Source organism: Sinohyriopsis cumingii, chromosome 10 (assembly GCF_028554795.1).
Source record: "Sinohyriopsis cumingii isolate HCF-2022 chromosome 10, ASM2855479v2, whole genome shotgun sequence".
Classification (NCBI taxonomy): Eukaryota; Metazoa; Mollusca; class Bivalvia; order Unionida; family Unionidae; genus Sinohyriopsis; species Sinohyriopsis cumingii.
This window is the reverse complement of record NC_142970.1, coordinates 107,491,343-107,635,521: the sequence shown is the minus strand read 5'-3', so window position 1 is coordinate 107,635,521 and position 144,179 is coordinate 107,491,343. Positions and strand designations below refer to the sequence as shown.

The 144,179-nt window shown below is 38.0% G+C and overlaps 2 protein-coding genes across 2 annotated transcripts; both read left to right on the top strand.

The window, feature by feature from the left end:
- Window positions 1-23,625: 23,625 nt before the first annotated feature.
- On the top strand, window positions 23,626-48,624 carry LOC149790795 (uncharacterized; the record flags this gene model as incomplete). Its single annotated transcript, XM_089973265.1, has 8 exons — window positions 23,626-23,755; window positions 28,062-28,186; window positions 30,749-30,871; window positions 33,616-33,712; window positions 34,636-34,794; window positions 36,532-36,669; window positions 38,257-38,393; window positions 40,511-48,624. Coding segments are annotated over 8 exons (1,191 nt in total), but the record flags the coding sequence as incomplete, so codon positions are not given.
- A 3,687-nt stretch (window positions 48,625-52,311) lies between these two features.
- On the top strand, window positions 52,312-92,256 carry LOC149790794 (mannan endo-1,4-beta-mannosidase-like). The gene is made up of 7 exons (XM_089971447.1): window positions 52,312-52,426; window positions 73,101-73,124; window positions 80,538-80,738; window positions 84,243-84,690; window positions 86,393-86,531; window positions 87,959-88,030; window positions 91,991-92,256. The coding sequence occupies exons 1-7, from the start codon at window positions 52,399-52,401 to the stop codon at window positions 92,237-92,239; spliced, it is 1,161 nt and encodes a 386-aa protein (XP_089827573.1). The 5' UTR covers window positions 52,312-52,398; the 3' UTR covers window positions 92,240-92,256.
- Window positions 92,257-144,179: the final 51,923 nt, after the last annotated feature.

Below are 144,179 nucleotides of genomic sequence, written 5' to 3'. Positions count from 1 at the left end.
ATTAAATTCACGTCGAAATGAAACGATATTGCCTTAAGAGTGACAAAAAACACTAATTATTAGCGATCTAGCGTAAAATATACTTAGCTTAAAATGTCAAGGGAGATAAAGAAATTATACTTCAAAAAGATGTTATTTTTGTAACAACATATACAATTAACGAAACTGAAACATTTACAACAAGAACTACATTCCAGCTAGATCTAAAAGCAGTCCCTTAAGATATTAAACTATTATATGTCTTGGTTAGAAAGAAAACGGTACACAGCAAATGTGAATCACACGTTGAAACGGTATGATATTGTTCCAACGGAAGAGTGTGGACTATACGAGTTAATATTTATGCAACATATTTGACCATACAATCAAATAATAGTACATGTGCTATATGTTCTACCTTTATCTTTTTAATAGCTTTCACGGAATTTTAACAGCTTTATACTTTATAGCTTTATGTACTTCAGTTCTGCATTACTTGGGAAGGGGCTTATCTTCCCAACTTTTTGAGCATTCTTGTTGCTATGTGTGTCCGTTTGTCGGAATAATGTTGACTGCACTTCCTGAAGAAACTGTATGATGATGTACCAGCCCAGAAAATGAATTTATGAATGCTGTTTATGAAACATTTTACCAATAACTTTCAAGTATATTATGAATGTTACCTTTATCTCTATTTTTTATATATAGATTTACATAATTTTAACATCTTTACGTTTAATGTTTTATCTCTGTATTTTGTATTTGCATTAATTTCAAGGAGTCATCTCCGTAATTGTTTTGCACTGCATTTTTATAATTGTTGCTACCATACTGACAATATTGTGCTGAAGTGCAATACATAGCTACTACATGCATACATATATGAACATGTTAATTTGTTTATCTGAATAGTATAATTGTTTCCTATCGATTCTTAATAATTAAACCCGTCATTTGCTTTGAAAATAAAAACAATATTAAATAAGATACAAAAGACCAAACCTGAACTGAGGAAAAAATGTCCATAACATAAAACTTAGAACAAGAACAAAAAGACAATTCTATAGTAACCTGAATGAAAAATCACAATCGTCCAGATGAAATAGTGATACTATTTAAACTTGTACACAATACATAAACATTATTCCAACTAAGTGCCAGATGTACAATCACCACGAAGAGAGATGCTCCAGAAGCCCTGCGTGTGGCCGATACGGTGAAACCAGTCATCGAGAAGTAGATTGCGGCGCGAACCCTCGTAGCGCAAATTGTGGCAAAGGTCACCATGCCAATTCTAAAGACTGCGAGACCTGGAAACTAGAGAAGGACATCCAGAGGGTAAAATATACTTCTAACATCTCCTTCCCAGAGGCCAGATAGATGGTCGAATATTAGACCCATCTATATGGCCCAACCTTCTCAACTGTTGTAAAAACCAGTCCAAAGACAACCAATGATTGACAAACTCAAACTGATCTACCCGATATAACATCAACTACTTTCATTCCAGACTACCAGGCACAAAGAAACACGCATACATCGTTCAAAAATCCCCCATTACGTAAATGTCCAAAAAAGAAAAATAAGCGGTCAGCAAACTGAACCTTATGACCCAATTAAGCTACACAATAGGTTTGGCGATTTTGAGGACATGGATGCAGAAGAAACGCCTCCGTGTTCTCGGAGTAGCTCAAAACCTGCAAACAAAACATTTAACCCGATACTTTCTCAAGAAAATTAACAACATGGAGTGCCCCCGATAAAGGTCCAACCTAGCTACATAATCTCTACTACAAACGTATTATTAAGAACAAGATCATACAATGGAACTGTCGAGGATTTAAAACAAATTACAATGATATTCTTCTGCTCCTAAATGAACATGATCCTGCGGTACTATGCCTGCAGGATACATTCTTGAAAGATACGGCCATCACACTTACAAATTACTCCCTCTTTAACGCCTACTCTAAAAATGGTGACAGGCCCTAAGAAGGAGAATCTGTTGTGAACAATAGATTCCCTCACAGCGTCATCCCTTTAAACACAAATTTGCAAGCCATTGCTGTAAGCGTCACTCAACATCGAGTGATTACCTTTTGTTATATTTACTTACCACCATACACCAATCTAGTAACAAACGAATTAGACACTCTTGCTCAACAACATCCCGCATCACACAAGTGACAGAGGCCACAAAGTAAAAGACTTCATTTCTAGATACGATATGTGTCTATGTCTATATAACATCAAATCACCGACATATTTACAACCTAGAACGGGTACATACACGTGTATCGATTTGACACTTTGTTCTCCATTGCTGCTTTTGGGTTATGAATGGAAGGTCGCTGATGACCTTCACAGCAGTGGTTACTTTCCGATCTCTCTTAAGAACACCAACGCTACAATTGATGAAGCAATTCCACAATGGAATTTCAAGAAGACCGACTGGGCCAAATTTGAAACACTTTTCACAACTTGGTTTAAACAGGGATACTGTTGTAAACGACAATAGCCCTTTTCAAAATTAAAGAAAGTAAAAGAGCATCATGGAAAATTATGTTTCAGCTTTAAATTCTCGTTCCTCTATAAAGAAAGTTTGGGACACGATCCGCAAAATAAATTGATAGGGAAAACAAAATTCCTTCCGACATCTCAAACTAAACAAGAATTTCAATTCCAAACTTCACATAGTTAATATACCTGCTGCTAATTTCTCTAAACATTCTTTATCGTCTAATTCTTCAGAAGATTAAAAACTCAAAAAGAAAAGACACGGTTGAAATTCACATCGAATAACTCAGAAAGTTATAATCAAACGTTTTCACTGTTTGAGCTGATGGAATTTCTGAATACGGCCCACAAGACACATCCGCCTGATGAAATACATGACCAGGTTATGAAACACCTTCCAGAACCATCATTAACAGTTCTTCTGGAAATCTTCAATGATTTATGGATTACTGTTAATGTACCAAAAGTTTGGAAAGAAGCAACCGTAAGACCAGTTCCCAGAAAGGTAAAAATATCGCAGATCCTAGTAGCTATCGTCCCATTGCTCTGACGAGCTACGTGTGTGCAAAACAATGTATCGAATGATCAATTCTCGGCTTGTATGGTACTTGGAAACTAACAATTTCATATCTCCTTTCCAAATTGGCTTTCCTTATTGCCGTAGCACCAATGATCATCTGGTTAGACTGGAAACATTTATTCGCGACGCATTTATCAAGACAGAACATTTAGTAGCGGTTTTCTTTGATTTAGAAAATGCCTATGACACGACTTAGAAGTACAGGATACTACGTGACCTGCACGATCTGGGTCTAAAAGACCGTCTGCTCTTTTTAATAACCATCTTTCTCTCAGACGGAGAATTCAAGGTACGAGTGGGCTCTACCCTCCCAGATTTTCACGAGCAAGAAGTGGGTGTGCCCCAGGCAGTATTTTATCTGTGACGCTTTTCAACATCGAAATCAATAGCGTCACCAAGTGTTTGGCTCCTGGTGTGGATTGCTAGTTATACGAAAATGATTTACTAATAAGTTATCGATCAAAGCACAAGCATACAACTGTAAGACAACTATAGCAAAATATAATGATTCGAAATGTGGCTAGTACTAACGGTTTCGAATTCTCGAAATATAAAACGGTATGTATGCATTTCTGTCAGTTACGAAATCATTATGATGAATCTAAACTCACGCTGGAAGGAACACATATTCCAGTTGTTGAGGTATTATCTTCGACAGAAAAGCGACTTTTATTCCACACCTAAAGAACTTAAAAGCCAAATGCTTAAAATCTCTAGATCCACTTAAAGTAGTAGCGCACACTGGCTGGGGTGCTGGTATAAAGGTAATCCTCAATTTGTATAGAATGTTTATTCGCTCCAAACTAGAATATGTTTGCGTTGTTTATGGTTCAGCCAGAGAGTCATATTTGAAAATGCTTGATCCAATTCATCATCAATGAATACGACTCTCTCTGGCAACATTTAAGACATTCCCGTGTGAAAGCCTCCTCGCTGAAGCGAACGAACCACCTTTATCACATCGTCGAGAAGTGCTTTACGCACAGTATGCTCTCAAATTAAGATCTAACCCTCTTAACCCTGCTTTTTTGGCAGTTTTTCAACATAAATACAAAACTTTATGCGAAAATAAACCAAACGCCATACATTCCTTTGGCATTAGAATATCATCCAGCCTTGACAGTACAAAACTTGATCTTTCTAATATTCAGAAAACGCCCATCTCCGAAACACCTCACTGGCTAGTTAACAAAAAGTACTTTTTATGCTACACAATGGAAACAAATCCGAGACAAACCCTTCCATCTATCACAACTCTTATAAATTCCTCACCGAATTTAAAAACTACACAAGAATTTATACTGACGGATCAAAGGATGAGGAAACGGTTGCTGCAGCCTTCGTTGGTGGAAAACGCACAAGTTCGCTTACCAAATAGCACATCAATATTTTCTTCCGAAATCAGAGCAATAGACCTTGCTCTGCTATATATAAAAAACAAATGTATTTTAAACAGCATCATCTTATCCTACTCCCTATCAGTACTTCCGTCACGACACAATAGAAAACTGCAGAACCCAATTGTTGACAAATGTTCTCGTCAAAAATACTAAACTGAGTACCTCCCACAATATCGTATACTGTTGGCTACATATCCATGTTGGTATTAAAGGTAATGAAAAAGCAGATCGCGCTACTAAAATGACCCTAACTCAAGAACCATCTGATTTTAAAATACCGTATACGGATTTTAAACCTAGTATCAGAGACTTTACGTCAGAAGTGGCAGGCATCATAGAACGATGCAGTGAATAATAAACTTCACGCCATCAAGCCAACGTTAGGAAAATGGACTTCTTCCTATAGAAACATACGTAGGGTGGACGTAGTCACTGCAAGAATTCGAACTGGTCATGCGCATATAACCCACTCCCACATACTAAAAGGCGAAGACCCACCAGAGTGCGTTTCTTACAATGAATCTTTCAGTGTTAAGCACTTTATGATAGTGTTTCGACCTGCAACCTATCCGCGATCAGTATGACAATGTGCATGACATGAAGGAATTTTCTGATAAAATAAACATGCCTTGTATTATAAAATTGCTGAAAACAGTGAACGTTTACTCTAAGCTCTAACTTTTATGCCATCACCTTGAGCAATATTATGTAATGACTTTACCGTCCATAATTGTCAATTTATCACGTCTTTATTAACATACACCATTGACATTCCCCGTTGATATATACAGCATACAAATCATAGGGCGAATAACAGTCCTTTCCTTTCAAGTGCTGGACCCAGCAAGGGATCACGTGTGACAGGGGTTGATTAACATAAATGAAAGAAACTGAGAACGAACTAGTATCTAGCCTAAGCGCTTTCGACTCTATGCGTCATTTTCAAAGGCAAATACAAAACATAGACAAGACAAACAAATAAAACAGAAAAACCGTTGTGTTTGCAAAACTTTACATGACTATTTCTAAAAGATGAAACCTTTACGTTTACTATGTTTCAATGTGTTTGTCTCAACTTGTTGCGGATGACGGAAATTATTTTATATTAACTTGTTGCGAATACTGGAAAATATTCTACATTCAACTAAAATTCAATCAGCCATAACGACATCTGTTATCTTACGTAAATTTATGTCACCACAAATTATATCCCGGATATTTCATTGTTAAAGTAGTAGTTATGGGCGATTGGGTGACTAATAAACAAATTTAGATAACTATTTAAAAGCAAATGTGTCGGCTGCAAAAAAGTAATTTTATTTGTGCATGTCTGTCTTTTTCAAGTATTTGGGGTTTAAACCGATCTCTCTCTCTCTCTCTCTCTCTCATATATATTCTCTTTTGTGCTAAAGTGTCACAACTTATTGCACAGAAAAGCATCTCAAATTAGAATCTAACAAATTCACTAGCCCCAAAATGCTTCCAGTTGTTGATGCCGCAAAAGTGCTTAAGATTCCATATAACAAGTTACCAGGTTCTTAATCCATTCATTATCAGCTGCAAGCAAAACAGGAGCATGCCACTTTCTTATACTTTATTACATTTTTCCTTGCCGACTAGTAGATGTAACATGACCATGATTGAAATCCACTCACCCACCTATATATATATGTATAGCGCAGGAATATGATTACATCGGATCGTTACTGAGGTTCAAGCCCGGAAGCTCGCTTGGTTCTTGACAAGGTAGTACCGCAGTTTAATCCCTTAAAGCCTTTCGATTGACCGATAGTATACCATTCATTTGGCCTTGGCGACGCTGTGTTCTCTCCAGGGTACAATATTCAAGGAATAGTTCTAGTCTTGAAGAGCCAAATAAGCAATGCTGGAACTGAATTCTCGCTGATTTATCGTCAGAACAATTGTTTAGCATCTTTGTACCTGAGTATTTTGAGACTGCAATAAGCTGCCTCGGCCTGATGGATTTGTGCTAAGCATGAGAGGCCAGTGTCCACAAACGCGAGTTATTTTGATGGATGCAGTTGACTTAGAGTAACTTCTTTATGGGCACGCATTCTCTGCGATATTACTGGGGGCAGATTTACAACAGTGGGAGCTATCTCGCGAGGGAGCGAGGAATAGCTCTTTGTGCACAAATGGTCTGTATTTCGCTGCATTGATTACTACAAAGATATTCGGAATGTCATTCAACACACCACAGCCTGCGAGCTAAAAGCAGTCTGAACGAATGAAGATAGAAATTAATCAAACAATGACCCAAAACCTGGTTGAGCAGTTGGTGCTAGCCGAAGACTGATGATTTATGACCTGAGAGACACATCAGCTGATTCAGGTCTGTCGACGCTACCTGAATAACGCTGCCTCCAAAGAGATGAACTGCCATGGCTTTAGGGGAAGTGTTCGGTAGAACACCAGGGATAATCAGCATGCATGCGTGGTCATGGAGGAACATGGAATTCTCCCAGAGAATACAATGTGACTGAATTAATGGGCTTCGACAATGTCGTTTGCTAGCCGGGGAATTTCCTGGGTATAGGCGAGTACGCCCCTTCTTCGTGCGATTTGGCTACCTATTGCTCGTATCCATTAATGGCTGGTTGACGCAAGATGTCGCCTACTTTGTACAGCTTTACTCGTGGAATTTTCCAAAAGATCTCACCCAATAACTCCTACTTGGTTTGATCGTAACTTTAGCGAGCTAGGCTAAGATGAGCCAATGCAAACACAAGTGCGGTTCGGGCACATATAGCGCTCTTTAAGTTCGCCAATGACATTATATCAAATAAAAAGCAGACAGTGTGTGTCTTCCCGAAATAGGCAAATGGTACGCATCATATTTACAACTGTATATGCAGGAAAATGTGTATGCCTAAGTGAAGCCAATGTCCAGATACTGGGATTATGTGGTTTTCATATGCACTGAGCATTGTACCTTGGAAGATGTGGAGAACAAAAGATACAACGCTTCTGGCTTCCGTCCCTAGCCAGGCATGTATGCCACATACCAGCAAGCGACCACTGGAAATGAACAAGCTTTCGTGTCTAAATGACGGTTCCAGAAAGAAGAAACAAAACCTGCTTAGTATGCGTCTTCACTGGCAGAAAACCATCAGTACTGACGCATATCCACCCAAAGAAATCAGAAGGTGGCATGATGGGGCGGTCCCAACACAGACATACCGCAGCTTCTTACACTAGAACGGCAATGTCACGTGGACGCCAGACAGGACAGGCCAGAAATACATTCTGCAAGTGATAACCTGGGATGAGATCTGCACAGTCCCCACGACGTACATGAGAGATTTATCTCCTGATTGCTGAATGACAGAGTTCACCTCATATTTTCATCAATCGCCGGGTAGCTAATGCACGAGTGGATGCAACTACGAGCTGACTGCAGTGAAGAGATCCTTGATGACTACATGACAAGGATGAAGTGCTGAAAAACCTGAAAAGAAGATGCGACAACAAGCGACCAAATCCAATGCTGGGAGATGCAAAAGACCATTCCAGTATTCCGTTTCTAGAGCTCCTTCGAGGAACAGTTGCATCCTACGGACATGCATGTGGTATCCCGAATAACGGTCAGAGAAAGGCCCCAGAACATCTGTTCGAGAAGCATAATAAGCACTTTCCTTACACACCACTCCCACTGTTTTGCTAACCTCGTGACAACATTATGGTAATGGTCCCTTATTTACCAGTGCAAGCACAGTAGTGGGAACTTATGCTCAACGCTGTAGTTCAGGGGCCAATCACTGTTTTCGAGCGAACAACCAAAACCAAGTGGAGAGACTGGCAGTTCAGACATGCAGTGGCAGAGATCGTGGCCGCGTCATCAATATCCTGCCGCAGTTTTGAGTTGGCCGCCTGCACAAAATCAAAGGACACTCGAAAGGCAGTGTTAGGTTCACCTGTTGGGAGTGCAACCGTAAAAGAAAGACAAGCAATATAGGGAATAGGGAGTTCTACCTGAGCAATTTGTATGATAACTGATGACTTGGTCAGTGGTAGTGGTGTTGAAGGAGCACGACTTGCAGATTTTCACGCACAAACGCACGCAAAGGCCCTGTAATCTCGACGGTAAGAAGACATTATAGTGCTGGTGAGAATCAGAGTAACTACACGCCTGAAGATATTATGGACAACAACAGGATCGTTGCTCAGCATTGCCCAACTTCCAGGTTTCCCCAAAATAAAAATAAATATAACATTTTGGAATGTAAATAGAACACAGTCATATTCCAACAAAATATTATATATATATATATATATATATATATATATATATATATATATATATATATATATATATATATATATATATATATATATATAGATAGATAGATAGATAGATAGATAGATAGCTGAACATCTGAGCAAACGCCGCCTTTGATGGCTGAGACATGTCCGACGTATGGAGGATGGAAGGCTGACAAAGGACATCCTATATGGACAACTGGCCACTGGCATGAGAAGAGTCGGCCGCCCCTAACTCCGTTTCAAGGATGTATGCAAGAGGGACATGAAGGCATGCAACATTACACCCGATGGCTGGGAAGAGCTGGCCGTGGACCGAGGCACCTGGAGACTAACGGTAAACTATGGCATATCAGTCGCTGATGCGAGGAGAGGCCAGTTGGCGGCGGAGAAACGTAAGAGAAAGAACGCGGCAGCAACCACAGTAACGCAGACTTCCCAGTATGTCTGCACCAACTGCAATAAGGACTGTCACTCACGTATAGGCCTGCACAGCCACAGCAGACGATGCCAGTAGAGACAGACAACACCCCAAGGGCGCTATTCGCATGGTCGTCCGAGACTGAGTCGCCAATGATGATGATGATGATGATGATATACAGCTGTACATCTCTTATAAATTATCTTATTATTATTAACTCTTATTTCTTTATTCATCTATGTATCAGCAAATAGCATTATCTTCTTCCTCATTTGATGCACTTTTGTTTAGTAAATATTTACGTGTTTTCATTGTTTCCACCCCAAAAACATTTTTTGCCATTATCAAATTGTCAATATATTCATTACCAAACTCTACTAATTAATTTTGCTCCCATATGATTTTGCAAGAAATCCAGATAAATTTGCATTTCTCTGAAAGAGATCATGAATCCTTGTAATCTTCAAGACACTGGTCAACTTACAAATGGCAATCGTTTTTAGTCAACTCAAAATTAAAGTCATCTACTTCGGCTTCCTTTTTAATTGGATCCCTCATTCAGTTCCAAATGAATTCCAACAATACGTGATTGAATTTTGTATCATCGGACACGGTGAATTAGGTAGGAACATAAATAAACTATTTAAAACTTATTCTTGTTAAACTTCCTTTAGGCCAGTGGTTACTGCCCACAGGTCGCGACCCAAATCAGGGTCAGAAGGATATTCTAGAGGTTCGCCAGAATTCCTTTTGAGGGTGGCAAAACTCGTCAAACTATAGAAAGAGGATCATGAGGCCGATAAAGAAAAATATTGTTTAGGGTTGCTGCCAAAAAAGGTTGGGAACCTGTTTCAGGGCACATATTTAACAGGTTTTTTACTTTCTGCCATTTGTTCCTATAATTTATTTTTATCATATCTTCTCAGTTAAATTATATTGAAATCTGAATCGATGATTTAAATGTTTCACAAAACGTTATTTTTAGTGTCTATAAATAAGTTCTTTAAGTATTGTATCATATACAATCACCACGGTTCTATTCAAGAAAAACAACGATTATAACTGAAGGGAGAAAATTGTTTTTCTTTGATATACATTGCCAATGAGGTGTTGTACATGTACTATCTAAATAGTATGTCTTACTATTCGTAAAAAGTACACCTAATGTTACTTGATGGTATCTAGATTCTAAAGTAGTCCTATTCTTAGATATCATGTTATTGCTTGCGGATACAATTTGGTCAGTAAAAGTACTTGAATCTCTCTGAATATTTTTAATACTCTAATTAGACAATAAGATGTAATTCGTACATCAATCAAGAATTATTACCATCAAAGTCATAATTCGTAACTAAAACTAACCTTATATTGTATATGTATTAGGACATAAATATATAGTAAAGGTAATAAGATTGAAATTTTCTCAGAATTGTGTTAAAAGTAACTTTTCATTAAATTACATTGAAAGAAATTTTCTACCAAAATATAATGAGATTAATTTCATTGTTTCTGTAGTACAACTATTTACTACTTTGATTGCGCACTTATGCGAACAAAGGCAAAACTGTCTTGCTCTATACATTTATCTTGTATCATAAAGTCAGCAAACACTATACTCGGTAAGATGTGTAGGTCGCTGAACTAACGAATTCCAAAACTTCCCTCTGAGTGGGTAAATAAGCTGACGTGGCAAAATTGTCTGTCTAATGACGTACATAGACCCAGACGGTAGTCTGTAAGAAACGATGAAGCCTCACTTTTTGATTCTGGAGCAACTCAATAACTAGACATATGACCATATCTGGCTGCGTCCCAAGAGACTGTGTATAAAAAGCGAGGAGATTTGGTTGGCGAATTTGTCCGTTCTCAAAGAGGTTTGTATCATTACAAGTAAGATACCGTAGTAAAAGACGACGTTCGTTACCAACATCATATTCAGTAATAGTTAATTTAGAAATAAAATACTCTTAAATAATAGAGTTTAATATGTTTGCATTTTAGATTAAATTCAGTAAAATATAGTTCTACTAAATGATTGTGGTGTTAGTCTGAAATATTGAATTTTAGATTCTTTAGCTCTCGTGAATTTATTCGATATTTAATTATCTGTATTATGTTCTAAAAGGAAGAAATTATACAAATGTATGATGTTGGTAAGTGAAGGAATATCGTAGTTTTACATGCATTTCAATTATCCGTAATTTAACTTTATGTATATTGATATTGGAATGTAATTTTATATGTTGAGTATTTCAATAAAATTAGCCCGTTCGTCGGAATCTCAAAGAGGCTTGTATCATTACAGGATTCCCGTACCTCCCCTTGCCATATTCGCCAAGATGTAGCCATATCTACACCGTCATAAGTGACACCTCTTTTAAGAGAACCTAAACTTCTTCTCTCTCTCTCTCTCTCTCTCTCTCTCTCCATCTGGTCATGGAAAACAGCATTCCTAAGAGTTTATGAGGAAACTATTCTCATAAAAGATGCTTAAGACCTGAGTAGGTATTTCTAGTGTACCATACTCATACAGGCTCCACACTAAGACCTGAGTAATATGTAGGTATTTCCAGTGTACCATACTTATACAGGCTCTAGGTATTTCTAGTGTACCATACTCATACAGGCTCTAGGTATTTCTAGTGTACCATACTCATACAGGCTCTACACCAAGACCTGAGTAACAAGTAGGTATTCTAGTGAACCATACTTATACAGGCTCTACACCAAGATCTGAGTATCAAGTAGGTATTTCTAGTGTACCATACTCATACAGGCTCAAGGTATTTCTAGTGTACCATACTCATACAGGCTCTACACCAAGACCTGAGTAACAAGTAGGTATTCTAGTGTACCATACTTATACAGGCTCTACACCAAGATCTGAGCAACAAGTAGGTATTTCTAGTGTACCATACTCATACAGGCTCTAGGTATTTCTAGTGTACCATACTCATACAGGCTCTACACTAAGACCTGAGTAACAAGTAGGTATTCTAGTGGACCATACTCATACAGGCTCCAGGTATTTCTAGTGTACCATACTCATACAGGCTCTACACCAAGACCTGAGTAACAAGAAGGTATTCTAGTGTACCATACTCATACATGCTCTAGGTATTCTAGTGTACCATACTCATACATGCTCTAGGTATTTCTAGTGTACCATACTCATACAGGCTCTACACCAAGACCTGAGTAACAAGTAGGTATTTCTAGTGTACCATACTCATACATTCTCTAGGTATTTCTAGTGTACCATACTCATACATTCTCTAGGTATTTCTAGTGTACCATACTCATACATTCTCTAGGTATTTCTAGTGTACCATACTCATACAGGCTCTACACTAAGACATGAGTAATAAGTAGGTATTTATAGTCTACCATACTTATATAGGCTCTAGGTATTTCTAGTGTACCATACTCATACAGGCTCTACACTAAGACCTGAGTAACAAGTAGGTATTCTAGTGGACCATACTCATACAGGCTCTAGGGATTTCTAGTGTACCATACTCATACAGGCTCTACACCAAGACCTGAGTAACAAGAAGGTATTCTAGTGTACCATACTCATACATGCTCTTGGTATTTCTAGTGTACCATACTCATACAGGCTGTAGGTATTTCCTGTGTACCATACTCATACAGGCTCTACACCAAGACCTGAGTAACAAGTAGGTATTCCAGTGTACCATACTCATACAGGCTCTAGGTATTTCTAGTGTACCATATTCATACAGGCTCTACACTAAGACCTGAGTAGCAAGTAGGTATTCTAGTGTACCATATTCATACAGGCTCTAGGTATTTCTAGTGTACCATACTCATACAGGCTCTACACTAAGACCTGAGTAACAAGTAGGTATTCTAGTGGACCATACTCATACAGGCTCCAGGTATTTCTAGTGTACCATACTCATACAGGCTCTACACCAAGACCTGAGTAACAAGAAGGTATTCTAGTGTACCATACTCATACATGCTCTAGGTATTCTAGTGTACCATACTCATACATGCTCTAGGTATTTCTAGTGTACCATACTCATACAGGCTCTACACCAAGATCTGAGTAACAAGTAGGTATTTCTAGTGTACCATACTCATACATTCTCTAGGCATTTCTAGTGTACCATACTCATACAGGCTCTACACTAAGACCTGAGTAATAAGTAGGTATTTCTAGTCTACCATACCTATATAGGCTCTAGGTATTTCTAGTGTACCATACTCATACAGGCTCTACACTAAGACCTGAGTAACAAGTAGGTATTCTAGTGGACCATACTCATACAGGCTCTAGGTATTTCTAGTGTACCATACTCATACAGGCTCTACACCAAGACCTGAGTAACAAGAAGGTATTCTAGTGTACCATACTCATACATGCTCTTGGTATTTCTAGTGTACCATACTCATACAGGCTCTAGGTATTTCTTGTGTACCATACTCATACAGGCTCTACACCAAGACCTGAGTAACAAGTAGGTATTCTAGTGTACCATACTCATACAGGCTCTAGGTATTTCTAGTGTACCATACTCATACAGGCTCTACACCAAGACCTGAGTAACAAGTAGGTATTTCTAGTGTACCATACTCTTACAGGCTTTACACTAAGACCTGAGGAACAAGTAAGTATTTCTAGTGTACCATACTCATACAGGTTCTACACTAAGACCTGAGTAACAAGTAGGTATTCTAGTGTACCATACTCATACAGGCTCTACACTAAGACCTAAGTAACGAGTAGGTATTCTAGTGTGCCATACTCAGACAGGCTCTAGGTATTTCCAGTGTACCATACTCATACAGGCTCTACACCAAGACCTGAGTAACAAGTAGGTATTCTAGTGTACCATACTCATACAGGCTCTACACTAAGACCTGAGCAACAAGTAGGTATTCTAGTGTACCATACTCATACAGGCTCTAGGTATTTCTAGTGTACCATACTCATACAGGCTCTATGTATTTCTAGTGTACCATACTCATACAGGCTCCACACTAAGACCTGAGTAACAAGTAGGTATTCTAGTGTACCATACTCATACAGGCTCTACACCAAGATCTGAGTAACAAGTAGGTATTCTAGTGTTACATGCTCTAGGTATTTCTAGTGTACCATACTCATACAGGCTCTATGTATTTCTAGTGTACCATACTCATACAGGCTCTACACTAAGACCTGAGTAACAAGTATGTATTCTAGTGTATCATACTCATACAGGCTCTAGGTATTTCTAGTGTACCATACTCATACAGGCTCTACACCAAGACCTGAGTAACAAGTAAGTATTTCTAGTGAACCATACTCATACAGGTTATACACTAAGACCTGAGTAACAAGTAGGTATTCTAGTGTACCATACTCATACAGGCTCTAGGTATTTCTAGCGTACCATACTCATACAGGCTCTACACTAAGACCTGAGTAACAAGTAGGTATTTCTAGTGTACCATACTCATGCAGGCTCTACCATAAGACCTGAGTAACAAGTAAGTATTTCTAGTGTACCATACTCATACAGGCTCTACACTAACACCTGAGTAACAAGTAGGTATTTCTAGTGTACCATGCTCATACAGGCTCTAGGTATTTATAGTGTACCATACTCATACAGGCTCTACACCAAGACCCGAGTAACAAGTAGCTATTTCTAGTGTACCATACTCATACAGATTCTAGGTATTTCTAGTGTACCATACTCACACAGGCTCTAGGTATTTCTAGTGTACCATACTCACACAGGCTCTACATTTATAGCGAAGCAGCACGGTTTGCATAATTACATGAACAGTTGGCCAAGTACAATTAGGGTTACAAGAATAAGGCATCACAATAGTTATGAAGAAAACCATATTGGGACATTACCATTTTGTTAATATTATAGGTGAAGTAAACATTTTTAACTACAAGTGATAATGGGAACCTTGCAAGTTTTTGTCCAGATGAAAATACTTTTTAAAAAGAAAGAAGAAAAAAATGAACATTCTTTAATATAGATATTTACAAGATCATTTGTTTACACCAAAATCTTTCCAAAAGTGCTGGTCTCATTGTGGACGTTTGGAACACATTTCATTCTGTTCAGAAACTCGAGAGAATATAAGGCCTACAGTATACTATAAGAGAAACAAGTATCAACGATGGTTACGTTTAGAGTCCAAAATATTTATGTTTCTTTATATATATGTTCCTGACTATTGCAAACTACTGCATTCATAGTCAGGTCTCCCAACCCACAAGAATGGGAGACATTCATCAGTCTGGCTGGCACACTACGCCTGGTAAACTTCATCCTTTTCAACATGCAACTAACTTTCGAAAAAAGCTAACAACTATAAGTACTTGAGGATGATAAATGAAATTTAATATACATACTTGTAATTTACAGATCGCTTGATTTCAAGCTATTTTAGCAATTTTATTTCAAGTTTAAACGGTATTTCTTTTAACTTGGCAAACTCCTTGCTATGTGTATAGCATAAGCAATGTATTTTTAAATCTGTGGTGACTCTGATCTTTCATTTTTTTTATATACGGCTTAATTTTTTGACACTTCCACTTTTGCAAAGGAAAAATAAACACTATCAGCATGATTACTCAAGAATAAATGTCTACACTATCTTGTAAGAAGAGTCCAACCGCAAACTGCACTCACATCTGCCGTCCAATAATACGCTGGCAGATCTGGTTCTGTGCAGTTTGTTAGGAATAATCAGAAGAACAAACAAAAACGACCCTGATCGGTTGGCGCAATATGCTATGGCAGATCAGGATCTTTGTTGATTACAGCTTGATTCGACTTATAAGCCAGAATATACTGAATAAAAGACGAATGAAAGAACATATTTTGTTGGTAGTGGTGGTGGTGGTTTTAACGCCATTTTTCAGCACAAGATATGCTATACATGGCGGCCAGTATAAATGGTGGAGGAAGAACCCAGGAAAACCCAGGAAAGAACCACCGATTCACGAGAAGATACTGGCAAGCTTTCTCACATACCCACATTGGACAGAACATATTTAAAATACTATTTAGAAAGCTTTTTCGGGCGATCACATCAATTTTTCAGCTTTTACACACTCATATAAACTCTGTGTGTGTGTGTGTGTGTGGTGTGTGTGTGCAAAAGAGCTGTTCCCAAACTTGAGGAAAAACCAATACTCTTTTAATAGTTTGATTCACTCTTGTCAGAATGGGTTATGTGATTAATCTGAGATAATTTTGTCACTTGGTGTGATTTTTTTCCCTGATCTAGTTATTGCTTCTTTTTTTCTTCTTCTTCTTCTTTCAACATTAAGCTTGCGTTAAGCACTTGTGCGTAAAGAAAAGGATCGGCACTAGTTGGCAAGGATAGGCAATCAAGGTATACATGGACAAGTACCTGTAGTCGGTATGAATATTCATGAGTTTGGGCTGTGCGATCTTGACGGGTACACATTCTAGTTATTTATAAAGCAGAATGCTATGTATAGAATTTGGTTGTTCAGAGACGCTGATTTGAAATTCGTTCTTGCTTATGCGTTTCAGTGATCGTGTGCAGTTTACAGGTGCAAGCACGTTTCGCTTCTAGGAATGTCGTTACTTTCAATATCCACTTATGAAATGTTGTCAAATATATTGCTGTAAAATTCATGCTCTATATGCAGCACTACTTTCCTGGAAACTTGCTGTGAATTTTTAGACGAATCAGCGGACGCTAATGATAGGCGTAATGTTACCAATACTACATGCACATGTTGAAAATTGTCCGGTGATCCCGCATTACCAGGCGACGTTAGGATCAAGGTAACTTTTTCAGAGCATTGTTAATTATCATATGTGATTGCGGTTGGCGGTTGAACCTATATTAGTATGCTGTCAGAATTGTAAGATATACTCTGCCGTGGTCATTTACCCTATTATCCTGAACTTCCCATGCTCCGTGACATAACGTGAATTTTTTCGCCCCCTTTTGTTGATCCCATTATAATATTTTAATAATAATAATAATAATAATGAGGACTTTGTATAGCGCCTAATCTTTAGAAGCTCTAAGCGCTTTACAACATTAGACAACACCTATAAGATATAAAAAAATAAGCTAGGAAAAAGTGCACATACATATTTGCTTAATTTGTTATTTACTTAAATCTACATCGTTTGGGAGCTGACCTTTTTCCGAGGGCGTTAAAGTTTGCCTATTTCCAGACGTTTGCCCATGGTTAGCGCCCCTGAGTCTAGTCCGTGTTTCCTCTGACCCTTGCCACCCCATATTTGGACATTTATGTTTGGGGTGTAAGGTCAGAGTCCATTCCCTATCGAAAAGTTGGAATTCGCCGACACCATTTGGTGTTTGGTGTCGGCATGGGGTAACCGCTTACTAGCAGGCCCAGAAAACTTGAAATTTGCGATCATAGCATTCGTTGTCTTTAATCGGCGGACAGACGAGACGAAAGTACATTGCTGCTGAAATTTGACCTATATGCAGTGTATCTGACCATTTGCATTCCTAGTCACGTGTCTCCACAACTCTAGCAACTTACATGTCAGTGACATCAGGGGTCATACAGTCACGTGTGCTCAGTACTTCTTGAAAATGGTTTTCTCCTCCCTGCTGCCATACCAACAAGTTTCTGGTCGTTGTTCTCAGAATAAATATGTTGAGAATTAAGTGTGGATTATATTTATTTACAAACATTAAGTGACTTCTATATAATGTCCAAATTCAATGTACAACAACTTTGGAAATTTGTTTGTCGATATCACATGACTATAAGACCTCTGATATCACTGACAAGTTGGTTGCGAGATTTGTCTAGTCATGTGACTCGGGATGCAAATGGCCAGATACAGGTCAAATTTCATCAACAACATACTTTTGCCTTTAGTAGGCATTGCAATATATGGGTCTATCTAATGCTGTTAACAGGCATTGTCATCTATGGTGCTATATAATGCCGTTAACAGGCATTGCCATCTTTGGGGCTATCTAATGCCATTAATAGGCATTGCAATATATGGTCTATCTAATGCTGTTAACAAGCATTGTCATCTATGGGGCTATCTAATGCCATTAATAGGCATTGACATCTATGGAGCTATCTAATGCCATTAGTAGGCATTGACATCTATGGGGCTATCTAATGCCATTAGTAGGCATTGACATCTATGGGGCTATCTAATGCCATTAATAGGCATTGACATCTATGGGGCTATCTAATGCCATTAGTAGGCATTGACATCTATGGTGCTATCTAATGCCATTAATAGGCATTGACATCTATGGGGCTATCTAATGCCATTAGTAGGCATTGCAATATATGGTCTATCTAATGCTGTTAACAAGCATTGCCATCTATGGGGCTATCTAATGCCATTAATAGGCATTGACATCTGTGGAGCTATCTAATGCCATTAGTAGGCATTGCAATATATGGTCTATCTAATGCCGTTAACAAGCATAGCCATCTATGGGGCTATCTAATGCCATTAATAGGCATTGCAATATATCGTCTATCTAATGCCATTAAGAGGCATTGCCATCAATGGGGCTATCTAATGCCATTAGTAGGCATTGCAATCTATGGGGCTATCTATAATAACTGGTGAGTGCCCCCATAGCTATTCCCTCCCCCCCAGTTGATAATAAGAGTAGGCGACCATTGTTGGGGACCATCAGGTCTTGATGTATTTCATAAGGCAGCAGTATCCTTGATTTAACCAGTCACATAATCTTAGAATGGACAATGCATACAATATTATTTTGTGATGCTAGTAAACAACATACTAAATGATTTAGCTTCAAGATTTTATCTACATAAGTACCAAAACTTTGTTTTTATTCAGTGATTGATAAGTTTGAGTGTTTGGTTAGTGATATCTCTACTTTTATTATCCTCTACCTTTTTTTTCATCATGAATGTCATGTATTTATATTCCAGATAAATATTTTGTCAGGAAACAGCCTGCCATGGAGAAAGTCTCTTGTGTTATCTTCCTCCTACTCAGTGCAAGTGATGGACATGCCATACTGAATAAAGTTTCAGTAATACCAGAGTCATCTCTGATGGAAAATGTTGACAGGCTTGAGTTCTTTCCCTTGCCTGAATGGCCAGATTCCACATTTTATGAGGAGGATGGGCCAGATATTATCCTCAGATGCTCATTGTCACCAAAAACAAAGAAATTCCAAATGAAATGGTACAGGAATAACATGGAACTCTACTCTGGTCAAAAGTATCCTTTTTGTTCCCCTGCAAACCACAAGCGAGACTTGCATATCACTTTTCTGATGGTGTTATTTGTTCTTGTCGCAGACATCAACATGAATTTGTTATGCTACACTGACACAATATCTGTAAAATCTTAAAACTTAATGGATGTATTGTTCTTGGAGAGTAATAGTCAGCATGGGTGAAAGTTGGTCATGGTGACCTCTACTATTCACTTCCCAGCAGGTGTAAAAGTTTATTATGATGACCTACTTTTAAGTCTCCATTAAATTTTGGGTCATTTACTCTGACACCATTATATGTTCAATTATGCAATTTGATGAGTTCATTGATGGGTGCTAGTCACCATAGGCAAATGTCAATCATTGTGACTCCTTTTTAAAACTGTAGCAATTACAATCAGATCTTGTGTTTAGGTTAGCTTCTCTTTTTATTTGTACAGTCATTAAATTTGATGGGTGTATTTTTAGCACTAGTGTTCAGAGACCAGAAGAGATAATAATAATAATAATAATAATGAGGTCTTTGTATAGCACCTAACCTTTAGAAGCTCTAAGCGCTTTACAACATTAGACAACATCTAAAACATAAAATAAAAATATATATACTGATATAATTACAAAAAACAAACACCATGAAATTAAAAAACATAAGAAAACCATGATGAAAAAATGTTTAAGGTAGGGAACATTATTAGGTCTTTGTTTGTTCTTGCAGTCGAAATAGGCGAGTTTTAAGAGCACTCTTGAAAAGGGTTGCTGTGTCTTTGTGTCTATGTTTGGTAGTTCATTGCACATTGCTGAGCCCTGGTATGCAAAAGAACGTTGTCCATATGACTTTAGTTATCATAGTGGGAATAACGAGTATACGATTGTCAGAAGAGGAGCGTAAATATCTTGCTGGTGTGTACACATGGGTGAGGTCGGATAGGTAGGTTGGACTGGAGTCCATCAGTGAAACGTAACACACAGAACAAATTTTGTGTTTGATTCTGGATTGAATGGATAGCCAGTGTAGGGTACAGAGCAGGGGGAGGTGTGCTCTGATCATGGTACTCTAAGGATGATCCGAGCAGCTGTGTTTTGAAGTTTCTGGAATAGATAACGAGATGAACCAGACAGAATTGAGTTACAATAGTCCAGTCTTGAAAGTACTAATGAACACACAAGTGTTTTGGTGGCATCAACTGAAAGATATTTGCGAATTGAGCTGATGCATCTCAGCTCAAGATATGCAGCCTTGCATATGTTCATTACATCTTGGTGCAATATGAGATTACTGTCCAGAGTAACACCTAGGTTTCTTACTGACTGTGTTAATTTAATGTTGGCGTTGCTGATATTTATTGTTTGAGGTAAAGGATGTGAATGAGAAAGTCTTTGTGTTGCGATCTGAATGGCCTCAGTTTTATCATCATTCATCTGCAGCTTGTTACATGTCATCCATGATTTCACATCAGAAATGCAACACTTTACACCTTGAATGTTGGGTGGCTAGATTTGTATACTTGGGTGTCATCAGCGTACAATTGGTGAGACACTGGATGATGACCTATGACACTTGAGAGTGTCTGAATATACAGAATGAAGAGAATAGGTCCAAGAATAGACGCCTATGTCAGATCATAGGATAGCCTGCTGTCCATCATCAGTCTTTAAGCACATGTTTATTATTACTTCTACAAAAGGGGCCCTGAGTGGTCTAAAGCGCTCTCCATTACAGATCACTGCCATCTCACCTCTGTCCGCGTGGGTTTGAGTCTAGGATTCAGCCAATGTGGGTATGCAAGAAAGCTTGCCAGTAGCTTCTCGTGGGTTGGTGGTTCTTCCCGGGGTTTTCCCGGGTTCTTCCTCCACCATTGATACTGGCCGCCATGTATAGCCTATCATGTGCTGAAAAATGGCGTTAAACCATACAACAACAACAACAAATTCTACAAAACATTTGAGTATTGACCATAACCTTGACACACACACATCCATCACATGGTCTCTAATGGCACTGCTCTTACAGCCATTATGGCCACCACATCTTTTCAATACTTTAAATATCAACATGGAACCTGAAGTAAACACTTTTATGATATCTAGTTGGCCCTGAATGAAAATTGGGTTAATTTGATAATTTTAAGATCTCATTATTCCTAGAACTTCAGAACTGCATGTTATACTGACATAGTTTTTTTTCAGAATTTTCATGTGGTGTTTCTTTGGTTCTAAATGCAAATTGTGTCAAGCTGATCTCCAATATGGCCACTCTGACAGTCATCTTGAAAATCTTGTTATAAAAACTCTTTTTTGAGGAATGGTTTTATTTATGAAAATGATATTTACATGGTATTGTTGGTCCTACATAGAAACTGGTGCCAACCTGAATTCTGTTATGGCTACCACAACAACCATCTTCACAATATTGTTATCTCTATTCCCCTTGAATAAGTGGTCATATCTGCACTGAGTTTTCCCAAAAAAGACCATTTCTAATGTCTGTTTGGTCCTAAATGACAGTTGGTGCAAGTATAACCAATATGGCCACCATAGTGTCCATATTGAAAAACTTGTTATTGCTACTCATCTTGAATGCAGTGTCATGTCAACCTGGGTTTTGCCAAAAGACTTCATGTGATGTCTAGTTGGTCCTAACTGAAAACGACCTTGTTATATCTAGTTGATTCTAATTGAAAACAGGACCATGTTATATTTAGTTGATTCTAATTGAAAACAGGACCATGTTATTTCTAGTTGGTCCTAATTGAAAACAGGACTATGTGTGACTTAATGTGATGTCTATTTGGTCCTAAATTGAAGAAAGGACCGTGTGTGACTTAATGTAATGTCTAGTTGGTCCTAATTGAAAACAGGAGCTTCAAGAATGTTGGCTCCAACTGACTGTTACATGATACCATGACTTGTTCTACATACAGCTCTCCCTTATAATAGCAGGAACCATGAGGCATATGGCTATATAATGAGATCACCATAATGAAATAAATTATATAGTTCATGTAATGGGATCCATAACCATACCTGCCTTACTTCAGGAAATGTGTTATAATGACAGCAGATGTGTTGTAATGACAGCAAAATGTGTTATAATGACAACAAATGTGTTACCAAGACAGTGAATGTGTTACAATGACACTAAATGTGTTATAATGACAGCAAATATGTTGTAATGACAGCAAATGTGTTATAAAGACAGCAAATGTGTTACAAAGACACTAAATGTGTTATAATGACAGCAAATGTGTTGTAATGACAGCAAAATGTGTTTTAATGATAACAAATGTGTTACAAAGACAGTAAATGTGTTATAATAACTGCAAATGTGTTTAATCACAGAAATTGTATTATAATTACATGAAATGTGTTGTAATGATAGGAAAGGTTTTAATGACAGCAAATGTGTTATAATTGAAGAAAATGTGTTATAATTAAGGGTGCTGTAGTTATGGAGTGTTGTATTTTCAAAATATGGCTGTACAAGTATTTTCAGGAGAGTAATTATTAGCATCTCATAAAAAGTACAAATGAAAGTCTTTGAACAGTTTAAATTAAAATATCATCTGTTGTCTACTAAATTGTAAAATATCATCTGTTGTAGCTTGGCTACTAGGATTTCTGGCAATTCAGATGTTATCTATATGGCTACTGAATTGAAATGGGGTGGCCAAGATGTCTGGCAGTGCCATCTGTTAGGTACTATATTGAAATGGGGTTTCCAGGATGTCTAGCAATTTAAGTGTCATCTATTGGCTACAAATCTGAAGTAGAGCTTTAAGTCTGTCTAGCAGTTCAGGTGTCATATATTGGCTACTAAACTGAAGCAGAGCTACCAGGCTTTCAATTAAAATGCAGTCTGTTGGCTACTACATTGAAGAGGGGATACCAGATTGTCTAGCTTTCATGCAGATAGCCTGAAGAGATACTAGCTTGTTTTAAAATTTGTCAGATCCTGAATAATATGAGATGACAATTACTAGGCTGGCAATATGATGCTGAGAAGATGATCATATTTTCTTCATTTGTATATGTAAAGCTTGGGCTACTTACATGAAATTGCCCAAAAATGATTTTCAGTTGCCTAGGCTAGTTGGGAAGTTTAGTCTCTTGATATGATTTTTTGATAAGACTAATATCAATATGATTTATATGTTTAATAACCTTGACATTATTTATAAATAACCTGACATTATCTATAAATAACCTTGACACAATTCATATATCTGATTGAGAACAATAACCAGACGTTGACAATTATTGATCCAAAAGTGACAGATGGTGGAAATTACACCTGTAGTGCCTACCATGCATCAGAATCTGTCAGTTACACACGGAATATTTTTATCATTCGTAAGTTATTGTTTAAATAATGGCTAAGTTTGACCAGATGATGGCTACAGTTGAAACCTTTATTTTTTGTTGAACATAAGTTCTTAGGATTTATGTTTCCATACATCACGACCTGACTTATTTAACGGAGCATTACCTTACATTGTTTTGCATCCTGACCTTTACCTTTATGTGTTTACTTATACACATTAAACACCCATGCTTACTTAAACACATTAAACACCCATGCTTACTTAAACACATTAAACACCCATGTTTACTTAAATACATTAAATACCCATGCATACTTAAACACATATAAACACCCATGTTTACTAAAACACGTTGAACATCCATGCTAACTTTAACACATTAAACACCCATGCTTACTTAAACACATTTAACACCTATGCTAACTTTAACACATTAAATACACATACAAACTTTAACACATTAAACACACACACTAACTTTAACACATTATACACACTAACTTTAATACATTAAATACACATGCTAACTTTAACACATTAAACACACACACTAACTTTAGCACATTATACACACTAACTTTAACACATTAAACACACATACTAACTCTAACACATTAAACACACTAACTTTAACACATTAAACACACACTAACTTTGACACATTAAACACACTAACTTTAACACATTGAACACACATACTAACTTTAACACATTAAACGTGCATACTAACTTTAACACATTAAACACACATACTAACTTTAACACATTAAACACACATACTAACTTTAACACATTAACCACACATAATAACTTTAACACATTAAACACGCATACTAACTTGAACACATTAAACACGCATACTAACTTTAACACATTAAACACACATACTAACTTTAACACATTAAACACACATTCTAACTTAACACATTAAATACACATACAAACTTTAACACATTAAACACACATGCTAACTTTAACACATTAAACACACAAACTTTAACATTAAACATGCATACTAACTTTAACACATTAAACACACATACTAACTTTAACACATTAAACACACATAATAACTTTAACACATTAAACACGCATACTAACTTGAACACATTAAACATGCATACTAACTTTAACACATTAAACATGCATACTAACTTTAACACATTAAACACACATTCTAACTTAACACATTAAATACACATACAGACTTTAACATTAAACACACATACTAACTTTAACACATTAAACACACATACTAACTTTAACACATTAAACACACACACTAACTTTAACACATTAAACACACATACTAACTTTAACACATTAAGCACACATGCTAACTTTAACACATTAAACACACATACTAACTTTAACACATTAAACACACATACTAACTTTGACACATTAAACACACATACTAACTTTAACACATTAAAGACACACTAACTTTTACACATGAAACACACTAACTTTAACACATTAAACACACATACTAACTTTAACACATTAAACACACATACTAACTTTAACACATTAAGCACACATGCTAACTTTAACATTAAACACACATACTAACTTTAACACATTAAACACACTAACTTTAACACATTAAACACACTAACTTTAACACATTAAACACGCATACTAACTTTAACACATTAAACACACATACTAACTTTAACACATTAAACACACATACTAACTTTAACACATTAAACACGCATACTAACTTTAACACCTTAAACACACCTACTGACTTTAACACATTAATCACATACTAACTTTAACACAATAAACACACACACTAACTTTAACACATTAAACACACTAACTTTAACACATTAAGCACACATAATAACTTTAACACATTAAACACGCATACTAACTTTAACACATTAGACATGCCTTTAACACATTAAACACACATACTAACTTTAACACATTAAACACACATTCTAACTGAACACATTAAATACACATGCAAACTTTAACACATTAAACACACATACTAACTTTGACACATTAAACACACACACTAACTTTAACATTAAACATGCATACTAACTTTAACACGTTAAACACACATGCTAACTTTAACACATTAAGCACACATGCTAACTTTAACACATTAAACACACATACTAACTTTAACATTAAACATGCATACTAACTTTAACACGTTAAACACACATACTAACTTTAACACATTAAGCACACATGCTAACTTCAACACATTAAACACACATACTAGCTTAACACATTAAATACACATACAAACTTTAACACATTAAAGACACATACTAACTTTAACACATTAAAGACACATACTAACTTTAACACATTAAATACACATACTAACTTTAGCACATTAAACACACACACTAACTTTAACACATTAAACACACTAACTTTAACACATTAAACACACATACTAACTTTAACACGTTAAGCACACATCTTAACTTTAACACATTAAACACACATACTAACTTTAACACATTAAACACACATATTAACTTTAAAACATTAAACACACATGCTAGCTTTAAAACATTAAACACCCATGCTTACTTAAACACATTAAATACCCATGCTTACTTTATCATGTTAAACACCCATGCTTACTTTAACACATTAAACCGGGCCCCTAGTGACAGTGGTCTAAAGCACTCTCCGTTACAGATCTCTGCCATCTCACCTCTGTGTGGGTATGTGAGAAAGCTTGCCAGTAGCTTCTCGTGGGTCGGTGGTTATTCCCGGGGTTTTCATGGGTTCTTCCTCCACCATTAATACTGGCCGCCATGTATAGCCTATCATGTGTAAACAAATGGCGTTAAACCCCCACAACAACAACAACACATTAAACACCCTTGCTTACTTAAACACATTAAACATCCATGCTTACTTAACTCATTCGGCCCCAGCACTGTTATCAGTATCTCTGCTGCTATGCCCTAGAAGCACTATGCTGTTATCTAGCTGGTTGTGCCCTAGAGTTTTTACCTGTTTGAAAATGTTTTAAAACATCGTGCACATGCATTCACTCTTACGTTAATTTCTCTTTTTATATGCAATTAAAATCCACAAAATCTTCACCAGTTATTCCAGATGAATTTGTCTACAGTGATGTATTTTCTTTTCCTATTTGTCCAAGTCTTTCGCAGCTTATTTATACACTATTTACGAAATTATGTACAATGTTTATCAGCAAGAACTCTATTATGATCGCTGTCAGCATCCTTATCTTCTGATGATTCAATCTCAGAAACATCTATGTCCAAATCTAAATCTCACAAAATACGCAGCTGTCAAACATATCTTTCCTCAGCTTGCTCAATATTTTCGAGATCAAACCTGAGAAACTCCTCATTTTTACTCTCATCAAAATTCACTCTTACGTCCGCCATCATTTACGATTTTTCATGAACAGAACACGTGTAGTGAAACTGCTCTCAAACAGTAAACCTTGGCTTCTGAACAATTCAGATTTCTACAAATGAAAGTAAAATCATTTCTGATTGGTTTAATAGTTGTTTAGTTCTTGGGGGGAAAAAAAACATTTGTAACCAATCAGAAATGTTGTATCTAACACACATTTATCACGACTGGAGGCGGGATCGGCCACTGAATGCAGTAAACAAACCACAACTACAGGCGGGATTGGCCAGTGAATACAGAAACTGGATCACGCCTACAGCCCTACCTTCCAGTACTTGAAGTGACTAAATCTGTTTTCAAAAGCTGAAGACTTGCAATCCATGACCTTATAGTTGGCAAGTACTAAGCTGTAAGCCAGATGCATGTGCCTTACAAAAATACCTTCTACTGTCCTTTTACCTTTAGTGCCTAAAGTGACAAAATCTTCTCCATAACTGAAGAGTAACTATTCAGAATCTCTCTCTTGGTGAATGCTAAACTACATTAATTTATGCCGAATATGACTTCTACTGTCCTTCCTTCCTGTACTTGGGTGACTAAAACTATTTTTCAAATTTGAAGAGTTACTGTCCATATAAGAACATTCAGTTGTAATTTTGGTGAGCAACTTCTGTATGGTAATGCTTTTGTTATAGTTCCACAAATCAGAAGGAAACAACTTTAGTATCATTTTTTATTATTTAGCCTTAAAAAATTAAAAGAAATGCTATCAGTGATAACAGATTTCCTTTTCAAAGAACCTAATGTTGGATAATATTCCTTAATTTCAGTATGGCTTTCTAATGATTAGTAGTTTTTGAGAAAAATTATAATTTTAAAAGTCCAGTAAATGTCTGTTAAACATTTAATGTACTGTATATTTGATAATAACATTTTAAAATGTTTGTGTCTTTTAGCACGATCAACTGTCACCTCTCCAAGAATAGTGCTGGTCAACCCAGAGGATGGAATCATACATGCCGAACTCGGCAGTACTTTGAATATTAGTTGCACCATTGATCCTGGAGGCGTTTCCATCAGCGTAAGTAAGAATTTGGGAAAAGGATACGTTAGATTTTGTAAAGATCCTTTTGTATCTTGCTGGACAGAAATACATTGTACTCCAGAATTTACTCTAAATGTAATTTCTTCACGGTCTGTTCAACCTATGACAGATACTTGAACTTGACAGGAGGTCATGGGGTCGATCCCCGGCCGAGTCATACCAAAGACTTACAAAAATGGTACTAAAAGCTATCTCACTTGGCGCTCAGCATTAAAAGGTTAGTGTTAGGACTGGTTGACCTGGTGTCAGGATAATGTGACTGTGGGGGACATCATGCTACCTATCTGTGGCATGATGTCCCAGTGCTAGACATCACTATAAACTGTCACATTACAGACATGATAGCAATATGACTGAAAAATTGTTAAAGCTACATTAAAAATCCAAAACACACACACGCACAAACACTAAACACAACAATAAGAACCAATCTGCCTCAGATATTAATGCAAGAATGAGTAATTTTTTCAAGTCAGCAAGATTATAAATAAAGCTAAGACACACAAAAAAGCCAGAATATAGGTCACTCTCCTATCCAAAATAATCAAAGTTGTCAACAAGTTTTGGAATTTTCAAGTTGAAATCTGATGTCATAGACCCAGACCCAGATAAACATCTTTTCCTTTAGTGATTATGATCTGAATATTTAATCAAAACTCATCGAGAAAATATTCGCTATGTACCTGGTTGTTTACAAAATAAATGTCATTGGTAAGGTACACAGTGAACTTGATTTTGGACAAGCTCAGGTACAAACTACAAATGTCTATAACATATGATCATTAACCCTTTACCTCATGCAAGCGTCTTTGGACACCTCTACTCCATTTGCATGGAAGCGCCTTTTGACGCCTCTACTCCATTCGCATGGAAGTGCTTTTTGATGCCTGCTGTAAACATCAGCCATTTTGAGTTGGTTTTCATAGCGCCACCTTCGGGGGAAAACCCCCCCATTAGATACTACATTCATTTCTGTGAATGACAATTATGTCAGATCATGTGGTCGCTATTTATGCACTGGTTGATATCAGCTATTTAAAGTAACTGGGTCATAATCTCCACTCTCTAAAATGGCGGTCGCAGATTTCATTCAGTACTTACTAAGTTTTCACAATTAGAATCACAACTATGCAAGATTCAATAACTTAGGTAAAGGCTCTGATATTGATGTAGGCAGCAATTAGTTTTCATAAATTATCAAATTCAGATGACTTAGTGATGTAGATGCAGACTAAAAACGTGTAAATTTCGAGTATGGGAAATGGCAGCGACGGTTGGTCATGCAGCTTCACTGACATGACAGTGAATGAGTTCTCTCAAGATTTTAAAGCACATAAAAAATTCTTCCATGAAAAATAATTATACAGCTATAACAATCGGACTTTACTCTTAAATTTTTCCACATATAATAGATGTGTACCAAAAATGTAAAATGGTTAAAATTGCTGTTAAACGTAACATACACTACACTGCTTAACAGTTCACAGGCAGGCCTATGCATATGCTGTCGACTAGGTAACAGGTGTTCTATTTATAGCACACTGCACTTTGTCACTATGCTCTATTAAGAAAAGCAAACAGATAATACAAATTAAATAACAGTGTGTTTATGACTGAGTTTAAATATGTTTGTGAGTTAGAATAGTTTACAATTTTCCATTGCTTTTTCAGGCCCTGGAAATTTGAACAGTTTTAGAAATCTTGATTTTGTTATTTATCCAGAAATTTATGTTAAAATTTACATTTTAATAACCTCTTCCAACAGTATTGTTGATTGTATTGTCTTCAACCTTAGAGATCCTATACCAGCTTCCACTTTGAAAAATATTGCACTATTTAAAAGATTGTGATTTACGTTTGGTTGTTTTTTTGGGTTTTTTTAAATTGTGATCTAAAATTTTAAGGATGTTGCTTTAAAGCTTTTATTTTAAGTACCTTTTAAGACTTTTTACTTCATTGTTACTATACATGATTTCTTTTATTGCAAATATCAGCTTTCATTCCAAAGGGTTGTATGTTGCTAAAGATGTTTTACTTCATTGTTACTATACATCATTACTTTTATTGCAAATATCAGCTTTCATTCCAAAGGGTTGTATGTTGCTAAAGACTTTTTACTTCATTGTTATTATACATCATTTCTTTTATTGCAAATATCAACTTTCATTCCAAAGGGTTGTATGTTGCTAAAGACTTTTTACTTCATTGTTACTATACATCATTTCTTTTATTGCAAATATCAACTTTCATTCCAAAGGGTTGTATGTTGCTAAAGACTTTTTACTTCATTGTTACTATACATCATTACTTTTATTGCAAATATCAGCTTTCATTCCAAAGGGTTGTATGTTGCTAAAGATTTTTTACTTCATTGTTACTATACATCATTTCTTTTATTGCAAATATGAACTTTCATTCCAAAGGGTTGTATGTTGCTAAAGACTTTTTGCTTCATTGTTACTTTGCACTATGTGGCAGCATGTGTCACTAGATCCTGTATATACATATATACTGTGTAAAGTCCATATTTTATTTCAGGTGGTTAAGAACTGGCAGAGAGATGGAGGTTTGATCAATGATTCAGAACACACCACATGGGGGATCCTGTTGTCTGACTCTATTCAAGAGCAGCTATTCTACCTCACTATCCACAGTCTAAATGTAAGAAATGTGGCAGCACTATATACAGTCTAACTATAAGAAATGTGGCAGCACTATATACAGTCTAAATGTTAGAATTGTGGCAGTACTACAGTCTAAATGTAAGAACTGTGGCAACACTATATACAGTCTAGATATAAGAAATGTGGCAGCACTATATACAGCCTAAATGTAGGAATTGTGGCAGCACTATATACAGTCTAAATGTAGGAATTGTGGCAGCACTATATAGTCTAGATGTAAGAACTGTGGCATCACCTTATACAGTCTAAATGTAAGAACTGTAGCTGCATTATATACAGTCCAAATGTAGGAACTGGCAGCACTATCCACAGTCTAAATGTAAGAACTGTGGCAGCACTATTCACAGTCTAAATGTAAGAACTGTGGCAGCACTATATAGTCTAAATCTAAAAACTGTGGCATCACCTTATAGAGTCTGAATGTAAGAACTGGCAGCACTATATGCAATCCAAATGTAAGAAGTGGCAGTACTATACACAGTCCAAATGTAAAAACCGGCAGCACTGTACAGTCTAAATGTAGGAACTGGCAGCACCATACACAGTCCAAATCTAAGAACTGGCAGCACTATATACAGTCTAAATGAAGTCATCTAACTTGGAGCATTCTGGTTATCAGCCTAAGTTGTAGTCCAGCAATTAACTCTAGAAGTTTGGTAATTGTTTATAAAAAGTGAATTAAATTCATCACTGAAATTTTGAACAAATTGGCCAGATTTTAATGATTCCTAGACTGATTTCTCTGTTCTCATCTTACAGTCTCGAGATGGGGTAAGGGTGGGGGGAACAAGGTCAGAATATGTCAGCAATATTTAGGAGGGGGTACCTAGACTGCCTCATATTCATCTGTTACTGTAGTTGACTGTGATCAGAATTTAGCATTCAGGTCTCTCTCCCACTTTCTCATTTCTCTCTCTCAAAGAAAAGAGGATTTGGTAAGTTGCATTTTCGTATGGCTTTTAGATGTCAATAAAACTAATAGTTTTGGTTATTCTATTTGCATGATGTTGAGACGAGGCCTATCCACTACATTAGTCCTTTATCTCTGACTATTTCTTCTCTCCTTCTCTCTGTTATTCTTGCCGTTTAATTTTACATCTATTCCCAATAATCATTGAAAGTAATAAAGTACACATTTAGCTGCAAGTTGTATCCATTTGGTGACCACTCACAACCTAATATCTACCTCTCCATTTTGTAACTTAAATTTGCTTTCTTATATTAGTGTAAATATATTAGTATACATGTAACAAGAGTGTCTTCTCCATCATTGGGACATTAATATTGTTGTGTCTAATTCATGCAGAATTGCATCTGAAAAGGAATGCTTTACCAAATACACGCTTATGAAGTGAACCATGTTTTACTGGGAGAATTTGGTATTATTTTTTAAACAGCTGCATATGAAACTTTATCATACAATAAACATTTGTGTTCATATTCTTCGTCCTTTTGAGACAGTGACAACCCGCTCACAATAAACTCTAGTGTTCATGTTCTTCATCCTTTTGAGACAGTGAGGACCACTTCGTCCTTTTGACAAAGTGAGGACCACTTCGTCCTTTTGACAAAGTGAGGACCACTTCGTCCTTTTGAGACGGTGAGGACCACTTCGTCCCTTTAGAGACTGTGAGGACCACTTCGTCCTTTTGACACAGTGAGGACCACTTCGTCCTTCTGAGAGAGTGAGGACCAGCTCACACTACTCCAACAATGACACCTTCTTATGCTTAACAACAGATGCAGTCAGAAAACAATCAATAGAAACCTTGCCTAACAACAGTAGAACAGTGGTGCTTCATAATGTTGGGTTCCTTTAGTAACATTATATGAAATCCAGTCTCAGAAACTGATGACATTGTGCATGGTATAGGAGGAATATTTTTTAATGTCTGTTTAAACTTAAATATCTCACTAATCGTTCATTGTGTTGAGTAAACTTTCTTAGATATTGCATAAATCATAAATCTGAATATATTAGAGTAAGTGATATGAGGAGCTCAGGTCCACCTTTAATATTACACACAGATACACATGTAATGGATCTTCTGTCTACCTTTAATGTTACACCCATGTATCTGATCTGTCTACCTTTAATTTTACACACATTTAACTGATCTCTCTACCTTTAATGTTACATAAATGTAATGGATCTTCTGTCTACCTTTAATGTAACACACATATATCTGATCTTCTGTCTACCTTTAATTTTACACACATGTAACTGCTGTCCCTATAATATTTCATTAACTGATCTTCTCTCTCCTTTTATTTTACACACATGTAACTGATCTTTTGTCTACCTTTTATTTTACACACATGTAACTGATCTTTTGCCTACCTTTAATATTACACACATGTAACTGATCATCTGTCTACCTTTAATATTACACACATGTAACAGATCTTCTGTCTACCTGTAATATTACACACATGTAACAGATCTTCTGTCTACCTTTAATATTAAACACGTGTAACTGATCTTTTGTCTATCTTTAATAATTGCACACGTGTAATGGATCTTTTGTGAAACATGCAGTCATGTGGTAAAAATGATATTTTTTCCAGTGGCTTGAAATTAGGGGATACATAGTTTTTCATATCCTAGCGATATTGTGGCCTATTTCCAAAGAAGCTGTTGATTGGTGTTTGTTCAAGTCCATACAAATTTCTAACAAGTTAAATAATGATGTGCCTGATATAAAATCTATTTTTCTTTAGATAAAGGACTATGGTGGATATGAGTGTTACACAGGAAACGAGTTAGGAAACGATACAAGAAGGTTCCAGGTGCTACCACCCAAACAACCAAGTGCAGGTGATTTAAAAAAATTCCTCTTTGCTTCCATGTAAATTAAAGAGCAAGAACTATGCTCTGTTTGTCTTGCCCTTTGTTGTCTTTATCTTTGTTGTGTATGCCTTTTCTGACGGCCTAAACCTACTCTATTCTATATTGCCAGGATGAGTTGTTGCTAAATCCTACACATTCATTCTAGATTTTTTCCTGTGGAAATTTTTGCTGTCCTACAGATCCTAAAGAACTGGACAAAATGTAAAAGTTTTTTTGTTTCTTAGCATTTCCATTACACAGCTTGTAAAAATAGACAGCATCATCAGTCTTAATATTTGTACAAATAGACAGCTACAGTCTTACAGTTTTTATAACACAGACAGATACAGTCTTATAATTTGTGAAACAGCTGCAGTCTTACGATTTGTAAAATAAAGACAGCTACAGAAATAGACAGCTACATTTGTAAAACATATGGCAGCCACTAGTCATTGTACATTTAGACAGCTACAGCCTTACCATTTGTAAAACACAGCTACATTCATGCCATTTGTAAAATGCAGACAGCTGCAGTCCTAAAAAATTTAAAACACAGGCTTACAATTTGTAAACTAGAGACAGCTAGTCATACAATTTTTAAAAAAGACAGCTACAGACTTATAATTTATGAAAATAGAGTTACAATGTGTACAAATAGGTACAGTTTTAGAGTCTGTAAAAATAGTGTTACAATGTGTACTAATAGGTACAGTTTTACAGTCTGTAAAAATACAAGCTTGTTAATCCTAAGAGTACACTTGTGACATTAAAAGCTGCTTGCAAAAATTAGGCTTATTCATTCAAAGTCACTGAGAATTTTGTTTATTTCCTTCATTGAGTATTAGTGTATATTCTACTTATATCCCAAGTTTTCAGCTGTGTTACCTTTCACGTATTCATTGCTATTTCAGAAACAGCTTTTCCACTTTGGGTCTATATTCTGATTGGTACTGGAGGAATGGCTAGCATAGCAGTTTTTGCCACGGCAATAGTTATTGCTAGACGATGCAGAAATCAAAAGAAATATCAGGAATTGGAATGGCAGGATCCAAACTTGGCAGAATATGCAGGTAATGTTATATGATCTTCCACCTGCTAATTAAGTTAGGCAGGGTCCCTAATTTGTCTTTCAGATAATCATGGTTGTCTCAGTGATTAAAGCATCAGACTTGTGAAACAAAGGATGCAGTCCATCCGTCAGATCATGGACATGATTTTTCTCCATTTTAAAGCCGATTTTTGCTTTTCTCTTGACTTTTGTGATATAGTCTGTTTTTTTTTCATATATCTTCAATCTGATTGTTAAAATACAGTCTGTCTGGTCTCATTCTGTCTGGTCTGCAACAATCCTTGTACAGAATTTGTTCCATGTATTAATTGACACACGATTATTGGTAAGAGTATTCTGATTGGTGAAAAGTTTTTTCTCATCCACTGAATCTATATGTAATGAAAACTGATGGAACTGGAAAGAAAGAAGAATGCTTGCAAAACAGGGTGTCTGTGGTTTTTGAGAGAGAGAGCAGGACACAAAATGTTTGGATCCTGTGAAGAAGAAAAAAAATGAGACAAAAAGTCATTGGTGACAAACAGGAAAGCAAAAGATATCTTCAACAAGGCTGCAGAAAGAGCAAGACAGGCACATCAGTATCAACAGATTGTGTCCAGTGAGAGAAAAAGACAAGTGAATTTATGTGATTATTTGTATATAGTTGATCTGTTTGGGTTTGCTATCAGATATTTTTTCAGAAAGAGAAAAATGTAATTTAGTATTTGCTGCAAAAGTTGATAAATTATTATGACTGAATTACTGTGTGAACACTGACATGTGTATGTAGTAACTTCAGTACTAATATTACTGGTGAACAAGTTGATGTGAGAATGAACCTTGTGAAATTCTTAAGTATTGTTTGAAGTTTTAGTAAAGTAGTTATATTTTCAAATGATAAATTTTGGTAATGAAGTAACGACTTTGCTATATTTTATGATGAAAAGGTCCAACATGAGCAGCTTTGTATAATTGTACAATGCATTTTTGGTGGGGAGGCCTTTGGCCACCATGACCTCAGGGATGCTGCCCCTTGAGACCATGCTAGGGGATAACCCCCAAACCCCCCATGCACAAGGTTTCCAGTTGTTTTTATGGAGGACCAAAATCATGTCTGAGATCAGCTTGTTTTGGCTACTGTGGTGTGCCCCTCAGCAAAGAACTTTACATACCATGACATGTTGTAAGCTTCAAAGTGTTGCTGTGAAGTAAAACATCAAATCAAACAGCTTTGGCTTTCAGTGCTACGCAGTAAAACATCAAGTCAAACAACTTTGGCTTTTACTGTGTTTTGAATAGAGTTAAAGTTTTTATAATTGAGGGCAATTTAATGATCTTCTCAAATTCAGCCACATTCCTCAGCTCTTTCTAAAAACATAAATTTGTTCTCAATATATTCATCACAATATGATAAGAAATGTAAGTCTAAAAACTTAGTTTTTGTGACAGTTTGGAGGAATTGAGTGTAACCAGGGGCATAAATGAAGTGGAATCAAAGCCAAAATATGTAGTGCTAGACAGTGCTGTGAACAATGACTAAGGCAAATTAAGTTAAAGAAAACAGAGCACTCTGATTGACACTGTTAAAGTAAAGAACAAGCCGAAAGAATGTTCCAATTTAGTTGTATAGTGACCTAATGCTATCTTTAATGTCATGTACATTGTGACATCATATGAAAATGAAAATAATATATATATACAATCCCTTGCTAAATCATTGGATGTTAGTATGTGATTTTGTTCTGTTATTTTATTCCAGTACCTCAACATAATGTTGTGTATGATGTCTTCATCTCCTACAGCAGTGAAGACTTGGAATGGGTCAAGTCATACCTGTTCCAAGAGCTCACTCAGCAGAAATATCATGTCTGCATTGATTTCAAAGACTTTGTGCCAGGTGGGTTACACATACAGTGCATTACATGAGATTCCCTGCAGATGAATTTAACTTGTTGCATTATATCAGATTCTAACATATGACCACAGACTATTATGTATTCAAAAGCATATTCCAAACTTGTTGGTCATGAATAACTGATGTTTATCACCGGGAAGACTAATACTACGCATCACATAAAAATTCAGCTGGTTATAATTTGCACATTTTTTGAACCTTTTTTCTTCAGAATAGCTATAATAAATAGTTTGCCCCTCACTTTTAAGGCCACCTCTTCTGCACTGAAAAGCTGGCCTTATAAAAGAGGCAGTTTGTCAGTGAGACAAAAGTGGTGAAAATATGCTTGATGTTAGGCAAATTTATCTCTGATCAGGGAGGCCTTTCTTGAGAGGGGCCTCTGATGATATTGGTGACTTTTGAACAGGGACCTCTGATTAAGGTCTTTTTTGAGAGCAGCCTCAGATCAGGTGGTGGCCTTTCTTGAGAGGGGGCTTTTCCGAATGAAACATTAGGGGCTATCCATTTAGTACGTATTCATGAAGGGGGGAGGGGGTAACCCAAATGCATATGCTTGCATATGGGGGGGTGTCTACTGATAATGTACATATGCATAGGAAAGGGGTGGGTGAAACCTCGATAATAATTTGTCTAATACATAGCCTGTTTGACTGGGTTCAGTCGGGGTTTGAATTTTAGCGGACACTTGAGCAACTGTTTAAAGTTACACAGCTTATTTCTTTGACGTAAGTCAGACATTCAACATTGGTCGACTCTCTGTTTTATTAAACACATTAATATTATTAATCCTTTATGATTTCTGCATGGATTAAATATAGGGCGTTCTATAGAAATGGGGGGGCATTAAGTGTACGTATGCAGGTGGGGGGTGTAAAAAAGTATGCATGTGTACAGGGAGTGGGGAGGGGTCATGCTTTGCCAGATTTTTGTGTACATACCTAATGAATGGCCCCTTACTGCACTCAAAATTACTTGGATGTAATCGGCAAAATAAATGTTGATTTATATGCTCCCACTGTGTGCAGAAGGAACATTGGTTTGGTCCATTCCATCCTTTCTTTTTTCTGTTCAGACAAGATTGCACAAAAACTGTTCATCATTGATATGAAATTTATCTAGTATATTTTTTGATTTATGGAAAATCTTGTTAGCATCCATATAAGGTCAAAGTCAGTCAAGTTAGACAATTGAAATTTGGTTGGCATATTTGTAAGCATATATGAATATTTAAATAACCTGATGATATTTCATGTAATTATAACTAGTTTTCAAAATTTTAAAAGTTTTAGAGCATGTTTAATCCAATAACTTGAAACAGCCAAGCGCACATCAATTCAGGTTTTTGAAGTTCAGCCGACTTTTCCTTTTGACTCATCACTGAATAAATATTTTTATTTACCAGCATAACCTTACCTGTTGTGTCGATAGGGGAAGATAACCCTTTTTATACAATTTTATCACATTTAAGTGCATTTTGGAGAAAAAACATTGAATGCTGCCACCTTTAAATTCAATTTAAATTGATGATTTAACAAGAAAATCTTAAATATATTTTTCTCTTTGCTTCAGGGATGCCAGTCAGTGAAAATATTATAGATGCCATCTACAAGAGCAAAAGGACAATCATATTAATGTCAAAAAATTTTCTGTGCTCAATGTGGGGGCAGTTTGAACTACAGCAGGCGCACAACAGGGCAATTGCCAGGGTAAATTAAATTAACCTAATGATTCTTAACTGTTTTCATTATGTAAAGCACATAATTTAAGGCCCAACCACAACCTGCTAGGACAGCAACAATGCTGCCTATAAGAAAATATCTCAGATTCTGAATAAAATTGTTCTTGTTCAGGCCTACGTTACTGATACTTTATATTACCAGTCTACACTGATAAAATAGTTTTTGTATAGTTGACTATAATCTGGGAGATTGTATATTTCTGATATTATACATGTGCATTCATATAAAATGCAAAAAAAAGTGTCATTTTTGGTCTACAATAGAATAGAATATTCTAAATGCGATTGCATGATTCATACATATTTCTCAAAAATTGCCAACAGAATACACACACGAAGTTCCACACATTAGGCATTATTAACATGAAAATAACAATAAAATTGTTAATAATCCCCTTTTATTGAAAGAATATGGTACACAATTTCATCGCAATCATTTCTTTTTTCTGTTTCCCCCCCCCCCATGCAAAAGGAAAATAAAAAATGCGCAGAAATCTGGAGTGAGAGAGAAGAAGAATTTGTGGCAGATGAAAACCTTGACATTGAACTTATACCAAGTAACCGACAAGAATATGGTTCATTGTAATGGCACGTGTGCATTTTCTTGGGATTTATCTACAGTGTTTATCAGTGATACAGAGCTGTGAATCCTGTTGACATTATGTGGTAAATTTCTCAGTTATGCGGTACACATACTGTGATGTATTTAATATTGTGTTGTTGTTTCTTAAACCTATTATATTGTTCTAAAAAAAAACTATTAATTAAATATGAAAATGACAAAAGGTTGCCTACTCCTCTCTCTCTCTCTCTCTCTCTCTCTTTGGACCATCATAGCAAGAAACAGGCGAAAATCTATGAAAAGATGTCTCTGGATTTATGAATGATGGTAAAAGTTAAGTCAAACAGACCAAAGGAAGAGAGAGAGAAAGAGTTTTAAAGTCAAATTGACCACAGAGAGAGAAAGAGTTTTAAAGTCAAACTGACCAGAGAGAGAGAGAGTTTATGGTCGTTAGTACTGTATTAAAGCAGAATAAGGATTTAGATCAACTGTAAATATATTAAACATTTTTAATTACCTCTTGTTGGTTCGTCATTTTGCATAGTGAATGTCCGAGCATAGTTTCTATTTCTAATTAATTTCCATGCAACGGTTCGTGAATGTCTGAGCGTTCATGTGAATGGCATAGCTAACCATGTGTTTATAGTACTCTACTTTATTCATTAAATCACCTTTCATGCTTAAATCATAAGTGTGTATTATATTCATTTAATCAATGTGAAGAAAAATAGAAACTAAAAAGAGAAAACAAGCAACTTATCAATATGCAAAGGTGATTGTGAATAGCCACAAAAGGCATAGAACTACATTTTGTAGTGGACACAATCGGCAGCAATGTGAGGAGTTCATTCACTCAGTCAATACACAGTTGCCTGTAGTAAATCTGAACTCTGCTCAATAGGCAAACATATGTATTTTTATGTGATATAAATAAAATATATGTATAGTAGGTATGCTGTATCAATGATATACCACTCACTGTATAAATTTTTCATTAAAAGGCAACTCAGCAAGCCTTGTTTCCTTTTAATGTAAAATTTATACATCTCGTGGTATATCATTGATACAGCATGCATGCTATATATATATGTATATTCTACATATATATAAGGATTGGTATATATAACATACTACAGTAATTCAAGTACTGGTCCAAAACAGCTGAATTAAATATTTTTACCCTGTGAGAAAAATTTCTAGGGTCGGCAACAAAAAACTGAGAATCTGCAGACAGGAAACATTTTTTTGGGTGTATACAAAATGCATGGAAAGATTTGGTCACAAGGTCTAAACATAGACTGAGATATGCATTCTGACTGTGCAAGCTAGATGAAAAGATGTCCTGCGGTATGCACTAAGAATGAGTAAAACCACGTGGAAAGATTTGGTCATTAGATCTACCATATAATGAAAAAAAATTCTTTGCCTACCAGATAGTGACATTCCTTATTTGGACAAAGAATATAAATTTTTACCTCATACAAAAATGTAGATTTTACTATTTAATTTAACTTTTCTTTCAGAGAGAAGATGTTCTAATCTTGATCAAACTTGATGATTGCAAAATCCCAGCAAAAATGATGGGACGGACGTTTTTAGATTGGACAAACTTGGATGTCCGACCTCATTTCTGGCAGAGATTGGCAGAGGCAATTGGAAAACCTGGTGATTTTGGAATAAAACAGGAAGAGTCTGACAAGTTTGAAATGCGTGATGGACAGAAGGAAGAACAGCTTAATCAGATTATCGACATTATAGTAAAAGAAACAAATGAACAAAGTTTAAATCATGTAGTGGACTCTTAAAGTGATTCTAAATGAAACCCTTGATATTATCTCTAAAATTTAAGGATATCCCGGACATTTGCCACCTCGTTAATGTAACGTGGTTCACAGTTACTATGAAGAAGCAAAATTCAGTTGTCCCCTGTTTACTGTGTTGAGGTCACCACCAGTATACATTGATGAATTTAGGCTATGACAATTGTGTGAGAGCTGTAGTGTTACTAGGCAAACATGACAAGGTTCATGTCTCTATCTCAAAAGAGTTAACATTGAAAAAGAAAGGAAGAAATGGACAAGTGACAATGGAACCTTGTCTGTAATACATGATGTAACATCAAATAGAGTATCATGTTTCACCCCAGAAACCTCAAAAAACTTACAAAATACAAAGAAGAAACAAGATAAGCTACGACACATATACATGTAACTGACCTTGAAGATAAAATTTCAGATGAGTAATGTAATGTATGTTACAGTGATAGTATACAAATGTACACAATTTCATTGATTTATCTTTAGCATCACAAAAGTTATAGAGTGGAAGGAAAGATGTATTAGAACCTAAACAATTGGCCTTCATCCTGAAATGGGGAACATCAGTGTAGTACATGACAAATTTACCAAGTTTCTTCCCTTATTACTCTCAGATGACTCTAATGTTACTGAATGGAAATGAATGTATTAAGGAAAACTTCAAATATGGACATTTGACCTTAACCTTGACAGAAATTCAACTTGGATGCATAAGTAAATCAAGTTTCATTTTAATCTTAGACATCTTGTAAATTACAGAGGAAACAAAGTGGTGGAAAAGTTGAAATAGTGGACATGTTCTTGCAGATAAGACTGACAAAGTGGTGGAAAAGTTGAAATAGTGGACATGTTCTTGCAGATAAGACTGACAAAGTGGTACTCAGGACACTTTCTAGTGATAGTATATGCACAGTTTTAACCCCTAAAGGGCTTTAAAATTAGATAGAGGAAAATATGATGGAAAACTGAAAATATTGGCCATTAACCTTGACCTAGAAGATAGGATCAGCAAGACGGTTAACTACTCATATAATCTAATGATGATATGTAACTTGCATCCCATGGTCCCCAGTGGCTGGTTTATAATATACTGAGTTGTGACTTTGACCTTGAAAATATACCATCCCCAAAATAGGGTATATGACAAACCATTTAGTAATGATGTACAAGTGTACCAAGTTACATCACTTAATGACAGTTGTTTGGAAAGTGTGAGAAATGAAAAAACAAAACTATGGAGTCTTGACCTTGCCAATAGGGCCCCAGTGTGGAAAATTACACACCATCTAATGCTGTGATGTACCATGTTTTATTTAATAACCTTAAAATTACACACCATCTAATGCTGTGATGTACCATGTTTTATTTAATAACCTTAAAATTACACACCATCTAATGCTGTGATGTACCTTGTTTTATTCATTAACCTTAAATGGCATGAAATCCAGAGAGCAAAATTAAAGGGGTGCTGAAAGTTTACAATATTGAGCAATGTCCTTGACCTTGAAGACAGCAACCTCTATGAGATACCAAATGCTTTCATCTTAGACTGATTTAAAGTTACACAGCAGATCCAAAGTTGTAAAGGATGGATGGACTGAAATGGGTTTTTGATGGGATTTTTTCGTGTGCAAAAGCTGGGCACAGTTAAGCAGGATTGACAGAGGGAAGAACAAATGATAGGAACAAATGAACAAACTTTTTCCCACAAAATCAAGGGTGGTAACAGAGTTTTCTTATTCAAAAGATACATAGAAAAGTTTCACCATTCCATAAAGAACTGGGTAATCAGAGGACCAGGAAAAAAAATGAATGAAGAATGGAAAAAAGAAATGGATTAAGTACACAACCTTTTAGTAAGGAGGTTGGTTCAAATTTTTGTAAGGAGGTTGGTTCATATTTTAGTAAGAAGGTTGGTTCATATGTTTGGTATGGCACAACAACATTTTAGAGGTTATTTTATGCTGGGTCAAATATTGTAGAGTGTCTAACCCAAGCTGATGAGTGTAAACAAGTGATGTTATTTTAGTTACTCGTGTTAAAATTTAAATAATGGCTTTGAAAGAGGTATTTATTTTAAAAGGAAATATTTCTATTGTTGCATTTTTTTTGCATAATATTCTAGTTTAGAATGGCAATGTTAAAAATAGATTCAGCTGTTCCTCATTATATCATGGTTCATGTTATAGGTCGGCATAGTAATGGATTACATTTCATTAAGTGGAAGTAAATTTATACATGGGATGTACTTCATGATAAAGGCAGTCTCACTGTAAGGTTTTATACTTTATCAGGATACAGCATTATAACAACAGAGTGTTGTACCTCTTTTGGACTTACTAATAATTCAAACAAACACCAATACATTGGTCTGCATGTCATGAAAACTTTTAATTTCTAATAAAATTTATGACATGAGTTGAATCATATTTTTCATGACGTTTGGCGATCAGAATTATTCCACAATGTGACATTCTGTTTATCATGTAACAAAAAAATAATGATTTTATGTAACAAAACTGCAGGATGGTGTAATTGGAATCCTAAGAAATCTTTGGTCATTATGCCTTTTTCTTACATATCAACATGATGTTATTGTGATGTTACAGGTTGTCAGTATGTTTCAATTAAAATATGAGTTCATTACTGATAAGTAAAGTAAAAAGTTTATGGTATGTTATAAAATATGTTTTTTAATATTTTTTAATGAGAGTCCAGTTTATAACTTATTGGAGCAACTGCATTATGCTGTTCTTTTTACTCAAGTAAATTGTGTTAAATGTGTGAGTATATATGACAGTGAGACTAGTAATCAAATTTAGAGAATGGTTATTTTTTAATCTGGTAAGGACGTTCATAATATAGTGAGCTCAATTTAGGGAATACAGGGTTTTGTTAAAACAATAGCAAACATTCCTTAAGGGAAAACACTCAGGGCTTTGTTAAAACAATAGCAAACATTCCTTAAGGGAAAACACTCAGGGCTTTGTTAAAACAATAACAAACATTCCTTAAGGGAAAACGCTCAGGGCTCTGTTAAAACAATGACAAAACATTCCTTTTATTCACATTTGTTTTTTATTACTTGTTTGAACTAGAAATGTTGCAGTGGCTGCTAAAATTTCTCTATTCTTTAGTTTGAATTATCAAATCCATTTGTTTGTAGCTTCAACATATATTTTAACACCATAGATTCCATATTTTAAGTTTCAAAAAATTTGTTTATCTATATTTGTTTTTATCTATTTTTAATTTTGCTTTTTTGTTTAGTAGTTAGATCCATTGATCATAGAATAGAAGAGCTAATCTGATGGCCTTGGATGTGTTTTCCATCTCTTGTACATTAGCACACAGTTGTTATCACATCATCTCTTGTCCAATAGCACACAGTTGTTATCATATCATCTCTTGTCCATTAGCACAGTTATCACATCATCTGTTGTCCATTAACACAGAGTTGATATAACATCATCTCTTGTCCATTAACACAAAGTTGTTATAACATCATCTCTTGTCCAATAGCATAAAGTTGTTATAACATCATCTCTTGTCCAATAGCATAAAGTTGTTATAACATCATCTCTTGTCCAATAGCATAGAGTTGTTATAACATCATCTCTTGTCCAATAGCATAAAGTTGTTATAACATCATCTCTTGTCCAATAGCACAAAGTTGTTATCATATCATCTCTTGTCCAATAGCATAAAGTTGTTATAACATCATCTCTTGTCCAATAGCACAAAGTTGTTATCATATCATCTCTTGTCCAATAGCATAAAGTTGTTATAACATCATCTCTTGTCCAATAGCATAAAGTTGTTATAACATCATCTCTTGTCCAATAACACAAAGTTGTTTTAACATCATCTCTTGTCCATTAGCAGAGTTGTTATAACATCTCTTGTCCATTAGCACTTAGTTGTTATCACATTGTCTCTTGTCCATTAGCACAGAGTTGTTATCACATCATCTCTTGTCCAATAGCATAAAGTTGTTATAACATCATCTCTTGTCCATTCACAGAGTTGTTATAACATCATCTCTTGTCCACAGAGTTGTTATAACATCATCTCTTGTCCATTCACAGAGTTGTTATAACATCATATCTTGTCCATTCACAGAGTTGTTATAACATCATCTCTTGTCCATTCACAGAGTTGTTATAACATCATATCTTGTTATTCTAAGCTAATGAAAGGTTTGCAAAAACAATTATCCCAAGGTCTTGGAACTGAGGGAAAATATGGTGGTCATCTTGAAAATCTTGTTATTGCAACTACTGCTGAACAGATGTTGATATCGGCATGTGTTTTCACTATTAAAAAACTGTATGATGCCTAGTTGCTCCTAAATAAAATTGGTTCCCATCTGACATCTTGTATCATCGCCATGGTGGCCATTCTTAAAATCTTATCAATACTCTTCGGATTAGACAGTCATATTGACATGGGGTTTCACTAAGAGACTCATGATGTCATTCATGAAAATTGGGCTCTCAGACATCCTGTATGGCTGAAATGGTAGTCATATTGAAGATCTTGTTGCTACTCCAAAGAACAGTTTACCATAAATACATGGGATTTTCACCAAAATTCTTGTTACATAGTTGGTCCTCGGTGAAAAATATGCCATTCTCAAATATAATATGGCTGCTGTCCCAGCCATCTTAAAAATCTTTTTGCTGTTACTTCTGCATGAATGATCCTATCATAATAGGGTTTTCAACTTGAAGACTTTTTATGGTGTCTAACTGTAGCCACGATTGCGGCCATTTTTTAAATATTGTTATCACGTCTCTTGACTGAATTATTTTTAAAGATACTTTAAAAATCCAAATCATACACATCATGTTTCTTCAAAAACATTGGAATCGAATTTCATACCAACATTAAGATTTCACTATAATGTTTAAAATGGTATTCTTCTGATCTCCAACATCAGAAACATCGGAAATCCTTTCATCACTACTTCCCTTGCATGAGAGGGTTTTTATTTAAAATATTTTCTTGCAATATGATTTGGTTCTTAATGAAAATTGTGCATATCTGACCACTTATATATCATCAATTTTGTAAAGGTATTTTTTAATTTATTTAAATATTTTGTTAATTGGATCTAATTTATCAATGGCATCAGGTGAAAGGTCATTGCTTACATTTTTATACTTCATTGAGTTTATGACCTCAGCGATTAGTACCTATATAAGTGAAATATTTACTAGTCTTTGTATTTTGTGGCAGTTTTCAAGAAACAAATCAATAATTTCACTCTGGCATTGATTTTAATGTCCACAATTGTGTTATGTAGTTTTTAATTGTACTGGCTTGTAACCATGACAACATAAACAAGTATGAAGACATTTATATAATTTACCCCTGTTTGTGGAAAACCATGGATGATACCACTTTGATAACTTCATTTTTTTTCTACAAGAAATATCCCTTGTACAGTTAACCACACTTTGCATGTAGCTAAAATTATCATGATACTTTCTGAAAAAAGTTAAGTGATTTTGTATCCATGGTGTCAGGTGGGAAAAGGCTGAGATACAGAAGATTTGTTCTACACATAAAGTGTCTTGTACTCAGCAGCTAAAATGAAAAAATGGTCTTAGGGCTGTTCCATTTTAACATACATGGTACCCAGAGAAGGCAGTTTTTAAAAAATACATGTCAGAGTACCTTGATATCACAGAGTTCATATTAAAATGAAAAGAAAATTTTAAATTGCATCTATGGGTGTGTACTCTACTTCAAAAGTGCCGTCCCTGGGTCCCATGTATGTTTCAATGGAACATCCCTTGAATTCCAGGACACTGGCCAGTAGAACAGCCCTTGAATTCCTGGACATTGGCTAGTAATATTTTACTGGAACACCCCTTGAATTTCTGGACATTGTTTTTGGCCAGCATTAATCCCACATAGATTCATTTCATTTTACAACTTCAACCTGTTTTAATTTTTGTACCATGACATCATCTTGAAGGATAGTTTTTTTTGCAAAAGTGATTGTCTCTATTTTTATTAGTTTGTTAATTTCTGACCTTAGCTAGATCCAAAGCTTACAGTGTTTCAACAAATTTTAATTTGTGATCAGCCCAGATTAAGACTTTTTACTTTTACTTTTTATTTTCTTTCTTGTCAAAGTGTGTTATAATACTTAAAAGCCAATGCTATATTTAAATTGTTACTGTTATTATTATTATTATTATTATTGTGGTTTGTTATATAAGTAGTGGTGTTAGTGACCATAGGTGCTTTTAGTGAAGATATATTTTGTCATACTTTTTGACCATATATATATATATATATATATATATACATTGTTTATCATAAAATTAAACATTACAAATATATTTCAAGAGAAATTATGGATTAATTATTTTTAAGACTCGATTACATATAAATTCTTCCTGTGATTATGTAGTTTTCCATCATGATATAAGTGCTGTGATATATTGTGAAACAACAAATTTAATGATTTCTTTATCTGTATAGCAACACAGTGAGTGCTTGGCAACCTACTGTAAGTGGATCATTTACTGGATATATAGTGTAGCTAGTAACTACTAGTTGATGACTAGTGTATCCATATACAAATATCTATTTATATATACATATCAAATATACATCTTAGTGACTGTATGAATAAAAATTATTCTGACAGCTTTCAGGCCATGATGTTGTAACTTTGATGTGTTAGTTGTGACTTTGAGTGTGTGTGGGGGGGTGGTAAGGAATTTTGACATAGCTTTAACAATTTTTCAGTCATATCGCTATGATGTCTGCAGTGTGGCAGTTTTATAGTGATATCTAGCACTGGGGCATCATGCTGCAATATACGTAACATGATGTCCCACCCAGTCACATTATCCTGACTTTGATGTGTTAGTTGTGACTGATGTGTTGTGACTTTAATGTGTTAGTTGTGACTGATGTGTTGTGACTTTAATGTGTTGTGACTATAGTAGTTTATTCAGTGAAGTAACTTGGAAATGGTATTTGACCTACTTCTGACTTCAGAATTTTCTTAAAAATTGTGTTGTGTGTGAAAGGAAGTATATATTATTATTGCAATTTTTCCATGCATGTTTTTATTTTGTTTTATGGTTTTAATGCCATTGTCGAGCACATGATAGGCATGCCAGTGCATGGCAGTCAGTATAGCTCTTGGAAGAACCCAAGAAAAACCCCGTAAGAACCATTGACCCATGGGATGCCACTAGCAATTTTTCTCACAAACACCACGCCCTCGATAACTCGCGATCTCGCTTATAACGCTGTGTCTGGCGTAAATCCCAATTTTTTTCTAAAGAAAATATTGTTTACATTTAAAATATGCTGAACGTGACAAAATTACAATAAGAATTAGTAAATTAAACTTTGATACATCGCTCGTTTTATCATCGAAATGCCCGTTAAGATTAATCCATATTGTGAAATTTGCCAGTTCTAAATCAAATATATATTATGTAAGTTTGTGTATGATAAATAGTTGTCAGTACACTGTAAATAAACAGTCTGGTCAAATATTGATCAATGAAAACTTTTGGTAAATGCTAACAGGTGGCAACAGAGAATGAAATAAACACCAGTTAAATGACTTGCTACGTGAAAGTCACGTTCTAATTATTTAATTCCGTTTCAGTGTTAACATTATAATCACAACATATTCATTTATGAGAACATGACGAGAGTCTATCGACCGTCACATCGAAACCCGTGAATACTTCTGTGAGAACCCAATTACATGCCTGCTTTGTTTTGATCAACAAATTAGTGAAGTGTTTGTTGCATTAAACAAAATCAATTAAAAGAGACGTGTTGTTTTATCAATTTGTTTTTGTATCAAATCAAGCATGGGAGGTACAAAAAAAAAATCAAAGGCATGCAAATCCGAGCATACGTTTTTATGGTCACTACAGTTATCAAAATTCATTTTAGTCGACCAATCGAAAATGGTTTCAAATTCGTTATGTACTTAACATCATTAAAGTATGTATTACCAATCAGTAATGTGTCTTAAGCATTTGTAAATGTGACCATGGAGAGTAAAGAAATCAAGCGAAAGGCGTATTCAGTGACTGAAAAGCTGTGCATCATAGATAGGGTTCATAATGGTGAAGCGAGAGCCAAAGTTTGCAATGAACTAAAAATTGCTCACATTCCCATATTGGCCGAACCCGAGAATCGAACCCACGTAGAGGGGAGATAACAATGATTCGTAACGATGAGCGCTTTAGACCTCTCGGCCACTTGAGGCCCCGCCATACAACAGTTGCAAAATGTACTAATATAAAGGTACATTCTCATGTACAACAGATGCCACACCACACTTACAAATTCATTAAAGTAAGTGTTTTCATGTGAAAGGGACGCTAATCCACAATTTCAGATGTACTAATAGAAGTGTATTATTGTAATACTGATGTCACACCACAATTGCATATGTACTAATATAAATGTGTTCACGTACTATGGGTGTCTCAGCACACTTAGAATTGTACTAATAGAAGTGTCCTCGTGTACAACAGATGCCTCATCACAACTACAAATGTAGTTTAATTTATCAATTCTTATCGTAATTTTTTCACGTTCAGCATATTTTAAAGATATTTAAAATATATTTTCTTTGGAAAAAACCGGAAGCCACGCCGGACACTGCGTTATAAGCGGGATCGCGAGTTTTTGAGGGAATGGCATATATATATTTTTCGAAAGTCAATACTCATTATTATTATTATTAGCATTAGTATTATTGTTATTGGTTTTGATGATGATGGTGTTGTTATTATAGCATTCGAACAAGTTGCGTCATGGCTACTGCTTTACTCTATAAAACTGTTACATCTATATGTTTGAACTGCTAATGTAAACTACCCCAATTATGTGTCTGAGATTAGAAATTCAAGAATTCATTGGTAGAGGAAGCTTAAACTTATTTCCTAATACTCTGCATCATGCCATGCGACATTTATTATGTACTTTTAATATAACGGAGTTTTTAATAAAATATATACTGCTAGACAAATACCTCACAGTACCTGGTAGACAACTGTGTACAGTTCTTTACATTTGATCAGAGGTAATTTCTCACGTCATAAAAATGGGTTTTTCCCTGGTCATTCTGAATAAATGATTCATGTAACAACTACCTAAACATTAACTCATTTTATTTAAATAAAACAGTGAACGTTCAAGAGAATTTTAAAATAGCAATCTAATTCAAAACTGAATCATTTAATAGAAGTGACATGCAATAATATATTAGAAGTGACATGCAATAATATATTTCCCAACTAGGTTCGAGTGCGACAGCCATTTAAGAAAGCCGCAGCGCATGATATGTAAAACGTTGAGAAAGCAATTTACTTTACTTAATGCTATCTTCGGAAATGTTAAAGCGAGGGACATTTATGTTACAGCTATCGATATCTTAACTCATGATTGAATATATATTGCGGCCAGTATTGATAGCGGAGGAAGAATCCGGTAAAACTCCGGAAAGAACCCCCGACCCACGAGAAGCTACTGGCAAGTTTTTCTCACATTCTCACATTGGCCGAATCCGAGAATCGAACCCACGCAGAGGGGAGATAACAGTGATCCGTAACGATGAGCGCTTTAGACCTCTCGGTCACTTGAGGACCCGCCATACACCAATTGCAAAATGTACTAATATAGATGTTTTCCTGTACAACAGATGCCACACCACACTTACAAATTCATTAAGCTAAGTGTTTTCATGTAAAAGGGATACCAAAACCAGAATTTCCAATGTACTAATAGAAGTGTTTTATTGTAATAGTGATGTCACACCACAATTTCAAATGTACTAATATAAATGTATTCATGTACTATGGGTGTCTCACCGCACTTGCAAATGTACTCGTAGAAGTGTCCTCGTGTACAACGGATGCCTCACCACAATTACAAATGTACTAATAGAAGTGTATTCATGTACTTTTGATGTCTCACCGCACTTACAAATGTACTAATAGAAGTGTACTCGTGTACAACGGATGCCTCACCACAATTGCAAATGTACTAATAGAAGTGTCCTCATGTACAACAGATACCTCACCACAATTACAAATGTACTCGTAGAAGTGTCCTCGTGTACAACGGATGCCTCACCACAATTACAAATGTACTAATAGAAGTGTATTCATGTACTGTTGATGTCTCACCGCACTTACAAATGTACTAATAGAAGAGCCATCATGTACAACGGATGCCTCACCACAATTGCAAATGTACTAATAGAAGTGTATTCATGTACTGTTGATGTTTCACCGCACTTACAAATGTACTAACAGAAGTGTCCTCATGTACAACGGATGCCTCACCACAATTGCAAATGTACTAATAGAAGTGTATTCATGTACTGTTGATGTCTCACCGCACTTACAAATGTAATAATAGAAGTGTCCTTATGTACAACGGATGCCTCACCACAATTACGAATGTACTAATAGACGTGTCCTTACGTACAACGGATGCCTCACCACAATTACAAATGTACTAATAGAAGTGTCCTCGTGTACAACGAATGCCTCACCACAATTACAAATGTACTAACAGAAGTTTCCTCATGTACAATGGATATCAAACCAGTTATACGTGTACTAATAGAATTGTATTCATGTACTGCGGATGACTCACCGCACGTTCAAATGTACTAATAGAACAGTCCTCATGTGCAAAAGATGTCACACCACAATGATAAATGTAAAAATAGAAGTCTCCTCTGATTTTGAAAACAGTCTCGGCATTTCGTCAGGGGTAGAAATTTTAGACCAATAAAACCTTCGGAAGGTAAATAATTATAAGCCTGTTACTGGTTTTGTTCCTGAGATGAGTAGAGAGAGAGAGAGAGAGAGTTAGAGAGTTAATGATTTTGTACGGTTTGACACCATTTTCCAATAAAAGATATACATGGCGGCCAGTATAAATGGTTGAGGAAGAACCTGGGAAATCCCAAGAAAGAACCACCGACACACGAGAAACTTCTGGCAAGCTTTTCTCACATGCTCACATTGGCCGAATCCGAGACTCGAACCCACGTAAACAGGTGAGATGGCAGTGATCCGTAACGGTGAACGCTTTAGACCACTCAGCCACGAGAGAGAGAGAGAGAGAGAGAGAGAGAGAGATGATGATGATGATGATGGTGACGATAAATTCTTCCCTTGCAGATAATATGCAACACTTTTCAAGAAAATACCTAATGACTGTATTTTAATTCTGACGCGTGTCCTGCAGCGTTGTGGTGCTAGGCAAAAGGCGCAAGAGGATAATTGCTTTACACAATTCAAGCATACGATAAAAAGTTTCAATTTGAGAAGAAAATGAGAGATTTGTAGAAATTGGTACCTTGTCTGGATAAGATCGAATACATTTTTCGAATCAGATTAACATGCTAATATTTCTATTATCAAGATTTTCGTGACCGTTTCAAATCTCTTGCACTCCATATAGGTCAAAGTTCTAAATGAACTAGGAAGGCCAAACAAAAGATAAGGATAAACGAATGACCTCTCATTAACAAGAAAGCACGACTGTCATAGAACACACGAGGACAGACTGCCACCATGTTGATTTCAACTATTTTACTGCTTGGTTAGTGACAAAGTTTGTTTCGTTCATTCTATCTATTAGTTGCCTTTTATTTATTCTGTCTTTTTCTGCTTTGAGTTTATTTTATTTGTTTATATTTTTTGTTTCTTGTCCAGCATTTTAATGCGCAGAGAGAGAGAGAGAATCAATTATCATCGACGTTCAATTCCTTGTTCACCAATGAAATGGTTCTCTCCATCTCTTCACACATTGTTTATCAATGTGATCTTTTTTCTGCCCTTCATTAAATAAGTTATTTAAATTCATTTTGCAAGTGGGAAAGGTTGTATAGCCTACAGCTTTCAATTTTATTTTATTTTTGTTTTATGGCCACTGGATGACATGAGCCATGTTCTATTGTGAATCTTGTATATAACTTACAATGGGAAACGAAACACGGGTAGAATTCAAAAGCTACCAGCTGGTATAGATAGGAATTATTTTCATAAACAAATCAGGTGCATCTTCCTGAGTTAGTAGCTGGGGATATATTAAATAATTATGAGTTATTTAAGACATTTTTTCATTACAGCGTCACCAGTTTAGAAGCGACAGATGTAGAAGTAGTTGTTGTTGTAGTAGCTGTAATTGTAGTAGTAGTGTTTTGTGGCAACTCAGCATAAATATGACATTATAGTGCCTACAAGAAGTTTAGTTCCAAAAATATAAAATATTGCACAACGAATTTAGGAAGTTAGACCCTTCCAAGAAATGTTAAATTAAGTACAAGCTGATAACATATAAACGTAAAGATGTTAAAATTATGTAAAACATATAAAATTGCAGATAAAGGCAATACATGTAACATTGTTAAAATTCTTTTAAACGCATACAAAAAAGCAGACAGACGATACATGTCAAGATTTTAAAGTTCTGAAAACGTATACAAAATAACCAATAAAGGCAATACATGTAAAATTGTTAAAATTCTTTTAAACGTATACAAAATAACCAAGCAATACATAAAACATCATTTAAACATGATTACAATTTGTAGTATAAACATATTTCCTGTTAAAGTCCAGATTTGTTCGGATGTTGATTGTATGACGATATCACCAGAACATAGAGACATGTGTGATGATGTCATCTCAGATGAAGAAATGCATAAGAATATAGCTACACTAACTAAGAAAAAATCGCCAGGAAAAGATGGACTCAACATGGAATTCTATCAAACATTTCACGGTGAACTAACGCCGATCCTCAACGCCTTATTCAACAATATATTTTTAAGCAAAAAAAAAACACGTCTAAATCAATGAGGGAAGGGATTATTACAATCATATATAAAGGGAAAGAAGAAAGAGATGAAATAAAGAACTGGAGACCTATATCGTTTTTAAATACAGATTACAAAATTTTAAGTAAAATATTAACAAACAGGGTGGGATAAACAAAATAATCAATGTAAACCAAACGTGTGGGGGAAAAAAAGGAGAGGGGGGATATACAAAATAACATTTTAAATATCAAAACCGTAATAGACTATATAAATGAAACAGGCACGAAGGGTGCCATGGTACTCTTCGACCAAGAAAAAGCTTTTGACCGATTAGAACATAACTATGTGCAGAAGGTTTTAGAAAAATTTGGCTTCGGAACGAATTTCCGAAAATGGACCGAAATCCTATATACAGGGACTTCATGTATACAGGTAAATGGAAAATGTACGAAAGAATTTGAAATACAACGATCAGTGAGACAAGGATGTCCACTATCGATGCTGTTATACGTAATGGCAATGGAAATCATAAGCCACAAGACAAGAAATAACCAAGATATACAATGTATACAAATACCAAACCTAAAAATTGAATTAAAAATGCTCCAACATGCAGACGATTGCATTAACTTTATAGGGGAGGGAAAATGTTACAAACACTTAAAAGAAGAATTTGGTAAAGCGTCGGGTTCACAAATTAACCACGACAAGACGGAAATCTTAAAAATAGGAAACTGGAGGAGCAACTACCCTGGGCTGCCCTGCCCCCCAACCCACCTACTGAGAGAAACGGTAAAATATCTAGGGGTGCACTTTGGGAAAAAAGATACAATAGTAAACTACAAACAAATTATCAAGAAAATAAAGGGAAATGTGGATATCTGGACCATGGCGCCACTATGCATTATGGAGCGAGCCCAAGTGGCAAAGACATATTTATATTCAAATATAGACTATATAATTAAATCCATAGACATAGATAACAAAATTTTAAATAGGAAAGACGAAGAGATAATAGACCATGTCTGGAATTTTAAAATGCATTACACAAAAAAAGAAACTTTATATAGAGACTAAAGTAGAGGGGGCTTGGGTTTGCCAAGCCCTCTACTACTAAAACTAACAAATAAAATTAACAGATTTTTAAAAAATACAACCAGACCCAGCTACAGCATGGGAAGCACTATACATATACTGGTTCGGCTTCACTCTGAGAAACCGACCAGAAATATGTAAAGATAATAAATTAACCAAAAAATTAGAAGTACCACGAAAAATCAAATATATTAAAGAAATACTTTTAAAGTACAGGGATAAAACGGAACTATGGAAATTAGAAGTAAGTGAAAGTTATGCATGGATTAGAGAAGAAGTAACGAAATATATCAAATGTAGAGTAGAGCAGGAAAACTGGGGAATAAACTGGACCACAAATTGGAAAAACGGGGGAAAAATAAGATCTTTAAAAACACAAAGCATCATTTTTAAGTATCTACACAATGCCTGGCTTACAGGCGAAGAAGCAATCAAACGTCATATGATTAGGGAAATGCCAAAATGTCCGCTATGTAAAAAAGCCAATTTCACCAACCTAGATACGATGGCCCAATGCGACAAAAGCAAAAATAATAGGATCATGGTAATAATGGAAATTTGTAAGAAATATAAATACCATTGAAATAATATTTTATATATAGATGTGGATTATGATAAAAAACTGTTTTAAAAATAATAGACTACATAATAACAACTATGATATCCTGCAGACAAGTGATTAAGATTTTTAAATAAGAAAACAAAACAGAAATAACAAAATAAAACAAACGTTCGAAAATAAGCACCAATAGCTTGTAAACACCATATCTACGATTTTGATGGGGAGGCGGGGGAGGGATTCGGTAGTACCGATAGCGGTAACGCAGATGCGAGCCGAACCCTGCCCCACCGCGCGCCCAATATTTCCCTGCAGCTAAACATGCTTTCAACCCAAACTTAAAAGAGAAAAACGATTTAATATATATAATTCAAATAAATACAATTCTGAAAACTTATAGACGAAATATACAAAGATATAAGGAAATATACAGGGAGCCTACTTGGGAAAGTAAAGACGATGACATCATGGGGCTAAATCACATGGCGCTACTCGAAGTGGACAGGCCCATGAAAGAGTTTTGAAGATAACCCATGTAGAACATAAACAGACCAAACAGAGATATAAAAGACAAACATGGGCTAATTCATAGTTAATATTTTACTAACTCTGTATCTATCTTAAAACCATACAGCTCCCGTACTGTATGGTTTGACCAACCCACATGTGGAAAATAAACAATTTTGGATTCTTCCTAATAAAATATTTAGATAAATTAATAAAAGGAGGCCTAACTCGACTCAGGAGAAACACAGTGAAAATAAAGAAGTGTGGACCTTGAATCGAGCGTAACCGACCTCTTGATATTCCTAGAATTGCCACGAGGAACGACACATATTAACACTCGATTAAAACAATATAAATTTGTTTTTTATATGTATAAAAAAGATAGTACACCGTTCCATCGTTAAAATTCAAAAACCAAAACTATTTAACCGAATATAACATAATAGAATACATCGGATCGTATATCCAAATTAGTGGAAAAGTAATACAACTGGGAAAAAGAATGCTGGATCTAAAATTGCTGTCTCAAACATATATATAATATAGCATACACACTATATAGCACCACTACATATAGCATACACTGAAACATGGGCGACCTCTAGCAAAGGTCACCAAAAAAATACAAGGGAAGGAACTTCGAGCAGCAGCAGAGGGGGCGAATCGGACATTTTGTCCAATCGTTATTTTGCTTAATTATTACTTTCTGCACTCAACGATCTAGTGTCGTCAGCGCCTGGTAAAAAAAAACGACGACGTCGTTGGGGGATCGTCCAATCGTCATTTGGTTTAATTAACACCTTCTGCGCGTCGATCCCCAGCGTCGTCAGCGTCCGGTAAGCACATCGACGACCGCGTCGATGTCATCGCCCCCTCTGCTGCTAAGTGGTTATTTACAATAATCTTACAAACAGAGTAACCACTAACTCCTCCTCTTGTAGATCAATTAGGTTATTTGACTGATCGGTGAGTCTGAAATTAATTCTCGTTAAAAACCGATTATGGCATCTCATATAGACCGGATTAATCGGACTCTCAACTATTAAAAATCCGGGAGGGGCTGTTGGTGAAAACGAATAAAGGATATACCCCTGTTGAGCCTGATTTGATTGCTTGGTATCCACCTGGTAACTCCCTTCGATAGCATCACACACTAGATTGATTGCTATCACCGATGCGATATTTACGTTGTATGGGGCAATATGCCTACCACCATCTCCGTTATCGTGTCTGAGGATATGAGTTGATGGACTGAGAAAATCTCTTAATGATTTTCTTAGTTCTGGCGCGTTGTATCCTGGAAACCTAAAATTGGGTAAATTGGCTTCTATAATATTATTCTGGGTTAGAAATTTTTGTTTATTACCATCGCTGTTAGCAGATATTGTCTCAACGATTCGTTTATTAATATATTCCATGTCTGATATAAGTTGATTTAACACCTCAACGTGTTTTCGTGCTTTTGTTTTCCGTAGCTGTTCTAGTTGTGATTGGCAAATATAATTAATCTCGATAAAAAAATTATTGATATCATTTAAACTAACTGTGACCACGGCGGACGATTCAGGAGTTTCCTTATACGGAAAATACCATTGCATGGTATTCCTGTTTTGAAATATAAACCTACTGGGTAATAATGTGCTTTTTATAATAGACCAATCAGTTCGATACCCGGGATTAATCTCATGATACGATTGCGCATTCGTGTGCAAGTCCGCGGGGATTTCATGAGGTGAATTCTCGGGCCAACCTAGTATGGTTCTTATTGAACTACCATAAATATCGACCATATACCCCGGTGTGCTTATTTCAATCGTCGACGATAACGTCGGTTCATGAACCGTAATAGCGATTTTTGATTCTTTTCCTGTGATCGATTTTATCCTGCGTTGAAATTCTTTATCGATTTGTTCTATTTGGTATGACCCAGTTGGTATTGTAACCTCCTTCCAGTCTGGGGTTCCATCGGGTTTATTTGTCCATGCGAAAACCAGCGAGTTATTAGGTTGTTGTCCGTTGAATGCTTCCGCTCGGATATTAGGCCAACTGTGATATACTCGCAATTTTGCCAGCGCTATCTCCTTCACTGGAACCGGTGATGGAAAGTTCACACTGAATTCGGGTTTCGTTGACGTTATCGATATCATACTTGTTTGTACCGGAGTGGTGTTCTCCGCGATCCGTTGAAGCAACTGAAACCCTTCGGGGTTCAGCGACATTATTATTATTCGTTGTGTCTAATTTCAACAACCAGAGCCCATTAAGGTGGTTCCGGCTTCCAGTTGAAAATCCTCGATTTTTGACATCGCGGAGTTATGCAACTGGACCATCGTGGAGAATTCAACATCGGATATAAACGAATTATCGATCGACAACGAGATCAACCCGGATAATTTCGAGTACGCGTCGGATACTATTTGATGTTTTACTGTATATTCGTTTAGTTTTTTCTGAAAACACGATGATATCTTCCTAGTGATTGCGTTGGCGACTCCAGCAATTGTTGTCATCGCGGAGACAGCGATTGGAACAGCGATCGGGGCTATCGTGGTCACCGTGGATAAAACGACGCCGGTACCGGCCACTATACCCGACACCGAGTACACGACCGCGTCGATGGTGGTTATTTTTCGGCGGTATTTTTTTATTTTTACACGGTATTGTTCGGAAAGCGTTTTCAAGTTCGCGGAGAATTCTTTTGCGGTATCGAATCGATATTGATGTGACGTTGGTGATGCCTCTGATTCAATTACCCTGGTGGTCATTTTTATTCTAAAAGAGCTAGTGTTTTTAATTACTCACTTAGATTCGCTACAAATTCCACATACCATGTAATGTTTGCCCCGGTTAAATTTCTATCGACGGCATAAATTGTGAACGGTTCAGTTGCGTCCTTGTCTATAATTGTTGATATTGTATTGTCAAACCCGGATGAACTCGACGATAATATATTAAACTGCATCATTGAAACCAGTGTCAATCGATAAATACCCTTAACAGTTGCGGTGATATTTACTGTATTCCGTGTAGGAGTCCAAGCGAATGATCCATGCCGAATTGTGTATACTGTGTTGACGGTGTTCTCGTGAGGGATTTTTATTTTTTCGAGTTGCTCTGTCATTTTAGGTAGTCTGTCTTTAATCGCCGCAACATCAGTTTTAATCGTTCCTATTTCCTGTATATGCGTGTCCACATCTTTTTTGTTCGCTGCAACCCTAGTAATGAGTGTATTTATTTCCTGTATATGCGTGTCTATACTTTTTTTGTTCGCTATAACATTAATTTTGAGTACTTCTATTTCCCCTTCATGCACGTCTATACCTTTTTTGCTCGCTATAGCATTAATGTTGATTGTTTCTATTCTCTGTCCATGCGCGTCCACATTATTTATGATCGTTGTAACATTAGTAATGAGTGTATTTATTTCCCGTTCATGCACGTCTATACTCCTTTTGTTGGTTGCAACATTAGTGTTGATTGTTTTTATTTCCTGTCCATACGCAGTGATATCATTTATAGTTATTGTAATCTCATCCGGTTTGACATTTTTTTTACCAAAGAATTTATCAACGGCGTTATCAATCCTGTTAAAATTTTTTCGTATCGAGGTAAATTGGCCCGACAGCGTCGTAAACTCCGAAATAGTATTCTTTATTGTTGCAATATTTGGTTCGGTTACCGGCGGGGTCCCAAAAAAACTAGCGGTAGTGAGTTGTATATCGGTTACCAATCTATCCAACCTTATAAAACCGTTCTGGGCGGATATTATCCTATCCGTTATCATCGATATATCTTCACCCGGTTTGAGTCGTCCGTCGACGGTATACAACGCGATAGTGCCCTCGCCGGCATCACGCTGTCGTGTTAAAACATCATTCAGTGACACATTACCGGATTTCAATTTACCCTGGCGGTCTTGAAATACAACTATTTCGTCCGGGTCAACACTTGTTAGATTCAACGTATCAGCGATTTCATCCTCGATTAGTTTTTTTATGTCGGCGGCGGGCGTTTCCGTGGGCTTTTTCAGCGCCGAAACCGGTCGTCCCCAAATATCAATCATCGTTATTGTAGAAAAAAACGGCGTTTCTAATTAACCCGCCGGGCCTCTACGACCCCACTAGTGTATTCGTTTACAACCACATGAGGTGGTTTCCGCGATGATGAAATCGCCGCAAGTACGTTCAATACCTCACGGCCACATATCGGTGGGTCACTTAACTGCTGTGTTGGCAGAGTGGAATAAAAAACCCGGGCTGAACACGCCCGGGCTGAACACGCCCGGACATACCGCATGAACTCTTTTGGCGGGGCTAACCCGTATGAATCAAAATAGACGATCGCGCGCGGATCAATCGCGTACGCAACCCAATGAGTTCCCGCTCCGGAGGACCCATCAAGGTTAATTATGCCGGTTTCAATATTCCTTGGTGCCGCCGGCAATTGATCCCTCATAAAAACACCTCTGAAGTTTTTTATCGCTAACGCGTTTGCGGCGTCTATTAAATCAAAATTAGACATTGGAGTCATAGACTCAGGAGTCATTGACTCCCGAGTTAATAAACGGTTCACGGTAGTCTTAGACCCTTCCCCGAGTACCATGAATACGGGGTTCCCGGTAGTCTTAGACCCTTTCCGGCTACGGGTCGTTTTTTTTTTGTAGCCTTTCCCGGTTGCCTTCTTCAATGCCATTCCCGCCGCGGTACCAACGGCTCCTAACGCCGCCGCCTTCGCCACTGCTGGGGCCGCCGCGGCAATCAATGCCGGAATCGCAGCTAACAGCGGAAATATCCCACCGGTCTTTTCCATGTTTTTAATTGCTGCGGCGGAAAAATCTATTTGAACACCCTTTTTATTCTTCATCGCATCATTGAAATGTTTTATTTGACGCGCCGTCAACGATATCTTATGATTACCACCCGCCATCTGTGACGGCTTCAGCGTTATTGTGGTCCCGCATTGTTTAGCCGACTTTGATCGTAATTTCTTGACTTGACCATCAGTCAACTCTACACTGACGACACTATACGACATTTTATTGTAAACGCGTTTGTGTTTTCAATTACATGTTTTCCACTGGCGCATCAACGATTCTCATTCGTCCACCAACACCTTCTAGTAGCATTGATTTATCGCTGAGAATGACAGCAACCGCTCTGTAATTAACACCACCCGGGGCTATACGAGCTCGGAAGTGTATATCAACGACGGATTGTCTCGTTAAATCAAGATGTTCCAACGAAAAGTAATAAATCGGATACAGGTTTTTAAAATCAAGTTGTGATATTTGCAAACCAGTGTCGACGTTTTGATCACGACCCATATACGACAGCAATCGATGATACACACGTGCGATATGGTTGTCGCCGTAATTAAGCTGTATGTCCTCGGATGGTTCCTGTTGTCCGTTTATTCTCAGCGAAACATCCCTGACTCCTAATTGATCAAATATCATATGACTGCGTTCTTGACTACCCAATCGTTCCCTATTCTGTAGCGCTATGAATATATGACGCGGGGCTGAAACACCCTGTTTTGATGCCAAGTGCCATGTAAACGTATCGGCGACGTTATCCTCTTTAGCATCAGTTGTTACCGCTAGCCAACTCAACAACGATTTTCCCCCCTGTTCCATAAATGCTAACAATCGTGCTTCCGTGGTAACTGATGGAGTCAGCACCGGCATCCACAATGCCATTTTAGTTAAAACGACTTTACCGGCAGCGACGCCAGTAGCATGCCATATTGCATTGTTATCATCGCCCCTTCGCGTCAGCGCGATTGTATGCTTAGCCCCATAGATAACCTTCCTGACATTTCTGCAGAATCCGAATATGTGATGGAGTGGAATCGCGCATGAAAACTTTCGGCGTGGTCCTTGCAACATTCCTACTCGTGTTGCAAACCCTAGATTAAAATTATCGTTAGTACTTTTTATAATATTGAAATTAGCGCCTGGTCTTGCTCTGCGGTCTGGATTGGCTGCTTCAGCCTGTGGGTCAGTTGCGGTATCTCTTTCCACCAGCACGTTGATGTACTGAAGATGATCAGCGCTATTACCGGTGTCCTTCGCAAACATCATAGATGGGCCCGCCGATCTTGTATAATCATCCGAGTATCTCGCTAACCCAATTATCGTCGTTGCAACATCAACCTCGCGTTCTATTGATTCAATTTCTCGCCCGTCAATAAGATATCTGGCGCTCTCAAATAACGCCATGATACCGTTGTTGACGAAGCCAACTCGAACACGATGGTCATCTGCGTATGGTGCATTATCGGCGGCATTTGTCACGAGTTCTCCCTCAATTTCGATAAACGCTTCACACGGCAGAAAGTATTTACTGGTATCTTGGACCTGAAGTTCAATTCGCGATCGTAGGTCGGGTTGCGCTGCATAATAAGAATAATATTGATAATCACGGACAGAATCATCCCTGCGCACTGGGGCGTCCATATCAAACGCGGGGTCAGCGGTTCGCGCAAACATTCTATTATTTATCATGTTGATGTTTTCAATTGCGATTTTTTCGTCGTAGACCACTTCCCGCTATCGCGTTCATGAGCGCGTTGGTTGCCGCATCGGTGGATGGCAAAGTCGCCAACGACGGAGTCGTCGCCAACGACTGAGTCGTCGCCAACGACTCTAATTTTTCTTCCACGGCGTTATTTATTACTTTACTGATATTTGCAGGCATCACTGTCGTTGATGGCATTACCGGTGGTTTCTGTTTTCTTTTTCTCACCAATGACATTAGTTTGTTCCGCGCGGCTGAAAGCGCCTTTCCGGCAACATCTCCAATGGCACTAATACCCTTATCACGAATAACATCAATAGCCTTCATTCCTAATTGTTTGGCTAACGGCGCTACTTTTGGAGCCATTCTTGTAAATAACCCCGCAATGGTGCTACCGAGACCATCTCCATAGTACGCGCGGTAAACAGGCAATCGCGAGTTTACCACGTAGACGAGTACTGGTTTATCGTGGTTGTAGTGTATGATCATCCTTATTAAAAACACCAGTTTTCCAATTAGTGATTGTGATCACCAGTGATTGATTACCCCCCCCCCCCACCGCCGTGTGGAAAACCGGAATAAATTTTATCAAAATTTCCTTGGGTTTTTGCCCTCGATAAAAATCTGGTTTTTTTCTGGGTTTTTTCTTGATTTCTAGTCATTTTTGGTCGTTTTTTGTTGCCTATAGTCGTTTTTTTCTCGATTTTTCAGAAAAACATCGATTTTCTCTAAATGATTTCCTTGGGTTTTTGCCCTCAAAAAATGGCCAAAAACAGTCAAAAAATGGCCAAAAACAGTCAAAAAACGGTCAAAAAATTAACAAAAACGATAATTTTATAATTTTATAATTTTTTTAATCATCCACGAGCTCGTCTATAAGCGTTCGATATGCATTAATGTCCATAATACCGCCTGCAAATAAACGCTTGCAAATATCAGCGGCCTCATTGATTATTTCCGTAGAGTTATTTCCGGCTCGTTTTCCTCCGATTAGTACTTCCAGCCGTGATATATCACTGAGAACACTATTAGGACAGGTAACGCCATAGGATTCTTTACCAACAGAGTATCCTTTTCCTTTTTTTGGTGTTATACTCTTAACTTCCTTGTGGAATGCGTCGTAATCGGATTTACTATGATGTGGTAATGCATCTTTATGTTTACTTGCTAAATACACTATTCTTGCCCAGTCCTTTAACGACTTTATATTTTTCTCGTAACCGCTATTGATATGCTTCTTATCTCGTATGCTCTTAGCAAAATTGTGGGCAGTAAAATTAATTAATTCTTCCCTGTTGCTGAAGCCTCTAATTTGATCTATTGTGCTCTTCTTGAGTACAATACGGGGTATATTCCCCTCTTTTTCTTCCGGTATTTCTTCTTCTGGTGTTTCTTCGGGTATTTCTTCTTCTGGTTCTTTCGCAGTAGCGCCTGGTTCTTCCTCGTCGGCCATTGTAACATAAGGTTCTTGTGGTTCGGTTATAGCGAGTGGTGGTGGCCTCCGTGTTGTAGCAGCCGCTATTTTTGCAGGGAGTGTTTCTAAAGACCTTTTTGTTTGTTTTGTCTCTGCCGCTATCTTTTCAAGCGCACCAAGAACGGGTACAGTTGCCGCCGTAACATCCTTAGTCGCTTTAGTTACCGGGGCAAATAACTGTTCACTTCCAACAGCAAAATCAGTTTGCATTTGTTGTCGCGTTTGAAGTTTCTCTCTCACTCTGTCTCGTAGCGGTATAAACTTTCTAAGCGCTGCTAGTCGCTCTCTGGCTAGCCGAGTAGTAAGTGATTCACCTACCATTATTGTAAATTGATCCGCAATTTCAAATAAAATTTTCCGCCGGGTCTTTCCATGGTGGCAGAAATATATCGTGTCATTGTGTACATCACATACATATAATGTTACATTTGTATGCCGACTTCGTCACGCGACGTGGGCACAGGTAACTTCAAGCTGAGGCTCCCCACAGGGGTTTCGTCTATGATCCTCCTAATGTTTTTAATCTTACTAGAGATCTCGCGGCGTTTTTCATAAAGCCGCCCGAGTTTTTTTCGTATTGTTTCAACGGCAGTGAATAACCCAATGAATACGCTTACGTCATTGCCATACAGGTTCTCATTAATTGTATGTTGTAATCGTTTTATAAAAGAATACTCGCGGGCTAGCGTAAAACGCCCTCGCTTCGATTGTTCGTTTATAGCCTCATAATCGGATAATATTTCCTCGCTGTTGAGCCTATCAGATAATACAATTCCTTGATTTTTTAATTTTGAAATCTCAGTTAATATATTATTGATGTCTTGGGAATCCATATTCTTATAAACATCTTATTTCTAATATCAAAAATTTTAATAAAATTTAAGTTTAAAGTTTAATAAAATTATTGGGGGTCATTTTTGACCCCCGTTTTTTGTATGGACAGTACAATGCCGTAAATCTCCACTCGAGTGTTGTGGCAGATTGCAGGCATATACATATACTTAATTAAGGATGAATATATTTACAATGAAATGATTGATGGATGATGGGACGGCACAAGACAGCACAAACATAAAACGGCGGGACGGAACTCTACGGCTAATTCAACCAATCAAAAGCAACCCAATTAAATTAACCCGGTTGCATGATTGTGAACAAAAGACAACCACACGCCCGGGTCAAGAGCGTGGGTTAGTTTTGATTAGTTGAATTGGCTTTCGAAAGCCCCAGGCTTATAACGAGTCATCTTATATATAAAGTGACTAATACAGCCGCGTCAGTCACAAGGTGTGTGTTAATTTGAATTCCCTTGAATCGTTAAACCCTTAAATACTTATTAATGGTGTTTCACGGCATTTAAATGAAACCAAATACTCAAATAAAACATTAAAAAAAAGAATACAGCTGTTAGATAACAGCGTGTATTTCATTAGTTTTCATCGTAAAATGATTAATTAATCGCAACATTAATTGGACTTCAAGGGACGTAACTCTTGTCATGCGACGCTATCACAAAACGAGTTATCTCCCTTTGATGTTATATATGAAAATCGAATTCTGTGACCCGTCTTTTTTGAGATCGCTGTTTTAGTTATATTCTCCGCAACATCTCGAACTGATTTACTACAAATATCGAAGTATTTACCAGCCGCATTCATAGAGCGAAATATTTTTTCTTCGTGCGTTATTGTATCAAATGACTTTACGGGTTTTGCCTTTCTCATCCCTCCTGTTTTTCCAAATTTGGAATTTTGACTCGGTGTAACAGCTCTTAGATTACACAGTCTGTTATTTTGAGGACATCCATCAATGTGATCAATAACGAGACCGTCGTTGATCAGTCCGTTAAACGCTTCATACACCATCCTGTGAATAAGACAGATTTTTTTCCCAGCATTAAATCGCAAGTATCCGTGATTATTTACGGTACCAACCGGCTTCTTCAGTCTGCGGTTTCTAACAACGCCGTCGCGAGATTCCTCGTAATTGACGAACAGGGGATGCGGCTGAAATTCTTGGTCCATTTGTATAATAATACTACTTGTCTAATTCATTATTTGGTTTAATTATAAACCTTTCAATGTAGTCTTGAGGAGTTTTGATGACGGAGTCGGCGGTGGGGTCGATGACGGCGTTTTTTATTCGTTTATCGTAATAACGCTTTAACTCTCTGTATCGCTTTCCGCCACAATTGATACACAACTGCGATTTCCTCTTACACCAACGTGGCAAACCAAGCACGGGAGGGGGCCAAGAGAACCATTACGAACGCTTTGTAAATGATACCCGCAGAATTCACCTCTACATGATTTATTGCACGGGGTTATCGACCCAATCATCAACCATTTGCATTTATTCATTATACTATATTCTTTTATTTAAATACTTGTTTTAATTATATGGATGAGTTTGAGAGATTAGCAGTAATTAAGCCCTGGAAAAATATTAGGTTTAATCTCGATAGAGTCCTCAAGGACACACCAAAAGCGTTAATAAACGATAAAACCCTGTTGAATAAAATACGCGATTGTATCAATGAATTCAAACGTGATGGTGCATCTCATAGTTGGTCAACATTTCGAATTGATGGTGTTGTTGATGCTACCATGAACGACAACCGCGCAGCAATGATAATATCACAACTTGACGGTAAAAGGTATTTCTTCAGAGTAAAATTCATTGTCCGGGTGGAATCAGGCGATTGGATCATGCGTGATAAATTTGAACCAGTTCTCAGCGACAAGAAAACAGTCACTGTCAGCCGCGACTCCAAGCCGGGGTTGTTAACCGGAATTGACAGACCATACTATGAACGAGCGTATCCTGAAACAGCAGTTGTTTATGGAATATACCCGTTAAATAAGAAACCTGATATCGGAAAACTGAAACCGATGAAACAGTCAACTGGGATAAATTGTGTAGCAGAACGAATAATAGAGCATTTTACAAATGCATGTCGAGGAAACAAATTGACTGATTTACGACGTAGCAAAATCAACCAGTGGGAACTAACCGTAAAAGAGCGTGGAGCGACCATCAGCGACATAGTGAGATTAGAAACATCGCTGAGATTTCCAATAACCGTTACAACGATCACCGGTGAAGTATTATACGAATCGAAGTATAAATCGAAGGGAGCCCCAATCAAAATTATTGATCATAACGAACACGCATGGACGCCCGCGATCACAATATTTCCACTGGATAGAACAGTAAAGTATATACCCGAAGAATTCCTGGGAGAAGAATTCTCCAAGGACGGTTTTCTCGCGGAGAGGAAACTATTTGATGCTATTGCCTACTTGTGTAAAAACGACCCTGTATCAGTGTGGTTACTTCGCAGCGCTGAAAACGATGCGGATACCTTTGATCAGTTTGTAAGACCAAACGGCGAATTATATCGCACTGAAGCATTTCACAACAGGATGAAAAAAACCGCCATAGAATTTGAGGAGCATGATGAACAACTGCTAACAAATTGTTTCACGATTCCATCGGTTGTAGCTCATGTTGCAGCAAGGAAAAATGCGTGGAGACCAACGCGCAAGGAATTTCTGCCGGATGTACAATCCAGTTGTTTGGAATACTATCACGGTGGACTATGGAACACTGAATACAACCGCGACGCTATGATCTCGGTTGATATGGTTGCCTGTTATCCAGCGAGTTTTCTCGGGTATGGATCCGCCGCTGAGTATTTCAAACGATTTGGACACCCCAGACATGAAATGACTCGTGTTGCTATTAATGGACCACTGCCTGATTTTGATTTAACCGGATTCGCTCGCATAGTATCATTTGAATTCGCGGCAGGACTTCATCGCTGTTGTTATATTTGGATCGGTAGACACATGTCTGAAAAGAAGTGGCTGCCAATAGCGCTGCTACGGTATATGATTGATTGTAGCATGCTAGTTTCGTTGATTGTCAGTGACGCGATTATATCATACCGGGCACAGACTGAAGTCTGGTTACCAGAACCGGAGCGTCTAGATAGCATAATTGACGAGTCCAGGAAAAACATTGATGCCGACGAGGAATATATCATCGAATGGTCCAGGAGGATATTTAACCAACGAAACCGCGAGGCAAAAGATCTCGGTAGAAGAATAATTGGTAAGTTCACACAAGGTGGAAAAAACCACGACTACAAACGATATTGCTCACGGCTGATTATAGATGACGTAGAATATGATTTCGTAATCAAGGACGCAGTGGCAAAAAATAGATACGTGAACTGCAAAACAGCTTTCTTGTCCAATGGAACGAGGCTGGGTACAGTTGTTACCTACAGCGATGGAGACAGCCCGGCGTATCCACATTTGAGGGCGTCTATGCTGGGTTATGCCGCTATCAATTTATTCTCGATGATAAATAGATTCCCCGATACCGCGGTTAGAGTAGCCGTTGATTCGTGTTATGTTGACGTAGCGTATAAGGAAAACGTAGCCGGGTTTACTAGTCCGGACGAGAGTTGGGGTACATGGAGAATTAAAAATGAAATACGACGCGATTATTCCCCGTCAGCAGATGTCACCGTTGAGAACAACTACTTACGCGGTGATAAATTGTCAGAATGGTCTAATGCACCATCATGTTCTGATCCAATTTGTAGACACAAGACGGTTTATTTAAGCGGCTGTGGCGGGTCGGGAAAGACGACTCGGGCAATTGAATTATTTCGAACGCGGGCAAGTATAATCGTGCTTACACCGACCCATAGACTAGCGCGAGAGATAAAACAACGAAATGTTGACGCCGTTACTTATCACAGCTTTTTTCGATACAGCGGCGGTGAGTGGACTCCTGATCGAATGGGTGAAAAATTTATTCCTGAGGTTATCATCTGGGATGAGATATGTACTGTTTCGTTAGATACTTTACAAATGTTTCTTGAGTGGTTGCTGCGCGCGAATACAGCGGTGATCATGTGTGGCGACCATGGCCAACCACCACCATTTGACGGCGAGGGTCCACATGATTGGTTAAGGGGTTTTGTGGACTATTATGAAGAAACCGATACTGATTACCGGGCACTTGATGAACAACTGCGCGAGGTTAAAAAATTAATCAGATTACAGCCGGATAGAATTCAGTGTGAAATAATCCGCGAGGTGATTCCGGAAACGCCGTTAAATGAATTTTGGGAAACATGGAGACCAAATGATTTGATTGTAGCGAGTAGAAAGATAGTCAGAGACACACTTCAGCGGAAGTTGTTTGCGTTGCATAAGGAAAAGTTTCCAACGCGTCCAGTGCCGTTATGTTATAGACCCGCGGACACACGGCGGCAGAACATTGAAGTTGAAATTCCAGGCCGGACAGAAAAACAAATTCTCGTGCTGAATGATATCGTGCTCGTTGATATCGGTGTCGTCGAGGACGCGCTGCGTGCTGATAAATCCCCGTGGACGCTAGGATACGCAACAACAATACATTCCTCGCAGGGACTAACCATCACGGACACAATTGTTTGGATGGTTGATAATCGCATCGAATGGTCGAATCTAGTCTATCTTGCAGTGTCCAGAGTACGAAGGATAAATCAGCTTCGAAGAATTGTTATTGACGAAGCCACCGACGAAGCCGGCGACAAAGTCACCATCGATGCAAGCGTCATTGATAGAAAACTCTCGGGTTACCGCCAACAGGATTAAAAAAAACAGCGGCGTTTTGATATTGATGCCGAATTAATAATCTCGCTACGACAACAACAGAATAATCACTGCGCGAGTTGCAATTGTATAATGAGTTGGCGTTATTCTGATAAAGACACTCGCCAATTTACCGTGGATAGGATCGATAACAGTCTCGGTCATGTCAAAAACAATGTGAGGTTGACCTGTCTTGAGTGCAATAGACGCAACGGCGCTAGTTAAGACCACGTGGGGGTAATTGAGTATCGTTAGGTATCACTTGTAGTTGCTCGCGTGTAAATCCGCGCTGAGGAGCAGTTGAATCCAGTCTGTAGATCGGTGGTCTACCAGTTGATCGTGTTATCGTTGATATGTTATGTGTGGTAACACTCCAAATAGGATCGGTAGCCCTTTTTTTACCGCCTTCAAGCTCTCCTGGTTCATATAGATATCTAACAGTGACATCGCCAAGAATCGGCTTGGAAACGCTATTTATTTTTGATTTTCCGGGTATATACTCGTATTTAATCGCGTTGCTGGGCTTCATGTTGATTGCTCGGGTAATCTCGTTATTTAACGCTGCAATTACACCTGGCAACCTTTTAACCCATTCACGAGATCGTTTTTCTTGGATGAATTCCTTCGCGTATTGATATCCAAATAACCGTTCAGCGAGAGTCCGATTGAATCGTTCAACAATTGCCTGATCACGATGTAGCGCAGTATGACCTCGTCGTATCGCGACGCTATGATGTTTCAGCGTTGATAAAACAGCGCCGCGAAATTCACTACCGGGATCAACTTGTAATAGATTTGGCCAGCGCAGAGGGCCTCTTCGATAAATTCTTTCAAACGCAGCGGCTACTTCAGTTGCCGACTTTGTTTTTAACGGCTCCGCTTGTTTGTATCGACTCGCAACATCAACTACGGTTAGCGCGTATTTGTAACCGTTGTCATGCGGCAAAAATAGTATATCAGCCTGATGAACTTCATTAGGTACGCTGACATCAAAGCGCGAGAAGTTGGTTTGTTTAGGCGGTGGTAGATAGATTTGCCATATAGCCTGTTTGGATAACCAATTAGCCGCAGTGGTCTTTTTTACCTTTGCAGCGCTTGCAAGCTTACCAATTGCGGCCTTACCCTTCCAGTATCCTCTCGGAGAATAATAGATGGATTCCATGTTGTTATTATAAACGCTATCGTTTTCAATTACCAGCGCCAGAAGCTCCGCTTCCAATCATTAATTTACCTTTCATAGCCGATTTTACCAACCATGAGGCCAATTTTTCTTTGACGGATTTATCAGGAATAGCATTTAATGCGTGAATTAATTTTACATCCGCGATATGACGCTGTTGCAGATCGCTACTTTTATAAGCAACATCATGAGCATGACACGCCTTATCGATAGCGTTTATTGGATACTCACCGGGTTTGGGCTGATTTTGATCATCGAGTCTAATATCTAATCGTGTTCCGGGGCCACAGTAGTTATATCCTGGGAGGTGTTTTTCTCCTGGATACTTTGCCCACGGTGTTCCGGGGAGTTTTGCCAATTTGGCTGCGATGTCACCTCCTCGCTTTTTTTTAAAACATCTCCGGGTCTAATAGAAATAAATCTAAATTTCTTTGTACCGCATTGTACACACTTGCCAGTAAGGGCCGATCTGTTATTTCTTGTTGTAGCGGTTGTCATATCATTTGTGCCAGTACGCACTCTGCACTTCACACAATATAGATCCATAATTTATGTATAGAGATATGAATATAATTGATTTTTCGGCGACTAAAACAAGAGAACCAGTTAAGCATGTTGCAGCGTTACCAAACTCGATCCGGATGATTATCATCGGACCATCTGGATCCGGCAAGACGCAATTGTTACTCAATTTAATAATGAGATGGATGAAGTGGGATAAGTTGTATTTGGTTGCTCCTAGCGTAGATGATCAACGATGCTACGAGGTGTTGAAAGATTTCAACGAGAATGCATCAGCGATCGCTAAAAAAAATGTTATTGAGTTTATTACGGATATCAATGATGCACCGGGTATTGATGATATTGATGGCGACGTTAACAATCTAGTCGTGTACGATGATGTTATGTTAGACAATCAAAAAAACCCAGCTAGGATATTTTCCAGAGGCAGGCATAAAAACACTGACGTGATATATGTCACTCAACGATACACTCAGATTCCAAAAGTAATTAGAGACAACTGTAATATTCTTGCTGTGTTCAACGGCGTTGATACACACACGCTACGAAATATTTGGCAGACATGGTGCGGCGGTGACATGGACTTTAATGTTTTTCGAAACTTTTTTAGTCATGCTCAGTCGACCCCACATGGATTCGTAACGATAAATTTACATGATCCTCGGACACGATATCGTATCGGACTTGACCAAATATTCGGTTAGTTGTAAATAATTTTCATTGTAAATAACCACTTAGCAGCAGAGGGGGCGATGACATCGACGCGGTCGTCGATGTGCTTACCGGACGCTGACGACGCTGGGGATCGACGCGCAGAAGGTGTTAATTAAACCAAATGACGATTGGACGATCCCCCAACGACGTCGTCGTTTTTTTTTTACCAGGCGCTGACGACACTAGATCGTTGAGTGCAGAAAGTAATAATTAAGCAAAATAACGATTGGACAAAATGTCCGATTCGCCCCCTCTGCTGCTCGAGCAAGGTGGGAAAAAAACAGGCTCGGACGAACAACCCTTTAGATAACACTAAGGAAACATAAATACCCCATCAAAAATTCTAAGACTAAATTTTTATGTAAAATTCTATTTTAAATAAAACATACTGCATATTTGAGGGGGAAACACAAAAACATAAAATACTTTTTTAGTTTTTTGGAAATGGGGGTGGGGGCTTCTGTCTGGTGCCCCCCCCCCCCAAAAAAAAGGATGTTATTTCTCTTACAGTTTCTTGTAACTGTCCACGTCTAAATAATTCTCTCTCACAGAGTAGAACTCGACCGACTAGACGACGATGAACTAAGCTTTTAATGACCTAGTGGACAAAGCGTCGTCATGACAGCTGTACATTTTGAAACAGTTTAAGCTTTAAGGAGAGTGTGTCATTGTTGTTTTTATTTTAGCTATGAAATTTGGTAAATACATGGATACCTTTATTATGAAAGCACTAGATTTGATAGATTCGGCATTATATGTCCTATTCTATCGGTCACTTTTGGCAATTTCGTTCGAAAAATATTTGAAATCAAGAACGGTATTTCTGCACTTTTCTAACGATTCTACTTGTGATTTGAGTGGAGTTATAATAGCTGTATTTTCAGGCAAATTACTGCAAATTATGCTTGAATGTACTTCAAAGTAGTTTAAAAATAAGGGGTCGGAATCAGGGGAAGAGGTAGAGAACGTATTTAAAAATATTTTCGGACTAGTCCAGACTCATTCATTCTCATTCACGACTTGACAGGATATTGTTACACCTGCCTCACTGAAATTTAAGAACCGACAATCAAGCTGTAGAATGTATTTGGAACACTTGATAGCTAAACTTCCTCAACATGTTCCGCACGGTGCGTGTTCCTTTGAATTAATGAAAGTCACCCATATCCATGTATAGTAATATATGTCATTCCACTCTAATACGTATTTTTTTAATTAATGTATTTCAGGAGTCACGCACTACTCTTTGGGAGGTAAGAAATACATTTATATGAGTCTTTTCGTCATTATATATATATATATATATTCAAAGGTTTAACGAAAATGCATTACAACCATAAGAAATGTGTTGCTCATCGCTTAACAATTAAACCACATAAAGTGACCATTGGCAGTATGCACTTAATGTCATGGAACATCTTAACCTAAACACACGTCACTGGTACAAAGGCTACTAGATTACATTTTTGACGAATATGGGAATGTTTGTGTAGCATGTTTTAAATTAGACATTGTTCAGTATTATACTGGTATCGGTTTAGCACATACTATAATCTTAACGATATCATGTCGTGACCTTGAACTTTAAAAAAGGCTATGACAATATCTTTAACATTGAGAACGGGTTCAGACGTGGAACAAAAATGTACCTTGTAAATGTGCCGAAGCAAGTCATCTTCACTAGTTGGACACAGATAGCAACATATTAAATTACTTCAGTAGTTGGACACAGATAGCAACATATTAAATTACTTCAGTAGTTGGATACAGATAGCAACATATTAAATTACTTCAGTAGTTGGATACAGATAGCAACATATTAAATTACTTCAGTAGTTGGACACAGATAGCAACATATTAAATTACTTCAGTAGTTGGACACAGATAGCAACATATTAAATTACTTCAGTAGTTGGACACAGATAGCAACATATTAAATTACTTCAGTAGTTGGACACAGATAGCAACATATTAAATTACTTCAGTAGTTGGACACAGATAGCAACATATTAAATTACTTCAGTAGTTGGACACAGATAGCAACATATTAAATTACTTCAGTAGTTGGACACAGATAGCAACATATTAAATTACTTCAGTAGTTGGATACAGATAGCAACATATTAAATTACTTCAGTAGTTGGACACAGATAGCAACATATTAAATTACTTCAGTAGTTGGAAACAGATAGCAACATATTAAATTACTTCAGTAGTTGGATACAGATAGCAACATATTAAATTACTTCAGTAGTTGGACACAGATAGCAACATATTAAATTACTTCAGTAGTTGGACACAGATAGCAACATATTAAATTACTTCAGTAGTTGGACACAGATAGCAACATATTAAATTAATTCAGTAGTTGGACACAGATAGCAACATACCAAATTATGGCGAGTACCAAAGGTCAATATCAAGGTCATTCATAATGTACATACATCCAAGCAATCACTAGTAATAAGTCATGAGTCCATTCATGCCGGTATATAACATGCAATGCACAGCTGATGAAGAACAAAAATGGTCAAAAGACTCTGTTCCAAATATTGATGTACGATGATACTGGCCATATTTTATGAGAGGACTTGGGCTTTATATTAAACCTTGCACGACCATTTCAAAGACTACCCGTTAGCTGCAGCGAGATTAAATTCGAATAGAACTGATTTATCTCCTTTGCAGCAGAAGCTGATCAATTTATTATAAATGACAAAACGAACATGACCATAATTGCTATGTATATTTCACAACAAATAGGAAAGACAACCTTTGCATTCAGTTCAACACCAATGACAATACAAAGGATAAGATTGTATGTTGTCTACCAAAAATGAATAAGAAAGTCTGGACTTGCATTCAGTTCTACGACACCATTGACAATACAAAGGGTAACACATTATGTTTCTACCAGAAATGAATAAAAAAAGTCTGGACTTGTCACTGATCAGTTGAATGGTGTTCTCATTAAAAGGTTTTGTAGGTTAAAGTTAGTTCTATATTCATTCCAAGAGACAAATAAAAAAAATATAGTCTTCAAAGGAAAAAAGTCTGATTAAAGATAATTTGAAATTCAAAATATACAAATATTTTTATTTTATGATCACATGGACATTTGTTCAGGAAACACATTTACATGGAAAATGCAATTATGATCAATATAACATTAAAATAGCTACATGTGCTTTGTATAATGTCTGACCAAAACCCAGAAATAAATATCATGACGTCACATACATATCTGGATTCGGACAAAGTTTTAAAAATGGAATATCTCTCGTAAGAGTTATATACATACACATTCATATGTTGTGGTGTAACTGAATCCACAGACAATTCTTTAAAAAAAATCATTTTGATTGTGTTTTTATATGTGAATTGTCCGCTCCCCAAATTGTCCAATCTCCTAAACTCCCGTTCCTGATTGTCCTTTCCGAATCGTCTAGACACCATAGATTATCATGTTATTGAATTTATTTAATTGCTTTTATTTCTTGCTAATAATAACATATTGCATGGAAAATTCCCACATGAGATTACCAGCAACAAGGTCTATGCTTTCAAATTGATAGAAAGAAAATGTTGACAATCACTAAATGTATATTTCTTTTTCCTGCCAGAAAGTTCAATATTCAGTACAATTTGATTTTAAAACCTATTTAGGACTGCAAAGGCTCTTTCAAATGGAACATCATAACACGAAAATTATGAAGTAGTTAATTGATGTATAACATTACTTGCATTACGTCTTCAAGACACTGAACACATATTTATTAATTTACATCTGTCCAACTTTACGGTTCAGCAACGTAAGATGGAAAATGATTGTTCAAGGAGAAAATAAATGTGATAATCATTGATTTTGAGAATGAAATGAAACGTGATTAGGATGACTGCTCATGTATCTATGTTTCAAAGTGATGAATGTTGCATTGTAAGAAAAGAAAGCAACTAACTTAACCAGCCTATTTCTCAGTACTATAAATTTGGAAATATCAGTATGGGTACGACTCAGTACTGAAGGTTTTCAGAGAGAATACGTTTTATTTAGTTTGGGGGTCGACTGCTTGTATTTCGATAAAACTATTATTTGGGACGAAATGAAAGGAAAAATTGTAGATACTTTGAGAGAGAACAAAAAGTTATTAATAAGACTTAATTATCCATTGTATTACAAAGCAATGGTGTGACCCTATATTAATGTGTTTACGTTGCAACCATAGAAACACTTATCTTTATACATAGTGGATGTTACATTTGCATTTTAATCGCGCGATTGTATGGTCCAAGGAATTCAATCTCGTGACGACATTTATTTGATTACATAAACAATCTTTACACATTTCAATTTATAATTATGTTTAATCAGACAATGCATTTACATTCTTTTCGTCCTTTTCTGTCTTGAAGAAGTATGTCTTAATATTAGCTTACAATTGGGACATCTTTCCACTCATCCTTAAAATGTCCAGTAATGTTTTATTCATCTGTGGAGTACCAACCATGTTGTCCTTCAGTATTAAAGCGTCATAGATGTCACTGTACAATTTTGGTTTCAACATAAATACACAATCCAAGGCATAATAGTAACTATCTAAATATGAGAAAACTTACTATAGAAAATCTAGCGGTGCATTCGAGAGCATTTGGTGGATGTGGCGGATATGCGCGCTGGCTAAGTTACGCCTCCCCTCCCCTTTCCCAGGCTTGATCAACCCCTGCAAACTACGTATTTCACTTTAATTTTCGTTGCACATTACCGCTGGGTAGTATTGAAGTTCTACCTTTATAATTAATTAAACCATATTTTACAGAAGTATGTTCTCTTCAAATGTCTGTATGACATTGCTTTATTCCTACATGCTGGAATCTTTATAGTTGCTAGAACACTACACTGGAATTTGATTAGCATGCCTTTGCCTATTAATTTCAGGGTAGTTTTTCTGGGTCTGGTTGTCTTTCCTTCCAACATTTGATTCACATTTTAGGATATATCAAATAATTTTTCTGAATATCCCGTCTTGTTACAGGGCATCGTTTAAAATCAATGAATGTGTCTATCCAAATTTTATTTTGGTGCTTTATCGACATTATGACTTCGTGTCTTAAACAAACATTTCACTTCATAAAAATGCCTATTATCTTCACCTTTCAAACGTTTATACTAGCCTTTGGATTTTAAAACCCAATCTGGCAAATCTATGCATGAGCTTCCTATGAGTGCAATATTACAATCCTGTCAATCATCATTTACTTTCGCTTTTTCGTTGTTCAAAGTTTCAAGAAAATGAAAATACAGTATCTATGTCACTTTATTAAAAATATATATTGTTCTGTCGTAATAATATATGCATTCAACTTTCTCTCCCCTCTGGATGAGTCTCATAAATCTGATAGTTAAGTCCAAATCACGTTTCACAGAGCCCATTGTTGAATTTTTCTTCTGTTTGATGTTTTCAAGTATTATTCGATATCATTAAAAATTCTTCCACAACCCTGTACGTATTCATACGACTCAGTTCTATTATAGCTTGAAAATTATTAAAGGGGAATGTAATGTATTCCACCTTTGTTTCAGTATATTCTATTTTTTATCAGTGAGTAGGAAACATGTCAGTGTGTTACACGTTTTAGTTTCTTATTTAGTATGTATGTATGTATGTATGTATGTATGTATGTATGTATGTATGTATGTATGTATGCATGTATGTGTAACGTCGCCCTCTTAATAAGAGGGGTGGTTAATTGGATTTGGCTGGCGTTATATAGGGATGACCTCCCTTGATTTTATAGCCCTGTGGGAGTGGATAGATAGAATATCAACAGAGAACTGAGCAAGACTATTGACAAGAAATAATGCGATACGAGCCCCCTTTGACAAGAAAAATAACAAAATTTAATCAATGACAATTAGTAGCGACCGCTCCAATTCAATCTAAGTTATGTCAACAGACTTTAACAGCAGTGTCTAACTTGGATATATTTCATCATCATTATAACGAGTGGTGAAAAGAGCGCAATGTCCACGACTGGTTGCATCACCTTCCTCTCGTGACCCATGTATCACGTCTTCCTATTACCTAGTCTTCCTATTCTGAACACTTCAACTCCTCCTGCACTTTCTACTCCTTTATTCTAAACACGTCATCTATTTCCGGATTTCTGACTTCCGTCTTATGACTGTCCTGTCTCTCCCAGAAAGCTGTTTCCTTAAAGGACAAAATTACCCCTAAATCTGTATACGTATCACGTTATATACGTACATAAAATTCCTTCACTTACTTTACTCAGAAGCATGCTAGCTATCCACACTGCATAAATGCTGACTTAATCCAATAGAACATCACCTTCGCTCCACAACGACCAGCTATACATTACCACGTGAGTGGTGTAACTAATATTACCGTATCTCTTTACCTATGCTACCAAATGCTCGATTACTATTGCATAAAAATTCACAAAGTTCTAGTTCAACAGCAATCCATAACTTATGATAGCATGCAATCCGTCATGTCTATCAATGAACTAATAACTGTAAAATGAAAGAGAGCATCAACATATTTCCGGGAAATTGAATAAACGATACATAATATGGATCCTAGTCATCTCAAATACATTTGCACAAAACAAACAAAAAAGAAATTTACGTGAAAAACTAAAATTGCGTACCTTAATGCTGTTCTCTTTCAGAAATTGTGTGTCCTAGCACTAAAACCTGTCTGTTCTTACAAAACAGCCACGTGGTTCTCTTTTCTTATTTAACAAGGAAAGCACTATTCTTGTTAGGCTTCCTCGGAGCACAACTTCTCTCTCAGGTATTCAGACTAAAGAATTTCGACCAAGGGCGTCACTTAAAATTCACATTAATTCCAAAGTGTACTCCTTAATTTACTCTGACCAATCGTACGCAGCGGTTACTAAATTTTCCCAAGATAATCAATTATTTCGTCAGATTTTGGATAGCCTAGAATCTCTGAACTACGTTGCCTATCAATTTCCATTTGAGAATGACTATTTGACATGGGTTCCTGTCAAGCGGTTATGGTTGGTAGCTCAAATGTTTACATTCTCAGGACGGCGTTGCGATACCCTGGTCAAATCTCAATGAGTCGTTGATGCTAGTCTTTCAAGTTTAACACTGACATGGGGGAGAAATGAAGAAAGGTCGAAGTGACCCTTTACAAAGACATTTCTGGCTTAAATGTGATACAATTGTATGGATGTATGGATGCATGCATGCATGCATGCATGTATGTATGTATGTATGTATATGTATGTATGTATGTCTTATTCTTGTTACATAGTTGTGTAGTTCTTTTAAATACGCATTTTTGTCAAATATTTTAAACTCACTTTTCGAAACATTTATTATACAAAGTAGGTGTACTTAAATAATTTTATTTTATTTTTTATATTTTCTAACCTTTTAACATTTCTCATTAACTGCTTACATTTTATTAAAATGTAAATTAAGAAAAAAGCCTATTAAAGTTCCTGTTTACACTGGATTAAAACTACAACCACTTACCGGAATATATTGTCTCTGGGTTTTTTCTTAATTGTTATATGAATGCTATTTGTTTACACTGTACCTAATATAGACAAGACCATATAGTCTTCCTGCACTCAACTGCTCAAAACTAAAATAAGCAAAACGTACGTTAGTCACAAGTGACATTCACACACTGTTTAGCATATTGTCTTTGCATTTTTCCAAAACCTAAAATTATTATGATGTAGGCCTGTAAAATTATGCAAGACGGCTCTATATTTAATGATTTAATGCATTTGTCTCGTATCCGAACGAGAGTTATTAAAAATGAACGTTGTATCCTATTGACATTTTTTTACTATAACAAAAAACAAAAGTGGTTCAAGGGCTTATGGGTATTTTGCTTTGAAAAATATAAAGAGTACATGGAGATGTATATTGTTTTAACCGAAACGATATCAATGGATATATATATATATATATATATATATATATATATATATATATATATATATATATATATATATATGTGTGTGTGTGTGTGTGTGTGTGTGTGTGTGTGTGTACATCAAATATAACAATGTTACCCAGAAGCTTGTGGATTTTTTTTAAATGTACGCGTTGTCCAGTGGCTTTGGGGTATTCGAGCTTTTAAAAAAAATGAGTGGTTTTGTATGTTAGTGTCAGAGACAGAACAATTTGCGTTTTGTTTTTATTTTAAAAGTCTGAGGGTCTCTGCATGTCATTGTCAAAGACATCACAAATATTAAGATCCAGAGACTTAGGACTATATCTGTTTTCTATGAAACATTTTTAAGTAGTTCAGAAATATTCTCGTATAAGGGATACGTGATTCTAATTTATGAGAAGAAAAAAAAATTTCTGGTTTAAACCGGTCAAAGCTTGCGGTCGTGATTATACTATTAAGATTGTTCCATTATTTTGTAAGACGTCACATTAGGTGGAGTTTTATGTTATTGTCTATTACTGCCCGTTTCCATGAAAGGTTACCCGGATGGGAGGGTAGACTGATGCATGTTTATGTTCCAAAAGCTATGAAATGTCATCGATAAAATGCTTCTTTATTGGTAGCAATTCTTTCTGTACTAAATAAATTGTTGTGGTGGTGGCTGTTATGTATATTATTATTATTATTATTATTATTATACAGATCACTTCCTTAGGAGTGTCGGCGGTTCCCGTGGCTATATGTACTTCAATGACAGAAACGGTCAAAAGATTTTTCTGTCTGGAGCAAATATGGCGTGGTACCGCTACTGTAACGACTTCGGAAACAACGGATACGCCAACGGAGAAAGCCAGTTTCAAACTTTCCTAAACGATGTTAGTTCACATGGAGGAAACTCTGTCCGTAAGTTTATTTTTCAATTACGTTTAATTCATTTTGTTCGTGGTAGTAATGGAATTATGTGCTGATATTAATCGCTTTTTTTCTTTCTCAAAAACTGGAAGATGCCACATCCTCCTAAAACCGAATGTCCATTGTTGTAGTTGTCCCCTTCCATTACGTACTTTGCACTAATCTCATTCATTATCTTTACTGTTGGTATTAAGTATTTCTCAGTATTCAGCGTAGCCTAACATTTCCAGGTATCGCTGCCAACCATGTGACGTGGAACAACGTTTGGTTACAGAAAATATGGCGGTTCGCGGCGCTAAGTTTACGATCAAAACGTACGTCTTGTTCCAACGCTCTCATCGAATAGCCAAGGAGCCATCACGTATGGCCCAGCCCTCTCGGTCTGCCAAAGGTAGCCCTCCCACGCGAGAAAGCCAATACTGTTCTCTGAGCTAACGTCACCATCGACAGAAGCGTACGGGTTACACGAAACCCCACAGAGCTAAGAGTATAATGACACGAGCACGACACATGGTCTAGTTCGAATGCAATTGTATACGTTACGCATGCGTGGACGTGAATTTGCTTTGTTACATATTAAATCATTTCATCAGAACTACTGTGCGAGATTATTATAATAACCAGGTTCGCACGTGAATCTGTATTCATAAAGAATTATTTCTCTGAATTAAAACTCGAACATTTTCTCATCCTTTAATACCCGCAAGGTTTAAATGAATTCGATTCGTCTTTTCAGGTATAAAATGTCTAATTTAAAACAGATTATGATTATGGTGAAATCAACAACCAGAAAGCTTATGGTAATCAGTTTCCTTACTGCAAGCACTTTGCTCGTGCAGCATTGGATGAACCGAACTCAGTATTTTGAAATAAATAAAGACAAAAACAAACTATCAACTAGTAACGCTGCACGCGGTAACGAAACCGGAAGACAATTTCGTTTACGTACAATGCAACGGCATTAAGTGTACATAATCCCGTGACACCATGTTTTACACAGCCACTAATCTTGTTCATAATTTTGATATTTTTACTGCTCATTTTACAGGCCATTTAATATATACTGACACAACTGACAAGCTTCTGAATTACTTCCCTTTGGAACTGTGCCAGCGACCTCTAAGCTTTCTCTGGAGAAGTAACAACAACCCTACTTAACTCCGCTAGCATTACGATGTGGGAATCACACTTGCCGTTTCTCTGTGGTTACTAGTAAATCTATGTTTGATAAAACCGGTTATCATCAGTGGAAATTATCATAAGTATTTATACTAACACTGTGGAAAAATCTTCTCTTCTTTTTAGGAGATTACTAATAATTTTGTTATAAAGCGGTAGCCATTGCACGTCACGACACCGTAAGATGAAAAAGCGGGGTTGCTTGGAGGCGGAGAGGACACAGAGGCGTTCTGTAAATCTTCAGTTGAAAAACTTTCCTAAAACATACTGAGTAAACAGAATTTTAGCTTAATGTAAGTCTTTTCTTTTCACTTGATCTTTGATCATTAGCGGGGACGGTAAAATGCACTTGTACTCTGGACCGCTCCGGTGGCCGAGTGGTTAGAGCGTCCTCCTCGGATGCGGAAGGTCGTGGGATCGATCTCAAAGACTTCACAAAAGTGGTAATAACAGCTGCCTCGCTAGGCGCTCAGCATTAAGCGGTTAGTGTTAGGACTGGTCGGCCTGATGTCAGGATAAATGTGACTTGGTGGGACATGATGCCACATGTCTGCGACATGATGCCCCAGAGCTAGGTATCACTATAAACTGCCACATTGAAGACATTGGAGTGATATGACTGAAAAATTGTTAAAGCTACGTTAAAAATCCAAATCACACACACACACACACACACACACACACACACTTGTACTCTACGGGGGCCCCGAGTGACCGAGTAGTCATAAGCGCTTTCCGTTACGGATCACTGCCATCTCACCTCTGTCTGCGTGGGTTCAAGTCTCGGATTCGGCCAATGTGGGTATGTGAGAAAGCTTGCCAGTAGCTTCTCGTGGGTTGGTGGTTCTTCCCGGGTTCTTCCTCCACCATTAATGCTGGCCCCCATGCATAGCCTATCTTGTGCTGAAAATGGCGCTAAAACCCCACAACAACAACAACAACTTGTACTCTACCGTTCGCCCGCGTATGCCAGTACACCACAAATAACACTAAATGTGATTTAGAAAGTAAAATAGACTATTATTATACTAATCAGTACTTCAAATGCCTGTCCCAGAAATAAAATATGAGGAAATTCCTACCAAAATGCAACGTATAAAATCAACCCGACAACACGGTCCTATCATATTTGCTAGGTTGATAGGAGACGTATATGCCTCATGGCTGTATCGTCTCTTTTACGTATTTATGGGCCTAGTCAATCCATTTCATATCTCTGCTCTGCAATTTGTTTGTAACCGGCCCATCTCTGATTGGCAGTTTGTCTAATGGTTTATTACTGAAGTAACACCTGCGCCCGACAGGGGACGCACCACTTGGTATTTGAGAGAAGAAAAAAAAACCCATAAATATGCCTCTTAAAACAGCCAACAAATCGTTTGATTTAATGTAGTTCCAACACCCTATTGTAGAAGTAGAAGCAGGTGTGTCTTTGTGGAGATTTATCTCTTGAACTCATTTTTCGAAAGAGCTATAGACCTTGGTAAACAAATTCATGTGACCCCATTACAAATTGCTTATAATAGCGCCGGCGTAGACATGTTTCCGCATTTTTTGGTGCTGATGTATATGCCGATTGATGTAGAGGCATAAATTTACCTTTCAGGGTTTGGATCTCTTCCATTTTAATTTTGACACAGTTATTTCTCTTTTATGTTTTGCTTGATTGCGGGGCTTTTTGCGACTGTTGCTTTTTATAGTACTTACATTCGTACTCATTAACAATCACACACTTCCTTATTTAACTCCCTCAATGTTTCTTTCCTTTTGGAGCCTGCAGGAGGTCGTGGGTTCTCTCCCCGGCCGAGTCATACCAAAGACTTGCAAAAATGGTACTAACAGCTGCCTCGCTTAATGCTCTACATCACGTCGTTAGTGTTAGGACTGGTTGGCCTGGTGTCAGGATAATGTGACTGGGTGGTAGTAATTACTGGGTGGTAGTAATTATGCTACATGTCTGCGGCATGATGCCCCAGTGCTAGACATCACCATAAACTGTCACAATGCAGACATCCTAGCGATATGACTGAAAAATTGTTAAAGCTACGTTAAAAATACAAATTACACACACACACACACACACACACACACACACACACACACCTTTTAGAACCGCATTGGATGGACTCACGATGCAAAGGATGCTAACCCTACTATTGGACTGGGTCAACCATCATGGTCTGTTCTTGTGCAAGGTATTTTACTCAAATTACCGCGGCAGAACAAAAATAACAACTTGTATTGCAGTGCCGAAAAGCACCAAAAACAAAAACGCCCTTCCTTCCTTCCTATTTACTTGACTTTGCTCGCTTTCAGGTGTATGGGTTCACTGCGAAGGTGCTTACAGTCCTCATTTCAACAGCCAAGGCGCGGTGGACGGCCTTCAAGGATACGGTAGCATGGTCGATGACATGAAGAAATTCCTGGATATAGCTAACTACAGGAAGGTGCTCGTCTTTTTCGTGTTATGGAACGGAGCCCAGCCTGCAACGCACGAATTAGCTGGGCTCATACTTGATGACCATAAATTGAATTCTTACCTTGGCCATTTGAAGAATATGGTAACGTCTCTAAAGTTTCATCCTGCCCTTGGTGGATGGGAGGTCATGAACGAACCCCAGGGACTTCAGACCGGCTACCTTGAGGATCACTCTGGGCAAAATGACTGTCACAACACGAAACAATTCGGAGGAGGTTGGGCCGTAAAGGGGCCATTCAACAGTCACCAGTATCAGCACACATTTTCCATGAAACAGCTTCAAACGTATGTAAATCATACCTTCTAGCGTCCTTTCGTCTAGTGTCAGCATCGCCATCCTCCATTTTTTAAAATACTACCACCCACATTTACTTACCTATCTACTTACAATTACTTACAAACTGATTGACAGACTGCATGCCTGTGTTTCTACGTAACTGTGCCTACCACGATTTGACTACCAGATTTATGATCACGAGGAGGAATCAATTTGTGTTGACTTGGCTTCACGTAGCTGGTACAGGGTTATGTAAGCAGACTTGTATACTGTTCTCACATTTTAATTTCCTACTTAAAAACTATTCAAAACTAATATAAAGAATTAATTATAAACTAATCAGCAAATTGATTTGTGTTGTTTTTTGTTATTTTTGCGTACTTCATGCAATTCGAGGACTCACAAGTGTATTCACACCTGAATGCACTCCACAAACGTTTGCGATTGATTTTTGACCCCTCCATCAAAACTTGGCGGAACTGTAACTGCTCTTGAACATCTCTATAAGACTCAGTAAACATATTGACAGTATGACTGATAAAATCTAAAATGAGATGTTTGTAACATGCTTCTGGTCGTTTCTAATTTAAATGTATGCAACTTAAATGAAGATGGTTGTTCGAGTTGACTTGCTGTAGCAGAACCTTTCTTAGAAAGGGAATATTTCCGAAGATGAGTTGATTAAAATCACATGACCTTAAGGTAATAAAATAACAACTCTGGATTTGAATCATCGATCTCAACCAATAAAATGAAACAAGAAGAAAGCTACAGAAGTTATTAATGAAACGCAAACACCTCAGATATATTCTTGTTTGCAAACTCAGTGTATCATATTAGAAAATATGAGCAACAGTGCCCTACATGTGTCAAGTGAATATTAAACTCACGAAAACCCACAGTTAGGAATGCAGGAAAATATGCATGACACACTCAAATTACTGAAGACCTGTGAGAGATGGAAGAACAGATGAATGACAAATGTAATACCCTTCCACACTGAGGAGGGTGTGTACTCCACGTCAAAGATGACGCTCCATTGCTCTTCGTGCATAGGGCTTTGTTGCAATTACAGAAGCCTCAGACTCGATATATAGGGCTTAAAGTCCACACCAACGTCTCTTCTTTAAACGCTGAAACGGATTAAATAGTCTGATTCAGTAAGAGGATACATTTTATGTATTATCTCCACGCGTTTTTCCTATATGACCCAAGTTGTCATTCTATTGGGGTAGGGATGAGTACTGGGTAGAGGGGGTTAGATATAAAAATAGCTTTCCTTAAAGACCACTTTGATTTGGGGAAAAATATATTTGCAATCAAATCAAAAAGAACGAAACATTTATTTTGATTTGGGAACAGTGTGCGCCATTATTCTACTAGTAACTATGAAAAAATAGTGTTATAATTCAAATGTATGTTCGATAGCATGATAAACTTTAGAGTGTACAATGTGTTTGTAATACATATTGTCCCTTCTTGCCTAATCAGCTTAAAATATCTGAAAATTCTCTCTCTCTCTCTCTCTGGCTGTTTTTATTTTGGTGGTTTTTTAAATATATCGTCTACCTTAGTTATCTTCTGTCCAAAGAAACAACTTTTTAAAATTTGGAATTTGTAATGGCATATTTTTTACGATAGCAGGTGCTCGTGTGTGTGTGTGTGTACACACACACACACACACACACACACAATTTATTTTTTTTGCAGATTTATCAGCAAACAAGCAGCTGCCATTCATGCTGCCGATTCAATGGCTCAAATTACGGTCAGTTCCGACGAGTACCACGTGACTGACGCCTTCGGGAAAAACTTCTTCTCTGACCAATGCCTGAGTGATGTGGGTGGGGTAAGCGAACTTTCATGTCAAGAACGGGATAATGTATTTATATAAGACACATACTCAGACATGCTGACAGTTTACATACACACTGAAGCACACGTGCATTAGTGTAGAAACGAAAGAATGCATATGTACGTTTGGTAACTAAGGTAGGGGTGAGGTATGTGTATTGACAGTATTCACAAAACTAAGGAAACACATTTAGATTTGTTATTGAATAATTACATCAATTTATGGAAAGGAATTTCGGAATCTACTGACAGCATTATATCAATGTCCATCAACTTCATTATACAAGGGGGGGGGGGCTTTTTTGTTTTAGGGTTGCTGTTTTTTTAATCTAAATAAAGTCTGCTCTTTATTCTTATGGTCAATTCCGTACGTCACATGTGACAGGATGGACTGGACTTGATGCAGTTGTACGTGTTTCGGTTTTGCCATTGAAGACTGGTATCATAAGGTGGAATGAAGACTGGTATCATAAGGTGGAATGAAGACTGGTATCATAAGGTGGAATGAAGACTGGTATCATAAGGTGGAATGAAGACTGGTATCATAAGGTGGAATGAAGACTGGTATCATAAGGTGGAATGAAGACTGGTATCATAAGGTGGAAAAGATGAAATTCTTTTAATAAAACTCTCAAGACTGAGCAGGATGAAATATTGTTTATTGGGGAATATCAGATTCATTTCGTTAGGAGTACAGTAAATCCTCCTTTGGAATGTGATTTGTGGAGTCCAGTAAATCCTCTTTTGGAATGTGATTTGTGGAGTCCAGTAAATCCTCTTTTGGAATGTGATTTGTGGAGTCCAGTAAATCATCCTTTGGAATGTGATTTGTGGAGTCCAGTAAATCCTCCTTTGGAATGTGATTTGTGGAGTCCAGTAAATCCTCCTTTGGAATGTGATTTGTGGAGTACAGTAAAACCTCCTTTGGAATGTGATTTGTGTTGAAAATGTAATCTAAATTGCAGTACAATAACGCACTGTGGATTAAATGTTGGAACCATGCAATTTTTATGAGCAGACATAACTACAGAAGTACATTTTGAGGAAATTTATGATGAAAATCATTTATTGCCTTTGTCATTACCAGCTATTGACGACGTATTTGAATGTCCTATTTCTTGCATGTTCTTTGTTGGACGAACCCATTTATTTACATGACCTGAGAGTATGTCTATTTAGCGGAATGTAAATTTCCCATTCTCCTGCATGTTGTTATCCGTGTACCCAAAGACCTTTCTCTCGACCTTGACCTTTCTTTTAACAGGAGTGAGTGCATGACCGAGTGGATTACAACGCGGTTTTCCGTAAGATAGGCGATGTGCGCCGTTACTTTCGGCGCAGATTCGATTATTGCTTGGAAAGAGTTATAATATTTTTTTTTTGTTGTCATTATGTTTTGTTTTGTTTTGCTTTACATTACAGGGCAGAATGACCTTCTACCAGGTCCACACATATGCCAGTGGCGGACCTTTCGACAGTCACTCCCCTATGCTGGTAAGGTATTAGGTTATCTCTGATTAGGTAACTTGACAATTATAAAAGTTCGTCTTGACATTTTGTCAGGAGTTACTTTTCTTCGAGCAGGACAAAATCTAGCATTGTTTTTTTTCGAAATATATAAATGTAAAATTAATTTCAAAGGTTTGATTCCATCTTGCTATCATGAAAATAAGCATCAGAGAGAGAGAGAGAGACTGTGTGTGTTGCCAGTCTATGCTCTTTAAATAAGTAACCTAAAAGAGTGAAAAGCAACAAGCTTTGCAAACTACGACAAATACTGTATTTCCCAAGAATACAAAGTGAAAATGAAAATTAAAAACTTACGGTATTGCGAATTAAATCTCAAAATAATCTTAAAATTATAGACACAATAATAATAATAATAATAATAATAATAATAATAATAATAATAATTCTGAATAAACTTTAGTTAAAATCCAAATTAAATCCATCGCTGAAACTGTTGTTTTGTCTGAAAATGGTGTTGTGTCTTTGGTCACCTCTATCGTGGTGTTGTCTTTTGTTTAAACACAGTAATATCATTCTAAGTTTGCATTCACTATAACTCCAAGTGACTGTCTTTGTCCAAAAATACTATTTTATGAGTATATAAAAAAAGCGCACTTCATCCCCAAAAAATTGCAAAAATTAAATTCCTGCCCAAATGAATTGCTGGACACAACATAATACAATTGATTCTGTCTCAAGATCTTATAGCACGAATGAGTCATTTTTCAACATTATTTAGTATTCAACTTGACCTCGGGTCACATTTCGCATTTTTTAATAAAAAACCTAATGGAAAACTTCAATTGTTATGGTTCTCAATACTAACAAGATAAAACGTGACTTATAATTAGACATACTATTCCTAAAATTGTAACAAATAACCATTACTATGTCAAGTTCGCCAGGGAATCCCAATAATCTAGACCCTAACCAAAATAAATGTTTATTTCTAATAATAATAGTCCTAATATTAAACCATACAGATCTATAAAATTTTTGCTATATGATTTTCGTCTACGGCATAAAAAGAAAAAAGAAAAAAAATCAATAATTCCGGTCAAATAGAAATAAACTTAATTTTGAACAAGGTTAAGTCCAACAAATAATGCAAATTAATATATATATATATATATATATATATATATATATATATATATATATATATATATATATATATATATATATATATATATATATATATATTGTTACGATTCACTGGTCTGAAACTTAGTAACAGAAGTAGAAAAATCAACACGTTTTTGCAAAAAGTAACTAATAATTTGATTCTCGAAGTTACAAAATTAAAAATTAAGAGGTATTTACATTATTATGAATTAAATCCAAAATATTCTTAAAACGTTCTGCTCAAGTCCCAACAAACAAGTGTTCCCAATGAATTCCAGGTCCTCGAATGTGCTGATATGTCTACGGTCGTATGTGTCACAATGGCATTTTCCGGAACGCTTTCAAATAAATTCACAATAATCACATAATAATATTTTAGTCCAAACAGTGGTATGAGCGTTTTATAATTCCAATGAATACTCTAATCAAATGTTTCTTCTCAAATTACATCTAAACACAACGTTAAGCACATCAGCAAACGTTTATTAAAACATGAACATAGGAAATAAGAAAGAATTAATTGTCTACCTATGTGTCCTTATGTACAACCATACGGCTCTACGTCGCAATATTTTCCTGCTCGATCCATGTCACAATACGTTATGTGTAACGTATTGTTACACGCACACGGGTATTTACTTGACCGAGCGGTTGTCAAATCCTGACGCGATTCTCGCTAGAAGTCATAAGTTTACCTCGACTTTCCAAAGATTTCCATACAACCTCAGTTGTAAATCAGAAAGCCCGACGTGTCCATTCTATACCTAAATTTTCCTCTAATTAATGCAAGACTACAGATAAACCAAACTGCCAACTATCTATCAACCGTACATATGCGTGTTTTGGCTACATTATGTTTCCGTACCACCAACCGTTCACGCCTTAGAACATATATGAGTACTCCCTAACAATGGGAACTATTTTAACTCCGCCACCTTAGGCCAGTCAATGTATGCTTTCCAGGCACATTTCGCCGATATAACTGCACCATATTCGCCCACGTGGCGACATAAACGGTGTCTGTCAAGTCCCTTTTTACTTATGCCCTTGTGTAATTTACCGGTTTAATACCGTAAATACTGTCCTTGCAGTCACGCTACCAATGTATACCACTAGATTTTAATATGTACTATTTTACGATAGCGACATTCATTCGGTTTTGGTCGGAATTCACTACTGGTGAACTAGGACATCATGGAAACACACTAACACTTCACTCCGTGACGTTTGCTCCTATTAATTACCTCATTAGTTCGGGCCAGGAATATTTCCATGGCGCCGAATTCCAATAATCAAACAAGTAATCACACAAATCTAAGAATTGCTTAAAACGGGGCACTACAACCAAATGCACATACTCTAAATTTACTACATTATGTCACAATACCTCCTACATAACATAATTCACAATAACCACGTCCCAGTTTTCATACATGTATAGTTTATTTATTTATGTCCCCATTTTCAGAAAGGTTATCTCGTTTGGCGTCATGCTAGCATAGTTAACCACCTTAACCACCAACCACACCCCTGACATACCGAAATAATCTTTCCGTCATTTCGTGTTCACACCTGTCTGTTATATAGGTAATTTAAAATGGCATTATTATAGTACTTGCGATTATTATATTTTTTATTAGTTTTGTCCAGTTTATTTAGTATGAAGAACTCCCATAATGTCTCTTTCCATCATATATATATATATATATATATATATATATATATATATATATATATATATATATATATATATATATATATATTGTGTGTGTGTGGAAAGATTATATTTGAACCAGGTTTGACCCTATCAACCAAGCGCGAGTTACAAACGAATTACACTTAGTTTGAAGATTTTCTGGCAACCGCGTCACACTTCCGCTTGACACTATAGACCAGATACCAACCAAACCTGAAACTATCCGGATGGCCCCGAACGGTGGATACTTTTGTTAACTTTTATACTGTCACTACCAATATACATTAATTCTGTCAGATTTTATATTGACTCCGCCCCTATTTATTAATTGTGTCAGCTGTTATATTGACCCCGCTTCTGTGATACTATCAACTTTAATAGTGTCTACGCTTCTGCAATTTAGTCAATATGGACTCCGCGTCTGAATTTTGTGAACTATTATGCTCGCTCCACTTCTGCCAAAAAAAAGAAGTTAAAAAAAAATTCAAGATCCCAACTAAATGCCTTTGTAATCATCGCTACAAGTTGTATAAGTATAAACAGTCGGAGTGTTTCACAAGATACAAAGCTGCAGACGAAAAATGTAGTCTATAATTTCGTGTTAAATTTGGTGTGCTTAGCTACATTACCGAAACGTTTGAGTTTTATTAATGACAAAACGAAATAGAAAGTTAGAAAAAGGGTTTTTTAGGGCAGAAATAAATACATTATACTCTATCCTCGGCAGATAGTATGTGACGGTAACATATACCCACTGCATTGAGTGCTAATATTTAGCAAATAGGATATATTCTCTAGTCATTGGTTGAAATTTGCACTGTGGCTATTCGTATTTTGGAGGATTGTATACGGTGCCCAAGTAATAGGTCACTGTTTCCTACATTATAATGTTATCATATATTACTTGATCATCGCTTACGGGCAATACGTATTCAGAATTGTGGGTTGTTTTGAGTGTGATTTTGTTTCCAGTAACAAACTCGAGTCACTACTTTTTACGCAAGTAGTTGGCCGAGGGTAGCTTGAAAATCTTCTCAGTATCGTAATGCAAGGTAACTTCTGTTAGACGTCAATTTCCGGGCCATAACATGGGTATTATTATTATTATTATTATTATTATTCAGACAAACTCTGGCGCTTACAACCTTGAAAAGCCTTTGGTGGTTGGAGAGTTTTCGCAGGCATGTTCACAAGGGAAGAGTGCCCAGGAGATGTTCCAGCACGTGTACAATTCCGGGTTTGCCGGTGCCTGGAGTTGGCAGTGGTACCGAAATCAGGAGTGCAACGGGCCTTGGGACCAGCAGTTAGCTGGAATGAGTTCTATAGCTAATAATCACAATAATGGTTATGTTAAGATTACTGGCACATTGTAATAAATTGGTCTCTTCTAGTGTCTCGTTTTCTTTACATGAGACATGAGAGATATTTACATAACCTTCATTCTCGTTCCCAGTTACATAACCTTCATTCTCATTCCCAGTTACATAACCTTCATTCTCACTCCCAGTTACATAAACTTCATTCTCGTTCCCAGTTACATAACCTTCATTCTCACTCCCAGTTACATAACCTTCATTCTCGTCCCCAGTTACATAACCTTCATTCTTGTTCCCAGTTACATAACCTTCATTCTCGTTCCCAGTTACATAACCTTCATTCTCATTCCCAGTTACATAACTTTCATTCTCGTTCCCAGTTACATAACCTTCATTCTCGTTCCCAGTTACATAACCTTCATTTTTGTTCCCCGTTACATAACCTTCATTCTCGTTTTGAGAATTGGATTGTAAGAACCTTTGAATGGCTATTATTCAATTTAGTTCGCCGCGTTAAGATTCACTGCTGGATGATTAAATAATCACCCAAGAAATACGTGCAACAAAGTCATTGTCGAAGCACGCGGACATCTTTAGAAGAACGTCAATCAAAACGTATGACTTGTTTTAAACTGGGTTCAAGGTCACTCTATAATATCATAAAGAAAACAACTTGTACTACCTCTGTACTGATAATGAATAATCCCAACGTCCGCTTTTCTCAACCCATCTCATTGCCCGCCCACCATTTATATTTTCACACAAAATTGTTATAGCTAACATTAACATTAAATTCCAATCCGTTATTAATAAATCGCTGGGATTTGTAGGAACCGCGTCTGTCTGCAATTAATGCATTTATAAATAATTCGCTTGGAATTTACGAAATAATCAATTATTTACACACTCAGCCTAGATACGTTTGACAGTCACACAAATTTTACACGAAATCTAGAAAATCCACCTTGTTGAAATCAACATTATCAGACGTTTTATTTCCGAAATCAAATGTATTTATCCTTTCAGAGCAATATATTTTATCATAAAAATTACAAAGACCAGATTTTATAATAACACCGGTCTCAGTTTTACGACAAGTTGATCTTATTGCCATCATCTCTACATAACTAAAAGATCCATCTAAAGCAGCTCTATAATTATTAAATCCAATCACCTTGTTGACTACATTTCTTTTAATTCCCTTAGCTCGTTTTTGTAACTTTATTGTCAGCTATAGACAGTACCTTTTGCTATGCAATCCGATGAACTCAACGATAGCAACAAAGTTTGTCTCGTCCTTAAACGTTCCTATTACTTTTTTTCTATCATCACAGTGGAATCCGCAGTTTTTGGATAATGTGAAAGATCAAACATTTCTCTGTTATCATGAAACAATTGATAACTATCCTTAGATTTTATCTTATACATAAGCGAGTCAGTGTCAGTAAATAGCAGCCCTACATCAGGCTACAAAACAGACCTACATCAGGCCACATAACAGCCGTACATCAGGCTACAAAACAGCCCTGCATCAGGACACATAACAGCCCTGCATCAGGACACATAACAGCTCTACATCAGGACACATAACCTTGACAAAATCGTAATGAAATTGGTACCTTGGCCATTTTGATATTTCAAGTACTGTCATGCCGACATAAACTGGCTTATTCAACTTTATATCTGTCTTTCTTCGTTTAATTTTCAGTAAATATTTTCATACTGACACAATCGTCAGATGCTACAAATTTATTACGACGTTCCACGTCCTTGACTATTTCAATATTGACTTGCTTTCTGGGATATATATGGTCTTGCCAAAGACACTGTTACTCGTAAGCTTGATAAAGTTTGTTTTTGTTTTTTTTAAAATTTTGTTCTGGCAGCTGCTCGCCGTGTGATGTCTGAGTCTATAATACTCTTAATCCACGGTGATTGATTACATTTTGGCACACGATGAACATTTCTTAATATCAGACAATGGTTAACTGTTTGTTTCAGATTTTTAAACTGTAACATGGATCTCCGTTTGTAGCAGATTAGGAACTAATTTTTAATAGCAGATTTACCACTAGTGCTAGTACTAGATGAATAATTTCTCTGCTCATCGGATAATAAACTATAGTCGATCAGCATCGACTCTGGACAGAAAGGATAATCGTTATGCGCATCGTGCAGCTGAGCAGGATAGTCCATTCCAACTTCTATAACATAACTAACGTCATCTGGTATAGTTTTAACAGTTTCTTTGAAAAAAGTGTTTTTCACTAGTCCACCTAAATCGACCGACCGGCATATACTCCGATAGCCGTAGCCATACAAATTATTAGTATCCAGATAGGTTATAAAACTTGATGGTTATGTACAATCATAGTCTGGCAGATATTTATTATTAGCCCTAGCATCGTTTTTTATGAGACTTATTCCGCCTCGGATTCCACAATTTATAAAGTTGAACATATTAGGGTCTTTTAGCAGCTCCAATTTTATTTTACTGTGCTTGAATAATGCGTCCCAACTTAATCCGGGTGCCGCTTAGTACCACGCTGGGTCGAGTTCGTAGCTATCAGCGCTGACATCTATGAAATTTTCAAATATATCCGTGAGGAACATAACTTATGTGATAAGATACAGGTCATGATAATACCCCACGTTTTGGCAGCCGAACGAATCCCAAATCGATTTCACATAGGTATAATTATCATCACTAACACTATCCAAATTTATCCTAGAGTAGAATTTATCTTTGTCAGGTAGACACATTTCATCAAATCTGCTCCAGTTGTCTAGATACTCGTAGGAACAAATTCCTTTACTTGACAATGATCTGCCAGACGTTTCACTGAAATGTTCAATCAAATTATAACATTTATCATAGCCTCTCACAAGATAGTCTAGCGATGCTGCCATAAGGTGCAGGCTATCAATAAATCTCGATTTACCTAGTGACACTGACCATATACTTTTCAGTAATATTTGGAATGCACATTATTTTATTGTTGTTATTAATTTTCAGACGGTTTATTATATCTTAATTACCGAACGCTTCAACTATAATACGATCATCATATCCGCTGAAATTATGAAATGCAATAGAAAAGAAATCCGGTGCGGTATATTTTAAGTTACATTTGTCATGTGCCTGGTCACACATGAGCTACCACGCAACGGATTATATATCATAGTGTGGAAAAGCCGAGTCCAAGTTTATATTTCACTCCAATTACACCTTGTTCTATCTTACGATCAAATTCTCTCTCTAATCCCTTTCGGACTCATATTGCTTATCTCATTAAACATAATACCGTCGCAACCAGATTTATCGTTTTCATTGTCATGGTAACATATATCAAGTCGCATTGCAATTTCATCGACTTGATTATAGTGCTCCTCCCCTGGGATGGGATTGTCATTTTGATCAAGTTGTTTGTCGAGTGGATTCCATGGACATGTATACCTGTGACGTGGCAGGGTCCATCCACGTTTAGGTTTCGGTAATTTACCAACTAGCTTGTGAATATCTAAGCCTGATCCGATTACAGCCCGTTATTGCACTGGCAATAAGTTACGATTGTATCCTGCTTGAGACACATGTCGTTGTCAGCTTCACATTTACATAATTTGCTTGCAAATTTACCCTGCATTTTTGTTATAATTTAATCGTCGACTAAAATAGTACTAGAAATTCATGATATTTCCTGATCGCCTGGTAATAGTGAATCACGTTTGAAAAATATACTCTTTTTCCGGCAACAGGCAGCACAAATAATTATCAGCATTAGTCTGTTATTTTTTTTTTTTGTAGTTTCCATAGTTTCATTTGTATTAGTCTGTTACTGTTTTTGTAGTTTCCATAGTTTCATTTGTAGTTTCCGTTTTACTAATGCACTTCAGGCATTTAGTTGTCATTTTTATATTTCATTGTAAGATAAAATTGCAATTTTATCGTTTTCCAGGCATGGTTTAGGTGCAAATTGTAATATAAATTCTAAAAATTCACGCAGTCAAAGGACAAGGTCATTTGTTTGATAAATATAACACAATGATATCCACAATAATAATTGATTTTTGTACTTTTGGAACGCTAGCACGTACTATTTGATAATATCACTCGGATATAGAGCAAACGGATCAAAATAGTTGTTTTTATAAAGAGCTACCCAATGTCTACCAGATCCATCGTTAAAAGTTTGGATATTTATTACACATCTTCTCCTTCTAGGTTGAAGTGATAACTCATCTTTAGAAAATACTCCTTGAAATCCGCAGACATCTTTCAGTTCATGCAGGTTATTTCGTGGGTGGTCCGCAGAGTGATCTACCTCTGGTACTGGGTAGTATTAGTCCTCTCTCACGTGCAGCAGATTGAGAAGTAGACTTCCCACTAGTAACGGACCTATACATCCAGCATCAATCACTTTCTGGTTCGTTTCGGTTTAGTTGTTTAACGTTTCAATGTTGTTTTACGTTTCTGAACGCTTCATATTTTGGGCATTTTTTGTTTATAATCGTTTGACAAAAGTGACATGCTACACTAAGTGTTTGATGCCGTCACCCGACACATCCTTCTTCGTGGTACTGGATACGCAGCCTGAGGCAGCAGCTGATCTCCAACGAACCCAGTACCGGCAGTAAGTTGTGTGGCAACGTTTTTGCAATAGTTGCTAGTGCAGGTCCCAGAAAACCACCACGGATTGCTTGAGATCTATACATTGCAGTAACTTACGCCACTGAGAAATTTAAGAGAAAATGTTTTTCCAGTTGTGTATTATTGATTTGCCCCTGTGTTAACATCAATTTTTTCTGGCAAAATGTCAGCATTCAGGGTTCCGAAATTTATCTTCCGTGAAACAGACTGTCTTTTAACAATAGATTGTGTTATTTTTTTACTTGTCCCGGTGATAAATTCGCTTCATGCACAGTGTATTTCATTCTGTATTTATTTTCATTCTGCTGGATAACATTTGTATTGCAGTAATGCCGACGCTTGTTAGAGGATCAATAAATTCCACACGCTTTTCTAACAAATTTGTAACACAAGTGCAAAGGACCTAACACAGGTAGTCATTTCTGATCAGGAAATGAAGACAACGCCATCGCTTATCTAATAAAGTTATACCGCCCACATTCAAACTTGGACGGTCATCCCGCCCTTGATAGAATCTATGGTTACGAATATGGCAGATACAATTAGCGCTTAAGCATAATAATTAACAGCTCCTGAATCCTATCCAAGTGTCCACGTGACTTCAATATATGACGTCGATCCAATATATCGTTCGCTATGCTTACTGACATCGGATAAAGAGTCCCAAACTCTTTGATTGAGATCCACTGTCAGCATCCTGATATTTTTGGCTTTACTTCCGCGATAGACATATTATCTGTAGAAACGTTCTATCAGCTCCAGCTGTGAAATTACATTCGATCGTTCGTTCTGGATACTGCTTAGAATTTATTCTGACAAATATTCGTCGGACATCAGCGCTGTCGAAAACTGAATTGTTTAGAAGTTGATCTTCACGTCTTTTCTGTCGTTGAAACACAATAAATACATGCTTTGGCAACTGTTCGCTTGGCGTTGTTGTTATGCGTCATGCGTCATCTGTTGTGTTAGGTACTGCAATTTGATAAATCTTGTTCTGTTCAAAGTAAGGTTTTCTGCTATAAGCGGCCAACATTGTCTCAAGTTCTATTGATTTATCTAACGATGGAACGACACGTGGCATCCACAACGCCAGTCGTGAAATTACAAACGCAACATCAGCATTAGCATGATCCAATATATCGTTCGTTATGCTTACTGACATCGGATAATACACACCGCACGGTTTTCGTATTTTGCACGTTGATATTGTCTTGTCCGGCAAATATCATGAAGCAGCCAGTATTTCGCCTGATAAATCTGTACACCTTTTAAAATTCCTGAGCTAAGTAAATTGCATTACATTTTCTGTTGCGCGATTGGGGAAAATACGATTTTATATTGTTCATATCTCCATTGCTGAGAGAAATGTCATCAAAGACAAACTAGGAGATCCAAACTCTATCAAGCTTAACTATAGCTCTACAGATGCACTAAGCTTCGCAAAAACATATTTAGACCAAAAATGGCAAGATTTTTGGAACTCCTGCACAAAAGGTATAAAGCACCATGAAACCCAAACAACCGTAGATAGGAACATATAGCTATCTAAGGGTACCTATTTAGAACAGAAAACCATAAACAGGATAATAACTGGAAAAAACTAAACAAGCAAGCAGTTTTGGAAGGTTTATACGACCCAAACCAACAACCATTAACTGCTTTAACAGCCACACCACCTAAGATCTACACAACGTATTCAATATATGCCCAAAATATCAATCCGCCAGGAAAATATTTATCAAAAACCAAAAAGAGATTGGATCACCACACACATACCCAGAGTTACTTGAACTCTAATAAAAACAATCAGCATATAAAAATATAAATAAATTCATAGATTCAGCCGGACTTAGGAACAAAGTATAATTACTATCCCCACAAAACCAAAAGACCCAGTAACTAGCTAAATAAATTTAGAAGCCCCCACATAAAAACCCATAACATATCATTCAATTTTATAAAAATATTAATAAATAATTCATTTACGAAGCACCTATCAAAAACTAAGGAAACCGCAAAATCGAATGTCCCAGATGTCCTTGACGAACCGAGTAATCAGTTAGGACTCCGGTCCTAGATGTCCTTAGCGAACCGTGTAATCGGCTAGGACTCTGGTCTCTTGCTAAATAAAGTATAAATAACATTCAGTCTCTAAAGACATTAATAAATAAATAACTTAAAGAGGCAATATCTAAACACTTATAAATAATATAACGTAGGAAGCCTAAACACCTCGACTAGTAATACCATAATAGCCTTGAAAATCTCTATTCATACAGGATTTCTGCTAGCAACCTTTATAAACAGCATACAACACCCCCCTTTTTAGAACATTTTGAAGAAAAAAAAACGAAAGATAAAAATGCGCAATAAACACCAGGCAAATGCAACAAGAAACCAGCTATGTGAAGCAACCAGGACCGTTCCCGAGCTCTCCTTCCCACTAATGACAGCCAACCATTCAACTGTAAGTGACCTTGATGGACCCACAGAGTGAGGCCAAACTATCAGGGTTCATTGAACCCATAAAAGCCTGGGGGAGGTGGCACCATTCCCTTCACCAGGAACAAATAGCAGGCTGCTGTGCAGTCAGAAAATGTTGCACATGCACAATCGTGCGCACGCCACTATAATTAAACTCAACAACAACAAAATCTAAGACAATTATTTTATCTTCGTCAGAATCTAGCTCGGCAATAGAAATTAGATCTTTGAGTTGTTTTATGATAAATATATCACTGCCTACGCCAAGTTCATTTTTAAACTTTTCGTTATATTCGCTAAACAGTTTGTATTTATCTTGCTGTGGATTTATAGTTTAGATAAACACTCTTAGTTGAAGAGGTCATTAAATAATGGTTATGCTGATGTTTGATCGTTTGATTAATCGCTCTGTGTCAGAGTTGATTACGTTCATTCTATACCAGGTATTCACCAAATTTATCTCGCGGCATTAATAAGAATGAGCTATTACATCAAATGTGGTACGTTAATCGACATCTCAACCGCCAAAACGGGAACTACAAGCAATACTGTAGATTTAATAAATTATCTTTAAAAAAAAATCTGGGAATACAATGATAGGCCACTTAAGTATATCAGATCAGCGGGTGCCAAACCTTGAGACAACATATCCACCAATCAACCCAGATAAATCACAAGCCGTAAGCCTTGCACAACTTAATGATGTCAGTAATGATAAGTTATCGTTGTCGGGTGGAAAGATGACCAGAAACATCAATATGAGCAACAAAAATATTGTAAATCTTGAAACTGAATACCCCTATAAAATAAATAATTCACAGGCGGTAAGCTATGCACAACTTAGCTCGGTAGATAATTCTAAGTTGTCGTTCTGATGGGATGATGGCTGGAAATAAAGATATGGGCGGGAACTTAATATTTTAATACTCAACATAATAATACAACGCTAACCAGAAACAAATCTGTAACAAATGTAAAGTTTGTCAAGGAGAATTTTATTATAAAATCTGGTAATACTATGGCGTAAAAGCTAGATATGGGATTGAAAAAGATAACAACTACAGCAATTACATCAGAGGTATCAGTTTTCATAAATAAAAATTACGTCGACGATAACACAGCAACGAATATTGTATCATGAGAAGTAAAAGCCGGTGATACGATGACATGTATGTTAAGCATGGGCTCGAATCAGATAATAACCACTTATAATCCAGTCGCCGGATTTGATGTTGCAAAAAAAAATTGTGTGTTGACGCTAAGATAAATGAAGCGTCTGTAACTACAATTACTTTTGCAGATGCTAATTATCTTTAAAAAAAAATATAGTGGTACAGTTACAGGTGCGATTCATATGGCTGTTCATAATATAATTTCTATGTATGTGCCGGTTTCTACATCCGATCTTACCAATAATCAGTACTTGGATATCGCAATCGATTGGTGGTAGTACAGAACGAGCTAAAATAGTGCTGGTCATATTCCTTCATCTTGTTGAAGCTATAAAGAATCGTTGGGGTTTTGTTGTAACATTGTCAAGTTATTACTCGGATAATAAGCCAGTTTATGCGTTTGCTTTTAACAGCCCTGTATCTGACCGGTTAGAGTGGATCACAAACGGAAAAACAAGTGACTTTTTGATCACAATAAAGAGTCCAGCAGCCGTAGCAATATGGAAATTTCAACAAATGCTGATCTTAGAGATCTTTATGAATTTGAATTACAAGGATGAAATGATGATTTAACCTAGTATGTTTATTGATCATGCTAATTGTTCCAAGCAGTTTTCACTTGATCCTAGGGTAACCACATACAAATACTCGTTTTTCCGGATTTATGTTTTAACCGCGAGGAATGATCATTCTCACCCAGGTTTGTCGATGTTTCAGTCATATACACGTCATGATTCAATGTAATCTTAATCTATAATGCTTATTGATCCTCCTTGCATCGGGTCGCAAAAGAGTTTTGTAATTTTATACTAAACCCCAAAACGGAGATGGAAATAACTGATGTTGATTCTCTAGATAAAGAACGTGATGAGGAAGCACGAGCAATAAATATAATTGCTCGAATGAAAAAATTAGCTTTGCGTTCCCTAGTTCCAATGAGAACAATGAAATCTTTGAGAGGATTTCAGTAATGAGAGGCCCTCAAATGAAATATGCTATTAGAGACCTTGATATAATGAGCAAATACTGCACTGGTAGGAACGGCTGTTAAAGATTCAAAAATATTTTATAAATACTCTGCTTGAACTAAATAAAGAAAATGTTCTGACCATTGATAAATCTAACCTTGTAAAAACATAATTTCACGGTGGTGAGAAACCAGAGCAAGAGCTCCTAAAGAAGATTCACGACGCGCTTGACAAACTTATTGAAGCAAGAAAACACAAGTTTCTTAAAAATCGCAAGCTCAATGACACATTTGCTAAACGTTTAGTATTTCGTGTACTTAGCATGGATTATCATGATAAAAAGACGCTGTTACAAATATTAAATAATAATTAACCTGCTAACAACAGCATATCGAGTTCTTATAGACTCTGTCACCGGCGATACAGAAAAGTATAACATGTATCACATTCATGTTGCACTAAACGAAGTATCAGAAATTGAGTCCTGGATTGAGTTATATGATGATTTCGAACGAGATATATTTTATCAAAATATTGACGATATCATAACTATGAAACCTGGAACTGCGAAAGATTATGATATACATAATAGTTCCCAAACAACTGGAATGAAAAACTATACAAAAGAAGCTGGAAAGTTATTGACGGACGGAAAATATAAACCTATCAAAGGGCTTATTGCTGGATACCTAATCTCTCCGCTATAGATAAAGGGGAAGCAGATATTCTCGGTCTTTTAAGTTTTCAACAGCATATGCAATTCTCAGGCATCGTCTAGTACTTAAAAGTTTTAAACTAGTTCAGTTATCTTATGCTGTGAGTTATCTCGACGAAACAGAAGATATTTATCGCGACAGAGTCAACGATATTACTGAAATACAAATACATTTTAGCCCGCCATTTTCATCTTCAGTTTTAACAGATATTAGATGTGAAGACACCTGATCTGAAGTGTATGATAAGTACAGAGAGTTTCTTGCCAATCCTTTGAATAAAAAATGTAGTGCTCTGATCGATAAGGTTTCTCCGAAAATATCTTTACTATGACGATAGAAATAATTACAGAAACAGTTTCATCATGACGAAAAAAGAAATAATAGATTTCAATCATATTTTGTTCTGGTCTGTCAGACAATAATAGACACGAGCTGGTCATATACTATAACCATAAAAAAACTTTACTGTGTCAGAGAAGTTAGAATATTTTATAGTAAAAAATAAGCTTGTTGAATTATATTCCTATGATATTAACAACGAGCTGAATTATTTCAGTGGGGAGGGGGCATTAAATCCATTATTCCTTATAGTGCCGGGGATAAGCATTGTTTTATCGGCGGTAAATAAAAAGATCTGGCATAAGTACGCTAACAAAACTATGTCTTAGAAAATAGCAATAGCGACTTGTGATAAAGTTCTTAATCAATTTCGAGTTTATCTCAGAGGTGAAAAGTTTATAATGCTAGATCTAATACAGGAACTGCGAGTCAAAGACGATATGCTCGTAGATATGATACCGAACAGAGTTGCAAAATACGAAGAAACGATATTCAGTAAATTTTGTGTGAAATCGATATGCAATTTCATTTTAAAAATAAGGATAGCAAAATTGTTTGTGAAAGATGAAAAAATAATCGAGGATATTTCAGTAGAAGATACCACGTTAAAGATGAAATGAATTAATTTCCGATGTAAGCATATGAAGACTCTGCTTAATAATGAAAAGTTCAGCATGTATTTCAAGAACAGCAATAAGATAAAGCTGTCTGGTTCGTACAGAAAATTCGAATTATTTTAGTAAGCTTACCTGGGTCACATACTCACTGTCTAATGCTGATCATCATCTTTCGTAATGTAATATCACAAGACAAATACACAAAGATGGATTATGACTTGAAAACGTTTTATGTCGATATTCTCACCTGAAAATGCCATCAAAATGCTAGAACCTGGTTGTCTCACTAGTGGTAAAATTAATCTGTACTTGCTTCATCATGACGATGAAAGCATTATAATAGCAAAGCTGAAATGTTTAAAATATCTCGACAGGTGGCTGTATTTTTTTAAAAAATCGTCTGAAATCATCTAAATTTTATACGAGACCATCCTTGGAGCGTCGGTTGTGAAATGTTGATTGATTCGTTGTAAAATCTCAGGGAGTTATTAATAGCACATTCATTTTATTAGTCAGACGTTTGATCTACAAATCTCAGCGAGTTATTAATCGCGGATTGGACTTTTATGACAATGATATCAATAGTAATTTTGTGTGAATGTTATTTATAGCAATTGTGTGTGAAATACAGATAAAAATCTCCAGCGATTCAAGTAAAAACTGCAGTAGTAAACTGTCAAGTTTGCTAAGCCCCAACTATAGAGTTATGTATTAACAGTACTCTTCCTGTATTGGGAATATTACCGCTGCCTTGTGTTTAATCTCTAAAGATTGCAACGGGGTTAGTGTCGAACTCTTACGCCAGGTTACCCTGACGAGCCAGAGACTGGAAACTTGAGTCGACAAAGGCGACCGGTCGCGTCACTTAACAAAAGCTTGCCGTTATCACATCTATATGTTAAAGATTGGTTCAAGAATTAAAAAGAAAGTCCACGAGGTGAACGGGGCGTGTTTTTATCCGTCACAATTTTGACGGACAGCGAGAGATTATTTTGATGTGAACGAATGGTTGACCGAAAAGTTTTAATAGCCGTTATCTGATGATAGGTTGTGTGTAGTGTGAGATGAAAGGGCTAAGGAAAAGATTGTATCGTCCTTGTGTTTTCGCATTAAGCTTTTTAGGGGACTGAGAACTTCAGGTTCCATTGGGTCCCAAGTCTTCAAGAGTTAGAGACGGAATTGAGACTGTCGCCGAGACAGTCGAAGTCGACATAAGTGTAGTCATGGAAGAATGGGGAGGAGAAGGAGAACGTCGAGGATGAGGAGGAGAAGGAATTTGGAGGAAGGTCGGGATGGAAAAGGAAACGGAATTGGGAGAAATAGATATACGAAGGTGTAATAGACTCCAACTTCGGTGAGTTGTACTTCCTTAGATAGGTGATAGGTGAGTATCACTTTGATATTGGATCTGGCCAGTTCTCTACCAACTTGCGATGACCGTCTCTCTGGTCATCTGATAATGTAATGTAAAATTAATGTATACGTTCCAGGCACAGACGGTGAGTTGCGTCACCTTTGTCTTCTTGCTATCTTTTTGACAGCTAATGTGGATTCCCGTCTGCCGCATCATGCTTGTCCGACTGATACACCATAAAGGACTAACAAAAGTGAGCCAGATGTAGATGTTCACTCTGGAACAACAGTCAATGGTAATACCGTCTACTGTTATTTACAGAAACAGACGATGCCTGACAAGATCTTGGCATAACTTTATATTGGTCGGACATGTCATCACATGATAAGACACAACAATATTTTGAAACTGTAACTAAATAACATTCTTAAAATTAACTTGTTTTAAATAATTCGAAAGTATTAGAAAAGGTCTTCGGACATTTAAGCCGAAATCTCAGAATAAAATGTACAGGAACATGTTCTGCTATATCAGAAGCCTTTGCCAAAGAGTGCAAGATTTAAATTAAGTATGAAGTAATTAACTGCCGAGATTGTGTGCACTCTTGTCTTCTACACCCTTGTGCACATTTGTACACATTTGCCTTCTACAGTCTGTTCATTGCTACATAAAATATAATTTTGGATTCTCGCCGTCATTTGAAATTGAAGATAATCGAGATTATTTATTGACACTGTCGGCACCCACCAAATCGTGTATGGCAATAGACATCAATAAACTGTCAACCACATATATACACATTCAATCAAAGGACATTTTCGCTCCTATGTATTCTTTCCTGTTTATTTTAGAATGCCATACTACAAATTTTTATAACGATAGGAACATGAAGATCATCTGACCAATATTTATTTGGTTGGATACGCGGTAATCCAATCGATGGTCCTTTGATTTAATGGGTTTCAGCACAGAAAATGTATTTTTTTTTAACTGTGTAGTCTTTAAACGTAACTACTGCATGTAGTTTATGGCTTACATTCCTTACATTATTGCTTACATCTAAGAAATTACACGACTTTCACGTTGGGTTGATGGGAGATTGTGTTTAAATTTTTGCAAAGGGCAAAGATATTAATCGCATTTTCTTGTTATTCTTTTCCTCTACTTTGTATTATCTGCTAAAGCATTGAGTAATCTTAATGAATACCATCATGTTATATTTGTGTATTTCAAACAGGATGACCTGTTACTTGCATGTGTAATTGGTCTTTTACGCCAACAAAATCCATGTGGAAAAAATTAGAAGCAGGAGGAAATTGTAGAATATGTTCTCATATAACCAAGGCAATTAGCTTCATTTTTCCTCAGCGTGTAATATCCAAGCATGTGTTTAAAGTGTCCTTATAAACCAGCCAACCAATAATATTTATTTCCACAGGATGCCTTTAGCTCAGCCTTAAAAATCCATACTATATGTAAAAGATGGATAATTTTCAGGACACGCACACACACACACACACACACACACGCATGTTGATTCTGTGTCAAAGTAATTCTGTCCTGGAGACTGTTTGCAAATACAAATGTATAGTTTCATGTGTAATTTTTCCATTTTTATTCACTGAATTAGAAGGTTTGAGCACACTTTTGAAGCATATCATATTGGTTGTTTCAGATGATGATGTACTGACCATGATATTGATACAGAAAACATTGTACAAATGGTGGTAATTATGCCAAAATGATGCTCCATTGCGACGGCTGACCTTGACAAGGTGGGACAGCAGGATGACATGCAAAAAGAGCAAGAAAATGTATATGAATCAACTCCCAAAAGATATTCACCACTGAAGGTAGTAAAATGTATATGAATCCACTCCCAAAAGATATGCACCACTGAAGGTAGTAAAATGTATATGAATCCACTCTCAAAAGATATGCACCACTGAAGGTAGTAAAATGTTTATGAATCCACTCCCAAAAGATATGCACCACTGAAGGTAGTAAAATGTATATGAATCCACTCCCAAAAGATATGCACCACTGAAGGTAGTAACATGGTACAATCACATTGCAAACTATGTAAGTTATGTGACAAACGTGTACTCGTCGCGATTGTTTCAAGGATATAATAAAATGGTGCCAGTAAAAATATCCTATTTATTTAAATTTGTGCAAGTATATATATGTTTCAAAATCTTATAATAGTAATTTCATAAGTCTGTCTGTATCTTATGTCTCATTTTTCTTCTTGAAAATCAAGAAAAACATAAAACATCGCACGTTAAAACTACTAGTAGTGAATAGGGCAACCCTAGCGTCAAGGGGACTTAGCATTAAAAACATCCCTGGGCCACTCTAGCGTCAATGGAAATTTAACATGGGAAAAAATCATGGGTCACTCTAGCGTCAAGGGAAATTTAACATGGAAATAAATCGTGGGACTGTCTAGCGTCAAGGGGAATTTAACACATGGAAATTGAACATGGTGGGTCTGTATAGCGTCAAGGGGAATTGAACATGGTGGGATTGTCTAGGGACAATGATGGTAGAGGGTCAAACACAACAGAGACAGAGACATACATACACTAGTACAAGCGTGAGATTTATATATAAAGCATTACCAAGACCTGAAATCTTGCTGGGGTGTTCAAAAATTTGCATAATTGTAATGATGCTATAAATAGCTATAATCAAGGAAATGCTCAACGACAAAATGGATGTGACTAAAAGTAACGCTAAAGTGACGAAATTGTCCCAGAATTTAAAGGAAAATAAACATATCCCCGAAAATTAAGTTACAATGGTTTAGACTAAAATGGATAAAATTAGTAACTACTTACAATATCAACTTGTGTGACGATCGTGGATAAACACCCATGTATCTATTTATAGCTATAATCAGCTAAAATTCCTATGAAATCTCACTCTCTTTATAGCTCCAACTTGTGGGTTATTCCTTTGCAAAACCCAACTATCCTTTTATAGCCTCAGCTTGAGTGACGTTCCTGTTTATGAACTCTAGTACATATGTATGGCAACAACAAAATTTCCAGCGTCAGTGACGTCACTGAACTGGAAACTAGGGGATAAATGGCAACAGTGTTGCAAGTGGATGACCTGAATACGCGCTACTGCAGGTAGGTAGGTAGAATGTATTTGATAGGGGTAAAGGGAGTTTATAGGGACAAACAGAGACCAATACACACACACACACACACACACACACACACAGACACACACACACACACACCACAGAGGGAAGAAGAAAAAACAGACCCAAAATATACTATTCACAAAGGGAAGAGGAAAAAAACCAACACATATACTATCCAGACGTTCTTACACTAACACACACACACACACACACACACACACACACACACACACACAGATCGAATAATAAAACCAAAATTAAAATATACTATCCATACAAACGTACGCGAACAAACCCCAAATATACCGTCCACACAACGTCGCTAACGCATACAAACCCCAAATATACTATCCACACAAACGTACGCGAACGCATACAAACACAAATATACTATCCACACAAACTTACGCGAACGCATACAAACCCCAAATATACTATCCATACAAACGTACGCGAACGCATACAAACCCCAAATATACTATCCACACAACGTCGCTTACGCGTACAAACCCCAAATATACTATCCACACCAATGTACGCGAACGCATACAAACCCCAAATATACTATCCATGCAAACTTACGCGAACGCATACAAACCCCAAATATACTATCCATACAAACTTACGCGAACGCATACAAACCCCAAATATACTATCCACACAAACTTACGCGAACGCATACAAACCCCAAATATACTATCCACACAAACGTACGCAAACGCATACAAACCCCAAATATACGATCCATACAAACTTACGCGAACGCATGCAAACCCCAAATATACTATCCACACAAACTTACGCGAACGCATACAAAACCTAAATATACTATCCACACAACGTCGCTAACGCGTACAAACCCCAAATGTACTATCCACACAAACGTACGCGAACGCATACAAACCCCAAGTATACTATCCATACAAACTTACGCGAACGCATACAAATCCCAATATACTATCCACACAACGTCGCTAACGCTTACAAACCCCAAATATACTATCCACACAACGTCGCTAACACATACAAACCCAAAATGTACTGTCCACACGGAAGGGAGGGAAAACAAACCCAAAATATACTATCCACACGGAAGGGAGGGAAAACAAAACCAAATATACTATCCATACAAGCGTACGCGAAGGCATACAAACCCCAAATATACTATCCACACAACGTCACTAACGCAAACAAACCCCAAATATACTATCCACACTCGGGAGGAAGAAGAAAAAAACAACCAAATATACAATCTACACAACGTACGCGAACACACACACACACACACACCACAGAGGGAAGAAGAAGAAAACCATTATACACTATCCACACGGAGTGAAGAAATAACCCTTTATATATACTATCAACAGAGAGTGAAGAAAATAACCCATTATATTCCATCAACACAGAGTGAAGAAGAAAAAGTTTTTGAAAGCACCTAAGCCCTCACCTGCAATGACCAACTCTGCCAAACACCTACACCCCACCCCCACCTCCAACACTACAAAACCCATTTCACCCGTTATTTTATGGCATCAGTGTGTGATTTAGGAAACATCAAGACACAAAACTGATGGATGAATAGACTGACTATTGTTTACCGACTTGCATGCATAAAGAGCGTGCGTGAAGGAAACATCCTTCCATTTCAATTCTAACTAAAACATGATCCAGAGGGATAGAGAGAGGTGAAAGAGCACAATTTCATAAAGTGTGAGTAAAAACAAAACACGCCATCCTTATTATACAATGTCAAGATAAAGAGATACTTACGTTTTCTTTCTGGTCTATTCTCTTTTAGAAGGTAGTATGAAATTTCACATCAGGCCAACGCATCGGCTCACATTGTCAATTTTTCCATTTCCATGTCTTCACTGGCATAAGTTCTTCATCGTCTTCAATTTCTTTTTCTTCTGAATCCCTCTTCTCTTTCTCGTCTTGTTTCTGTTTCTTCTCTTTTCTCTTAGGGCACTCTGAATCCCAGTGTCCTTTCTCTTGACAACGATATTAGGTATCTTGACTTTTGTCTCTCTTTCTTAGACGAGGCAGGTATTCTGGAGACAAATACCCATTTACCTTTGCAGATATAGCAAACTTCATCAGCACTTACACACTTTCGTATGACTCTCATCAAATCAACGACCAAAAAAGTAAGTTTTGTTGCCACTTTCGCCTGAGAATTATGCTTTCGTATGACTTTTAGCATATATTTGACCAGCAGGTCGATCTGTGCTGACTCTTCCATCTTCTTGATCGTTTGAGAGTGGAAGGAATACTCTGACGCTAAAGACACTCTCCCTATATACAGGGACCTGCTGCGTATGAAACCTAGTCAAATGTAATTTTGCAAGAAGATGAAACGATTTCATTGAGAAAGTAAAAGGCAATGACGTGCCGTGTCGCCTCACACAAGACCTGAAGTGTTAGCTCAAATCCGTGTCAGCGATTTCGAAGACGACATAACTGAGCTTTAATCAATGCTCCCCATTTATGCCACAAAACCAAGAGTCCTGATTCACGCCAAAAGAAATTTCGTTCGGTCCATAAAAAATAGTATCACATCTGAGAAACGCAAAAACGAACTTCCAGAAAACTGAGAACGACGGCTTACACCTACAACGTGAAATGTATGAGTTCAAGTAGTGCGTAAAACTTAGTCAAATTAAATTTTTATAGTCAAGACGAAACGATCTCTTTTCGAAGAAGAAAGCAGACATCAAGCGACAATGGCGATCCGTGTCACACAACGCTTTTCAAAATGTGTATTATTAGAGGTTTGTTCTAGCGATCTGCACGGTTAAATTAAATGTTGATGTATTTTGCAATAAGACGGACACAATTTCCATGGGATCACCCATGGTACCATTGTTTGTGCATTAGTTTAATTTTTTTAAATATTTTTTTATATAAATCGCCTATAGGATAGACCCAGTAAAGCATGGTCATTCTCGTCACTGTGTGAATAGCTACTCAAGTCAATTCGAAGTGAACGCGGTAAGAAAATAAGTATAGCCAATGAAATGGCTTACAACGGGTGATGCGTTGTTTTGTTCTAGGACCGTGTGGCATAATAATCCCTACGCTCTTGCGTTGTTACCATTACAGTGCAGACAGACTGGAATGTGAACTTACAAGCCGTCTTTGTGTAATGTACCATTTCTTCTTACCACATCAAAATACTGAGCGTCACAGTATTGGTTCGCGTTTTCAAGCCGACCATTTTTTTATATCTTACTTAAACATTTTAACATAAACACTCACACTAACATCGGTAGAGTCAGAACAGACGTGTTACAGCATTGAGGAGCATGTTATCTTTTTTTTTCTTCAAGTTAATAAATTTGGGGTTTGTATGAAGTAAAGAACCGAAAGTACAGTGAAACTCAAGGATGATGACCCAATCTGTCTGTCTATTGATGCGTGTATTTACTTAAGAAGAAATATGACCTCTAAAACACAAAGAGATACGGCAAGCATGATTAGAATGAACACAACGATGTTTTCCTTCACGCCCGTGTAATTTAGAGTTTCAATCCTCTTTCAAGACAAACTTGGTCTCCTTTTGTAGGGCTTGAAATAAAAAAAAATCTGAAAAATCTTAAGCACTTTGCTATAGATAATTTCATCAACAGACTAAACAACATAAATACCGTTACAATACCAGAAAGCCTTAAATCTTCTATCAAAAAGAAATGCATCAAAAAATTAAAGATTAACGATAACTAACCAATGAAACCGAATTTAAGAAAGGCAATGACATGTGAAGAAATGTCTCTCACTTTGGAAAGGTAGGCGAATGTAATCTGTCATGCACCATCAACTTGAAAAAATTATAAACAGAGAGAAATTTGAATTCAAAATTCTTATTTTTTAAAAATTGTTTCGTTTCTTTTTTCTTTTTTTGGAACAAATCTAAGCACTAATATAGAGTGGAAAAGGGAAAATACACATAAAAGCTTTGATATTTCTGAAAAAAATGAGGGAATATTCCTAACGTTCATAATCACCTATATATGCTTGGACTTGTCTGTGACTTATCCACAAAACAAGATGTACATATTTCTGGTCAAGCTGCAAGTGTGTGCGTGTTTTGGAAAATGGTAAAAATTGGATATACAGTTTTCTCGTGACACTTATAAAGTGAAGAGTCTGTGCAAGTGTCAAAAGCCAAAGTCATATAAGTTTTGTATTTTGTACGACTTGTAAAGATTTCCACTTTAGAAAATGTGAAGTATCACAAGTTATTATCACAAACAGAAGTGGAACATAGGGGCCTGCAAGAAAGAAAATAACCCAAACAGTTGGTGTCATCAAGAGTGCTAGAGACGGTACCCGAACTTGCTTGCTTGCTTACTTGAATTAAAGTGATTTTCGCTCCAATGGAGCATGTATCACTGGTTTAATCACGCACCACGTGATTTTTAATTACTCCTGGGGAAGGAAAGCGAGCCTCATCCCCCAGGCTTTTATGTACTCACAGACTACTTTTAAATTTAGCCACTCAGGTGTAGGACTAACTAGTCCTTAACAACCTGACGGGAAGGCTTTAAACATGAGTGGGAATAGTCTCACCACACACTCATTTTTCTTAGTTGGTTTGAAATGCCTCAGGTGTCAACCCAAGCAGTATGTAAAGCCCGCTACGATTGGTCGGTAGCGATGACGTCACATTAGGACACATGGGCGTGTGGCAGGTGGAAATCGTACGACATTCTGCCACGTGTACGATGTCCGAGCGTGGTAAAGGAGGAAAAAAGGTGCTCAGCAAGCCAGCGATGGATGTTAAGTACTCTCCAAAACGCCAGCCCGTACTTATTTCAAATCAAGTCGTGTCACCAAAAAAGAAGACGTGTACGACGTCGAAGGCATTCTCGAACGCAGAATCCGTAAAGTGGGCAAAATACGTGTCAAAGAAGTCAAAGTACGTTGGAAAGGATATCCACCCAGTTTTGATTCTTGGATCGACGCTTCGCAAGTCATCGACTATAAAAAGAAGTGACCATCATGCCCTTTCACACAGATTCAGCTACTGCGATCACTCCTTCACTCAGTTCTTCTCTGCAAGATTTGCAAAAACAACCTTTGTGGGTGTGGTGTGGAGAACGTGTGCCTAAAACGCAAATCGTCTTTTTCTGCCAAATCTTCGTGGTGTATTGTGTCATCGGGGCAGCCATTGCCAATTTGAGTTTGCAACAAGGAGACAAACAATTGTGGACCATTTTATTGAGCAGTTGCATCGGTTACCTGCTTCCCAATCCCTTCCTGAAATTCTCCTCGAACGGGAAGAACGGGAATCTTGCGCCCAGTGTCAGTCACCACTCTAACAACAACAACAACAACAACAACCCCATTTTGGGCGGAGACACTCCTCTGACTTCCAGTAACCCCTCGGACAGCCACAGAACTCTAGAATTATGAACAATAACAACCAATTTTACTTAACCTTACCCAGTGACAGTTCCATGGAGGTGTTTCCCAACAACACTTTGTGCTGTTACACGGTCAAGTTACCTCAAACCATCCAATTAGATCACGAAGCCCATTGAGAAGTGGCTTTGGTGGAAATCATTTACCCAACACAAATAAAAACATCACCGAAAAGCAAAACACTTTCCAGGTGGAAATCCTGAATGCCCAATCGGAAGAAGAAATCAATAAAATCGGGTTTTTAGGAGACACAAGACCAGCCAGCAATCCAGCCTTCATTATCGACACCTTGAAAATTCCTTCAGGTTATTATTTTAGTGGTGAACATTTGGTGGACACTATTGCGGACAGGTTCAACTTAGCCTTTGCCAAAGCACTGAACAGAGCCAAAAAAAAGTGTGAAGATTGAGTACCATAAAGTGGCTCATCGTCTCATGATCAAATTGCAAGATACGGACACATTGTCCCTCAGGTTCAATGTAGTTTGTTTGAAATTTTGGGTGGACATGCAGAAATGCTCGCAAACAATTTGAGCCCCAAGATCAACTGTAATATGGATTTTTACAAAGCTTTTGGAAACCCCGTAGAACTGAACCAAGGACTGAATTTGATCTTTGTGTATTCCGATGTGGTGGAGTACAACGTGGTGGGACACACCTCCGTACCGTTTCTGCGTGTCATTCCTTTCAAAGTGGATAGTGCCACGACCAGTGACCAGGAAGGTGGAAACAGCTATCACGTCTACCGCGAATTTGTACATCCTCATTATTTGCCCGTTAGCAAATCTTATTTAGACACGGTCAACATTGCTATAAAAGGAGATCTGGGACAAAATATTCCATTCACCAAAGGGAAAGTTACAGTGAAACTCCATTTTCGAAAACGGTTCTCTAACGAATTGTAAGTCAAGACAGCGACGAGGAACATTTCCACCCTATAAAATCCGGCCAGATTCGTGTGGAAATTCAGTTTGCAGAAAATCTAAGCGCAGATAATATGTTGAACGTCATCCTGTATGCTGAATTTGACAATACGATAGAAATCAAAAGTTTGAGAGAAGTCATTCTAGACTTTTAGAAGTCATGGAAAACTTTTATCAATGTTTATATAGTAGATCATCTTTGGACATGGAATGTGAAGATCCTGAGGAAGGAAAACACCAAGACAAAGACGAAGAAGTCACCATGATGAAGTCTAGATGGCCAGAACAAGAAGCCCATTTAGTTTCCTGTTATGCTATAGTCTTGGCAGAAGAAAATGAAGGAATTGATCAAGAAAGATTGCTATGAATGTCATAACGATCATCCCAGTCAAATTCAACACGATAAATGCCTGATGTTGAGTCAAGAAGAAAAATTAAACGAATATCTGGACGAAGCTTGGAGTCTCATCTCGGAAGAAGACGTGTTGCAACAGTGGTATAAAGGCTTGCGTGAACATTCTTTTCCTCCATTAACAACTCAAGAGATCCATCGCATCGAAGCTCTCTTGGATCAGAGTTGGGAGACGAGGCGAAGAAACGGTTACTTGTCAAACATTTTCAAGCAAAAAGTCAGGATCGAATTGATCACTTATCATTATCTGTGAAGAAGAAAAAAACATGGATACCTGGGAACTTTATTACCTTTTGAACCACAGCTCGTACACGGCTTCTTGGAATCCTGTCGTTTGTGCAAAAGATGAACTCCCTCATCGCAAACCTCAAAACCATCTAGCTTATGTGATCAACACGGACGACAGTCATCTCCCAGGAACCCACTGGGTAGCCATCTACTTTCTTCAACAAGGATGTGTGGAATATTTCGATTCGTATGGATTGCCTCCTTTGGAAGACGATATCATTGACTTTATGGGAAGAAATGCTCAGACCACCCGATTCAATAATGTGAAATTACAAGGCACAGATTCCTTGGTGTGTGGACAGTATTGTGTGTATTTTCTGCATCATCGCAGCCTGGGCTATTCCTTAGAACATTTAGTGACTCTTTTTGATCCTCGTTTTTCTTCTAGAAACGATGTGAAAGTAAATCAATGGGTTTGTGACCAGTATGCTTATCTTTTGTCTCAAGCTAGGAAACGTAGTGTCCATCAATGGCCTAATGACTTCCAACAGTGGAAATCACAATTTCATTTACAACGTTGTCAGCCTGTCCAAAATAATGTGTTAGTTGAGAAAAAAATATTTGTGATTTGAAAAAATGTTTGATGTTATATTGTTTAATTATTGTTAGTCTTAAGTGATTTTGAATAAAAAAAAGGTTGTGTTTTGAAGAAAGAAAAAATGCCTTTGTCTTTTGTTTGGTTATAAGAATTTTGATTCATGCTCTTTGACTTCTTACTATCCCTCTCATGACACTCATTGAACGTTCCGACTCTAAAACCGTGTAGGGATGTTTTCCTTCACGTCCGCGCTTTGACTTTAAAAACCGGGGCAGTCTCCAGTCTGCCCATCCATTGTCGACTCATCTTCCTAAGAAGATGTGCTCCAGACTAGCTAAGTTGAACGAAGCCTATGTGAATTTGCATAGGGTCATGACAAGTCTGATATCGCGACCTGAAGAGATAGACAATGTGAGAATGTTGAAAGTCACTGAAGACCTGAAAGAAGAGCTCTTCAAGGAGGAAATCAAGAAGGAGAAAGAGGAATGGACGGAGAAGTACAGACTTCATAAACAGCAGACAGAGCAGCAACAGCAGCAACAGCAGCAGCAACCTGAACCTGACAGAGGCTTTGTCGACTGTCGTATCGATACCAAAGAGTTCTTCTCTTTCCGAAGAAGCAGACCTTATCCTGTGAGAAAACCTGTCCTCATAGGAGGCCGCCATCTTATAACCTAAAAGATCGCCACAGCTTCAAGTTCACAAAAAAAAAAAAAAAAAAAAAAAAAAAAAAAAAAAAAAAAAAAAAAGCTGGGCTACCCCATACTCTCGAAAAGAAATAACATTCCATTGCCTAGGATATGTTAGTCAGTTAGAAAAAATCACAGAAGTGAGTCTATAGGCACATGATTTCTTTCTCTTGGTTAGAAAGTGTGACTCTAAGCCCTTCGTTCCCGTCGCCTATCAAAATTTTTAAAATAGTGATGGTCAGTAAAAAGTGAATGAGTGTTTCTTTTAGGTCTGTGCGTTTTTTTTGTTTGGGTTTTTTTTTTTTGTTTCTTTTTTTGTGGTGATAATATGGATAATGTAAGTTCGGGTATAACGAAATTAAAAGAATTAGACCCAGAACTCTGCGTGGAGGGAAGAAATATACGCAACAGCAGCGGGAGCAAGAAATGCAGACCCAGCCAGTTAGCACTCCACCCACCTCAAGACCACAAATACCATCTAGTCAACAGCCGACTGTTCCTAACAAACAACCCACCCCGGAAAGAGTGGTGGCAGAACAACGGGCCAATTATGCTAGACAAACGGTATGGCAAACTCAGACTCAATTATCGGAGGCTCTACGTTCTTCCCTCACTCCGATACTACAGACAATCTCAGCTGAAAGAACAATCACAACAACAATAACAGCGACAGACACCATAGCAGCGGATTTGAAACTATCTACCTCAACTGAAGAATTAGTATCAGAACCAGAAGAGGAAATAGAGGCGATTAAGGAGGAAGAGGGGGACGCTGACCCTCGTTGAGAAGTACACCGAAATGGGGCTAGATCAAGCATTGTATGACGTCAACAAAGCAAGAGAGTGTATAAGAGCCATACAATACGTTGCCTACAAATCTCTAGACACCTTTAAACCAAGACCTTCTCAATGGGGATTTGAGGTCAGAGTTCTCCCCCCAATTATACAGACAAGCCTACACTGGAGACCCCCTCAGTCAACTTGTAGAAGCCGCTGCTTACATTACCGCCCATCATGGCTACGCATTTCCTGATATTAAGAATCATGAGACTAGGAGTGCGGGAAAGATCGTGAGGGCGAAAGAGAGACGTGGTACCTTCTAGCAGAAAAAACAACCCTTTTTAGGGCTCCAAAAGATTGCCTTTTATTAAATACGGAACCATATTTGGCTTGGTATCCCTCCTTGACTAAACTATTCTCGAAACAAACTTGACCCATTGGAACACCACAACAAACTTAACTTGTTAAACCTAACAGTGACAAAACTTGTATATGTCGCTTAGACATATTAATTTAAATATGACCAGTATGGTTATTTTTATGTATACTAAGTACTAATATTAGATAGATACGTTAGGAAGTAGGAAATTTAACAGACTCGTTAGATTTGAAATAACTGCACAGGTGGAAAACACATTATTGGTACTTTTTATTGTCCATTAGCAAAAACGGGACTTGATTTGAAATAAGTACGGGCTGGCGTTTTGGGGAGTACTTAACATCCATCGTTGGCTTGCTGAGCACCTTTTTTCCTCCTTTACCACGCTCGGACATCGTACACGTGGAAGAATGTGGAACGATTTCCACCTGCCACACGCCCATGTGTCCTAATGTGACGTCATCGCTACCGACCAATCGTAGCGGGCTTTACATACTGCTTGGGTTGACACCTGAGGCATTTCAAACCAACTAAGAAAAATGAGTGTGTGGTGAGACTATTCCCACTCATGTTTAAAGCCATGTTGTTAAGGTTGTTAAAGACTAGTTAGTCATACACCTGAGTGGCTAAATATGAAAGTAGTCTGTGAGTACATAAAAGCCTGGGGGATGAGGCTCGCTTTCCTTCCCCAGGAGTAATTAAAAATCACGCGGTGCGTGATTAAACCAGTGATACATGCTCCATTGGAGCGAAAATCACTTTAATTCAAGTAAGCAAGCAAGCAAGTTCGGGTACCGTCTCTAGCACTCTTGATGACACCAACTGTCTGGGTTATTTTCTTTCTTACAAGCCCCTATGTTCCACTTCTGTTTGTGATAATAACTTGTGATACTTCACATTTTCTAAAGTGGAAATCTTTACAAGCCGTACAAAATACAAAACTTATATGACTTTGGCTTTTGACACTTGAACAGACTCTTCACTTTATAAGTGTCACGAGAAAACTGTATATCCAATTTTTACCATTTTCCAAAACACGCACACACTTGCAGCTTGACCAGAAATATGTACATCTTGTTTTGTGGATAAGTCACAGACAAGTCCAAGCATATATAGGTGATTATGAACGTTAGGAATATCCCCTCATTTTTTCAGAAATATCAAAGCTTTTATGTGTATTTTCCCTTTTCCACTCTATATTAGTGCTTAGATTTGTTCCAAAAAAAGAAAAAAGAAACGAAACAATTTTTTAAAAAAATGAATTTTGAATTCAGATTTCTCTCTGTTTATAATTTTTTCAAGTTGATGGTGCATGACAGATTACATTCGCCTACCTTTCCAAAGTGAGAGACATTTCTTCACATGTCATTGCCTTTCTTAAATTCGGTTTCATTGGTTAGTTATCGTTAATCTTTAATTTTTTGATGCATTTCTTTTTGATAGAAGATTTAAGGCTTTCTGGTGTTGTAACGGTATTTATGTTGTTTAGTCTGTTGATGAAATTATCTATGGCAAAGTGCTTAAGATTTTTCAGTTTTTTTTATTTCAAGCCCTCCAAATTTGTCTTGAAAGAGGACTGAAACTCTAAATTACACGGGCGTGAAGGAAAACATGGTTGTGTTCATTCTAATCATGCTTTCCGTATCTCTTTGTGTCTTAGAGGTCATATTTCTTCTTAAGTAAATACACGCATCAATAGACAGACAGATTGGGTCATCATCCTTGAGGTTCACTGTACTTTCGGTTCTTTACATACAAACCCCAAATTTATTAGTTTGAAGAAAAAAAAGATAACATGCTCCTCAATACTGTAACACGTCTGTTCTGACTCTACCGATGTGAGTGTGAGTGTTTATGTTAAAATGTTTAAGTAAGATATAAGTAGTGAATAGGGGCACCCTAACCTCAATGGGAATTAGCATTACAGACCCCCCTTGGGCAAACCTAGCCTCAATGGAAATTTAACATGGGAAAAAATCATGGGCAAACCTAGCCTCAAGGGAAATTGAACATGGGAAAATATCATGGGCAACTCTAGCCTCAAGGGGAATTGAAAATGGAACAGGGTCGGGACCCTATTTTAATAGGGTCCCGACCTGATGAGTCTATGGAAAGGGAACAGGCGAAAATTGAAACAGGGAGGGTCTCTATTTTTTGTTTTTAAAAAAATAAAAAATAAAATAACAAAATAAAAAAAGAGTAGGCAATTGAAAGTCGATCTCTTTTCGAGGGATGTGGGTGGTCCTGAAAAGGGCCTTTGGTTTCATCATCATCTTCTTCTTTTATTTCCTCCACTTCTTTAGCCATCTTCTAACTTTTGCCATTATTCCTGTCTTCTTCTTTATTTCTGATTCCGATACTTCTGTTGGGTTTTCATCCACTTAGCGTTTAGTTTCTCTAGTTCTTCCTTTTTCTTTCTATTTTCTTCTTCTTTTCTTTCCTTTGACCACTTTTCTTTGATCTTCTTGACCTCTTCGGTTAGCACATTCCTCGTTACTTCTTCCGCTTTCTTAAGCTTGTCTAGCAGCAGAGGGGGCGAATCCGACATTTTGTCCAATCGTTATTTTGCTTAATTATTACTTTCTGCACTCAACGATCTAGTGTCGTCAGCGCCTGGTAAAAAAAAAACGACGACGTCGTTGGGGGATCGTCCAATCGTCATTTGGTTTAATTAACACCTTCTGCGCGTCGATCCCCAGCGTCGTCAGCGTCCGGTAAGCACATCGACGACCGCGTCGATGTCATCGCCCCCTCTGCTGCTTACAATGAAAATTATTTACAATTTAACCGAATATTTGGTCAAGTCCGATACGATATCGTGTCCGAGGATCATGTAAATTTATCGTTACGAATCCATGTGGGGTCGATTGAGCATGACTAAAGAAGTTTCGAAAAACATTAAAGTCCATGTCACTGCCGCACCATGTCTGCCAAATATTTCGTAGCGTGTGTGTATCAACGCCGTTGAATACAGCAAGAATATTACAGTTGTCTCTAATTACTTTTGGAATCTGAGTGTATCGTTGAGTGACATATATCACGTCGGTGTTTTTATGCCTGCCTCTGGAAAATATCCTAGCTGGGTTTTTTTGATTGTCTAACATAACATCATCGTACACGACTAGATTGTTGACGTCGCCATCAATATCATCAATACCCGGTGCATCATTGATATCCGTAATAAACTCAATAACATTTTTTTTAGCGATCGCTGATGCATTCTCGTTGAAATCTTTCAACACCTCGTAGCATCGTTGATCATCTACGCTAGGAGCAACCAAATACAACTTATCCCACTTCATCCATCTCATTATTAAATTGAGTAACAATTGCGTCTTGCCGGATCCAGATGGTCCGATGATAATCATCCGGATCGAGTTTGGTAACGCTGCAACATGCTTAACTGGTTCTCTTGTTTTAGTCGCCGAAAAATCAATTATATTCATATCTCTATACATAAATTATGGATCTATATTGTGTGAAGTGTAGAGTACGTACTGGCACAAATGATATGACAACCGCTACAACAAGAAATAACAGATCGGCGCTTACTGGCAAGTGTGTACAATGCGGTACAAAGAAATTTAGATTTATTTCTATTAGACCCGGAGATGTTTTAAAAAAAAGCGAGGAGGTGACATCGCAGCCAAATTGGCAAAACTCCCCGGAACACCGTGGGCAAAGTATCCAGGAGAAAAACACCTCCCAGGATATAACTACTGTGGCCCCGGAACACGATTAGATATTAGACTCGATGATCAAAATCAGCCCAAACCCGGTGAGTATCCAATAAACGCTATCGATAAGGCGTGTCATGCTCATGATGTTGCTTACAAAAGTAGCGATCTGCAACAGCGTCATATCGCGGATGTAAAATTAATTCACGCATTAAATGCTATTCCTGATAAATCCGTCAAAGAAAAATTGGCCTCATGGTTGATAAAATCGGCTATGAAAGGTAAATTAATGATGGGCGCTGGTAATTAATAACAACATGAAATCCATCTATTATTCTCCGAGAGGATACTGGAAGGGGAAGGCCGCAATTGGTAAGCTTGCAAGCGCTGCAAAGGTAACAAAGACCACTGCGGCTAATTGGTTATCCAAACAGGCTATATGGCAAATCTATCTACCACCGCCTAAACAAATCAACTTCTCGCGCTTTGATGTCAGCGTACCTAATGAAGTTCATCAGGCTGATATACTATTTTTGCCGCATGACAACGGTTACAAATACGCGCTAACCGTAGTTGATGTTGCGAGTCGATACAAACAAGCGGAGCCGTTAAAAACAAAGTCGGCAACTGAAGTAGCCGCTGCGTTTGAAAGAATTTATCGAAGAGGCCCTCTGCGCTGGCCAAATCTATTACAAGTTGATCCCGGTAGTGAATTTCGCGGCGCTGTTTTATCAACGCTGAAACATCATAGCGTCGCGATACGACGAGGTCATACTGCGCTACATCGTGATCAGGCAATTGTTGAACGATTCAATCGGACTCTCGCTGAACGGTTATTTGGATATCAATACGCGAAGGAATTCATCCAAGAAAAACGATCTCGTGAATGGGTTAAAAGGTTGCCAGGTGTAATTGCAGCGTTAAATAACGAGATTACCCGAGCAATCAACATGAAGCCCAGCGACGCGATTAAATACGAGTATATACCCGGAAGATCAAAAATAGATAGCGTTTCCAAGCCGATTCTCGGCGATGTCACTGTCAGATATCTGTATGAACCAGGAGAGCTTGAAGGCGGTAAAAAAAGAGCTACTGATCCTATTTGGAGTGTTACCACACATAACATATCAACGATAACACGATCAACTGGTAGACCACCGATCTATAGACTGGATTCAACTGCTCCTCAGCGCGGATTTACACGCGAGCAACTACAAGTGATACCTAACGATACTCAATTGCCCCCACGTGGTCTTAACTAGCGCCGTTGCGTCTATTGCACTCAAGACAGGTCAACCTCACATTGTTTTTGACATGACCGAGACTGTTATCGATCCTATCCACGGTAAATTGGCGAGTGTCTTTATCCGAATAACGCCAACTCATTATACAATTGCAACTCGCGCAGTGATTATTCTGTTGTTGTCGTAGCGAGATTATTAATTCGGCATCAATATCAAAACGCCGCTGTTTTTTTTTATCCTGTTGGCGGTAACCCGAGAGTTTTCTATCAATGACGCTTGCATCGATGGTGACTTTGTCGCCGGCTTCGTCGGTGGCTTCGTCAATAACAATTCTTCGAAGCTGATTTATCCTTCGTACTCTGGACACTGCAAGATAGACTAGATTCGACCATTCGATGCGATTATCAACTATCCAAACAATTGTGTCCGTGATGGTTAGTCCCTGCGAGGAATGTATTGTTGTTGCGTATCCTAGCGTCCACGGGGATTTATCAGCACGTAGCGCGTCCTCGACGACGCTGATATCAACGAGTACAATATCATTCAGCACGAGAATTTGTTTTTCTGTCCGGCCTGGAATTTCAACTTCAATGTTCTGCCGCCGTGTGTCCGCGGGTCTATAACATAACGGCACTGGACGCGTTGGAAACTTTTCCTTATGCAACGTAAACAACTTCCGCTGAAGTGTGTCTCTGACTATCTTTCTACTCGCTACAATCAAATCGTTTGGTCTCCATGTTTCCCAGAATTCATTCAACGGCGTTTCCGGAATCACCTCGCGGATTATTTCACACTGAACTCTATCCGGCTGTAATCTGATTAGTTTTTTAACCTCGCGCAGTTGTTCATCAAGTGCTCGGTAATCAGTATCGGTTTCTTCATAATAGTCTACGAACCCGCTCAACCACTCATGTGGACCCTCGCCGACAAATGGTGGTGGTTGGCCATGGTCGCCACACATGATCACCGCTGTATTCGCGCGCAGCAGCCACTCAAGAAACATTTGTAAAGTATCTAACGAAACAGTACATATTTCGTCCCAGATGATAACCTCAGGAATAAATTTTTCACCCATTCGATCAGGAGTCCACTCACCGCCGCTGTATCGAAAAAAGCTGTGATAAGTAACGGTGTCAACATTTCGTTGTTTTATCTCTCGCGCTAGTCTATGGGTCGGTGTAAGCACGATTATACTTGCCCGCGTTCGAAATAATTCAATTGCCCGAGTCGTCTTTCCTGACCCGCCACAGCCGCTTAAATAAACCGTCTTGTGTCTACAAATTGGATCAGAACACGATGGTGCATTAGACCATTCTGACAATTTATCACCGCGTAAGTAGTTGTTCTCAACGGTGACATCTGCTGACGGGGAATAATCGCGTCGTATTTCATTTTTAATTCTCCATGTACCCCAACTCTCGTCCGGACTAGTAAACTCGGCTACGTTTTCCTTATACGCTACGTCAACATAAAACGAATCAACGGCTACTCTAACCGCGGTATCGGGGAATCTATTTATCATCGAGAATAAATTGATAGCGGCATAACCCAGCATAGACGCTCTCAAATGTGGATACGCCGGGCTGTCTCCGTCGCTGTAGGTAACAACTGTACCCAACCTTGTTCCATTGGACAAGAAAGCTGTTTTGCAGTTCACGTATCTATTTTTTGCCACTGCGTCCTTGATTACGAAATCATATTCTGCGTCATCTATAATCAGCCGTGAGCAATATCGTTTGTAGTCGTGGTTTTTTCCACCTTGTGTAAACTTACCAATTATTCTTCTACCGAGATCTTTTGCCTCTCTGTTTCGTTGGTTAAATATCCTCCTGGACCATTCGATGATATATTCCTCGTCGGCATCAATGTTTTTTCTGGACTCGTCAATTATGCTATCTAGACGCTCCGGTTCTGGTAACCAGACTTCAGTCTGCGCCCGGTATGATATAATCGCGTCACTGACAATCAACGAAACTAGCATGCTACAATCAATCATATACTGTAGCAGCGCTATTGGCAACCACTTCTTTTCAGCCATGTGTCTACCGATCCAAATATAGCAACAGCGATGAAGTCCTGCCGCGAACTCAAATGATACTATGCGAGCGAATCCGGTTAAATCAAAATCAGGCAGTGGTCCATTAATAGCAACACGAGTCATTTCATGTCTGGGGTGTCCAAATCGTTTGAAATACTCAGCGGCGGATCCATACCCGAGAAAACTCGCTGGATAACAGGCAACCATATCAACCGAAATCATAGCGTCGCGGTTGTATTCAGTGTTCCATAGTCCACCGTGATAGTATTCCAAACAACTGGATTGTACATCCGGTAGAAATTCCTTGCGCGTTGGTCTCCACGCATTTTTCCTTGCTGCAACATGAGCTACAACCGATGGAATCGTAAAACAATTTGTTAGCAGTTGTTCATCATGCTCTTCAAATTCCATGGCGGTTTTTTTCATCCTGTTGTGAAATGCTTCAGTGCGATATAATTCGCCGTTTGGTCTTACAAACTGATCAAAGGTATCCATGTCGTTTTCAGCGCTGCGAAGTAACCACACTGATACAGGGTCATTTTTACACAAGCAAGCAATAGCATCAAATAGTTTCCTCTCCGCGAGAAAACCGTCCTCTCCTAAAAATTCCCCCGGGATATACTTTACTGTTCTATCCCGTGGAAATATTGTGATCGCGGGCGTCCATGCGTGTTCGTTATGATCAATAATTTTGATTGGGGCCCCATTTGATTTGTACTTTGATTCGTATAATACTTCACCGGTTATCGTTGTAACGGTTATTGGAAATCTCAACGACGTTTCTAATCTCGCTATGTCGCTGATGGTCGCTCCACGCTCTTTTACGGTTAGTTCCCACTGGTTGATTTTGCTACGTCGTAAATCAGTCAATTTGTTTCCTCGACATGCATTTGTAAAATGTTCTATTATTCGTTCTGCTACACAATTTATCCCCGTTGACTGTTTCATCGGTTTCAGTTTTCCGATATCAGGTTTCTTATTTAACGGGTATATTCCATAAACAACTGATGTTTCAGGATACGCTTGTTCATAGTATGGTCTGTCAATTCCGGTTAACAACCCCGGCTTGGAGTCGCGGCTGACAATGACTGTTTTCTTGTCGCTGAGAACTGGTTCAAATTTATCACGTATGATCCAATCGCCTGATTTCACCCGGACAATGAATTTTACTCTGAAGAAATATCTTTTACCGTCAAGTTGTGATATTATCGTTGCTGCGCGGTTGTCGTTCATGGTAGCATCAACAACGCCATCAATTCGAAATGTTGACCAACTATGAGATGCACCATCACGTTTGAATTCATTGATACAATCGCGTATTTTATTTAACAGGGTTCTATCGTTTATTAACGCTTTTGGTGTGTCCTTGAGGACTCTATCGAGATTGAACTTAATATTTTTCCGGGGCTTAATTGCTGCTAATCTCTCGAACTCATCCATATAATTAAAACAAGTATTTAAATGAAAGAATATAGTATAATGAATCACTGCAAATGGTTGATGATTGGGTCGACAACCCCGTGCAATAAATCATGTAGAGGTGAATTCTGCGGATATCATTTACAAAGCGTTCGTAATGGTTCTCTTGGCCCCCTACCGTGCTTGGTTTGCCACGTCGGTGTAAGAGGAAAATCCCAGTTGTGTATTAATTGTGGCGGAAAGCGATACAGGGAACTAAAACGCTATTATGACAAACGAATTAAAAACGCCGTCATTGACCCCACCGCTGACTCCGTCATCAAAACCCCCCAAGACTACGTTGAAAGATTCATAATTAAACCAAATAATAAATTAGACAAGTAGTATTATTATACAAATGGACCAAGAATTTCAGCCGCACCCCCTGTTCGTCAATTACGAGGCATCTCGCGACGGTATTGTTAGAAACCGCAGACTGAAGAAGCCGGTTGGATGGAAAAACAATCACGGGTATTTAATGTTTACTGCTGGAGGGAAAAAATATCTCTGTCACAGAATCATCTATGAATGTTTCCACGGATTGATCAAAGATAGTCTCGTTATTGATCACATTGATTCTAATTATCAAAATAACAGACTGTGTAATCTGCAAGCCATCTCTCAGAGTGAAAATAGTAAAAAAGGCCAAACTGGTAAATACTCAAAGAAAGCAAAACCCGTAAAGTCATTTGATACAACAACTTACGAGGAAAAAATATTTCACTCCATGAATGAGGCAGGAAAATATTTTGACATTTGTATCGCCTCAATACAATTTGTTGCAGAACGAATATATCAAACAGCGATCTCAAAAAAGACGGGTCATAGAATTCGATTTTCATATATAACATCAAAGGGAGATAACTCGTTTTGTGATAGCGTCGCATGACAAGAGTTATGTCCCTTGAAGTCCAATTAATGTTGCGATTAATTAATCATTTTACGATGAAAACTAATGAAATACACGCTATTATCTAACAGCTGTATTCTTTTTTTTAATGTTTTATTCAAATATTTGGTTTCATTTAAATGCCGTGAAACACCATTAATAAGTATTTAAGGGTTTAACGATTCAAGGGAATTCAAATTAACACACACCTTGTGAGTGACGCCGCTGTATTAGTCACTTTATATATAAGATGACTCGTTATAAGCCTGGGGCTTTCGAAAGCCAATTCAACTAATCAAAACTAACCCACGCTCTTGACCCGGGCGTGTGGTTGTCTTTTGTTCACAATCATGCAACCGGGTTAATTTAATTGGGTTGCTTTTGATTGGTTGAATTGGCCGTAGAGTTCCGCCCCGCCGTTTTATGTTTGTGCTGTCTTGTGCCGTCCCATCATCCATCAATCATTTCATCCTTAATTAAGTACATGTAGTGATGTCCCCCAAGCATATCTTCTGGGCGGTTTACGATTACGTTTGTCACCCTAGGCCTCCCTCCCGGAGATGTATGCTTTGGGGTTCCAAGATGTGAATGTCCTTAATTAAGTATATGTATATGCCTGTAATCTGCCACAACACTCGAGTGGAGATTTACGGCATTGTACTGTCCATGTATGCCTGTAATCTGCCACAACACTCGAGTGGAGATTTACGGCATTGTACTGTCCATGTATGCCTGTAATCTGCCACAACACTCGAGTGGAGATTTACGGCATTGTACTGTCCATACAAAAATTAAATTTTAACTTAAATTTTATTAAAATTTTTGATATTAGAAATAAGATGTTTTATAAGAATAATGAATATCGAAGACATCAATAATATATTAGCCGAGATTTCAAAATTAAAAAATCAAGGAATTGAATTATCTGATGGTCTCGACAGTGAAAAAATATTATCCGATTATGAGATTATTAACGAACAGTCGAAACGGGGGCGTTTTACCCTGGCCCGCGAGTACTTTTTTATAAAACGATTACAACATACGATCAATGAAAACTTGTACCACAATGACGCAAATGCATTCATTGGACTATTTACTGCCGTTGAAATAATACGAAAAAAACTCGGACGTGTTTATGAACGACGCCGGGAGATTTCTAGTAAGATCAAAAACATTAGAAGGATTATAGACGAAAACTCCGTGGAGCCCCCGATGGTACACTCGGCGGAAAATTAGAAAATTGCGGATCAATTTACAATAATGGTAGGTGAATCACTTACTACTCGGCTAGCCAGAGAGCGGCTAGCAGCGCTTAAAAAGTTTATACCGTTACGAGACAGAGTGAGAGAGAAACTTCAAACGCGACAACAAATGCAAACTGATTTTGCTGTTGGAAGTGAACAGTTATTTGCCCCGGTAACTAAAGCGACTAAGGATGTTACGGCGGCAACTGTACCCGTTCTTGGTGCGCTTGAAAAGATAGCGGCAGAGACAAAACAAACAAAAAGGTCTTTAGAAACACTCCCTGCAAAAATAGCGGCTGCTACAACACGGAGGCCACCACCACTCGCTATAACGGAACCACAAGACCCTTATGTTACAATGGCCGACGAGGAAGAATTAGGTGCTACTGCGAAAGAACCAGAAGAAGAAATACCCGAAGAAACACCCGAAGAAACATCGAAAGAAAAAAAGAAAGAGGGAAATATACCCCGTAATGTTCTTAAAAAGTCCGCAATAGATCAAATTAGAGACATCGACGACGATGAAGAATTAGTTAATTTTGTTGCTACAACATCAACTAAGAGCATTCGAGATGAGTATATCAATGAAGGTTACAAGAAAAAAATAACCTCGACGGAGAACTGGGCAAGAATAGTGTATTTAGCGAGTAAACATAGAGAAGCATTACCACATCGTGGTGATCCCGATTACGATAAATTCCTCGAGAAAGTTAAGAGTAGAACACCAAAAAAAGGAAAAGGATACCCTGTTGGTAAAGAATCCTACGGCGTTACCTGCCCTAATAGTGTTCTCAGTGATATATCACGGCTGGAAGTACTAATCGGAGGAAAACGAGCCGGAAATAACTCTACGGAAATAATCAATGAGGCCGCTGATATTTGCAAGCGGTTATTTGCAGGCGGTATTATGGACATTAATGTATATCGAACGCTCATAGAAGAACTCGTGGATGATTAATTGGAAAACTGGTGTTTTTAATAAGGATGATCATACACTACAACCATGATAAACCAGTACTCGTCTACGTGGTAAACTCGCGATTGCCTGTTTACCGCGCGTACTATGGAGATGGTGTCGGTAGCACCATTGCGGGGTTATTTACAAGAATGGCTCCAAAAGTAGCGCCGTTAGCCAAACAATTAGGAATGAAGGCTATTGATGTTATTCGTGATAAGGGTATTAGTGCCATTGGAGATGTTGCCGGAAGGGCGTTTTCAGCCGCGCGGGACAAACTAATGTCATTGGTGAAATTCAGGAGAAAAAAACAGAAACCACCGGTAATGCCATCAACGACAGTGATGCCTGCAAATTTCAGTAAAGTAATAAATAACGCCGTGGAAGAAAAATTAGAGTCGTTGGCGACGACTTCGCCATCCGCCGATGCGGCAACCAACGCGCTCATGAACGCGATAGCGGGGAGTGGTTTAAATTCAAAGAATTTACGACGAAAAAATCGCAATTGAAAACATCAACATGATAAATAATAGAATGTTTGCGCGTACCGCTGACCCCGCGTTTGATATGGACGCCCCAGTGCGCAGGGATGATTCTGTCCGTGATTATCAATATTATTCTTATTATGCAGCGCAACCTGACCTACGATCGCGAATTGAACTTCAGGTCCAAGATACCAGTAAATACTTTCTGCCGTGTGAAGCGTTTATCGAAATTGAGGGAGAACTCGTGACAAATGCCGCCGATAATGCACCATACGCAGATGACCATCGTGTTCGAGTTGGCTTCGTCAACAACGGTATCATGGCGTTATTTGAGAGCGCCAGATATCTTATTGACGGGCGAGAAATTGAATCAATAGAACGCGAGGTTGATGTTGCAACGACGATAATTGGGTTGGCGAGATACTCGGATGATTATACAAGATCGGCGGGCCCATCTATACTGTTCGCAAAGGACTCCACCGATAACGCTGATCATATTCAGTACATTAACGTGCTGGTGGAAAGAGATACTTCAGTTCCTAATCAAGCTGAAGCAGCCAACCCAGACCGCAGAACAAGACCGGGTGCTGAGTTCAATATCATAAAAAGTACTAACGATAATTTTAATCTAGGGTTTGCAACACGAATAGGAATGTTGCAAGGACCACGCCGAAAGTTTTCATGCGCGATTCCACTCCATCACATATTTGGATTCTGCAGAAATGTTAGAAAAGTTGTCTATGGGGCTAAGCATACAATCGCGCTGACGCGAAGGGGCGATGATAACAATGCAATATGGCATGCTGCTGGCGTCGCTGCCGGTAAAGTCATTTTAACTAAAATGGCATTGTGGATGCCGGTGCTGACTCCGTCAGTTACCACGGAAGCACGATTGTTAGCATTTATGGAACAGGGAGGGAAATCGTTGTTGAGTTGACTAGCGGTAACAACTGATGCTAAAGAGGATAACGTCGCCGATACGTTTACATGGCACCTAGCATCAAAACAGGGTGTTTCAGCCCCGCGTCATATATTCATAGCGCTACAGAATAGGGAACGATTGGGTAATCAAGAACGCAGCCATATGATATTTGATCGATTAGGAGTCATGGAGGTTTCGCTGAGAATAAACGGACAACAGGAACCATCCGAGGATATACAGCTTAATTACGGTGACAACCATGTCGCACGTGTGTATCATCGATTGCTGTCATATATGGGTCGTGATCAAAACGTCGACACTGGTTTGCAAATATCACAACTTGATTTTAAAAACCTGTATCCGATTTATTACTTTTCGTTGGAACATCTTGATTTAACGAGACAATCCGTCGTTGATATACACTTCCGAGCTCGTATAGCCCCAGCTGGTGTTAATTACAGAGCGGTCGCTGTCATTCTCAGCGATAAATCAATGCTGCTAGAAGGTGTTGGTGGACGAATGAGAATCGTTGATGCGCCAGTGGAAAACATGTAATTGAAAGCACAAAACGCGTTTACAATAAAATGTCGTATAGTGTCGTCAATGTAGAGTTGACTGATGGTCAAGTCAAGAAATTACGATCAAAGTCGGCTAAACAATGCGGGATCACAATAACGCTGAAGCCGTCACAGATGGCGGGTGGTAATCATAAGATATCGTTGACGGCGCGTCAAATAAAACATTTCAATGATGCGATGAAGAATAAAAAGGGTGTTCAAATAGATTTTTCAGCCGCAGCAATTAAAAACATGGAAAAGACCGGTGGGATATTTCCGCTGTTAGCTGCGATTCCGGCATTGATTGCCGCGGCCGCACCAGCAGTGGCTAAGGCGGTGGCGTTAGGAGCCGTTGGTACCGCGGCGGGGATGGCATTGAAGAAGGCAACCGGGAAAGGCTACAAAAAAAAACGACCCGTGGCCGGAAAGGGTCTAAGACTACCGGGAACCCCGTATTCATGGTACTCGGGAAAGGGTCTAAGACTACCGGGAACCGTTTAATGACTCCCATGTCTAATTTTGATTTAATAGACGCCGCAAACGCGCTAGCGATAAAAAACTTCAGAGGTGTTTTTATGAGGGATCAATTACCGGCGGCACCAAGGAATATTGAAACCGGCATAATTAACCTCGATGGGTCCTCCGGAGCGGGAACTCATTGGGTTGCATACGCGATTGATCCGCGTGCGATCGTCTATTTTGATTCATACGGGTTAGCTCCGCCGAAAGAGTTTATGCGGTATATCCGGGCGTGTTCAGCCCGGGCGTGTTCAGCCCGGGTTTTTTATTCCACGCTGCCAACACAGCAATTAAGTGACCCACCGATATGTGGCCGCGAGGTATTAAACGTACTTGCGGCGATTTCATCATCGCGAAAACCACCTCATGTGGTTGTAAACGAATACACTAGTGGAGTCGTAGAAGCTCAACGGATTTTAGAGAATAACATTTACAATAATAATGATTGATATTTGGGGACGACCGGTTTCGGCGCTGAAAAAGCCCACGGAAACGCCCGCCACCGATGACATAAAAAAACTAATTGAGGATGAAATCGCTGATACGTTGAATTTAACCAGTGTTGACCCAGATGAAATAGTTGTATTTCAAGACCGCCAGGGTAAATTGAAATCCAGTAATGTGTCACTGGATGATGTTTTAATACGACAGCGCGATGCCGCCGAGGACACTATCGCGCTGTATACCAGCGACGGACGAATCAAACCGGGTGAATCCATCTTGACGATAAATGGAAAAATAAGTACACTTGGCGACAATTATATAACCATGTCAAATTCGTTAAAGGGTTTACGTAGTGAAATTAAATTATATGAAGAACGGATCGTGTTGACGCTAACGCATTTCGACGATGTGCAACACATTGTCGAAAGATTTTTTCGGGGATCCACGACGGCAGACGAACCAAATCTTGTAAAAATAAAAAATGCTATTTCGGATCTTATGGAGATGTCGGCCAATTTACCCCCGTTGCGAAAAAATGTTAACAGGATCGATGACAACTTTGATAAATTCTTTGGTAAAAAAAATACCAAGCCGGATGAGATTACAATAACTATAAATGATATCACTGCGTATGGACAGGAAATAAAAACAATCAAAACTGATGTTGCAACAAACAAAAGGAGTGTAGACGCGCATGAACGGGAAATAGAAATAATCGGCGCTAATGTTGCAACGATCATAAATAATGTAGACTCGCATGGACGGAAAATAGAAACAATCAAAACTGATGTTACAACGATCATAAATAATATGGACACGCATACACAGGAAATAGGAACAATCAAAACTGATATTGAAGCGAACAAAAAAAATATAGACGCGTATTGGCGGGGAATAGGATTAATCAAAACTGATGTTGCAGCGAACAAAAAAGGTATAGACGTGCATACATATGAAATAGGAACAATCAAACTTGATGTTGCAGCAAACAAAAAAAGTATGACCGAGAATACACGGGAAATAGAAACAATCAAAACTAATGTTGCAGCGAACAAGAATAATATAGACGCGCATTGGCAGGAAGTAGGAATAATCAGAACTGATGTTGAAGCGATTAAAGACGGGCTACCGAGAGTAGCAGAGCAATTTGAAAAAATAAAAATCCCTCATGAGAACATCATCAACACAGTATACACAATTCGGCATGGATCATTCGATTGGACTCCTACACAGAATACAGTAAATATCACCGCAACTGTTAAGGGTATTTATCGATTGACACTGATTTCAATGATGCAGTTTAATATATTATCGTCGAGTTCATCCGGGTTTAACAATACAATATCAACAATTATAGACAAGAACGCAACTGAAAAGTTTACAATTTATGCCGTTGATAGAAATCTAGCCGGGGCAAACATTACATGGTATGTGGAATTTGTAGCGAATCTAAGTAATTAAAAACACTAGTTCTTTTAAAATAAAAATGACCACCAAGGAAATTGAATCAGAGGTATCACCGACGTCACATCAATATCGATTCGATACCGCAAAAGAATTCTCCGCGAACTTGAAAACGCTTTCCGAACAATACCGTGCAAAAATAAAAAAATATCGCCGAAAAATAACCGCCATCGACGCGGTCGTGTACTCGGTGTCGGGTATAGTGGCCGGTACCGGTGTTATTTTATCCACGGTGACCACGATAGCCCCGATCGCTGTTCCAATCGCTGTCTCCGCGATGACAACAGTTGCTGGAGTCGCCAACGCAATCACTAGGAAGATATCATCGTGTTTTCAGAAAAAACTCAACGAGTATACAGTAAAACATCAAATAGTATCCGACGCGTACTCGAAATTATCCGGGTTGATCTCGTTGTCAATTGATAATTTGTTCGTATCCGATGTTGAATTCTCCACGATGGTCCAGTTGTATAGCTCCGCGATGTCAAAAATCGAGGATTTTCAACTGGAAGCCGGAACCACCTGGTTGTTGAAATTAGACACTAAAGACAACAAATAATAATAATGTCGCTGAACCCCGAAGGGTTTCAATTACTTCAGCGGATCGCGGAGAACACCACTCCGGTACAAACAAATATGATATCAATAACGTCAACGAAACCCGAATTCAGTGTGAACTTCCCGTCGCCGGTTCCAGTGAAGGAAATAGCGCTGGCAAAATTGCGAGTATATCACAGTTGGCCTAATATTCGAGCGGACGCATTTAACGGACAACAACCTAATAACTCGCTGGTTTTTGCACGGAAACATAAACCCGATGGGACCCCAGACTGGGAGGAGGTTACAATACCAACTGGGTCATACCAAATAGAGCAAATCAATAAAGAATTTCAACGCAGAATAAAATCGATCACAGGAAAGGAATCAAAAATCGCTATTACGGTTCATGAACCGACGTTATCATCGACGATTGAAATAAGCACACCGGGGTATATGGTTGATATTTATAACAGTTCAATAAGAACCATACTAGGATGGCCTAAGAATCCACCCGCGGATTTGCACACAAATGTGCAATCGTATCATGAGATTAATCCCAGTTATCTGAATGATTTGTCTATTATAAGAAACACGTTATTACCCAGCGAGTTTATATTTCAAGACAGGAATACCATGCAATGGTTTTTTCCGTATAAGAAAACTCCTGAATTGTCAGCCAAGGTCACAGTTCGTTTAGATGATATCACTGGTGCGTTTGCCGAGATTAATCGTAATTACCAATCACAACTAGAACAGCTACGGAAAACAAAAGCACGAAAACACGTTGAGGTGTTAAATCAACTTATATCAGACATGGAATATATTAATGAGCGAATCGTTAAGACAATATCCGATAGCAGCGATGATAATAAACAAAAATTCCTAACCGGGTATAATATCACAGAAGCCGATTTACCCGATTTCAAGTTTCCAGGATACAACGCGCCAGAACTAAGAAAGTCTCTTAATGATTTTCTCAGTCCATCAACTTATATCCTCAGACACGATAACGGGGATGATGGTATGCATATTGCTCCATACAACGTAAATATCGCATCGGTGATAGCAATCAATCTAGTGTGTGATGTTATCGAAGGGAGTTACCAGGTAGATACCAATCAATCAAATCAAGCTCAACAGGGATATATCCTTTATTCATTTTCACCAACAGCCCCTCCGGGATTTTTAATCGTTGAGAATCCGATTAATCCGGTCTATATGCGATGCCATGATCGGTTTTTAACGAGAATTAATTTTAAACTCACCGATCAGTCAAATAAACTAATTGATCTACAGGAGGAGGAGTTAGTGATCACTCTGTTTGTAAGATCATTGTAAATAACTTCTTAGCAGCAGAGGGGGCGATGACATCGACGCGGTCGTCGATGTGCTTACCGGACGCTGACGACGCTGGGGATCGACGCGCAGAAGGTGTTAATTAAACCAAATGACGATTGGACGATCCCCCAACGACGTCGTCGTTTTTTTTTTACCAGGCGCTGACGACACTAGATCGTTGAGTGCAGAAAGTAATAATTAAGCAAAATAACGATTGGACAAAATGTCGGATTCGCCCCCTCTGCTGCTTGTCTAAGTCCCACTTCACAAAAGACCAATCTGTCCATTCTACAATGTCTTCTAAAAAACACCTTACACTCGTCACATAAACTATGGCTTCTTTCAACTTGCCCACTTTCACATACGGTGGGTTAATGAAACCTCTGATTCTCTTCTCGTCATCCTCTATCATTTCTTTCACAATATCGATGGCTAAGTGGAAGCTGGTTACTTGTCTCGAGACGAAGTCTTTTGTCACTGCATGCCTCCATTCCTGTTCAAGCCTTTCTGCTACATTCAATCCATCCACCATCCAATACCAACTTCCGATAAGGTTGTTATACAAAGCTGAAGCTGCTGGCATCTTCTTGTTTGCTTATTCCGTGGAATGGGCTCCAATGGTAAACACTGTTAGTTTTATAGTTAAAGCGCGGACGTGATGGAAAACATACCCCTAAAGCCCAAGAGTTATATTACCTAGATCATCACTTAAAACGTGCGGACGTGATGGAAAACATCCCCTACTTTTCTCATTTCATATGATCTACTATCCACATACGTGAAGCAGCAATAAACAAACCCTTAATCTACTATTTACACACGCAAAGCATTAAAATGAAACCCAAATCTACTATCCACACAAACGTACGTGAGCTCTTACAAAATAACACACACACACACACACACACACACACACACACACACACACACAAGGAAAAAAAAAGAGTCAGTGTTTATATTCACACTACTCTACCTACACACATTGGCAAATCGATTACTATTTCTTTTCTAAAGGTTTGGGTAGCCCTGAAAAGGGCTGTTTGTTTTTAACTCCAGATGCACCTATCTAATGCTGGCACCTTCCTGGCCTGGCACCACACACACATCTTCTTCCCCAGTCTCCTTTTACCTTTTTTCTTGGGAGTGCAGAGGCGGGATAAGTGGCTTCAGAATACCAATTTTCTGTCTCTGGGATTCTGAAATTTCTTCTCTCCTTTTCCTCCTCTTCTTTTTTCTTCTTTCCTCCCACTCTTTCATCCTTCCCTCTTCGACAATGGCCTCCGCGGCCAGTTCATTCAACAGGCGCCTGGCATATCCCAGGTACATCTGGAGTTCTAGAAGCTTTACAATTCTGGTATTCATTGTCTTGTTAACGAATGAACAGAGTAGCTAGACTCTCCAGCGAGTTTCAATTTATAGTGAAAGCGCGGACGTGAAGGAAAACATCCCCTAAAACAAAATTGATCTTACCTAGATCATAACCTAACAAACGCGCGGACCTAAAAGAAACACTCACTCACTTTTTTATACTGCCCATCACTATTCTAAAAAAATTTCATTAATCACTTCAATATATTATTCACATACGCAAAGCAATCCAATCAAACCCCAAATCTACTCTCCCCACACCTCAAACAGCCAAAAACATGATCTTAATCTACTATCCACACCACTTACAAATACACAGTCATATACACAAACACATACACTCACACTATAAAAAAGAGTCAGTGTTTATATTCACACTACTCTACATACACACATTGACAAATCAACTGTTATTTCTTTTCTAGAGTATTGGGTAGCCCTGAAAAGGGCTGTTTTTTGTTTGCTATGGCAATCTTTTAGTTTCTAAGAATGCGACGTCCTCTGAGGATAGACCTTCTGACGATAGGTCTGCTTCTTCGGAAAGAGAAGAAGAACTCTTTGGTGTCGATACGAAATCTACAAAGCCTCTGTCAGGTTCAGGTTCCTGCTGCTGCTGCTGTTGTTGCTGCTGCTGCTGTCTCTGAAGTCTGTACTTCTCCGTCCATTCCTCTTTCTCCTTCTTGATTTCCTCCTTGAAGAGCTCTTCTATCAGGTCTTCAGTGACTTTTAACATTCTCACATTCTCTATCTCCTCAGCTTTCAGTATCAGACTGTGTCTGATCCTATGCAAATTCACGTAGGCTTCGTTTAGCTTAGCTAGTTGGGAGCACATCTTCGTAGGAGGATGAGTCGACAATGGATGGTTAGACTGGAAACTACCCCGGTTCTTAAAGTCAAAGCGCGGACGTGAAGGAAAACATCCCTGTACGGTTTTCGAGCCGCAACGTTCAATGAGTGTCATGACAGGGATAGTAAGAAGTCAAAGAGCATGAATCAACATTCTTATAGCCAAACAAAAGACAAAGGCATTTTTTTTTAAAACACAACATTTTTTATTCCAAATCACTTAACAATCACCAACAACTCAAACATTTTTTTAACAATAATCCAACAATATAACATCAAACATTTTTTCAAATGACAAACATTTTTTTCAATTAACACTCTACTTTAAACAGGGCTGACAACGTTGTGAATGAAATTGTGATTTCCACTGTTGGAAGTCATTAGGCCATTGATGGACACTACGTTTCCTAGCTTGAGACAAAAGATAAGCATAATGGTCACAAAACCATCGATCTACTTTCACATCATTTCTAGAAGACGAACGAGGATCAAAATGAGTCACTAAATGTTCTAAGGAATAGCCCAGGCTGCGATGATGCAGAAAATACACACAGTACTGTCCGCACACCAAGGAATCTGTGCCTTGTAATTTCACATTATTGAATCGGGTGGTCTGAGCATTTCTTCTCATAAAGTCAATAATATCGTCTTCCAACGGGGGCAATCCGTACGAATCGAAATATTCCACACATCCTTCTTGAGGAAAGTAAACGGCTACCCAGTGGGTTCCTGGGAGATGACTGTCGTCCGTGTTGATCACGTAAGCTTGATGGTCTTGAGGTTTGCGATGAGGGAGTTCATCTTTAGCACAGACGACAGGATTCCAAGAAGCCGTATACGAACTGTGGTTCAAAAGGTAATAAAGTTCCCAGGTATCCATGTTTTGTGTGTTTTTTTTTTCTTCTTCTTCACAGGTAATAATAAGTCATCAATTCGATCCTGACTTTTTGCTTGAAAATGTCTGACAAATAACCGTTTCTTCGCTTCGTCTCCTCACTCTGATTCAGGAGAGCTTCGATACAATGGATCTCTTGAGTGGTTAATGGTGGACAAGAATGTTCACGCAAGTCTTTATACCACTGATGCAACACGACTTCGTCCGAGATGAGACTCCAAGCTTCGTCCAGATACTCGTTCAATTTTTCTTCTTGACTCAGCATTAGGTATTTATCGTGTTGAATTTGACTGGGATGATCGTTTTCACATCCATAGCAATCTTTCTTGATCAATTCCGTCATTTTTTCGACCAAGTCTTTGGCAAAACAGGAGACTAAATGGGCTTCTTGTTCTGGCCATCTCGACTTCATCATGACAACTTCTTCGTCTTTGTCTTGGAATTCTCCTTCCACGGTCTCCTCACATTCCATGTCCAAAGTTTCTCCACTAGGTAAAGAGGGATAACAGTCTTCCATAGCTTCTAATAGTCTAGAATGACTTCTCTCAAACTGTTGATTTCTATCGTATTATCGAATTCTGCATACAGGATGACGTTCACTGTCTCTTTCACTTCTTCTGCAAACTGAAGTTTCACACGAATCTGGTCGGATTTTATAGGGTGGAAATGTCCCTCGTCACTGCCTTGGTCTGGAGTGAAATCGAAAGCCCACAAAGCATAGCCTCCAGCGTAATCTTCGTACGTAATGCCGTGACTGGTGTTGGTCCCTATCTGACCGGTGGCTTCGTAGAGGAACAAGTACGATCTCAAGTAATTCATCTTCGTGTCACTAAAGTCAGGTTCGAAAGGTCTGGTACACAAGGTCTTGCCATCGCGACTGACTTCGATTTTCTTCACCTTAAAGTGTTTAAACTTAAAAGGATTTTTAGTGAAGTCTCCGTTGAAGGCTGAATTCTTGACCATACCAAGGATTAAACGTTTGGGTAACTGTCCTTGAAACAGATGAAACAGATGATCTTCGATCATGGAATGATGTCCAGTGGGAATGGTGAAGGTTTTCACTTCCACGCGTCGCATGGGATATTTGGATGTCGTTCTGCTCAATGTCTGACTAATGTCGTTTCCCACTTTCGGTAACACTTCCACGCGTCGTACGTAGAGTTTGACCTCCTCGATTTTGCTTTTAGGATTGCCACCAGTAGTAGAATCAGCATCAGCCAACAAATGGAAAGCAGTACTGCTACAATTCAGTCTCAAGCGAACATGTACCCCGTTCAGCAAATATTTCTCTTGCAACCACATGTCCAAATGCAAACGATCCATCAGTTCTAAACTCTTTCCATCTTTGATTTTGTTTCGTCTTTCCTCAAAGCCGTTATTGCTTTTATCTATTATGTCAAACTTCGTCGCTTCGTCAGGTTCCCATAGCACACAAGCATTGAGATGAGTATTCTTGGCATCTATTCCGTACGTCAAGAGATTTTCCAGGTAGGCACGGTAAGGGTAAGTATACATGCTGCTGCTGACCAGTTTGTTATTCAAGTACAAGTCCACTGAGCTGAACAAGGAATGCATGAAATTGTTGACGGGAGCTACTTTCTCGTCACCGTCTATATCACCTCCATTCTTATCTAGAACTTTGACTTTCAAGTACAAGTAACTGCTATTCAGATCGATGTAATCTTCGTGCTGTCCCTTGATTTCAAACTCGATGGGAGCGGAATCGGTCAAAGAGGAGACGGGATGAAATTCCACCCACTGGGATTCTTGCATCGTCATCATGGTGGGGGGCATGGCAAACAGATCCAGTTCCGACTTGGAACAGGCGCAAGACTCTTGGTGCATCATTTTTTTCTCTTTCTCAATAATCGAAAACGCCTAAGTCTCGAACGGTTCTTCTTTTCTTTGCCTTTCTAGCTTTAGACGTGTGAAGTCCGGTGAAAGGGTGTTTTCTTCGTCGTCTCTTTCTGCCTTGTCCTTGCTGAATGCCTGACTCGGTAGCGTGCAGGGCATTTATAGGTGAGTCTCGTCGGCCCAAAAGGTCTTTACCCGTTTGTAGCAAGACATTTTTGCCTGCCCTCATGAAGGCTTCTTTGGGGTTTTGTTTGTCGATGATGACATTTTGGAGAAATTCTTTGCCTTGCGTCAGTGCTGCATCTTTCAAGGCGTGCAATCCGCGTGTCACCATCGGTTTCAACACCGGGGCCACCGAACGAAAGGCTGGTTTTAACATATCTCCTAAACCGTGTCCTCGCTGTCGAGCAACCCCTCGGTACACTGGATACATGACTTACGAATCGTGAGAGAACCGTTTTCGAAAATGGAGTTTCACCGTGACTTTTCCTTTGGTGAATGGAATATTTTGTCCCAAATCTCCTTTTATAGCAATGTTGACCGTGTCCAAATACGACTTGCTGACAGGCAAATAATGAGGATGTACAGATTCGCGGTGGACGTGGTAAGTGTTTCCACCTTCCTCGTCAGTGACCGTGGCAGAATCCACTTTGAAAGGAATGACACACAGTAACGGCACGGAGGTGTGTCCCACCACGTTGTACTCCACCACATCGGAGTACACAAACATAAAATTCAGTCCCTGGTTCAGTTCTACCGGGAAACGAAAATACCTCGAAAAATGCCCGTTGTTGTCAATCTCTGCTTTCTCAATTTTTTTGGAGTGCTTATCCGTGACCAAATTGAGGTCTCCACCCAAAATGTCATACAAATCAGGGCAAAATTTAATACGTATACTTTTTTCCTCACTTTCAAATTTGATGAGTAGACGGTGAGACAGTTTGTGGTGCTCAATGGTGACACGTTTTTTTAGTCCGGTCAGAACGTTGTCAAATGTTGCATAGAATTTATCAGCGATGGCCTCCACCAGATGTTGACCACTAAAATAATGGCCTGAGTTAATTTTAAAGTGATAAACGTAAAAAGGAGGAGAAGGGTCACTGCTGCTGCTGGGTATTGGGGTCTTGGGAAGTAATTTATGTTGAGAAGTGGTCGTCATGGTTTGCTGCACTATCCGGTCTAGAATTTCGACGTCAAAAGTGTTTTGAGTTTCAGTGATGTTTTTCATTTGTGTTGGATAAATCATTTCTACCAAAACCACTTCCCAATGGGCGTCGGGATCTAATGGGATGGCCTGAGGTAATTTGGCCGTGTAACAGCACAACGTGTTGTGGGGAAACACCTCCATGGAACTGTCACTGGGTAAGGTTAAGTAAAATTGGTTTTGGTGACTCATCATTCCAGAGTTCTGTGGCTGTCCGAGGGGTTACTGGAAGTCAGATGAGTGTCTCCGCCCAAAATGGGGTTCTGGTTGTGGTTGTTGTTGGAGTGGTGACTGGCACTGGCACTGGAAACAAGGTTTCCGTGGTTCCCGTTCGAAGAGAATTTCAGGAAGGGATTGGGAAGCAGGTAACCGATGCAACTGCTCAATAAAATGGTCCACAATTGTTTGTCTCCTTGTTCCAAACTCAAATTGGTAATGGCTGCCCGATAACACAATACACCACAAAAATTTGGCAGAAAAAGACGATTTGCGTTTTAGGCACACGTTCTCCACACCACACTCACAAGGGTTGTTTTTGTAAATCTTGCACAGAAGAACTGGGTGAAGGAGTGGTCGACGTAGCTGCGTCTGTGTGAAAGGGCATGATGGTCACTTCTTTTTATAGTCGATGACTTGCGAAGCGTCGATCCAAGAATCAAAACTGGGTGGATATCCTTTCCAACGTACTTTGACTTCTTTGACACGTCGTTTGCCCACTTTACGGGTTCTGCGTTCGAGAATGCTTTCGATGTCGTACACGTCGTCTTCTTTTTTGGTGACACGTTGTAACTCGGGCAAAGAAAACGTTCCTTTGAGCACTTCTCCGTTCATGTCTTCCAATTTATAGACGGCAGGATGACAGCCATGCACTCGTCCAGTGACACGAAACAATTCAGTCGTCCAGTTAGGTAAGTAACCTTTGTTGAAAGTGCGTTTGGTTTTGCCAATGCGCACCCAATCTCCTACGGTCAACTCTCCACTTTTCTTGGGGACAGCCCTCGTCGGGGACGTACCAAACAGGTGCTCAAACACCAACACTTCGTTGTCGGGAGTCACTTCTTGCGGGGCACGTCCGATGCTTCGATGGTAAGATTGTTTGTACGCTTGCACCAGGTTCGGTAAGATGTCGATGTACTTCAGAGTGTGGTGATGCGTAAAATATTTCCACATGCGTTCTTTCAAAGTGCGTTGAAAACGTTCCACGCTGCTGGCTTTGGTTTCGGGATTCTCGGTTTTAAAAAAATGAATGTCACGTTTCTTTAATTCTTTTTGGAAAGCTTGGTTCAGAAATTCGGTACCTTTCTCCGTTTGCCATCGAAGAGGGTGACGACCGCTTTGTTTCAACACCCGTTGCAGGGCTCGCACTAACTCGCTGCTCGATTTGGAAGTCAAGGGCACGACCCAGGCAAATTTGGAAAAGACGTCGATGACACAAAACAAATATTTGTAGCCACGATTGTAGCTGGCCCAATGAGAGACATCGGCTAAGTCGGCTTGCCATTGATGATCGATGCCTTCCACTCGGGTGCGACTTCTGGAAAACTTGCGTCGAATGGGTTTGTGTAAAGTGTAGGTAGCTTGTTCTTGTAACCATCGTTGCACTTGAGGTAAACGGAGACTTTTCAGTCGAGTTTTGGCAGCACGATACAATTTTTGAACTCCTGCGTAACCTGCAGGATGGGAGGGATCGTAGTAAATGCTGGCTAAGACTTTTTCCATTTGTTTTGGTGTGTTAATAAGGCACCCACTCTTGGAAGATGCTACTCTTTTTCTCTTGGGGTACTTTCTTGGATTGCAATGCTTTGCGTGTGCGACCGGCAATAGGTGTCGGGAGGAGGAGGAGGATGTCAGAACAGGGGATATTTTTTCTTGTTTAACTTCTGTCTTCACTTTCTTTTTCTCTTGTGATGAAGAAGGGGTGGTCATCATCTTTTTAATCCATCCAATTCTGGAGGTAGGTGGTGTTGTTAACTTGCGTACTTTTTCTGGTGCAGTTTCAAACCCTTCCTCTTCTTCTTCTCCTTTTTCTGTCTTGGTCACTGGTAGCGGTGATGGTGGTACTGGTAATGGTGCTGGACTTTCCATCAAGGTCTTAAAATCTTTCAGAGTGGGTAGAGCTGTTTCGTCTAAAGCTTTCTGGTGAAAGAGTTGCAGTCGTTGCAAGAGTTGACCGTACTTTTGCGATTTTTCTGTTTCGGACAAATCTCGGCGATCCATCAAGGACTGCAATTCGTGTTGTAACTGGGATATCTCGCTCAAATTTGGATTGGGAGGTAAATGCGGGGTGCGTTGTTCTTGCCACCGATGGTATTCCATCCATCGTTTGTAAGACACTAAAGCTAGTTTTCGTCCTTCCATGGGGTTGTCAGAGGTCGATTCTGAGATCTTGGGACTTCAGAGCGCCTTTTTATCTTGTTCCCACCAGTCCTCCCAACATGGTTCCGAAGACTCTTTTCAGTAAGGGGCCTAACAAGAGGGGTAAAATACCTCCACGTTGGACCAACATCTTCTTCTTTTGACGAAGGGGAATTTTCTTTTGAGCCATTTGGCGAAGAACGTGACGATGCTTGCCTAAGAATTGTTTCTGGTGTTTGGACAAAGGGATCGTACCTTTCAAGACGTTCAAACAACGTTTGCACACGGTATCGATGACCTCTTTGGAGGCTGATTGAATGAGTTTTTTTCGTAGGGGTGGAGAAGCTTTGGACAGGACAGATAACATGTCGCCATGCTTGACTAAACGAGGAGGCAGTCCTTTCCTTTTCTTTCGTTAGGGTTGTTTAGAAGAGGGATGTTTTCTGGAGGGTGACAACTTTGAGTCTTCAGCACCAAAAACACTGATACCCTACTTGGTCACAGGCCTTTTTTATACTGGAACGCGTCGCCACTGATTGTCTTTACGTCGTATCAACTTCAGGACAGGCATGACACGTCGTGCAGGGGTACGCAACGGACTAAATCGAGCCAGTTCTTGCTTGGACAAATCCAGTAAACTTTGTAACATGCCCAATCTTTCTTGGACTTCTTGATTTTGGGAGAAGGTACTTTGTGAGCAGCAGCCACTGCCACTAAATTGGAGGGTCCTGCCACTGGGGAAGTTCTTGGGGTTATCAACGGAGAAGTTCTTGGTGTGATCAACGTCTCCAAGTACTCTTCAGTTCTTGGT

Bases quoted from the DNA above. Each gene is read 5' to 3' on its own strand.
- LOC149790794 (XM_089971447.1), top strand. From the start codon at position 52,399: ATGTTGATTTCAACTATTTTACTGCTTG. The intron at 73,125-80,537 runs GTAAGAAATACA...ATTATTATACAG, and splicing joins CACGCACTACTCTTTGGGAG to ATCACTTCCTTAGGAGTGTC. The intron at 88,031-91,990 runs GTAAGGTATTAG...ATTATTATTCAG, and splicing joins ACAGTCACTCCCCTATGCTG to ACAAACTCTGGCGCTTACAA.